This window comes from Solanum dulcamara, chromosome 8 (genome assembly GCF_947179165.1).
Source record: "Solanum dulcamara chromosome 8, daSolDulc1.2, whole genome shotgun sequence".
Lineage (NCBI taxonomy): Eukaryota > Viridiplantae > Streptophyta > Magnoliopsida > Solanales > Solanaceae > Solanum > Solanum dulcamara.
The window spans coordinates 78,085,000-78,189,369 of NC_077244.1; the positions used below are offsets into that span (position 1 = coordinate 78,085,000).

General features: G+C 35.3%; 15 protein-coding genes across 22 annotated transcripts; 8 read left to right on the forward strand and 7 right to left on the reverse strand.

Annotated features, from left to right (window-relative positions):
• Window positions 1-7,829: 7,829 nt before the first annotated feature.
• LOC129899106 (nuclear transport factor 2) lies at window positions 7,830-13,803 on the forward strand. Of its 5 annotated transcripts, none has more exons than XM_055973921.1 (10): window positions 7,830-8,058; window positions 8,184-8,243; window positions 8,335-8,472; window positions 9,131-9,419; window positions 9,501-9,727; window positions 9,951-10,113; window positions 10,477-10,601; window positions 10,724-10,789; window positions 12,703-12,769; window positions 13,214-13,803. In XM_055973921.1, the coding sequence occupies exons 2-10, from the start codon at window positions 8,202-8,204 to the stop codon at window positions 13,498-13,500; spliced, it is 1,404 nt and encodes a 467-aa protein (XP_055829896.1). In that variant the 5' UTR covers window positions 7,830-8,058; window positions 8,184-8,201; the 3' UTR covers window positions 13,501-13,803. The 5 variants fall into 5 exon arrangements, with proteins under 5 accessions (XP_055829896.1, XP_055829892.1, XP_055829894.1 ...); XM_055973917.1 differs by having other exon boundaries at window positions 7,833-8,058; window positions 9,492-9,727; XM_055973919.1 differs by having other exon boundaries at window positions 7,833-8,058; window positions 9,492-9,727; window positions 10,730-10,789.
• An 815-nt stretch (window positions 13,804-14,618) lies between these two features.
• Window positions 14,619-18,371, reverse strand: LOC129899143 (galacturonosyltransferase 8). Its single transcript, XM_055973966.1, has 3 exons — window positions 18,072-18,371; window positions 16,207-17,454; window positions 14,619-15,151 (listed from the first exon to the last, which is right to left on the reverse strand). The coding sequence occupies exons 1-3, from the start codon at window positions 18,243-18,245 to the stop codon at window positions 14,876-14,878; spliced, it is 1,698 nt and encodes a 565-aa protein (XP_055829941.1). The 5' UTR covers window positions 18,246-18,371; the 3' UTR covers window positions 14,619-14,875.
• A 1,140-nt stretch (window positions 18,372-19,511) lies between these two features.
• Window positions 19,512-20,561, forward strand: LOC129901114 (uncharacterized). The gene is made up of 3 exons (XM_055976232.1): window positions 19,512-19,823; window positions 19,973-20,040; window positions 20,142-20,561. Exons 1-3 carry the CDS (start codon window positions 19,662-19,664, stop codon window positions 20,404-20,406), a joined length of 495 nt encoding a protein of 164 aa, XP_055832207.1. The 5' UTR covers window positions 19,512-19,661; the 3' UTR covers window positions 20,407-20,561.
• A 1,468-nt stretch (window positions 20,562-22,029) lies between these two features.
• LOC129898548 (uncharacterized) lies at window positions 22,030-23,172 on the forward strand. The gene is made up of 3 exons (XM_055973130.1): window positions 22,030-22,365; window positions 22,523-22,590; window positions 22,708-23,172. Exons 1-3 carry the CDS (start codon window positions 22,210-22,212, stop codon window positions 22,970-22,972), a joined length of 489 nt encoding a protein of 162 aa, XP_055829105.1. The 5' UTR covers window positions 22,030-22,209; the 3' UTR covers window positions 22,973-23,172.
• A 561-nt stretch (window positions 23,173-23,733) lies between these two features.
• Window positions 23,734-25,426, reverse strand: LOC129899614 (uncharacterized). Its single transcript, XM_055974626.1, has one exon. It carries the CDS (start codon window positions 24,448-24,450, stop codon window positions 23,935-23,937), a length of 516 nt encoding a protein of 171 aa, XP_055830601.1. The 5' UTR covers window positions 24,451-25,426; the 3' UTR covers window positions 23,734-23,934.
• A 351-nt stretch (window positions 25,427-25,777) lies between these two features.
• LOC129901592 (wound-induced basic protein) lies at window positions 25,778-27,444 on the reverse strand. Its single transcript, XM_055976831.1, has 2 exons — window positions 27,280-27,444; window positions 25,778-26,088 (listed from the first exon to the last, which is right to left on the reverse strand). Exons 1-2 carry the CDS (start codon window positions 27,348-27,350, stop codon window positions 26,016-26,018), a joined length of 144 nt encoding a protein of 47 aa, XP_055832806.1. The 5' UTR covers window positions 27,351-27,444; the 3' UTR covers window positions 25,778-26,015.
• Window positions 27,445-28,855: 1,411 nt separating this feature from the next.
• On the reverse strand, window positions 28,856-33,928 carry LOC129901083 (transcriptional activator FHA1-like). The gene is made up of 3 exons (XM_055976200.1): window positions 33,114-33,928; window positions 30,125-30,282; window positions 28,856-29,313 (listed from the first exon to the last, which is right to left on the reverse strand). Exons 1-3 carry the CDS (start codon window positions 33,778-33,780, stop codon window positions 29,104-29,106), a joined length of 1,035 nt encoding a protein of 344 aa, XP_055832175.1. The 5' UTR covers window positions 33,781-33,928; the 3' UTR covers window positions 28,856-29,103.
• Window positions 33,929-43,089: 9,161 nt separating this feature from the next.
• Window positions 43,090-48,000, forward strand: LOC129901395 (uncharacterized). 2 transcript variants are annotated; one of them, XM_055976545.1, is made up of 3 exons: window positions 43,516-43,647; window positions 44,475-44,671; window positions 46,040-48,000. In XM_055976545.1, exons 2-3 carry the CDS (start codon window positions 44,634-44,636, stop codon window positions 47,400-47,402), a joined length of 1,401 nt encoding a protein of 466 aa, XP_055832520.1. In that variant the 5' UTR covers window positions 43,516-43,647; window positions 44,475-44,633; the 3' UTR covers window positions 47,403-48,000. The 2 variants fall into 2 exon arrangements, with proteins under 2 accessions (XP_055832519.1, XP_055832520.1); XM_055976544.1 differs by lacking the exon at window positions 44,475-44,671 and having other exon boundaries at window positions 43,090-43,647.
• Window positions 48,001-49,637: 1,637 nt separating this feature from the next.
• LOC129898765 (oleoyl-acyl carrier protein thioesterase, chloroplastic-like) lies at window positions 49,638-54,541 on the forward strand. The gene is made up of 7 exons (XM_055973431.1): window positions 49,638-50,236; window positions 50,888-51,021; window positions 51,116-51,229; window positions 51,776-51,871; window positions 53,485-53,572; window positions 53,650-53,718; window positions 53,981-54,541. Exons 1-7 carry the CDS (start codon window positions 49,886-49,888, stop codon window positions 54,251-54,253), a joined length of 1,125 nt encoding a protein of 374 aa, XP_055829406.1. The 5' UTR covers window positions 49,638-49,885; the 3' UTR covers window positions 54,254-54,541.
• A 1,186-nt stretch (window positions 54,542-55,727) lies between these two features.
• Window positions 55,728-58,383, reverse strand: LOC129898766 (RPM1-interacting protein 4-like). Of its 2 annotated transcripts, none has more exons than XM_055973433.1 (4): window positions 58,026-58,383; window positions 56,619-57,131; window positions 56,149-56,337; window positions 55,728-55,965 (listed from the first exon to the last, which is right to left on the reverse strand). In XM_055973433.1, the coding sequence occupies exons 1-4, from the start codon at window positions 58,029-58,031 to the stop codon at window positions 55,942-55,944; spliced, it is 732 nt and encodes a 243-aa protein (XP_055829408.1). In that variant the 5' UTR covers window positions 58,032-58,383; the 3' UTR covers window positions 55,728-55,941. The 2 variants fall into 2 exon arrangements, with proteins under 2 accessions (XP_055829408.1, XP_055829407.1); XM_055973432.1 differs by having other exon boundaries at window positions 56,619-57,134; window positions 58,026-58,382.
• Window positions 58,384-61,871: 3,488 nt separating this feature from the next.
• LOC129900218 (putative xyloglucan endotransglucosylase/hydrolase protein 1) lies at window positions 61,872-63,331 on the reverse strand. The gene is made up of 3 exons (XM_055975143.1): window positions 63,215-63,331; window positions 62,940-63,133; window positions 61,872-61,956 (listed from the first exon to the last, which is right to left on the reverse strand). The coding sequence occupies exons 1-3, from the start codon at window positions 63,329-63,331 to the stop codon at window positions 61,872-61,874; spliced, it is 396 nt and encodes a 131-aa protein (XP_055831118.1).
• A 12,638-nt stretch (window positions 63,332-75,969) lies between these two features.
• LOC129901541 (protein XRI1-like) lies at window positions 75,970-79,327 on the forward strand. 2 transcript variants are annotated; one of them, XM_055976751.1, is made up of 9 exons: window positions 75,970-76,250; window positions 77,102-77,157; window positions 77,231-77,365; window positions 77,453-77,592; window positions 77,883-77,946; window positions 78,026-78,128; window positions 78,207-78,247; window positions 78,404-78,487; window positions 78,719-79,327. In XM_055976751.1, the coding sequence occupies exons 1-9, from the start codon at window positions 76,216-76,218 to the stop codon at window positions 78,991-78,993; spliced, it is 933 nt and encodes a 310-aa protein (XP_055832726.1). In that variant the 5' UTR covers window positions 75,970-76,215; the 3' UTR covers window positions 78,994-79,327. The 2 variants fall into 2 exon arrangements, with proteins under 2 accessions (XP_055832726.1, XP_055832727.1); XM_055976752.1 differs by lacking the exon at window positions 77,231-77,365 and having other exon boundaries at window positions 75,971-76,250.
• Window positions 79,328-82,646: 3,319 nt separating this feature from the next.
• LOC129901228 (uncharacterized) lies at window positions 82,647-83,163 on the forward strand (the record flags this gene model as incomplete). Its single annotated transcript, XM_055976352.1, has 2 exons — window positions 82,647-82,753; window positions 82,853-83,163. Coding segments are annotated over 2 exons (210 nt in total), but the record flags the coding sequence as incomplete, so codon positions are not given.
• A 2,473-nt stretch (window positions 83,164-85,636) lies between these two features.
• Window positions 85,637-101,102, forward strand: LOC129900429 (chromatin modification-related protein EAF1 B-like). Its single transcript, XM_055975403.1, has 23 exons — window positions 85,637-86,009; window positions 87,705-87,904; window positions 88,004-88,058; window positions 88,143-88,240; window positions 88,318-89,749; window positions 89,842-89,961; window positions 90,147-90,302; window positions 91,085-91,276; window positions 91,478-91,558; window positions 92,134-92,191; window positions 92,303-92,808; window positions 92,915-92,968; window positions 93,743-93,800; window positions 93,889-94,085; window positions 94,236-94,289; window positions 94,374-94,454; window positions 94,618-94,755; window positions 94,823-94,939; window positions 96,877-96,980; window positions 97,086-97,307; window positions 97,399-97,771; window positions 98,772-100,400; window positions 100,614-101,102. The coding sequence occupies exons 2-22, from the start codon at window positions 87,762-87,764 to the stop codon at window positions 100,320-100,322; spliced, it is 5,790 nt and encodes a 1,929-aa protein (XP_055831378.1). The 5' UTR covers window positions 85,637-86,009; window positions 87,705-87,761; the 3' UTR covers window positions 100,323-100,400; window positions 100,614-101,102.
• A 1,395-nt stretch (window positions 101,103-102,497) lies between these two features.
• LOC129899289 (trihelix transcription factor ENAP1) lies at window positions 102,498-103,888 on the reverse strand. Its single transcript, XM_055974198.1, has one exon. It carries the CDS (start codon window positions 103,759-103,761, stop codon window positions 102,784-102,786), a length of 978 nt encoding a protein of 325 aa, XP_055830173.1. The 5' UTR covers window positions 103,762-103,888; the 3' UTR covers window positions 102,498-102,783.
• Between the last annotated feature and the right edge of the window lie 482 nt (window positions 103,889-104,370).

A 104,370-nucleotide genomic window follows, 5' to 3' on the forward strand; every position in this document is an offset into this window, starting at 1 on the left:
ATTAATTTAAAAAATATTTTCCTCTTTTTTTCCAACGGATTTTTGAAAGGTTGCAACCTTGTCCGAAAAGTTGCAAACTTTTTCTCAACAGGCAAACTTTTTTCCAACAGGTGCCTTTTCTAAAAAGGTGTAAACAGTCTATATATATCTGTTAATCCTCAGAATGTTCCATACGAAATTTCTGAAATAACATCTTCTTCTTCTTCTTTCTGCACTTCCTAAAACTCGTGTGATATACAACCATCAAGTAGTTCGTAGTCACCATAATTTGCTGTATCGTTATTCTGATGAGTAAATCGTTCTATCCTGGGAGGAAAGATTTCAAAACCTTTGGTACATTGAGGGGAATAATTTCCTTAAGGACACACTTTGCATTCAGTGGCTCGATTTCTTGTTCTTACATAATTTTACCAAACACTGTTCTTATTTTCTGTTCTGGTTCTATCTTTTATTTCAGAATTTATTGTTATTGTTTCATCATTTGTTTTCTATACAGTTTTAATAGCAGGTGATTGCCTCTATTTTATTGTTACTAACAAATACCACTATTTTTGATTTTGGATCTTTCAAATCATTTCTGCAGGAAATACGGATTCATTTTTTTTCTGATCCTTGCCTTTAAGGCACATCACCGTAATTTCCCCCCATTTTTGATGGAATCTAAATGATATTTTAATTTAGCTTTCTTTTTTTCTTATAATATTATATCGAGGACGTGAACTAGGGAGATTAATATAGTTGATTTGAATTTGGTTGCGTAGTTGATAATGTTGTTTTCTTTTAATTTCTCGTTCGACTTGCGATAGTAGTACAATATTTCCCCCCATCTACAATACAAATACTTTTCATTCTTCTCACCCTTTCAACTCGAAGATGTCATTTTTATGTCTTTATAGATGTGTAGGATTTATTTCATAAATAAATATCCAGAAAGTGAATAATAATTTGAGGTGCAGTGAGGTAACTAGTAAGAGAATAAGGTGAGTATTTTTAACTAATAATAGAATAAGGAGAGTATTTTTAATATAGTAATTACATGAGCTATAAAGAATAAAAACATTAATTTTTTTTATATCCACTAATATATCGTACACTATATATAATATTAATAAGCTCTTCCGTTCTTTTTTATTTGTTAAGTTTTGATTTGACACATTTATTAAGAAAATAATAATTGGTATAGTGAGTTTATTATTTTATTCTTATTAGTTAATGGAGTTTTAAATATATTTATTCATTATATTTTTCAAAAATATTAAATTAATATTAATAAATTGAGGATATAATAAAGAGAAAAAAATTATACTTTCATAATTTATCAAAATTAACAAGTAAAAAAAATTAAATTAAAAAATATATGACAAGTAAATAGAAACGAAAAGCGAAAAAGGGCCCAAATCGAAGGGCTCTTCTTTCATTGATCGGAAAAGAGGTGGGGAAGTAATTCACACATAAACACTAACATACCAAGTGTTTTTCTTTTCCTTTTTTTGAGTCCAAAGTGAGGTGAATTTTTTACATGAAGTTCGTGTCATTGAATTTTGAAAGCAGCATAACTCTACAAAGTGCGTAAAATGGAAGAAATAAACATAGCGCAGAATATTGGGAAAAAAAGTATGTATTAGGAAGAAGTGGATGTTTCACCAACTTTTCTTCTACTTGTTTTTCTCTTTTTTTTCCGTCCTTCATTTTCCCCCTACGTTTTTCTCCTTCTCCTTTTCTATAAATTGGCTTGTTTTACTATGTAAATGAACATAGATAGATATAAAACTTCCTCTCTTCTGTTTTGCTTTCTTTTCTTTTACTCTCTCCTCCTTATTTTGTTAAGTTAGTATATTTTACAAAACGTTATCAGCACGAAGCTTTAATTTTTTTTCAGAAAATTTAACTTCTATATCAGATATATCTACTGAAGAAATTTAATTTTAAGTTGTCTTTGTTATTTTTAAATTAATTTTCATCATGTCAAAATTGGAGTTTGTGGCACTTGATATCTCTGGCAAAAAATATTTATCATAGGTACTTGATGCTGAAATCCACCTTACCGTTAAGGATCTTGGTGATGCTATAATCGAAGGAAATGAAGCATCAAGTCAGGATAAAGTGAAGGCTATGATTTTCCTTCGTCATCATCTAGATGAAAGTCTGAAGGTTGAATACTTGACTGTGAAAGATCCACTTGAATTGTGAAAAGGTTTAAAAGGGAGGTATGGCCACCTTAGAACAACAGTATTGCCAATGGCTCGTTTTGAGTGGATACACTTACGGTTTCAAGATTTTAAAACTGTAATTGAATATAATTCTATTGTATTTAAAATAACTTTCCAATTAAAATTATGTGGGGAAACTACAAATGATGAGGACGTGTTAGAAAAGACACTAACTACATTCTATGCCTCTAATGTAATATTACAGCAGTAATACCGTGAATAAGGTTTTTAAAAATACTCTGGATTGATCTCATGCCTTATGGTTGCTGATCAACACAATGCTTTCTTAATGAAAAATAATGAAGCCCGTCCCACTGGAACTGTTCCGTTATCGAAAGCAAATGTGGTAGAAGCACATGACCAGTTTGAAAAAAGACAAAATAAAAATTAAGATAACAATAATGTGCGTGGACGTGACAATGACAGAAGACGATATAATAATCGTCGTGGTGGTGGTGGTCAACATGAAAGGGAGAACAATATGAATTCTCAAAGTGGCCCTTCAAGAAGTAACTGTCATCGTTGTGGCATGAAAGGCCACTGAAAAAATGAATGTCGGACACCTGAGCATTTTGTAAGGCTTTATCAAAATTCCTTCAAAAGAAAGGCAAATAGAGGTGGTGCCTCTTCTTCTAATACTCAGATAGAGTCACACTTGGCGTTTGAAAATAATGTTGAGGCAAGACCTTCGCATAATGATAATATTGAAGCAAATCTGTCTTTGACGATGACGATTTTAATGAGCTCAATGATATTACTTATTTGGAGGTTGAAGACTTCTTTAAGGATTGTAATTGATATTTAATTTCATTGTATGATTTACAATATGTTGTCGTTTTTTTATGTACTTTTGATTATCATTTTTTAATGTTTATCTATTCAAAATAAAAGAAAAAAATGGACTTGTGTTTTTCTAGCAATGTTGTTACTTATTTTAACTCTTATAAGAAGGACTTATGTTTTTCTATCAATATTGTTACTTATTTTAACTCTTATAATATATTTTTATTTTATGAAGATAAATAAATTTCTCACTATTCAATTGGATTCAAGATAAGTAATAGAGATATGTGTCTTTTGGATAGTGCCACAACTCATACGATATTAAAAAAAAGAAATATTTCTATCATTTGATAATGAAAAGGCATATGTCAGTACAATATCTGGTAGGACAAAATTGATTGAAGTCTCTAGAAAAGCGACCTTGTTACTACTTGGAGGAATTGTATTTGTAATTGATAATGCATTGTATTGTAGTAAGTCTCAAAGAAACTTGTTAAGTTTCAAGGTTATTCGCCAAAATGACTATCATATTGAGACTGCGAATGAAGAAAAGGTTAAATACCTTTATATTACTACAATAAATACGAAGAAGAAAATTATGCACGAAAAATTACTTGCACTTTCTTCTAAATTATACCATACAAATATTGGTACATTGAATCGCATGCCATAATAAATAAAAGGTTTACTGATTCTAATGATTTATCATTTGGCATGACCGATTGGGCCATCCCAATTATAATATGATACGCAGAATTATTGAGAATTCACATGGACACACTTTGAAGAATCAGAAAATTCTTCAATCTAAGGAATTCTCTTGTGTTGCTTGTTCCCAAGAAAAACTAATTATTAAACCATCAGCAACTAAGGTTGGGATAGAATCCCCTGCGTTTCTGGAACGTTTACAGGGTGATATATGTGGGCCAATTCACCCTTCATGTGGACCATTTAAATATTATATGGTCTTAATAGATGCATCTACAAGATGGTCACATGTGTGCTTATTATCATCTCGAAATATGACTTTTCTGAGATTGTTACCTCAAATTATAAGGTTAAGAGCACAATTTCCAGATTATGCAATAAAGATAATTCGTCTTGATAATGCTAGTGAATTTACATCTCAATCCTTTAATGATTATTGTATGTCGGTTGGAATAAAAGTTGAGCGCGATCGCTCATGTTCATATTCAAAATGTTCTAGCAGAATCATTGATTGAACGTCTCTAATTGATAGCTAGGCCATTACTAGTGAGGACAAAACTTTCTATTTCAGTATGGGGGCATGCTAATTTGCATGCAGCAGCACTTGTGCGCATAAGGCCAATAAATTTTCATGAATTTTCCCCGTTACAGTTGGTTTTTGAAAGGAAACCAAATATATCCCATCTTAAAATATTTAGGTGTGCGGTATATGTCCCAATTGTTCCACCGCATCGCACAAAGATGGGTCCCCAAAGAAGGTTGGAAATATATGTTAGGTATGAATCTCCTTCTATTATAAAATATTTGAAATTTATGACTAGAAATTTATTTACGGCAAGATTCACTTATTGTCATTTTGATGAATCGGTATATCCACCATTAGGGGGAGAACATAAGCAATTGAAAAATGAGATAGATCAAAATTCATTATCACTATTTCATTTAGATCCTCGAATAAATTAATGTGAATAAGAAGTTCAAAAGATGATTTTTTTGGAGAATATTGCAAATAAACTGACGGATGCATTTACTAACCTTCCATGAGTTACTAAATCGTATATCCTAGCTGCTAATGCTCAAGTTCGAGTTGATGTTCCGATAGGACAACTTGTTCAGACAAATGAGTCTAGCCACGCTTAAAATGTGAAAGACCAATTGGTTTCAAAGATAAAAATCATCGAAAAAAGAAAGAAATAATTTATCAAGATAATCATAATTTAGAGGAAATTGCTCAAGAAGAGCCTAAAGACACAACAAATGGTGATACCATCGAGTAGGTCCAAGTACATTAAAATAATGAGAATGAAGAAATCTCAATAAGTTATGTCTTGAAAGAAAAATGGTCAAATCAAAATGATATTATGGTTGATAATATTTTTACTTATAATGTTGCCTTTGAATTAATGGAACAAGATAAGGATCTTGATCCAAAATCTGTCGATGAATATAGACAGAGAAATGATTGGCCAAAATGGAAGGATGCAATTCAAGTAGAGTTAACTTCACTTGAAAAACGTGAAGTTTTCGGATCAATAACTCGAACACCTAAATGTGTCAAGCTAGTAAAGTACAAATGAGTTTTTGTGCGTAAACAAAATGAAAAAGGTGAAGTCGTAAGATATAGAGCATGACTTGTAGCCCAAGGTTTTTCGCAAAGCCCTGACATTGACTATATGGAAACATATTTTCATGTGGTGGATACAATTACTTTCAGGTATCTAATGAATTTGGCAGTTCATGAAAAGTTTGAAATGCACCTAATGGACGTGGTCTCTACCTATTTATATGGCTCATTGGACCACGATATTTTTATAAAAATTTTCGAAAAGTTTAAAGTGCCCGAAGCATACAAGGATTCTAGAGAAACTTGCTTAATAAAGTTTCAGAAATCCTTATACGGGTTGAAACAATCAGGGCGCATGTGATACAATCGTCTTAGCGAATGTTTGCTAAAAGAAGGATATAAAAATGATCTAATTTGCCCTTGTATCTTATGAAAAGGTCTGGATCTGAATTTGTCATAATAGCAGTATATGTTGATGATTTGAATATTATTGGAACTCCGGAAGAACTTTCAAATGCAGTAAAATGTCTGTAAAAAATTTTTGAAATGAAAGACCATGAAAAGATTTGTCTTGGTCTACAAATTGAACATTTTACAAATGGAATATTTGTACATTAGTCAACATATATTGAAAATATTTTAAAGAAGTTTTACATGGATAAAGCGTATCCATTGAGTACTCCAATGATTGTGAGATCTCTTGATATTAATAAAGATCCATTCCGACCTCATGAAAATGATGAAGAGCTTGTTGGTGCTAAAATACCACACCTTAGTGCAATTGGTGCATTAATGTATCTTACCAACAATTTTAGGCCAGATATAGCTTTCTCAGTAAACTTGTTAGCAAGATTTAGTTCTTCGCAACACGAAGACATTAGAATGGAGTTAAACATATATTTAGATACCTCCAAGGGACCACATATATGAGATTGTTTTATTCAAATGAACCCACGTCACTATTGATTGATTACACAGATGCGGGATATTTATCTGATCCCCATAAAGATCGATCGCAGACAGGCTATTTATTTATATGTGGTGGTACAACTATATCATGGCGTTCAACAACGCAAACTATGGTTGCCACTTCCTCAAATCATGCAGAGATAATAGCCATCCATGAAGCAAGTCGAGAATGTGTTTGGTTAAGATCAATAACTCAACACATTCAAGAAACATGCTACATTTTTTTTAAAAGAGACATTCCAACAATATTGGATGAAGTCAACGCTGCATGTATAGCTCAATTAAAGAGATGATATATCAAACGAGACAGAACAAAATATATTTCATCAAAATTACCCATGATCTTCAAAAGAAAGGTGAAATAGATGTCCAATAAGTTCGTTCAAGTGATAATTTAGCACATATATTCACCAAGGCCTTGCTAACTTCAATCTTTGAGAAATTGAGATAAAAGATTGGAATGTGTCATCTTCGAGATATTAAATAATGTCTTCATCTGGGGGAGTATTATACGCGCTGCACTCTTTTTTCCTTAGTTTAGTTTTTGTCCCACTGAATTTTCCTAACAAGGTTTTTAATGAGACAACACTCAAGGCGCATTACCATATGTGTGTACTCTTTTTCCTTCACTAGGCTTTTTTTCCACTAAATTTTTTCTAGTAAGGTTTTAACGAGGCACAACATCCATGGATGTTCAGAATAATTAGGTATATTGTTTCTTGTAATTTTTTTTAATGAGGCACATTATACGTGGACATCCAAGGGAGAGTATTAGGAAGAAGTGGATGTTCCACTAACTTTTCATCCACTCGTTTTTCTCTTTTCTTTCCACCCTCCATTGTCCCCCTACGTCTTCTCCCTTTTCCTTTTCTATAAATTGACTTGTTTTACAATGCAAATAAACATATATAGATATAAAATTTTCTCTCTTCTGTTTTCTTTTCTTTTCTTTTCTTTTACTCTCTCCTCTTTATTTTGTTAAGTTAGTGTATTTTACAATAAAATGCGATTTTTTTTGATAGAAAAGTACTATTAACAATTGGACGCCAAAAATAAATAAATAAATAAATAAATAGAAGTACTGCACACAATTTTTCGGATCTAAAACAAGAAAAGAGAGAAGTACCACTAACAAGCAATGTCGAAGATTCTTCAACTTGCAACTAACACCACCAAATAATGTTGGGATCCTTTTCCTAGACCAATTTGGTTGTGTCAATTTTGATTCAACATTTTGTTACGAATTTAGTTGGACAAAATCGGATTGAGGATCAAACAGATTTGAGTTCAAATGGCACAATGCTTTTGATTGATCACTATTTTTAAAATATATATGTTATTCCTTAAATTCTGTATCAAATATGTCAAATAAATTGAAACAAAAAAGAGTAATTCTTTTAAAACATTTAGGCACCAATAAATAATAAATACGTATAAAGTATGCTTGATATCTACTATGATTTTATTAATAAATACTAAAATTAATAACTAACTAGTACTCCTGTTAGTAGTAGACTAGTAGTACTTATTTTTGAGATTTTTGTGTAAACATAAATCAAAAGTTTAATCTCACACGAGTCACCACATCACTCGTATAAATTCCTCTGTTGGAACCCTTTTTCTCTCTTTTGTCCCACTCTCTCTCTCTACTCGTATAGATCCACCACTCTCTCTACAGCAAAACCCTAGAACTCAAACGTTCTCCTCCTCCGCATCTAGAGAGAGAGAGAGAGAGAGACACACACACACGAAGAGAGAGAAACTCACCGTACTGTACCATCAAACTTTCTCTCTCCTCATTGACCTGATCCAATACAAATCCAGGTATTAATGTTTTAATTTTTTTGAATTAAGTTTATTTTTTCACGTATTCATTCATGTTAGATCACGAGAGCAGAGGATTTGAGTTTTTTTTACTTACTTTTTTTGGTTAATTTTGTGTTAAATAGGAGTTTGATTGATTGACGATGGCAGCGGAAGCAGCAGTAACACCAGTTTCTGCTCAAGTTGTGCGTATAAAAATTATTGCCTTTATGCTGTTTTCCTTTAATTGCTTATCTAGTTGTGGATATTCATTGAGTTCGATGTGTGTGTATATAGGTTGCAAATGCATTTGTGCAGCAATATTATCATATACTGCACCATTCGCCGGGGCTTGTATTTAGGTTTTACCAGGATATAAGCAAGCTTGGACGCCCTGAAGAGGATGTATCCATGGGTATCACTACGACAATGCAAGTGAGTGCAAGTGAACTAATCTTCACATATACAGTGTTGTTCCTTTTTTCCCTATATTGACTTAGTCTCAGAAACTTATGAATGATGTGCTTAAATATTTTGTTTGTTGGGTAGTTGATTGATTAGATGAGGAATAAGGGATTTTGAATTTATTTTTATTGCTGCAGGTAAAGATCACATTTTTAGAAGAAATTTCATTAATCATAATCACTGTTTAGGTGATAACATGTAAAAAATACATTTTTCTAATTGATATCTGCACATATTTATGGAAAAATGGTTCTTTAACCCTCTGTTTCAAACTATATGCCTTAATTTGATTTCGCACATATATTGAAAAACTTAAAACTGGAATATTAGTTGAGAGAGCATGTTGTATATCGACCTTTAGTTTAATGTAGAATAATGTAAATTGAGAAGTCATACTTATGGGCTTTGTTAGCTGTGGAGATGTCGGGCATGCTTGAATTTTTTATGCAGTTTTTTTTTGGGTTTGGAGAAGATCTAATTGCCTTTGAGTGACTTTAAAAATGGTCAACCTTGAGAGCTCACCTTTAGGTATAATAGGGAGATAGAGTTATCACTCTCTGCTGCTCTGTCTTGTTTACTCTAATGATCTTGGAGTTTCTAATGTTCTTTTGTTTGATGTCAAACACAGGCAATAAATGATAAGATACTTTCACTTAACTATGGAGACTTCAGAGCAGAGATCAAGTCTGTGGATGCCCAAGAATCCTTTAATGGTGGGGTGCATGTCCTTGTAACTGGATATTTGACTGGGAAAGACAACTTGATCCGAAATTTCTGTCAAACTTTCTTCCTTGCACCACAAGATAGGGGGTACTTTGTCTTGAATGATATGTTTCGATACGTAGAGACTGCGGGTCAGCATGATACAGTCCAGGTTCCAGTAACTGATGTTGTGGCTCCTGTCACGCCAGAGCAAAGTAATTGCGACAATTGTTTGGTTCTTTTGGCAATATCCTAATTAGCAGCTGACGAAGTATTTTTTTTACTAGTTGTTGCAGATCCACCTCCAGTACAGCAGAATCACATTCCTGAGCAAAGCACTCCACCAGCGGAGGAAGCTGATGTGGGAGAGGTTTACAACCCACCTGAGAATGGTGATGTGCCTATTGTTGAAGAGGAAGTGCCTGTGTCTGAGGTTGTCGATGAAGTCCAAGATGGCTCTGAAGTGGTAGTTGAATCTGACAACAAAACTGGGGAAGTTCCTAAGAAGTCATATGCTTCAATTGTAAGCGGTCATGGCAACAAATAACTGGATGCATATTCTTCTTAGTGTATACTTTCAAGTTTTTGATTAGCAACATTAGTACCTCTATGCTCATATTTGCTACCAATAGTTTAGACAGATTAGCATCTGTCAAGTCTAGTTGTTCTTTAGTCAAAGATGACTCAAGGATAGAGAAGGTCTATTCAAGATTTCTTAATTAAGAAAATTTGCAATTTATTTTCAGGTCATGCATCTCAAGGAAAGTGCTGCAACCTTCTCCCCTCCTCCAGCACCTGCTCCTAGGAAGCCTATGGCAAAGAGTGTGCAAGTGAATCAGCCTGCTGCCACAGCTACTGATGGCCCATATTCCAGCTCAGATACCATTGATAACATAAATGACACAGAAGGCATGCAACTGCAGAGTTTGCTTCTAGTTTTTCAATCCATTTAGTGTTTTTTTTTTCCATTTCAATATGTGTTGATTTCAATCCTTTGGGATGGCCCAGTGGTTTGGGCTTGGGACTTCCACGTTGGAGGTTTTAAGTTCGAAACCCCTTGCCAGAGAAAGCAAGGGGTTTGCCTTCTGGGTCGAGCTCGTCGCACCGGACTTGCCAAGTGTAGGTTACCTCTCCTGTGTGGTTTGTGAGCTATTGCATAGGAGCGGGGGTTTTACCCTGTCGCACCCAAAGGGTACGACTGCGGGTTTCCCTTATCATAAAAAATATAGTGTGTGTTGATTTCTCATTCTTGTGTTGTTAAATTGTCTCCAGCAGCTGATGGCTACTCAATCTATATAAAGGGTTTGCCTATGAGTGCAACTGTGGCATTACTTGCAGATGAGTTCAAGAAGTTTGGGCCAATAAAAAATGGAGGAATTCAAGTTAGAAGTAACAGGGTATGTTTGCTTGTGCTATTTTCCTGCTAATTGAAGAAAAATCTGAATATGTGTGCATTCTTTTGCAATAAGTTCCTCCTCTGCATTAATGGATTCTTTAATCATAAATTGGTTAATGGCAGCAACAGGGATTTTGTTTTGGATTTGTGGAATTTGAAGTGGAAAGTGCTGTGCAAAAAGCAATCGAGGTATCTCATCTTTATTCCTCATGCATGTCATGTATTATAAGATGGAGTGGATGAAATCGAGAGGAACAATTGCTAAGATTTATTTCTTCAAGTTCAAGTATTCTGTGAAATGCATAAGAAATCACTGTGCTGTGAGCATCCGTATGCTCTTCTTTTATTAGTTGTTTTGAGTAACCATATTATCCACCTTCAGCTAATAGATGGCACTGGATTGAGTTGGTACTTTTTTTTAAGGTCTTGATTAAATATTGAAATTGAGTCAATACTTTTAACCCCAATTTGACACTCTTATCATTGTAATTTAGTCATCATCTTGCCGCGGATGACTTGTAATTCAATGCCATACAATATTTTCACTAGACCCTCAGTTGAAATGAAATTTATGTCATTAGGTTTAAATGGGTAGTTCTTTATGGGTTAGTTTGGGCTTCAGTAAAAGATTGGGCCGAGTTTAATTGTAATTCAATTAAGAGATCGAAGGATAATTAATTGAGTTTAATTTATCTTCTAATGTCTGGCTATTATGGTATCGCTAGTTGACCTAAACTTTTGGATGGATTGATATCGAATGTTCATATAGTCATAAGAAGAGCTCTTTGCTATTACCTTGAAGCGAGTATTCCCCAGCTATTCATTGTACAGTAGATATATGCTTTCCTTGAGAAAGAAAAGGAGTGTTGCAAGCGAAGTAGGGAAGCGAATGAAAATTGACTTGAGATGGGGGGCTTGTTCGAACCCTTGAGCATGTTCAATCAGAGCTGCAAGCATGGAACAAGTAATAACCGACTTCAGGCAGATAAAGCAGCTATCAAAGCTATGCCTGTCAATCGAGTAGGCGATTAGCGACTAGCAACTGAAATCTTTTGCATAAACAAAAAAAGAAATCTGATTCTAAGTTGTAAAGCAAAATAGACAAAAAAGATGTGGATAAACGGAAGGATGATTCTGAACCCAGCTCACGTACCGCTTTAATGGGCGAACAGCCCAACCCTTGGAACATACTACAGCCCCAGGTGGCGAAGAGCCATTATTTGTCTTCCTAGTCTTCGACACAAGAAAGGGGTGTAGAAAAATCCTTTTTTCTTGTGTCGAAACGTTTGTGTTGCCTATCAATGAATATATTCCCGGTCTAACCTGTAAAAATTCAGATGGGTTACATGTTTGTGGGTCAAATTTGGTACTGTCCACGTTAACTATGTTTGAACAACCTATCAAAGTGTGGCGGCTTACAGTTTTGTGGGTCCTACTTTGTTACCCCTTATCTTCTAGTATGAACATGGTTAACATGGTTAATCGCATTAGGCCTTTGTTAACAATTCTTATTGTCACCTTCGCCAGTTCTGCAAATATAATACTATCTCCTTTGCATTTTGTTTCGCATTATTTTCCTTTTTTGTCATCTCTATAAGAGATTGACATCATCCCCGTGTTTCAAAGGTTGCAGTTGCCATCAATCAGATTTTTCAGTCATAAAAAAAGAAAGAAATTACTTTAAGAGGGAATAATTGTCAAATCTGGTTTGCACACAAGGGTGTGGCCTAGTGGTCAATAAAGTGGGTTGAGAACCATGAGGTCTCAGGTTCAAAATCTCAATAAAGGAAAAAATACGAGGTGATTTCTCCTTTTAACCTTGGTGGACTGAGTTACCTAGTTCCTATTACTAGTGGGAGGTGACAGCATCCCGTGGAATTAGTCTAGGTGCGCGCAAGTTGGGCTGAACACCATGGTTATTAAAAAAGAAGATTTCATGTGGTAGGTCTCAGAAGCAGATAGTGGTTTTATGGAAAATGCACTTTCAGTCATGTTGGTACAATTATCTTTTAGGCTAGGATGCATGCTAGTACTCCCTTGTGTTATTCCCTATCCGATGCGTCTCTTTTCACCTGTTCAGTGTACTTTTTCCTTTTCTACAGGCTTCTCCAATTCTCATTGGTGATCGGCAAGCAGTGGTTGAGGAAAAGAGGTCTACCAATTCTCGAGGTAAGTTTTAACCATTTTCCTTTAAAGTAATTAGAATTACAGGTGCATAATCACCAGGAAAAAATTGCATATTCGATGTGTTTTGGCTGTAGTCAAGAACGTGGGTTGTCAATAAAAGGGTAGCCCGGTACACTAAAGCTCCCGCTATGCGCAAGGTTCGGGGAAGGGCCCGACCACAAAGATCTATTGTACGCAGCCTTACCTTGCATTTCTGGTCACATGGCAGAAATTTTACTAGTTACTCTAAGGCTGTCAATGTTTTGGGTTTTTTATGTACATAAAGAGGAAATGGATGTGATCAAAGTAGATAATTGAGCCGAGTGGGTAGGACTGCCCCGCTTTTCAGTATGGATCTTCGGAATGAAAATGTCTAGAATCTGGAATTCATGAATCTGGTTTTTTATTACTTTTTCACAGAGAATCTAAATGTCTTCTCTGCTGCAGTTAACACCAGAGGTGGTGGTAGGTTTCAATCTGGAAGGGGTGGTGGATTCAGGAACGATGGAGGAAGAGGGCGAGGAAACTATGGAGGTGGCAGGGGCTATGGTCGAGATGATTTTAATGGAAGAAATGAGTTCAACAACAGGGGTGGCAATCGTGGTGGGTCATCAAACCGTGGAGGTGAAGGGTATCGGCGAGCTGACAATACAGGTGGGCGAATAAGTCGTGGTGGTGGAATGCCTAATGGAACAGCCAAAACCCTGGCACCTCGCTATCCTGCTACAGCTTGAAGAGTAGTAGCTTAGTATTTATTATTTGAATTGACATTTAAAATGATTTATTTTTGTTAAGGTGGAAAGAAATTTTGTCGAGCTATGATGTTTCTCAAATAGCTCTATTTGCTAATTTTTCTATTTTTTTTTTTTTTGTGGTTTAATCGGATAGGTGGAGGTAGGAATCGAGTTATTTTTTTAGGAGATTTCTTTGTGTAGCATACGGGTGTTGGAGCCCTAGCAAGAGATTATACGTCATTCGTGGGCCTTAGCCTTTTTTGTATTGAAATTATTTAATGGGAGCTTGTTTATTTATTTTAACTTCTCTTTTTCCTTTTGAAGTCTCTTATCAGTGTCATAAGAAATGTTTTTATTCTGTTTTTATGAGTCTGGATCTGGTGTAGGTATAATGTTAAGAACAATGAACAATTGGTCTAACTTAACTTCAAATGCTTGCTCATCAGGATTACCCATTACCCGAGACCACGCAAGGAAACAACTCATTTCCTAACACCAATGTTTGACAAGAATGAAATAACATTAGATATATCTCATAACCTGCTATTTAAGAACTCAATCCCAAAGGAAGGAGACTTCCAAGAACAACAAGAGTAAGAAAGTTGAGAGGAAAGTTAAAACTGTTGTTCTTTCCATATGCCCATTTAAGCACCGATTCACAATGAATGCAACGTATCCATCAGAATCATGTACAAGATAATAAATATATACAGGCTGAGAAGTATAATAAATATATACTGGCTGAGAAGTCATTTAAAGTGGTCTCACTTGGATCTCATAATAACAGAACACTTACTGATGGACGACTTCATAAGCATCTGACACAAGACATTTAAAATCGACAGCCTCCAGGAGTTAGCCTGCAAATCATTCAGCAGTTTTGGATACTGTTTATTGTTAACAAGAGAGTTCACTAGCAAACAAGATGGTGTCTATAGGAAACTCTAAATCCCATGCATTAACAGCTTGAAATGTATCCCATATTCAAAAGGAAATCACAACTGACCCACACACCAGAGTGACGAAATTAAATACCACAAAATATGTTGCTTAATCATGAAATCTGTAATACATTACTACCCACAAAATTGCGAATATCTCAACTCTGACAGTAGCTCTGAAATAATATTATTAGATATATTATTTTTACTTCTGGTCCATAAAATAGTAAACATCGTATAGACAATTAAAAACTAAAGCTAAACTACTGCTGGAGAAAACAAGGTAACACTTGGGTAGACAAGATACCACCTACGGCATAGAAAATGAGCACTAATTTTCCTTGTGAGAGAGCAGGAACAAGTCCATATCAAGGGATGCTTGTAGGAATATCTTGTTGAACCCGACAAGCAAATATCCACTTGATCTCATGTACTTAAAGACCAAAATTACATGCCTGCACGTACTCATTTTCATAATCCACATACTTCGTCCAAAGAGGCCGATATTGGGTCATTGCAATATCAAGCCATGGCTTCATATTCCCATTAAAGTGGACAACTGCAGCATTATCAATCTCTTCCATACTGATATTTGGATTATAGCCAAGTCCTAAAACATGCCATGATTTGTCCAGTGGCTTTGTTGTGGAGTAAAATGTGATTAATCCTGGAGGCAGTGTTCCCAATTTCCATAAGGTCCGGTTTTCATTCTGCAAAGATTAGAAGCCCCCTTTAGTTAAAATAGTATAAACTTGTAATTCAGACTGTACAAGTCTAACTAAATAAAATGCAGTGCAGCATGACACCTTAGAAGTTGGAAAAATTGCTTTAATGGAAACAGCTGGAAAAGCTAGTATATACTACTAAATCTACCAGAAGCAAGACACCATGCTTAATAGCCTCTTCAGATCGCAGCTATAACTACTGGACATAATTTGTGAAGAGCTCAAAACAGGCGTACATATGTATGCATGGGTACGCCTGCGAGCATGCGTGTGCGTGAGCAACCTATATTCTTTGTTATAGATAAAAAAGGCAGATCCATGCTTAATAAGAAACATGCAACACAACGGAGGTGTTTTGTTCGAAGGAAAATATTTTCCTGAAAAATAAGTGATTTTCGTACAAATTTTCTTGTATTTGGTTCGTAGATAAAATATTATTCCTAAAGCATTGGTGTATAATCTAGACCAAAACTATTGGTATTGGAGATAGGGATAGGGGTGTGGAGTAGTGGGGATGGGCTATAGCGGTGGAGTGTGTTGACGGGTGGGGATGAAACAATCGATGAGGAATGTCATTTGTGGAACTTGTTTTCTCTACTTCTATTAGGGAAGTTGTTTTCATCATTTCTAAGGAACTTATTTTCTTAGAGAAAATGTTCTCCAAAAATTATGACCAATAAAATATGGAAAAATTGAAAAACACATTTTTGGAAAATGTTTTCCTCCATACCAAACACATCCAAGAACTACCCATGAAAAGTTGTAATCTAACATTTCTGAAATAAATATAACTACTAACGCTATGTTTCATTTAATGTGGCACACTTTTTCCTCTATAATCTGTTTCGGAAAGGACACCATTATATATTTTGAAACAATTAAATTTTGAAATTTACATTTCTCTTAATAATATGTTTTTATAGCCACATAGATATTATGACAGGTATTACCGCCACAAGTTCAAAAGTCCTTGCTTTCTTGAGCTTCATACGCAATCAAATATTGCACCATAACTGTAATAGAGGGATAGTATATCTTACCAGAGTCTGCCAATAATGGTATTCCTCGGTGAGCTTCTCCCTCCTCCAAGCATCCAAGTCAAAGAAGTTCATTCCATAAGCCCATGCACACGCTTTGGGGTTGAACTTTGCCTTGATCAAAGGATGAGAGAAATGCATGTATTGTGCATAACGATGAAATGAACCAAAACATGTCTCCACAGCTCCATTCACCTTACCATCCATATCTATCTTCCATAGACCTGTCAAATCCCTCTGAACAACTATATCATCGTCCAAGAACAATATCCTGTGCAATTTGGGGTACAATTCTGGTAAATAGAATCTAATATGGTTCAATATTGAGAGATACTTCGGGTTCCTGAATTTCATATTAGTTGTATCCTTTGTTGCATTTTCGAGCTTATTCTCAAAGTAAAATTGCTGAAGCTTTGCAGATTCAAGCTGTTTAAGTACTGGAACATAAGAAGAATTCAGGAACTTATAATCCTCGACCGCCTTCACTTCGATAAAAGCCCCATTATATTCTTTCATCTTGAACATAACTTGCATAGCCCCAAGATTCATTTTATCAGTCACCACGTGAAACACATGCTTTGATGGGTCATTCGAGTTTTTAACTGCTGAATTCACCACAACTGAAGCAGCAAGCACATTGTCAGAGAAAATTGCATAATGATAAAGGCTAGGATCCTCAAATTCTGGTGGAGTGGGCTTCCCATCATCTGTATACTTATCAGGATGAGTGATTCGCTCATCCATTAACCTCAAAGCCAAACAATGAACGCTCTTCGGGATAGACTTGGCAGCAATCAAGCTCGAGAAAGCACCTTGCTTCTTCGCCTTCGTTAGCTGCTCATTGACAGCAAATATTGTATCTTTCAGCTTCTGAATCTTTAATTGATTATCAAATGACTCTTTCGCCTCAGCAACAACTTGTCGCGTGACTTTAATCCTTTCCTTCACCTCCTTCTCAAACTGCCTAAGCACCGACTCATTCATAGAGTTACCATCCGAGTCAAACAGTGTGCGGTATGAAGGTTTTGAAATCAGATCGGTAAAGCTCCTAGATAACTCTGCAAAAACTCGAACGAGTTTTGAGTTCTCGAGCTTCAACTTCCGAGCATAGGAAGCATAAGCCAGAGCCAATGCACGGTGATCATCTGCTTGCTTCTTGATCTGATCTAGCCGCGGCTTCAATGGATCAGATTTCAGAGCCAAAACCGACCTTCGTACTGATCCAACTCCACGTAAACCATGTGAATTTTCCTATTCAACCACATTTTGACACTGTCAATACAAAAGCTACTTAGGGATAAAGAAAGATCCAAGAAAAAATATGCAATTAAGGCGTATAAAACTCAGAAATCATAAAAACCTCGTGGAATCACACAAGCTGAACAACAAGTCTAGAATCACAAAGCACGGACAAGTATTTCGAAATTCATGAAGTGATAATAACCATCAAATTTTCTAGACTATGATCTTAGTAACTAGAGAATATATATGCACATATAATACGAAATAAAAATCACAAAATACAAAGTAAAATAGTTTCACAATCAAAGCTTCCAGATTGAGATCCTAATAACTTGAGAACATGTGCATATTTAGTACGAAAAAAATCACAAAAAAAATAATCACAATAATATGTTTTCAGATTTAGATCTCAGTAACTTGATAACATGCACATACTCAATAAGTTAAAAAAAGAGAGTAAAGTATCACGAGATCACAATGAAAAATTCTCCAGATTGAGATATTAGTGACTAGAGAAAATGCGACTACTGAATAAGAAAAAATACAGAAATTCGTAGGTCAACAGACAGTAAATCAACGCATACGGATAAAATGAGAACCGAGAAATTGAGAAGGTGAGTACTTACGAGGCCGAGATCAGAGGGATCTGAGGAGGAAGTGAAGAGAAAAGTGAGAGCTAAGAAAAGGAAAACAGCGACAGTTAGAAAAGACACGAAGAGGTTGAACGTGAGCCGTATTCCGGTACCAGTGCCGGCGTTGTTCCGATCAGAAAATGAAGTACGGTAGCTCCGGAGAGCCATTTTGTGAGCAAGTCTCCGAGATATATTGCTTGCTTTCCCTTTTTATGGTTGGGAGGGAGGAGTATTTATTTTTATTTTTATGAGTGTGATTATTTCACACTTTGGAGGAATGAAGAAATTGGAGAGAGGCAACAGGCGAGTGAAGAAGAAACGCGGATTTGACGGTGGAGTTAGGTATGGGTCCCACGTTTTCATAAAGTAACTGGGTCCCACTCTTCCATCTGTTTATTTATTTTATCATTTAATTTAATTACATGCCGTATTTGTCTCGGACTCTCAGGCATTTGCAATTATTGGCAATTTCATTTAAGATAAATTTATATAAATGTACTACATAAAAAAATATATTATCATTTATAGTAAAAATATTATTTTTTTACTGAACACTTATAATACAATTTTTATTTATAATTTATAAAACTCATATAAAAGTTTTATTCATGAATAATATATTTATCATATACTTTAATACACTTATAATATATTGTGTCAATTTCTTACCAAGCAAGTATAATGTATTTTAAAACACTTATAATACATTTATATTGCATTTATAATTCATTTTTAATACATAACAAATATATCATAATATTGCTTTATATTGCTATAAATGATAATAAATAAAAATATCGCTAAAATCATTAATTATTTATTAAAAAGTGTTTTTCCTAATAATTTTTCCTTCATTTAACATTGTGTTTAGGGACTAAATAAGTAACAACGAAACTAATTAAGGCTATATAAAAGTAGTTTGCAAGGCCCAATCCTTCGTAGCCCAACCCATAGAGTTAGGGCTTAAATAGGTGTCATACATTTTCGCTCCCATGTTACCTAATGAGATCGATCAAAATAATTATATTCGCCAACCTTACAAAAGAAGATATAATTTCATGTACATATTATTATCCTCACACTCCACTTATAGCAATACTACATTGAGTATGTTATTGTCGTAGCCAAACACTACAAAAATACACTGGCTTGCTCAATATTTCATTGGAGTATTATTAAGAAATAAGGCTCAAGAATACAGTTTTGTGCACAATGTGAATAATATTTATATAATCAAATCACTTAGAAAATAATAACGAATAATTCTATTAACAATGTAAAAATTAATTAAGTCTGTGCATACGACTTAAATTCCCTTCTAACATCTAATGCTTGATGAAGCAGGAACTCATTTTAATTTGTCACTATTTAGATTATTAAATGAAGAAATAAGTGATAATAACTACAAAAGGGAGTAGTTACTTTTTTTCTTAACCAACTACAACTTACAATTATAAATAGTTCAAAAAATAGTCCCATTTCCCTCTCTTTTTCTTTCTTGCTCTCTGCTTCTACATTTCTTCTGCATCTTTAACTATCATCATCTTGTTCAAACTCAGAATCAAGAAGAAACACATCAAGATTATGTCTGAAGATGAACGCGAAAATGACCACAATAAGAAACAAAAGATGAAGTCTGCAGTACAAGAAGAAGAAGAGTATGAACCGAATTTGCTAGAGTTATTATCTCAGATGAACACGAACTTGATGATCCCCCCCAAAAAAAACAGGAACCCTAGATCCCCGGTATTTATTCATAATATCTGATTCCAATTTTCTTTCTTACCAATGTGTTAAATGTCAGTACTTATAATGAACGACTAGCTTATATTCTGTTCTGTGGCTCAATGAATTAATGATTGATTTGAAAAAAATGATCTTCTTTCTTGATTTAGGATACAATCGAATCCTCTAATCGAAGCACGGATCTTCTTCCTCTCCAGCACAAATATATTGAGCAAGGGTACATTTTCTTTCAACAATTATACATTTTCAAATACCTTAATTTTATGTACATTTTTTTGTTTTAACACGAGTTTCTTGGATTCTGTTTTTGCCAATCAGAGGAGAAACTCCCTTTTCCGTAGCTGTGGAAGCGAATCAGAACATGCCAGAAAGTTCCAACGTAGCACAAGGAAGCAAGAAAGTAGTATTGTCAAAAAGGAAAAGGCCTAATCCTGAAAATGTTGAACAATTGCCAAAATGGCCAATCACTTATAGTGAAAACGATCCTGATATGGATATTCTGGAATTGATGAGTCTGATGGAGACATGCCTTGACCTGAATTCTGAAGATGCTATTAGAAATGTAAATGCAATTCATAATTAGATTTAGTGACCAAAAACACTAATGCTAGCTAGATATGAAAATACCAGTATAGAAGAGACCAGTATGTAGATGTGACCAATTTTCTATGTTTTGTATCAGCAAGATAATGGTTTTTTGGATATGGAAGGCTTAATGACTTTTACTGTTTTTTTTAATCTTGCTTTAGGCATAATTGTCAAATCTCTATTGCATCAGTGTGGCTTTATTATATTAGTTGGTCTGCAGATTCTTGCCCGAGCTCCCTTATGAGTAACTGTGTTGTGTGATCCTAAAGAGGAGATGTAAGGATGCCCGGATAAGGAGGTTCGAGAGGAGATGTAAGTATGCCCAGTAAGGAGGTCCGAGATGTTGGCCGTAGAGAGTTTGAGAAAGGGTAAAGGTAGAATTAAGAAGTATTGGGATGATTTGATTATAGGACAAGAAACAACTTTTAATAGAAGGGTGTGGAGGTTGAGAATTAAAATAAAAGTTTAATAAGTAGTCGGATGCTTTGCTTTCCCATTCCCAGAGTAATAATATTAGTGTTGTATTTTTGTATTCATTTCTATTGCCAAATCTCTATTGCATCAGTGTTGATTTAATTACATGCAGCTTTGCAATTATTGGGAAAACTACACAAATTGGACATATTAGGCAAAGTATTTATTTAAATTGGACCCAATCCAAACTATTTACCTAGCTTCCCCCTTGTTCTATTACTGTATCTTCATGCTTGATCCCATCGGAGTATATATATACTCTGATGATATCTATATACTTTGATGGTATCAAACAGTAATTAAGTAATATTTTCACTGAAACACGACCTGTTATATATATATATATATATATATATATATATATATATATATATATATATATTTTCTAATGATATCAAGAAGTAACTGAGTAGTATTCTCTTGAATACCATAAAAATGTATATATATTCTGATGGTATTAAGCAATAAACACGAATTCACAGTTAAAAATAAAAGAGTATGAAAGTAAGGAGGTAACTGCTCGTAACTTGTTTTCCTTTTGGGTACAAATATTCTTTTCCCTTAATAATTTGTAGGGACGAAATAAGTAATAATGAAACTAATTAGGGCTATATAAAAGTGGTTTGCAAGGCCCAATTTCTTAATAGCCCAACCCAATGACCCATAGAGTTAGGGCTTAAATAGGTGTCGGAAGTTCGCGCTCACAGGTTTTATATTTGGTTCCCTAATCAAAATAATTACATTCGCCAACCTTATAAAAAAAGGATAATGTCGTGTACACATTATCCAGACTCCACTCATAACACTATAATAAATATATTGTTGCTGCAGCCAAATATACAAATGTATCAAAAATATTATATATATCATAAAATAATATACAACGCATATATATTTTAGTTATTATTAGATCACTAATCTAAAAACGTTATACGTTATATAATAGTCTTGTATTTTATCAGTATCAAAGATTATATTAGTATATTTCTTAGTCAGAGTGTATGTTTTGTGCACGATGTGATGCATTTACGCAATCAAATCACTTAAGGGGCGATATCCTTTCACATCTGATGAAATTGAAAGAACTAATCTAAACAATAATACAACTACGAAATTGTATCATACTAATACAGATACTCCAAAAGTTCGTTACTTTTTTCGTACCCAACAACAAAGTTAGTTACAATTATAAATAGTTCAACAAATAGTCCCATTTCCCTCTCTTTTTCTTTCTTGCTTTCTGTTTCGACTTTTCTTCTGCAACTTCACTATCATCATCATTATCTTCTTGTGCAAACTCAGAATCAAGAAGAAACTCATCAAGATGTCTAAAGATGAACGCAAAAATGGCCACAGTACCAAACAAAAGATGAAGTCCGCAATACAAGAAGAAGAGCTTAAACTGACTGTGCAAGAGTTACTAGCTCAGATGGACGCGAATGCAATGATCCAGAAAAAACCCAGGAACCCCAGATTCCCGGTATCAATTCTTTTTTTTTTTTTTTACCATTTAGCATTCAGCTGATCAGAAAGCTTTTTCTTGAATGTTAGTAATAATGAACTACTAATATTCTCTGTTCTGCGGTTTAATGAATTAATAAGTGAGTAGGAAAATGATCTATTTTTTCTTCATTTAGATTACAGGGGCATCGGCTAGTCACAGTACAGATCCTCTTCCGCTCCAGCACGAATATATTGAGCAAGGGTGCATTTTCTTTTATAAGAATTATACATTTTCAAATGTGTTTGATTCTAATTATTTTTTTTTCTTTCAAAAATGTTGTTTTAACACGAGTTCTTGGATTCTGATTTTGCCAATCAGAGGAGAAATTTCCTCATCCATAGCTGTGCAAGCGAATCAGAACATGCCACAAAGTTCCAACGTAGCACGAGGAAGCAAGAAGAAAGTTGCTACAAGGGAAAATAAGGGAATTGTGATTGAAGAAGTAGTAGAATTGCCAAAAAGGAAAAGGCCTGATAGTCTTAAATTTCGTGAACCATTGCCAAAAGGGTCAGTCGCGGATAGTGAATATGATCCTACTTCTGAGGAGTATACTGATGAGTCTGATAGAGATTACATACCTTGACCTGAAGTCTGAAGATGCTATAGAAAGGTAAATGCAATTCATAAATAGATTTAGTGACCAAAAACACTAATGCTAGCTAGATACGAAAATACCTGTATAGAAGAGAACAGTATGTAGATGTGACCAAGTTCTTTGTTTTGTATCAGCAAGATTCTGCTGTTTGGATAAGGAAGAACTAATTTCTACTGTTTTTTTTATTATCTTGCTTTAGGCTTAATTGCCAAATCTCTATTGCATCAGTGTTGCTTCATTATCTTGCTCCCTTATGTGCAACTATATTGTATGATCCTGAAGAGGGGATGTAAGGATGGGTAAGAAGGTGCGAGAGGTTGGCCATAGACGGTTTGAGGAGGGGCAGAGGTAGGCCTAAGAAGCATTGGGGTGAGGTGATTAGGCAGGACAGGAAGCAACTTCTCATAGGAGGGTGCGGAGGTCGAGAATTAGGATAAAAGGTTAATAGGTAGTCAGGTGCATTACTTTTCCATTCCCAGAGTAATAGTATTAGTCTTGTATTTTTCTTCTTCTTAGATTTTTATTTCTATCAGTTGTTCCCTTAGCCTCGATTACTGTATTTTCTGTTGATTGTTCCTACTTGTTGCTAATGTCCTCTTTTACATCTACTTTGAGCTGAATGTCTCTTGAAAACAACTCTCTACCTTTTCTAGGTAGTAATGTCTAGATACACACTACCATCCTAGTCCCTACCACTTGTGAATTCTTACAATACAAAAAGAAATGAGCATATATTGAGAGGCATATAGCCAACCTCAACTTGGTTGAGCTTCAGACATATTTCATACCGATAAAATGTTAGTTATTGTCATGTAGCTACAATATATACGAAGGGATAAAAATACAAGGAATTCAATACAGAAGTTACCTGGAGAAAAACATATACTATATATACTACCAACAATTTCTTTAAGCTGCTACTTTTATTCAAAGAAAGTAATATCACAACTCTAGAATCTATCTCCACAATGAACCTTCTTGTTATTCTTGCTCACATGGTGTATCCATTTAAGCCCTTTAATTGCCTTAGAAATCCTCACAAAATTAGACCTTCCAATTCCCAAATTCATTTTCCTAGCTGACAACTTTAGTGCCTGTAAGCAACACAACTGATCAATGTGCTCATTAATATGTTCTTCTTTTACATAGTTCTTCAGCCCTCCTTTTTTCTTCATCTTCTTATTATTTTTGTTTTCTCTGTTTTCTTTCTTTATAGAGTCCATTTCATACTTTTCCCATAACAAATCCATTCCTTCACTACTGCTATCACCAGCATTGAGCCTTTCCTCATAAAATTTGCACCCCAGTGTCCTTTTCCAATCTTTTGCTTTATGGAACTTTGTCCCCTTTGACTCAATTTTCTTCTCTTCAACAGTATTACTCCATGTCATATTTTCAAACACATCCAATTCTTTCAAGAAGTCTTCCGGTATCTTCTTCTTCATTATGCCCCTAGTACTCCCCATTCAGCTGAATTTTCTCCCAGTTATTTCTTAAATAAAGATCATCATCACATATGTCTGTGCTAGAGCCATTGTCATAACATGATGACTCAAAAATTGAACTTTCACTTCCCTCATCTGATTTACAGTCCCAGAATTCAATCTTTTTTAAAAAATGGGGGTAGGGGAACGAGAAATATGAGGAGGAGATTACAGTATGGCCTTACCAACAAAGTGAAAGTTTAGGTAGTCAACCAACCAAGGTATCAAGATTCTCCAGAATACAACTGGGGTCTCAACAAGAATTGAACTTTCACTTTCCTCAGCTGATTTACAGTCCCAGAATTCAACTCTGGTCTCTATAAGAATTGAACTTGAACTTCCCGCAGCTAATTTACAGTCCTAGAATTCAACTGGGGTCCCTTCAAGCATTGAACTTTCACTTCCCTTAGCTCTGATTTACAATCCAAGAATTCAAAAGGGTGTCCTAAAAACACCATTTTAAAGACTTTCAAATCTTCCAAACACAAAAATCCTCACTTTCATTATCACTCTGCAACCTTAATCTTTATGCAGAGAGCAAAATACTAAACTTGTCTGATTCAACGAAAGACCTTTGGGGATGGAGTTAAAGCGGAGGATGAAGGAAAATAGCAAAGGGGTAGTGATAATGGAGAGAAAAGATAGGATTTTTACGAGTTGAAGAAAGATGAAAATGGAGTAGGAGAAGCAAAGAGTGTGAGAGAGAATGAAGGGGGGAAAAGTCAGATATAAAAACAGTAGAAAATTGAGTATTTGTAGAATTGACAGATAAGAACAGCTCAGACATTTTTATTCCTGAAGACTAGTAGTGGAGAACAAGGGGGGAATTGAAAAATGAAAGATGGAGAAGAAATGGGGAAGAATAAGTATTAAGTAAAAGAAGAATCTTGTGCTGTCTTATTTATTTAGGTAAAAAAGAGTGGAGAAATGTATAGTTTTGACTTTTTTTTTGGAACGCTATATAATCCCGCATTCGCTATAACCTCTGCCATTTGAGTGAGCATTCTTTTATACTCAAATATTTTTAGAGGAAGATTGTTATAGAAAGATTTTCCGGTATAATTCACATCCACATGAGGCGAGTAGATACACTAATGATATAATTGAGTACCCCCGATAAAATTTTATTATATGCTACGGGTGAAAAGTTTATTGTGAATTAACAACGAATGAGTTCTCTAATTATTTGGTTGTTTAAAGGAGGAAATTTGAGAAAAGAAAAGAGAAATTAACTGCACTAAAAGAAGCCTAAACCGGTTTGTGATACAAAAAAAACCAAAAAAAACTTAATTCCTTGTTACACTACTGATTCTCAAGATCTAAAACAACTTTGTTAAACCACCATTTAACCACTGATAATGACATTCATTAGTCCCAAAATCAAAAGCTTGGATAGGAAATTAAAACCAATAGAGGTAAAAGATCAAAATATCTTACAAGACATACCATCTGTTCAAATGACAAATGCAGCACATATTCAATATCTTGTAAAATAGTTGCTTAACAACACTCCAGATATTATAAAATAAGTTTACATCTGGCAGCTCTCATTCATTCATAACAGGCTTGTTTTCACTTGCTTTCGGCCTCTGTTCCTTGGGCTTCTGCTCTTCTGTTTTCCTGAACAATTAAACAAACAGGTTAGAGGCGCTGCTTCATAAAATGCTTTGTAGTGTGAAGTGAGGCTGTTGACACAGCAATGAAGGGACAGAACCACATCAAGTTGACACGAAAACAACATATGATAAAGATAGGAACGTTCTCAATAATTCACTTAGTGGACTTAAAATCTATGTTACTCGAAGTCTCTAAAAATGTTGCCACGCCTGTGTTAGACACTCCAAAAGTGCATAGCTTTGGGAGGATCCAACACACCCGGTAATATTTTTGAAGAGCAGCATAGCTTAAAACCGAATAACAAGGACTCAAAACCATCATAGACACGCTAATCTGAATATTATGTTAACTGAAGAGCTGCTTGCCACAAGTAGCTACTTTCGAAAGAAAACAAACATCAAATAGTAAAACACAGAACATTGCACTTCAAATCCATTAGAAGCACTATATAAGCCATCTTAGACACTCTATCTGATGGTTTCGATAATTGAAAAGCTGACGCCCATTACAGATCGTATCAAGCCAAAATCACATTAGAAAACAATTTTTAACAAGATACATGTATCCTGCCAGACATCATAAAGCGCTACTTGTTTAGAAACATGACATTAAGTAGAAAATCTCTCATCATTTCGACTGAGATAAGTTCAGCTTCTTAAGAATATTCATACCTACTAAAGAACTATGCCGAAATCAACATGTTTTCTCATTGTGTTATTTCTGAAACTGAATCAAAATTTCAGTCGCACACAAACACTTAACAGTTACAAGGAAGTATATTGACCAAAGCATGAACATAATATGAAAATATTCACATAATTGCCTATCAAACGTATTTACAAGTCAAACAATATAAAACCCATCGCTGTCACGCAATAGAGCAGAACTAATTGAGAAATTTATACAAAGCTCACAATAGAGCAGAGCTAATTGACAAATTTACATATAAAATTTATTCAAGGCTTCCACATAACACACCTAAAAAGGAAAAGCCACAAACTATTTAACTTTATCCTCTATGATTTTTTTTCTGGTGTTAGGTTAGGCTAAGAATTTGAGAATGTAGGCCTAATAACGCTTGACCTACAGCACAAATCACAATACATGCACGACCACCAAATCGGAAAACATTAAATAAACATAAAACATTGAGCGACGATAAATTTGCAGTTAGAGAGATAATTTTATATGTACCTCTTGTCAGATGCACCTCCCTTCTGGCTGAGGAAGGATCGGAAAAGCGGCGAATTCGCGTCGTAAATCATCGTCGTTGGTCGGCAACAAATAAGGAGATACACGAAACCCTAATATCCGCTTTGCTCACTTTCAGCTTCTGTTTGTTAATTCGCATTTCGCTACTATTCAAAAGCTATATACTGCTCCGGTAATTGGTAATGGGCCGACAGATGAGACCTTATGGGCTAAGTTAATTGGGTCATTCACACATATACCCCTTAAATATGTTAGGGTGCTTTGGTTGGAACAACTATTAATAGTGAGATTAGTTATCCTAGAATTAATTGTGGAATAACTTATTCCATCATGTATATGGAATAACTTATTTCATTACTATGATATAAATGATAGAATAAGTTATCTCATACTTGTCAACCAAACAAGACATCAAAATTTTATTCCTGAATTATTGTTTTATCCATGATATTTTAGAAGTTATGTCTCGAACACCGAATGTAATACTACCTTATACGTTAGGCTCATGCTGTATGCCGTAAGGCATAATATATTTTTCAAAATAAAAAAACTATATACAGTAAAACCTCGATAAAATAATATTCAATAAACAAATAATCTCGCTAAATGAATATTTTTCTCCGATCCCGATTTGGGCCAGTTATATTAAAGTAATATTTTTGCTAAATGCATTAGATGATAATTAAAAACAAAGTATTAAAGGCCCAGAAAAAATATAAAGTAATAATTACTAGAATACATCAAAAATTTATATATAATCTTTTTAAAATATGATTCTATAGTTGATTGTTTTTTCTTCCCACCAAAATCAAAATTAATCTCATCATTAACTATCTTTCATCTCATTTGACAAATACTCTGCCGACCTTTTGAGAGTGTGCGATATTGTTGATTGACTAATAGTCAAATCAAACTTTTGTGTTCACCCATGCTTGCAAATCTTTTTGGCTAATAGTTGGATTTTCTTTCTTATGCTCACATATTGCGTTTCTTATTTTATTGGTTAAAGATGATTTTTGTACGTCTTTCAAATAACGAGAAGACATTATACTTGAATTATGATTTTTAAACATCTAGCTTTTTTCTTTTATAGTTAACATAAAATCTCTTCATATTCTATATACATGAATATAATTAGAAATATTAAACTTTACTATATTCGTTTAGCTTTCCTAGATTTAAATAATAAATATGCAAAGACTACACTTTTTAGTTTTCTAGATTTAAACTTTTGAAATTCTTAAATTCAAATATATTTTTTTCTTTTTTATAGCACATACTGCAAAATACTCTCTAAAATAATAAATGATGCATTTATCGATAAACTAATAATCTCGATAAATGAATATTTTTTTCCGATTTCAAGCATACGCATTTATAAAGGTTTCACTGTACGTATTTTAAGCATGTTAGTAATCATTAATCAATAATAATATGTATAAAATACACTCAAACTAGAGAAGTTACATGAACTATTGAGGTAAATCAACCTTGCAAAAAAAAAAAAAAACATTGAAAATTTGTAACTCTCCTTTATCCGGTACTAATAGAAATAGAAGAATCCTTCAATTTCTTTTGCTCGTTTTGAATGTTTCTAGAAATTCTGTAAAATCGTTACGCAGCAATACAGTAATGTTTGGCTTAACTTGTGCACACCTCAACTATTTTATAAGAGTTATCAGCTGCCTCACACCAGCAAAACTAGCAAGTAATTTTGTCCGCCGAGTTCATGCCACATGTTTCACCCCACTGGCTTGAAACTCAACTAAAGCTAAGGTACACAGCTAAGAAATTGTCAACATGTTCTCATGAAAGTAGTGAGACAAGACAGACGAACTCCAAAGTCACTCGTCCCTTGGATCGTGTATTGATGACAAAATGCTCAGGATACTTCCTTAACAGCACCAGCAATCCATACCATGGCTTCATTTTGGCTTCCGGGATGGGATAGTCCTCTGATGTTAGGTACCTCCTTACACGACTATGGTGCCAGGTATCACCATAATGTTCAACCAACTGCAGTTACATAATATGACAATCAGCCAAAAGTCCAATTCTCAAACAAAACACAAGTTTCTGTGCCTACGGCCCAAAAACGGGGAGGGAATTATCCAACTACTACCATGACGATGAAGCAGTAATGGTATCTGATATACTAATGGAAAGATAAATCAGTATTGTTTTGGATCCATTTTAGATGATGAGACAAGACTCTGGAGAACTGTCACTTCAAATGACTCAAAATACTTTCTTCCAGACCCACCACCAGATCCCCTTCCTAAAGTACTGGCCTAGCTTAAAACAAGAAGGAATGCATATAACCACACATTTCGTTTCTTTCCCCCGCTGATGGATGAAAAAGATCTACGTTTTTTTGTTGTTATCAGAAAAAGAAAATCAAGAGAAAGGATAATGAAAGAAATAGCAACTTGAATTTCAAGAGGACGATGAGAAAAGCAACGAGGGTGTATGTATCCTTCCTCCTCCTCCAAGCACACACACAAAACCACTCATACTGCCATTTGACCATTTGGGAGACTCAACAGAGAATGTAAAATCAAAGTTCCACTCTATGCACCAAATTTGTATTTAGGGGCGAAAGAAGATCAGGAGGAGGGAAGCGGCCAGTTATGCCTTAAATAGTGTACTTGACTGACCTTAATTTAACTTCACATTCTAAGAATTCAGGGTAAGAAGAATGGAGGGAGAAAATAAAACATCAATAATTTTTCCAGTTTCATTTGTTTTTGTGAACAAACAGTTTTAGTCTTTGTTTTAAGAATATAAGTTTGGTATTTGTATGACATGTATATAACTTAAAAATTACCTCAGTATGAAGCTTCTCCATTGGCATCCATTCTCCTGGACCACAGAGATCAGAAAGCACATTAGCTACAGATGATACAACATCCTTTTCTTCTAACAGCAGGAGCTGCTGATTGTCAGCATCTCTGTCAGCTCGCAATCTTCCATCTATCTTCTTATCTGCAAGAAGTCATCAGCCAAATAACCTTCATACTCAGATATCAAGTAACAGATTTTCATACTGATAAAAGAAAAATGTTCCAACAGATTTTGAGATACAGATCCTTGATAGTTAAATTTTCCACTATAGTTTGTAAATCATACAAACAAGAATAATGCACTAGAGTTCAAATGTACAAGAATTCAAAGGTGAATTGAAAATTTGCACTCATTTCATGTTATAGATGTATCTACAGCGTTTCTTAAATATCCCTAAAAGTTTTAATACTTCTATTATTTCCCCTAATGACATCATTAGATAGTCCAGGTCCAACCATGTTTAAGATTAATTTACTAATCTGCAGCAAATATCCTTGCAATGGGTGCATGCTTTAACTACCTCAAAATGGCCAATAAGTGGAAATTAATCAACTACACCTCAATCCCAAATTAAAACGGCCAATGAATCTAAGACAACTAATATGTGATCTACTCAAAGACGCTACAATGTTTGTTTTTTTAAATAAGCGGGGTGTCTGGGCCAACTTGGGCAACCTCGAATGCTACAAAGTAACAGGATGCAAAGTTTTTTTAATTGTACAAGGATGCTATACAAAACCCCTGGTCATCCCCTTCTCATGAACCCTTATTAAGGTTTCACAATTTTTATCCTTTCACAAATCAAGTGTAGGTATCAGCCTATTCAAATTTTTTAGCATGTTAATCTATACAAGTGGTTTTGAGCATACAATAGTAACGTCTTCTTCAAAATTGCAATAATTGTAGAAGTATCGAGTTGTTATGCCACACTATGAAAGTGTGGGAGAGCAGTGTAGAGATGAGGATGAGGAAGAATGTGTCTATTGCCGAGAACCAATTCGGATTCATGTCAGGGCGTTCAACTACAGAAGCCAAGGAATCTTAAGCAAAATTAAATGAAGTCATTCCATGAGCAGTGTAGACATTTGACAATAGCTACTGGCATTACAATTGAAGTGAATAGGACAGAAAAGACCCAGATAGTTGTATTGTTGGATGAGTAAGGGTTAATTTAGTTGAAGCATTAGGAGGCATAGTTTTTTGTAGACTCAATATAGTTAGAAAAACTGAGAAAAAGATTCCATGAGGTCTCATGTTCAAATCCCATCAAATCCCATCAGAGACAAAACACTAGGTTGGTTTCTTCTCATCTGTTCTAGTCTTGGTGAATAGAGTTACCAGGTATTTGTTGTTGGTGGGAGGTGGCAAGTATCTCATGGAATTAGTCAAGGTGCAGGCAAGTTGGCCCAAGCACCACAGTTATTAAAAAAAAATCAACTGCAGACAAGAAATCATTGTTGTGTCTCCGAGAAAAAAGAAAAAGAAAAAAAATGATGAACATAAGCCTCAATATATAGCACAATGATGACTTTCACCTGAAAACAAAAAAAACATTTCTAGAGTTTCAAAGAATCCTTCATCAACTAGCGATCCAAATCCCAACTTTGACTTCAGGATAGTTGCAGGGGAAAAGCAAAAAGGTACCTTGAGGAGGTCTATCATGTTTTTTCTGTAATGAATAAATTGGAACCTTGAGGAGGTAGACTCATGTTTTTTGCACTACAAGTAAAGGGACAATATCAATAATATCAAAAGGTACATGGTGGTATTCATTATCCGTAGAAGGGGATTGTGCTTGAACAGACTTCTAACATCTGTAAGACGTGCTAACAGTATGAAGTGGTAAGCAAACTGTATCTGCTAGTACTAGTCATAAATAAATCTAGGATAGCTGCAAATTTTGAGTTCTTAAGATTGCAACTAGAAAGCGAAAGATCACTGAATCTATGGCTTCAGCTTGAGTCACAACGAAAATCCAGATGCTCTATTCAGAGATCTTCAAAACCAAGTTGATAATAATTCCGAAACTAAGATTTCTCCCATGATTGGGATTACATTGTCAGTTCAACTTTCAAAAAAGAGAAATAATACCAAAGCAAAACCAAATACCAGAAGGATTATAAAAAAGAAGGCAAACGGGAAACATTGCATTGCTGTTACATGATCTGCAATGAAGTTTCCACCCATGAAGCTGAAAGACTGTAAGACACAATGGATATGCAAATTCCAGTAGGATCATGCACCAAATAATCCACAGATATAGACAATAGAGGCTACAAAGGTGCTTGTCATATCAGTACGCCACTTTTATGCTTTGGTAATTTCGTGGACGAGTCTACTGAAAATCGAGCAAATTTTATGACTTGTAGATTTCATGGGGCAGCAATTTTGAAATACAAATGCAAGCATAAAACCCTGTCCAAGCCAAAGCTGAAAATCTTTTTGTTATTATCCAGATGCTGTAGCAAGGGTCTACAACAGGAATCTTAATCTACACATATTTTAAGCATCTATTTTCTACACCACTAAGGGAGGTAAGGTCCGTACATCTTACCCTCCACATCCTCCACTTGTGGGACTATAGTGGATATATTGCTGTTGTATTAACAATAGGGTAATTCTACAGATCAGAAGCACCTCTATCCACAAAGTTGTTGAGGGAAACATCAGTATGGAAATGTCAATAACTCCTTACATTAAAAAAAGATGACTTTTTACTATCTAGTAGTAATTCACAAGCATAATAAATCCTTCACAATCCTCAATTAGCATCCCACAAACAGAAGTTAACATGAAGGTTAATTAGACGGAGCTCAATTGAAATAAAAAAATCTGAATATAAAGTACACGCTGTATAAATGCAGTTTTATTCAAAAAGAGAACTAATGCAAGGAAGAACCTCATGGTTAACCAAGATTAAAGTTTTCCTGAACAAATACCATAAAACAGATAAGAGCATAAAACTTACTGACCTAATTGCCCAGAAATCGAAGCTTTCCCACTGGAACCACACGAACCATACCCATAGCCGCCACCCTCAGCTCCTTCACCCCTCCTCATCTTCTTACCTACAGAACCACCATCATCATCATCGTCATCATATTCCTCCTCGTAATAGTCTCTCCCTCTGAACAAGCCCTTTTTCGCTGCCCCACCATAACCCGCACCTACATTCGCAGCCGGAGACGGTGATAAATGCTGGTGGTGGTGGTGGTGGTGGACCACGGCCGCAGGACCCGCCACCGGATAATTCACATTGACGTGTTGTCCCCTAGGCCCACCAAGGATGCTACGAATTGGAAGGAGGAAATAGAACTCCTTATCTCCGATCTGAAGAAGGTCTTGAGAATCTAGCTTGATGGGTGGCGTACCGGGAAGGTGAAGGACACCTTCAACTGAACACCCGTTTTTGCCCAGTACTTCGAGGGCAAAACGGCGTCGTTGGAAGTCGTAGAAGATGCGAGCATGGTGGCGGGAGATGTTCATTCCTCCGCCGAGAGATGATAAGTCGACATCCACCGTTGATTTTTTGGAATTCCGGCCGAGGATTATGGAGTAAGTTTGCATGTAATACTCGAAATCTTCACCTTGAAGCTTCGCGAATCCCGCTTCAACATCGCTACCGCTGCTGCTTCCCATCTCAACGGACTATTAGGTAATTAATAACCTAAGTTCCTTTTTCCGGCGAAGAATCGCCGGCTAGAAAAAAGAGCGCTTTGGAAAGGGAATACACAATTGAGTCTCAATGGAGTATAGCCTGTCAGTAGGGATTTCTTATGACGGAAAACTTAGTCTAAAAAAACAAAAAGAAGCAGATTTTCGTAATTAGCAGATATTTTTATTATTTGAGAAAAACAATTACGAGAAAGTATTTTAAAAGGTATAATAAATAAACATATCATTTAACTTTGTAACAATTGATATTTATAACCTTTTAATTTTGGGTGTACATAAATAAAAATTTAAATTCGTATAAATGGAACAAGCAAACACATGTATCTTACGTGTCAATCGGCTACTTACATGGCATCCTACGTGTCTTATGTCACGTAAGACATCTATATCTACTTGTTCAATATGTAGACCCAAATTGGAAGTTATAGATATCATCTACGACTAAGTTAAAGGACAGCGTTTATTTATTAAGTCACTTTAAAATTATGTTTGAGCTATCAAACAAGTACGCATGTATGGTTAAAAAAAATTGATGGTTAAAAACACATCAGATGTATCACGTTTTAAAAATATTTATACTTGAACTATCGGGTGTTTGTATTTCCTACATAAATTATCATCAACTATTTATAAAATAAATACACCTCGAATCTGATTAGATAAAGTGTTTGAATACAATCGTCAAAATGCACTTGACTATTTAATTTGTCCATTTAATGTCATTCACACAACAATTGCCACATTAATTTCAAAATATGTTTTAATAAATAATTGGTGATGATTCGGGTAATCATCGGGTAAGAAACACAAATAGTTTATGTAAAAAATTCGCAACAATAAAGATACTTTGATTTTTTTCAATGATAATAATTTTTTTTTTAATTATTAGCATGAAGTGCCACCTCACACTGTTTTTAAACAAAGAAAATAGTACATGCACCATCATATGCAAGTCGATATGTGTTTTAATAAATAATTGGTGATAATTCATGTAGAAAAAGTGACATATAATAGTTCATTTAGAAAACTTACATAAACGTGACAATTCAGATGTGTTTTTCTGTCTAATTCTCCTTGAAAAAATAAAAAAATAAAAAGATTTATATTAATTTTACCTTCAGTATATTTTTACATTGTAATAAGGCGTGTTTATCAATTATGTACAATTTTATAATATAGAGATTGTTCCCTATAGATTTTCGATACAAGTAAACATTACAAAACAAATTTTGAAAGAAAATACAATAAGAATCACAATATAAGGATAAGATAAGAAAAGAGTAATAGTTAATATTGAGAAGAACAACTAGACGAACATTCAACTACCTAATAGTCTTCTACTTTAATATTTCATATTCTTGTATTTAGGGTGACGTCCTCGGGTAAGTTGCATATGAATCGTGTATTTTGTAATAATTCTCTAGCCTATTTTATCTCTCCCCAAATCCACCATAGCTAACACTTCACATTTTTTCACTGAAGTATTCGTGTATTTTTTCTTTACATGTCTAAATTATTTCAGTTAAGTTTTGCTCATTTTATCTACCACAAATGTCACTCTCTTTTTACTCTAAATATCTTCATTCCTAATGATATCTCATCTAATATGATCCATATCCATCAATATTTTCATTTGTTTCATTTTTATATCTTGAACATGGGAACTTTTGTTTCACCCATAAAGTATTTTAAAATTATGTATGAGCTATCAAATATATATATATTATTTTATATTTTTACTTTAAAGATATTTTTATATCATAATTTTGACTTTATTTGATATTATATGAATTTAAACGTTATGAATATAATATATTTTCTTGACGTGAAATTGACGTAGTTTCCTTCCACTTTGATCCTAGAAAAGTAATACACACATCTATTACATTGAGTTTTATATTCCTTTGGACACAATTAAGTTATTTGATTAACCTTCAATATTTAGAAAACATCAAATATCAGAGTCATCCAAAATATTTTTTTGAAACTTGTCATGCAAAAACAATATGTATTTTCAATTAATTTTCCAACAACTCTGTCGTAAATAAAATTTCATTATGCTATAAAAGAAAAAAAGAAATAAAAAAGAGTTTCGGGTCGGATCAGATCCATATCAAAAGAAGGCACATTTCTGAAAGCCCAGGCCCATTTACTTCACATGTATAGACTGAAATTTCCTTGCGAAGGAACATAGCTGCTGAAGCTTGAAAGTTCGAGAGTTCAGACTAGGGTTTTAGCAAGATGATCATTCCAGTGCGTTGCTTCACCTGCGGGAAGGTAATTTTTTGTTATTAAGCCTTTTTAATTCTTCATTATTTCAGAAAAAAACGAAAGCAGCTGATTTTTACTTAATTGTTTTCGAGTGATTAATTCTGTGGAACTGATCTTGTGCATAAATTGATTTGTATATTTAGGTTATTGGCAACAAATGGGATGAATATCTTGATCTTCTTCAAGCTGATTACTCGGAGGGGTGAGAATCGTTATAGACATTGACTCATTTAAAACCTCCCCAAAAAAGAACAGAAAGAACTGCTACTTTTTTGTTGTGTTTGCCACTAGTTGTTTCAGTTGTTTTCTTAATTGGAATCCTATTATGGAACAATTAATTATGAAAGATAGTAACTTTTTGATAACCCAGCTGAAATTAGGCACCTACTGCCTCTCATTTCTAGTGAATTCACTAGAGAGTTAGTAATTTGACCATTTTTTTTACGTTGTTTTGTGAAAATATCTGGGTCTGAAACATAGAATGTGAAGCTTAAAGTAGGTGGAGTTAAACAAAACCACGCAGCAATTGTTTGCTTCAGAAAGAAACTGGCAGAACCCTGTGAAATTCTGTGATTTTCAGTGATATTTGAATAGATCTATTGATATGTATTAACTTATTGTGAAGGGATGCACTTGATGCTCTGAATTTGGTTCGATATTGCTGTCGAAGAATGCTGATGACACATGTTGACCTCATTGAGAAGCTTCTCAACTACAACAGTAACTTCCTCCTCTCTCCTTGCCTATATAAATTATGAACAAGTATTGTTTTTTTTTTCCGGATGAAATAGGTAAATGTTATGAACAAGTATTATTAATGTAGTATACTCCAAAAACTTGTAGAAGTTAATCAATTGAAGACTTTTGGTCCACACGTAGGCAGCGACTTCGTAAGTCTTTTCGTTCGATATTTGTGTATGATATTTGTACCTAGTCTATTTTACATTTGACAGGGCTAAATATATTTTAGTTAATATATCCTTGCCATTCTTGTGAGAAGAATTGGGGGGTTGCAATTGAATGCATTAGAATTGGTTAAGGATATCACCCTGCTCTTTTATCTTTTGCATTAAGGTGAAAGATTTCACTGATGACGTAAATCTTCAAGTGAACATGAAGAGTTCATTTCAAAAAAATAAAAATAGATCCTCATGTGAACTTGAAGAGTTACACTCACATTCAATTGCTGAATATTCTGATACCACAAGTGGTGAGTAAACTACTTGTTTGTGTTTTCCTCTCTTAATCGTGTATTCAGCAGATAGAACCTCCTCTCAGAAAAACTAGTAGCCCTTTGACGGATTGACAGTGAACCTGTATCATGCTGCTTGAATGTCTACTTAGAGTTCTTGTGCTAGTGTAGCTCCAGTGAAGGAGACACCACCTCACCACTCCCCTTCATCTTATCATTGAAAGCATCAAGCCGATCACCATGACAGTGGCCCTTGTGCTTCCATTAGATGTCAGTTGATCTATCTATTGCAATATTAGCACATAGCATTTCATATGAACATATCCCCTTGACTGGACCCTTGGAAATTGTTCTACCCCTATTCTCTTAGTCAAGCAATCAATCTCACTTCATTGAAGGGGGTGATTATCATGCTACTTAAGACCAAGCCATTATAGAAATGATAGTCCACATGGTTTAGCTGCTGAACTCATCTAAAGAACAACTAGAAAAACTGTCTTGAGTCATTCCGCGGAGAGATTTGACTTGGGGAAACCAGGTAAAACTATTAATTACTAGTATTTTTATCTTTAATGTTTCCACTATAGTTGATGACGAACTTGACTTGTTTAAGTACTACGAGATCTTTTTTCCTTCTTAGGAACTTCTGTTCACCTTAAACTAAATCTAGCTGCTAAAATTTATTATTTCCATCTTCTATGGTGCTGTATTTGGTTCTCACTTCTCAATACGTGCTGTTAAGAGAAGTTGGCTTTGATACTAACATAGTCATCTTTTGCCTCTTCTTTTTCCCTTTTCTTTGGCAGCACTGGAGAAATCCGAGGGCAGTTGAAGCAATTTCCTGAAGTAATGAGCTACAAATTGCTCCCATATAAAGGGAGCCTTTTGAATCGTGCAACCAGTAAACAGTGTGATACTGCAAACTACTCTTGATTTTTGTTGGTTCTGAATCTTCTGGCCTATTTAACAATGTATTTGCTGGTGTAGTGACACTCAAAAGTTAAAAGTTGGACCTTCTACAAACTTCCTCTTACATTTTAGTGCAGTACGTACCATTTACAGTTTAGCATTTCACTCATAGTAGTACTACATTAAAACAGCGAAGGAAGGTAAGAATAAAGAACAAGGGTGTTTTCATTGCCCAAGTATCTCGTACTTACATTGTTTCAGCCATCTTTGCCTTGTTCTACAAAGATTTGTGGCAATCTTTACTCGTGGTTATTCAAATATCATTTCGATGTGGAGAGTCAGATAGCTTATATTTATGTATATATAGTTACTATATATGTATATATCAAATCGTATTTCATTTCAACATTTACATTAAAAAATTGTAAACTTTACCTAAATCACATACTGAAAAGGCTCAATTACGATGTATCCCTAATTTTTATGAAATTACGCGATTTCCCCTTTTTAAAAAAATTTCTGATACATTACTTGTTGTGCTGATACATCAGTTTTTGGGTGTAAAACAATTAATGTTGTTGGGTTATTTATAGGTAGTAACGTAATTCAAGCTATGATTGATTGTTTCAATCAATTACCATGCTAATTAAGGCAAAGAATTCTTAAAAAAAAAGAAACAGATCTGACTATGAAAGAAAACTCAAAAACAAAGCATAAGTTCTAACAAAAAAGGGTGTGTTTGGTGCTTGGAACTGCAAAAATAGGGAAATAGCAACTTATACAAAACATACTTTGGGTAGGAAATTCGAAGATATCCTAATATCAAACACAATGAAGTGTTCGAGAATGAAGGTACACTCCTGTTATTTTTTTTAAGTAGTTATCTACTTGATACATAGTTGCTTGATACATAGCTATAGGATACATCAGTTCTGTATTTCATGTTATCAGTATTACCTGATATATCAGTTCTGATACATCATTCCTGTATTTGATACATCATTGTTGATACATATCTGTGATAATTATTTACTGCAGGTTGTTGCTTAATCAGAATATCTTTATTCTGTTTATAAGTCACGTATAAGATACATTGTGTGTCTTGAAAGAAAAACATGCAATTGTGGCAGGTTTCAACTAGACGAGATACCATGTCCACACGCAATTGCAGTGTTGAAGAGCAAGAACATTGCAGGCATGCACCCATACTATTCTGATTGCTACAAACCAGAGGCGTTGGCAAATACTTATGAATTTCCAATAGTTCCAATGCCAGATAAGAAAGATTGGTCTGTTCTAAAAGAAATTTTGAAAGAATTCGTCTTGCCACCAAAATACAAAAGGATGCAGGAAGACCAAAGAAAGAAAGAAAAAAGTACTCTAGTGAGAAGATAAGAACGAGCACAAATTCTTGTAGTCGTTGTGGCCATGAAGGCCACATCAGAAAGAGTTGTAATTTCATTCCCAAAGAGAAATGATATTTTGTTATGTCAGGATACATTCTATTTGGATCATGTACTTACATCTACATATTTTTTTTTACATTATGGGTTGTTTTTGATACATATATCAATTAACCAAAATAGTAATTGAATATCAATAATTGATACATGGATAGTTGGTAATTATATTCATTGTAAGTTACTTGATATTGATAGTAATTTCGAATCTGATATATAAGAATAACAGATACATAAACATTCGACGTATTAAGGTTGATACTTTAAAGATTGTTGTATTAGTTTTCAAGTGGATTGTGATTGATATATAACATGTTGTATTGATATAGATTGTAGATGTATCAAGAGCTGTAATGATTGAAGCATGAGATTCTGATACATAAATGTAGATGTATCAGAATCATTAAATATCAATCAATTACAATCTGATACATAAACAATATGTATCAGAAGCTGTAAAGATTGATGCATGAGATTTTAAACATAAACGTAGATGTATCAGAATTATTAAATCTTGATACATTACAATCTGATACATAAATAATATGTATCAGAAGCTGTAAAGATTGATGCATGTGATTCTGATACATAAATGTAGATGTATCAGAATCATTAAATATTGATACATTACAATCTGATACATAAACAATATATATCAGAAGCTGTAAAAGATTGATGCATATGATTCTGATACATAAATGTAGATGTATCATAATCATTAAATATTGATACATTACAATTTGATACATGAAGTAGATGTATCAAAAGCATTCAAGTTTGATAAATCAAAATATGATACATAAATATTAGAAAAACTTAAAAGTCTGCTAAATTATTGAATAACCCGAAAAAATATTTACTATTGGTGCAAAAATATAATTGTACATTCTACTACTGTAAAATTAAAAAAAAAACTACTCGACGTCCATCGGTTCTCCTTGACCAGGAGGTATGCAATTCCTCTTTGTTTTTTTGCTCGACCTCGAGAAGTAAGAGGCATTTGATGATTTGCCCTTGAAAATTGCACTGTGGCATATCTAAATAGTGACCAAATATGATTTGTCGAAATAATTGTATAGCTTCATCACCTATTGATGATTTAAAATCATCAATAAAATTAGCCGTATATGCAGTGCCGAATCTTAGGAAGTGTGAGGAGATCTTCTTGATGACGTATTTCATTCCCTGCATTGACATGGAAACTGATTAAATACAACTTAATTTTAGTATTTAAATATGATGTATCAGAAGCATTATATCTTGATACATGAGATTCTGATACATAAACAAGATGTATCATGAGCATTAATGTTTGATAAATGAGAATCCGATACAAAAAAAATGATGTATCAAAAAAAAGATAAGAATCTGATACATAAAGTAGATGTATCAGGAATCAGTAAAATTTTTAAAAAATGACATTTAAAAAAATTATATAAACAGGATATATCAGATTCTCATGTAAGCTTGATACATGAGAATCTGATACATAAATAATATGTATCAGAAGCAATAAATCCTAATATGTGAGCATTTGATACATAAACACAATGTATCAGAAAATAGATAAGAATCTGATACATAAAGTATATGTATCGGGAATCAGTAAAACTTTAAAAAAATGACATTTAGAAAAAAATATCAACAGGATGTATCAGATTCTAATGTTAGCTTGATACATACGAATCTGATACATAAAATTATATGTATCAGGAGCAGTAAATCTTCATAAAAAATCACATTAAAAAAACTTATAGAAACTCATACCTTTGGGAGATTAGGGTGTGTTGAAACCCCTTCAATCTTCTTGTCGGCTTCTTTGGGTGATTGTTGAACTTGAGATTTCGATTTCAATTTCTCACGGAGTTTATCCATCACTGATAGATCGTTACGATGTTTGGATCTAACCTCGTCCGGTGAAACAAGATTTTCTTAATTTTTATTCAACTGAGTGAGACCAACACTAAAAGATGGAGCGGATTTCATGTGTATCAGTGAACAATGTGAGTAAAAAAAATTACAGAAGAAAATAGAGGAAATCAAAGAAGGTGAGAATGAAGTGAGATACCATTAAAGGAAAAACTTGAATATACCTTCCTTAGATGCTTGAAATTGAGTAATAGATGGACTGAAATTGGAAAAAAAGAAACTGCCATCGAGGAGGCTGAAGAATAGGAGTGAATTTAGGTAACTGATATAAGGTAAAAGTGATGTATCAGTGAAAGAGTGAGAAAGTTAAAAAAATAAGAATTTTTGATATTTTTCCAACTAGTTAAGAGTATTAGTAAATATGGTAATATAACATGTGTAAATGGATAATTTTCCCTAAAAAAATCAGGTAGTTGGTGCACTCTTTCTGAATCAAATTGAGTGATTATAGTTGTTTTGGAAGGAATAAACAAAATAAAGAGTAACCAACAAGATAGTGGTGGGATGTATGGGATTTCTTTGTTCTAGTCAAAGTGTTTTGTGCTCAAGCTTATTGTAGGGGGGAAAATCAATTATGGAGCGTTTTTTTTTTTAATAGTGTGTCTAATATGACGTGAATTAATCGAGATACTAATACAGAAAACAAAAAAAGCAAATAAAGAGAGAGAAAGGAAAATTGCTTCAAGCCATGCATGTGAGAGAAGGTGGTTTAGGCAACCATCAGTGTGGGAATTGAGCTGTTGGAATCAATCAATTTAATGAATCATTGATCGATAGGACTCAGACAGGTGATTATTAATGGTTAGTCATCATCACATACCAAAAAGGTTGGCCATTATATACCAAACAAAAAAAAAAGTTGAAAGGGAATTAGAGAGCAATCTCATAACTTTTGGATAATAGAGGAAAGTTACCTTAGTTGTCAATACGATTTAATGAAAGATTAGTTTAGTGAAATGTGTCGACTTTTTTAAGGGTGTGCTAGATCAACAGAAGTCAAGTAATATAAAACGGAGGGAGTACATTCTTCCTATTTCGCCCTTAATAATAAATGTTCTTGAAATAATAAATATCGACTAATTAATATAGCAAATTTAAATGAAAAACATATAGACATATTTCAATATTGTGATTGCTTAAATTATCTATTTTTTATTTATTGTAGAGAGATAATAGAGAGATTATTTATTGAAAAAAGATTAATATTTTAAATAATTAAAGATAATAAATAAGGGATAATAAAAAATGTGACAAAAAAAAGAGGAAGAAACAAACGTGACAACGTTAATGCACCAACATTATAATCTGGAAAAAAGGGAGAAAAATAACATTGTTATGTTACCAAAACTTGTCTTTCATTTGCTTAAACTAATTCAATCTTTTTGCTTATGTTAATCTTTTCCATGTTGCTAATACTATCTTTTCTTATTCTTATGGTAGTAATAATTTTGAGCAAAAAATTAATTTAAAAAATATAAATTAGACTTTACTATGTCTGCACGATGCAGTTTCCTGTCTCCTGCTCATCCCTGTGCTTTCTCTCTCTCTCTCTCTCTCTAACAGTGGATTTCATATTTTTATTATATTTCTGATTTGAAAAATTCCATTTTTTAAGCATATTTTGAGTTACTTGTCTCCCATTTCTCTGCAATACGTTATCATATTCAATGATAGTTGCCACACCCCTCATAGACTGGTCTGAAGCTACCTGGCAGATGTCACAAACTGGCATTTTGAGCTAAAAATGCAACTTCATCTTCAATTCTGGATCTAAAGTTACACTCTTTCTGGATTTTAAAGACACCCCATTTGAATTAAAGCTATAACAATGGTGGGTTTGGTTGATTCTTGGTGTTTCTGTAATGGGGGTGGCAAGTCTGAGAAAATGAAAGCTACCATTTTTTCAGGCAAAGGTTCTGCCATGGCTCATATAGCTTCGAGTGGCACTGGTTTCTTGATCCACCGGAATTTGCTGCTCACTACCCATGTAATTCTTCCTTCTGTGGCGGCTGCTGAAGCTGCTGAGATCCGTCTCCAAAACGGTGTCGTTGCTTACCTTTTTCCACATAGGTCAGCTTTTCCTCTTATTGACTTTTATCTTTGTAATGTATTCAGTTTTTGCTTTATTGAGTGGAAATTGATACATATGATTCATATGGTTGACTCCAACTAATTTGGGATTGGGTTGTATTTGTTGCTGCTGTTTTATTGTAATGTCCTCGTTGTTCAGACTCCAAAGGGTGAAAAAACTTTCCTCTATTATACGAGTTGATTACTCAGATAGTCACTCGATAAAGTCATTTTCTTTGTTGATGAAAAGTTGGAATAAAAAAAAAAGGTGACTTTCTGAAATATTAACTGTATTTGTTGAGTGACTATATTAGAAATCAACCCTCTGTTATGCTTGTCTTATTCTATTGAACACCTTATTGAATTGGGATTTGTTCTATTTTTGTTGAAATGTTTACTCTTTGTAAGTATGCATCAAATCATTGGCCTTCCATCATCTACATTATATAGGAATCTGTCAAAATCATATTCTCCATCGACAGACCTTCTCTTTATATGGCATTGACACCATTTCAACCTCCAATAGTTATAGTCTTTTGAAGCTATTCATAATATTTATATGGCTAAGGAAAGAGTAGTCAAAACAGTTCTTTCTCAAACCACCATTTCCCATGCACCATCCCGATCTACCAGACTACCACCATCAGTGTGTGTTGTGACATTACTGAATAGATTGGAGTAGTCCTGCCAAAGAAGCTTGAAAGGTGTATGCTAGGCTTCAGCTGGCAATATTCTTGTTAATGAATTTTGTTATGTCATTCACGAGATTGATTTTAGTGAAGTGGATGGTGGTGTTAGGACAATCCTCAAACTAACCTTTCCACCAGGCACTCTGCTGTTCACCTCTTGCATGGAAAATGATTGTTGATGATTAGAAGCACATCAAACTAGGTGGGCTTGTTTATCTTGGATCACTCTGTATCGGATGCGGCTTGAAGTCATACAAAAGGATAGAGCTACATGCATCACCATATGCACACTTGAGTATGAGGTCAAGGAAGCAGCAGCTGCTAATGTTTCATTTGTTAGTATCCAATCATTTGTGGCTATAATGCAAGTTGTTCCCATGCGAAGACTGCACTGTTCGGCTTGATGCTTATGTCTATTAAGATTGTGTAGAGTGTTTATTACTTGAATTGCTTAAAAACCACATTACTTGCAGAAGCCGGAAGCTTTTATGTACTTTGTACATATTGAATTGAGTTATAGGGTTTCCCTCCCAGAAAGGGAAAAAGAGTAACTCAGACAACCTCATAAACACTCCCAAGTTAAAGAAGGGAATACTAGGATGATAGGGTAGTAATACTTTGTCTGTTTCCCTGTAAAACAAAACATGCAAGAGTTTCATGAAGGGCTAGTCTGATTGCCTGCCTTGTCAAGTGAGTACTAGTGCTTCTGAAAATTGTTTTCCTTGATCCTTTATTCCCATGTAGCAAATTTTGCAGTTAATGTATATGTTTGAAAGTTATTTAAGAATTCAATCACATAGCAATGGTTCATATTGGAGTTATTAATAGTTTACCAAGTGGTTGAAGCAATCTTAAGCATGATTACTGTGCATGGATATCACACTTGACCTTCCGTACAAAAGTAGAGATATGTGGCATATCAATTCCCACATTTGCCTGATTAGATGTATATAACAAGAGAGTAGAACGTCAGATAAGATGCAATGAGGATTAGATCTTCTAAGCTCCCCACTACAAGTTTGATGTTTTGCAGAAGATGGACTTTGGAGCTATAAAGAAATCCATCTCTAGTAGCCAATGGCATTTGTAGCTTTAGATAGTGCATAGTAAATTAAAATGCATGCATGTTGATGTATATACAAGTCATTTTCTTCTTGTGATGGTTCTCAGCAGCTCATTGTGAACTGACTTTAATTGTAATCAGGTTTGAATTTCTTTGACGGGCTACAGCAAAGGTTGCCAATAAATACTTGTAGGTTATAAAAAATGCAACATTGATCCGTAAAATGTCATTTAGCTGACAACTTTCTGATAATGAGAAAAAAAGAATAGAACTTCTCATGTAGTCATGTTAGCATGCCTAGTATGAATGCTTTATTACTTGCTGATAGCTTTTGGATTATGAAGCTGAAGTTCGATGTCAGCTTGTGTTGATCAAGTGTTCTCCTCATTTCTTCTCTATTTTTTTGGTTGGCCGGGGGGGGGGGGGATTCTAGAAGTTGACTGCTATTAGGCACTAGATTCCCTCATCTTTGTCAGATTGGATGCTTAACTTTGTTTTGCTTTCTGAATAGCGAATGCTTGTGAATGTTATGCATAATACATGTGTATATTTGTCTACCTGGTCAAGCAAATTTTTTTTTTCTTTTTTCCGGCCATCTCATTTTTATGTTTAGCACATGATAATTTACTTCACATTACAGGTTCTTTATTACTAGCTCTGTACTAGATCTGACTATTGTGGGCCTTGACGTCATGGATGGAGACACAAATGCACATGTTCAGCAACCTCACTACCTGAAAACTTGTTCTAAACTTAATCTCGAGCTGGGTAATGTCGTTTACCTGTTAGGTTACAGCGAGAAAAAGGACTTGACAGTTGGCGAAGGAAAAGTGGTAATAGCCACTGACAACCTTATAAAGCTCTCAACTGATGGAATAACTTGGAGGCCGGGTTCCGCTGGTTTTGATGTTCATGGCAATCTAGCCTTCATGGTGTGTGATCCGATGAAACTAGCAACATCTAACTCAAAATCCTCATCAACTTCGCCATCCCCATTATCAGCATGGAAAGACTGTCCTATGCAATTTGGCATACCCATCCCTATCATATGCGACTGGTTGAACCAGCACTGGGAAGGAAGCCTTGATGACCTTAACAAACCAAAGTTACCACTGATTCGGCTGATGTCTACTGGTCAAAGAAGTGAGCATTCTTGTGCATCCTTCACAATGCGGCGTGTTTTTAGGTCAACTGAAGCTGAAAATGATGGCACACCATCATCTTCGAACAGATTGCCGCGACCTAGAGAAGATCCTGGACCAAGCTGTTCTGCTATTGCCACTAATTTGGAAGAGGAAGCAGTAATTACTCATGTCCAGGGAATTCCAACTCCTGAAATTTTTGAGTCGCGTAGGTTAACTTCAACACCAGTTGGGATGAATGGGACTACTCAAATCCAGCTTTTGGATATTAACTTCCCACCAAGGATTATCATCAAAGCTGCTGGATCACCACAGCATGTCAGAAAAACACTATCCAACTCTGATGATGATTGTATCGATAAAGCGAGAGAAGAAAATTCTAGTGACATTGGCCAGCCAAGCCCTGTGCCAGACGCTGAGGTTGCATCTACCAGATCTGTTAATGGGGCCCAGAGTGAGGTTGAATCAAGTTGCTGTCTCATAGAGGTATTGGAAGCTCAAAATGAATACAGCAGTGATGGAGAGACGACAATGTACTCCGCAGAAACTGCTGAAAGCAGAAACTATCCAAGTCCTAAAGGGGGGAGGTTTCAGCAAGTAGGAAGAAGCCAAAGTTGTGTTAACTACAATAGATGGGGGCCGGTTTCAAAAAATTCAGCAGCTCGTAGGGCAAATCAACAACAGAAGAGGAACATTATGCAAGGAAGAAAGGTCTACTCCCAAGGGACAGCTTCTCAAAGGAGTAATGACTATTACAGTCCGACAGTATCTTCAATCATGAAGAAACGTAACAACTTGGAGCCGCAGATCAGACCACCACGTCTAAGTGCAGGAAATTCGTCACCAAGATGGATGTTCTGATTGACAAATTCTGAAAAACTCATTCTTTATATTACACTCTCCTTTAAGCTGGAGAAAACTTAAGCAAAGACAGCTTACTGATTTTCGATAGCAGGTGGTACAGGTTATTGGTCTTCCACTGGAACTTCAACGACATTCTGTGGATTTTATGTTGGAGAAAAGATTCCTGCGGCATCTTTAACAGTCCCAACATTTTCACCAGGTAAGGATTGGCTAGTAACTGCTACCTATCATTCTGTTTACGGACAAAGCAAAATAGATGAATGCAACATAAAATTCAAGTGTGAAGGGAAGTGAAACCAAAGCAAATGTTCGATACTGTGTTCTCTGAGGTAAATAATACTCCGGAAAAGTGACTTGCTTTTTCTGAAAATTAAATTGACAACCTTATCTGATGCAATTCTTTATAATGTATATTTACCTTTCACTCTATGCAAACCAATAAAAATGGCTTCACTTCCATTTACATGTCTTAGTAAGCTTGATTAGTATGGAATCAGAATCAGAAATAGTGTATTTTTTCCTTTTTGAAAGGTTAGTATGCCAGAAATACTTGACCAATGTCATCGATACAAAAGAAGTGTTCCCTTCGTTTTAATTTGTTTGTCTTACTTTGCATTTTAATCTGTTTAAAAAAGAATGTCTCTTTTCTTGTTTTGGCAACTCTTTAATTTCAATTTTTCACCTGACATGTTTAAGGTCACAAGATCAAATGACATTTTGGTACATTCTACGACATTTTTAGTTTAAGACCACAAACTTCAAAAGTCTTCTTGACTTTTTTGAATTCTGTGTCAAGTTAAAACAAGACAAATAAATTAAAACAAAGAGAGTACTATAGTGAGGGCCAATTTTAATCCCAGAAGCTAGTCTAGTAGAAACTGACATCATCAGAGTATAATCCCTCGAAGGAATTTACAACATGTTGTTGTGATATCTCATTTGTTCTGTCAAAAACCAAGAAAACAGATAAAATCACTGGAACTTCCAAACATGAAAAAGGGAAGTACAAAGCTACAAGGTCTCATCACTCATGTTTCAAATTCCAATTTGTCCGAGCCCTGATAGACCTGACAAAATTATTTGGTTCCTAATTTGTGGTGGAGATAACCCATATTCCGACGGAAATTGGTTCGGACATCACGATACAAAAAAGTGATGGATCCTCTGATTATTATTTCATAAAATTCTGCAGCGTATGGTTTAGGTGGATGAGAAAAAATTACCTCGCAACAATTTAGATAGATAAAAAGAAATCAACTAGCTCGCCTAATTGTAACAGAGAGTGCTCCACACCTACTTGATTTGCAGCTTGCCTAATTGCTACTCTCCTTAGGTCATACCATACCTATTGGTGAAATCAAAGTAAATTTGGAAAAGGCTTTTTAATTATCGATATGTTTTTTCTTTTTCACTAACTAAGAGAAAAGTCCTAAAATACAAAGAGAAAAAAGAGAAAAATATCGATCCTTTTATTTTTCTTTTCAGAATTAGTGTTGATAGAATTTTTTTCGAGAATTAATATTGATAGGTTTTTTTTCCCTTGTGTATTTAAGAAAAGACTTCTAAAAAATATGATAAGAGGAATATATCAGCGTTTTTTTTTGGTTGTTGAAAAAAATAATTCTACAATATATGATAGGAGTAACAAAAGAGGAAACTATTGATAGTTTTTTTTCTTTTCTTTTCTTTTTCGGAATTAATATTAACATTGAAGCACCTTATATGTTTAGGAGTCTTTTTAATAGAAAAAACAAAGCAAACAAAGAAACTCACATTAAGTAAGCATTGAAGCACTTCATGTTTAGGAGTCTTTTTTTTTGTTATTAAATTCTAACCAATTTAATATTGAACTCCAAATTATCATTATATCTTAAACAAATAAATATTTCTTTTTGGCTTATGTCTTGAATTTCAAATGTTTTTTAAAGTTATGCATTATATTAAAAATTTTATCACTTCTAAATATAACTTTGATAATAATCGTTAAATTACACGTGCAAAATATGTATATTAAATCAATTCATATTAAAAAGCAACGAGGTGCAATCCTAATTGTATATTCATTTTATATACTATAACATTTCCTTAAGCATATTTATATAGATATGAATTAAAATTTAAAATAAAATAACATCCAATAATCCTAATCAAAATAAAATTCATCTAGCAGAGTCCGACGAAAATTCGATGTGCACCCCAAACTTGATTACTATTTTGGCTACTTGTTCCAAGGAAATTTAATGGTTATGTAACAAATCAGGCCGGGTAGGTAAAAATTGGCAGGAAACATTAATTTCTCTGTAAATGCGCTTATCCCTCTAAACTTGCTGGCGGACCTCAACCTTCACCTCGATCCCATCGACCCAAAAAAATCAACTCTCTCCTTCACTCTAATCTAAAGAAGAACTCAACTCTCTCTCTCTCTCTCTCTCTCTGTTCAGGGAAGAAAAAGAGTTAATTAATTGATTTGGGATCAAACAATGTTGTGTCAGGGGACGTTTCAGGCTTGCAATGTTGCCATTGGAGATCATAATCAGTGTTCCAAGAGATTATTCAATTCGGTTTCAATTGGGTGTAGAAAATCGTTTGTTTTTTCTTCTTCTTCTTCTTCTTCTTCTTCGGTTGGGGCAAGGTCAGGTCCGGTTTTGGCTGTAGCTACTAACGAGACTAAGAGTAAGCAGATTGCGTATGACCCAAGTCTTGCAGATCGATTGAGGTTGGGGACTATGTCGGAGGATGGAATGTCGTATAAGGAGAAGTTCATTGTTAGGTGCTATGAGGTTGGAATTAACAAAACTGTAACTGTTGAAACCATCGCCAATCTCTTGCAGGTCTGATTTTTTTTTTTCGTGTGTGTTAATCGATTCTTTCACTGAATATTAGCTTTTGATTTGTCAATGCAAGTGTATTTCTCGAAAGAATATTAGCTTTTGATTTGTCAATGCAAGTATATTTCTCGAAATCATCGCTAATCTTTAGCTGGTTTACTGTTATTACAAGATTGATGTATTTTTGGGCTTTTTGGTTGATCAATTCTTGATTTGTCAATGCATGTCTGTTTCTCGAAAGCATCGCCAATCTATTGAAGGTCCAACTTTATTAAAAGATTGATTCTTTTGTGTTACTTAACTCTTTCACTGAATATAAGCTATTGATTTGTCAATGTGTGTTTTTTTTTAAAATTTTTTTGGAAACTGGTAACATTTCTTTTTTTAAAACTTTTCTTCGAGATGGAATGAGTATGAAGTTTTGGGGAATTATTTTTGCTTGCTTTACTCTATGGTAGTACTCCCTCGGTTTCAATTTGTTTGTGTGGGTTTGACTTTGACTTACACGGACTTTAAGAAAGTAAAGACACGATTCTCTTTTGAAACATACTAATAAGGAAAATAAGACAAACAAATTAAAATGGAGAGAGTATAATTATATTTTGGTTATTTATGATTATACGGGCATTAATATATCTAAACTCTGTGATGTAGGAGGTTGGGTGCAACCATGCTCAAAGTGTTGGATTTTCAACTGATGGATTTGCAACTACCCATTCCATGAGAAAATTACATCTTATATGGGTTACTGCTCGCATGTACATTGAGATCTATAAGTACCCTGCTTGGTAATCCTTTTATACCTTTGCAAGTGTTCACTACACTGGTTTATTTGACAAGGCTGTTGAAGCCATGGTTAATGTTGTCTGTGGTATGGAACAGGAGTGATGTTGTTGAAATAGAGACTTGGTGCCAAAGTGAAGGCAGGATTGGGACTAGACGTGATTGGATTCTCAAAGACTGTGCTACTGGTGAAGTCATTGGAAGAGCAACCAGGTGAAGAATTTAAGTATAAACTCCATATATAGACTTAATAGATGAATATAGGTAGCACTAAAAGAGATTATATTCTTGTTTAATGCACATTTCCAAGTGGACATGTATACTTCTAGGCATGCAGTATTCCGGGCTTTAAGTATATTTGTTGCAAATACTTAACCTAGTTGATACATATTGTTTTCCTGTGAATTGCTTATCGTTTACGTATATCCTCCCTCACAAGTGTGGTCTAGTAGTTTCATGCCACTTGGTTAATAAATACATTTCCCGCAAAGGCAGCTTTTGGAACAAATGAATATTCCTTTTGTAAGTTACTGCATAAAGCTAAAAGGACCTCCATGGAGTGTTTTGCATATAAATCAACCTGAGTCAATATATTTTCTTTGTGGAGAAGTTTGTAATTTGGCAGTGTTAATGATTTTCTCGAGTATCAAGGTCACAGATCCCACCTTCTGACAATCTATAAATCCTTTTTTTTCCCTATATTGCTTGTCGAGTTATTCTACAAAACTTAAATTAGGATGTTATGATATCTGATTGCAGCAAGTGGCTCATGATGAACCAGGACACAAGACGGCTTCAAAAGGTCACTGATGAAGTTCGTGATGAGCTGGAGACCTATTTTCCAAAAGAACTGAGGTAAACTTAGGTTCCTCTTTTTTCATTTTTCTTGTTTCCCTTCCCTTTCCTGGAACTTATAATTTCCTTTAAGTGAGTTAAGCATTCTTGTAAAAAATAACTGTATTGCGAAACTGTTCATTGAACTTCTTGAAATTATTGTACACCGGTTTGAATGGTGTTAACTGGGTACATGATTCTTGGTGCTGGTAGATGAAAATGTAGCTGTTAAATACTATCATAAGTTGCACATATATCTAACACTCAAATGGTTTGAATCTCAAAGTCATTACAGAGTCTCCATTATTACATCTATTTCTTGGTATTTGATGAGTATTTTGTATCTTAGACTGATTGATGGATTAACACTTACATTGATGGTGTAGAAAATGGAACTCCCCACACAAAAAAGAAAAGAAAAAGAAAGATGACTCAGATCGATTTGACTCCCTTGAAAAATTATTGAGTAGATATACGAATTGCAGGTTTTTTTTTTTGCATGTTGGTTCTTTGAAACAGTTCAGGTCATGTTAATAAGAAAAGTTTGATATTTTTACTGAGGAGGTCTATGGTTCGAGTCCTATGTCCCTATAAAAATGTATCAGGTAATCGGCCTAGTAATCCACATACATGATAAAAGAGCATTCTAGCTTTAGTGTACTTTGTTCCACTTAATCCCTCTTTCATGGTCACATATCTTTCCGGCTAAGGAATGGGAAATATTTCTCCTGTTACATGAATCCAATTGTTCAAAATATTCCTTCATACCATTATCAAAAGTATCATCAATAAAAACTTATCCTTCGAAGTATCATAATTTACATTAGGCCTCGAAACCATTTGTTCTGCTTTCTGAAAAAAAATGGTTGTTTCTTAAAAACAATTCTTCCAACATATGCATAATCAATTCTTCAAAACCAAATCCAAGGATGTGCCTGCGCAGACAAATGGTTTTGCAAAAAGAAGAAGAAAAAAAGAACCAAACTAAACCAATCTGTCTCTTTCCAGTTTCTTTTAATTCTGGTGCTAGCTTGTTTCCCAAACTTATATTCACTGTAGGTAGACTGCCAGACAATCATATGGGTGTCTTGTCTATCAAATCAACTTTAATAATCAATTTTACACTTGAGTCAATCTGACTTCCTTTTCTATTTACTCACTACGTTAAAATCGAGTAGACTGAGGGTGGCTAGTGAGAGAGAAATTGGACAAAGGGACGAAATGATGGTCTTTTACTTCTACATTTCCCAAATAACTTGGGGGCACGGGAATTTCCTGGGAGATTTGCCACCATTCTGAAATTGGACTGAAAGGAGGAAATACGTATTGGTCTTTCACTCCCTTCCACTTTTACAAACTTAGGTATCTGAAAAGTACTTCACTCTGGAGAAGCAAAAACAAAAAACTACCCATTCCCCCTTTACCCTTCCCCTCCTTCAACCAAACATATTTTAAACTTTATATACTTCATAATAACACCAGCCACAATTGTTACCCCATCTACTCTATTACATATAATCTGCAATGTTACTGACCATGACTTCGTCACATGTAAGTTTGAGTGTTGTATTTTATTGGCAGCAATGTTATTGATAAGGGGCACTCTATTCTTGTTTGACTGTTCACAATTCCAGGTTAGCTTTTCCTGAGGAGAATAATGGCAGCCTAAAGAAAATAGCAAAACTTGAAGATCCCGCTGATTATTCGAAGCTAGGAATGGTGGTAGGTATCATTTTAACATCCTGATTTCAATGACTTAATTTTTCAAGCACTCAGGATATTCGCTGTTTTGTTGGCAGCCACGAAGAGCTGATCTGGACATGAATCAGCATGTAAACAATGTCACTTACATTGGATGGGTTCTTGAGGTTTGTAGCTGCTTCCTATCTGTAGTTGAATAAATGGACGAGGCCAACCATATATACGATGCAATAAATTCAACAACTGTGCAGGGATTTTTTTAGGGTCTTTTGTTGTCTTTTTCATAGAACTTTTGTTGTTCATTGTTATAAATAGTTAGAGTAGTCCTGGGGAAGTCATTAGAAGTAAATTCTAAAACAAGGAAAGTCTTATGTTTTACATCTATGGACTACTTTCTCTATTGCTAACAAAAAACTTTTATGCTGGCAGAGTATGCCTCAAGAAATCATTGATACACATGAACTGGAAACAATTACAATAGATTATAGGCGTGAATGCCAGCATGATGATGTTGTTGATTCCCTTACAAGCGTTGAACCTATTGAGGATGCTGATGCTTTAGAGAGTCACGGGGCTAATGGATCTGCTACTGCTCCAAAGGATGTAAACAAGAGCTTCTTGCATTTGTTGAGATTATCAAGCGATGGACTTGAAATAAATAGGTGTCGAACTGAATGGAGAAAGAAGTCTTCTAGGATATAAGATTCAATGTGTTCTATTGTTCATTGTAGCCCAAGTACTCGGTGGCGGAGCTTCCTTATTTTTTTCTTCGTTTTCCAACTTTCCGTGTCTGTCTTCTTTCGTGTCTTTCTGCAGATTTTATTGTTTCCCTTCTTTCTTTTTCGTTTCTTCCTGGAGCTCTGGTAGATGGTTGAGATGAGGCTTCATTGGTTTGTACTAATGTTTTAGCTATGCAATTAAACAGGATGAGGAAAATAATGTGCTAGTATGGGAACAGATTATTTTGTATCATATAATTTATGACATGTATCTCCTGCTTAATTTACTTGTTTGCTAATTATATAACCTTTTAAATCTCAAAAGTCGGTTGTCAAAACAACTGTTTATTAAAAATATATCTTTACATATACTCTAATAACGTCTAAGGGACAAAGGCAGTATCTGTACAGGCCTTAGACATGGATAAGTGGAGTATATCAAGGATGAGGAAGGTAAGGTGTTGGCAGAAGAGGCTCATTAAGCAAAGATGGCAAGATTAAGGTTGAAAAGGTTAGAAACAACATAGAGGCTCATTAAGCAAAGATGGCAAGATTAAGGTTGAAAAGGTTAGAAACAACATATTCAGTGAAATTCAATTAAGGTTGACAAGGTTAAGCGCGCTATTATGAGCATGGGAATAAGAGAAAGGAGTGAAAAATAGTTTTTTTTGAGGTGCAGAGTGGCGGCTCCCAAAACTTGTTCCAAATGGTGGAATTTGTAGGACTAGAAAACTAGGGTTTTTGATTATGAAATTCAAAAAGAAAAGAGTAAAGGGGCCAGTCACGGGATCAGATTCTGAAGTTGAAAAATATCTTGGACCAGAGATATATTTTTTTATTTTATTTTACATTCTTTGAAACAAGGGAAGAGAGGAAAGAAGTGTCTGAAAATAGAAATATAAATTTTGTACCCTGAGAAAGACAAATTGGAATTTTCCCCCAAAAAAGAGACCCTATGCTGGAAAGAGAAATCAGTTTTAGGATTCCATCTAGAATTTTGTATGGACTAACCGTATTGTTGAAGTTTTTGCTTTTAATATTTATTATTATTATTTATTATATTTTGATTATTGTACTATTTTGTTGTTTTTTGTTCATTTTTTATAGGCTTTGCACCCTTCCTTTGTTAGTTGCTAAGTTTTTTACATTGTTTTCTTTTTCTTTGTACTTGAGGCAAGCATCTTTCGAAAATAGCTTTTCTACCTTCATCAGATAGTGATAAAATTTGCATATACTTTACTCTTCTCAAACTCCACTTGTGAGAGTTCATATGCATGTTATTGTTGTTCTAATAACAGGTTAGTTGTCATTTTTACCATGTTAACTTAATGTTTATCATAGAGATTTAACCATTTTTCATCGAGTTTCATCACAAACCCAGTAATACATTCATAATTTTAGCCCTTTTTCTCAGTAGGAACAAAAAAGGGAAGGATAATTAACACATGAATTTGATGTAGGAGCAAACAATACATGATTAATAAAACAATAAGTAGACAATGCAATTGCAAAATTCAGCAGAAAGCATAACAAATACAAGAAAACACTAGCCCAACCATATTGCTACAAGAAGCCTCTTAACATAGAAACGATTGGCGTTGCGCCGTAGTTTGTTGATCTATTTACACATCCAATATAGCTTCAGATCACAAGAAAAACAAGCCCTCATTTTCACCACAAAGGAAAGCAGCAGCTCTGCAGAATACAGGGGAATGGATAAGAACAACGGTGAAATATGAGTGTGACTGGCTCATGAAAAAGAATGAGGCCCAGAGTACGCATGTTGAGACACAATATAATTAAGAAACTAAATGTGTGTTCTTTTAAGCAATTCAAACTTTTAGATGAGGAGGTCACACGATTTAATAACTACTATACCTTCTGCTTTTCATTTCGCTGATGCCTTTGTGTGCTGTAAGATGTTCTACCACCAGCGCCTGCCATATTTCCAGTATCTACGTGCCTTTGCTCTCGCACCCTGTTAAAAACCTCAGTGTAATTTTCTGCATCCTGAGGATCGTTGTCATCCCATCCGCCAAATTTTGGAACTACAGTTCCTCTATCAGGCTGTTATAAGATGAAGAAGTCATGTCAATTTCAATATTAAAAGCACAGAAGCTTCAAAGTGATTAGCATTTTTCGTGCAGATTTAGTTGCATACTCAAATGCAACATTCAGTCAGTGTATACAAGTTAAACTCAAAGTATCAAGTGCAGTTCGAGGAACGACTAACATATCTTACTAATTAGCTTATCTCTGTTAAATAAGATAAATAAGGAATGCTATCACAAGTTGAATATCTAATCTTCTATTTTATGCAAGACGAAATAGAATAGGAAGAAACGTACACTTTCTTGCTTCATTTGGTTCCTCCCAGGAGTAGCATGAGCACTTTCAAATGATCTTCCAGGAGTACCATGGCTACTGTCATATGAATTCTTCCCTTCCCAAACAGGAGATGCAGCTACTCGTCCAGATATCTTCGCGTGGGAATTGGGGTGAAGCGGTGATTTTGCAATGCTGTGATCAGACCCTCCACTTTGTTTAGAAGGTCGACCAGAATTTGATCCACGACCTCCACCATGACGTTGATGAGTAATTGGCTCATTGCGGGCAGGAGAACTAGCATGAAAATTACCATCTTCTCTACTCACTCGACGTTTGTTTGTCCCAATTGGTTCCTCTGTTGGAGTTTTAGGCCTGGAGGGAGGAGCAACATTCGGAAACATGTCGGGATTCTCTTGGGGATCATTCGGATTTATCATCTTTCCGCCACGAGTTTTCCTTGCATTCTCAAAAACGACAGTATAGGGAGTGTTGTCTTCACTTCCCCAGTTACCAAATTTTGGCACATTTGCACGCTGCTGTAGCAATTAAATGAAAATTCAACATATTATAAGTGTGCTTGCTACGACGGAAGTCATTTTTACAAGAACAGTATTCATGAATTTATAATTGAATCTGTGCTAGATACTTGAAATAGATCCAGATATACTAAACAACAAGAACTACTTATCAATCCAAATATGTTGGGGTTGGTTACAGGTTCACATGATCCTAGAAGCTTTTTTCATGACCCAGTATATATATATTAAGAAATCCACTAAATATCTCTAAATGATTGTGCACTAAGATATTATTGTTATATTAACTTTAGATCAATATAGGAACCAACCGATAAACTTATAATTTCCACCTCTAGGTCAACTACATAAATCACGATTATCTATGTTGCCCCATTTAAGCTCATCTCAATCAAATATTGTGATAATTAGTTTCTCTTTTGAACTAGTAATTCTCTACCATTTCTTTTCTACTAGCATCTGAATATCTAAGAAGACCAAATGACTTGTATAGGTGGAGGTAGGATTTGAAGTTTTTTTAAAATTGAACCCTATCACCGACAAGATAAAAGTTTAATTAGTTAACCAACTAAGTTATTGAAATTCTCCGGATTAGAAGTTTATAGATCTGAATTTGCCGCAGAATTCATAGCTTGTGTTAGTTACTAGAATTACAATTAAATATTTACACATATTTAATCAATTTACGAAGATAAATACCGAGTCTAACCAAAAGCTACCCGTCTAACCTATAGCTTTGGCCCTGCTCGCAAACACAAAACGTACTAACAGGACAAAACTTAATCCAAATATAACACAAAGTAATTAGACCTCAACCACATATTGCAGAGAAAGTTTGTATAAAGCTGTGGAAACGAAACAAGTATTACTATTTCAAATCAGAAAACTTACAGCCATTGATCTTCTTTGGAAACAAAACTCGATAACAGTTCCACAGAGAAAATTTCCTGCAAGAGAACCCAAAAAGAGAGAAGAAGAAGATGCAGATGGAAAAGCGTTGAAGATAGAATATATATAAATGATGAGAATTTTCAATTCATTGACTCTGTCTCAGCACGTATTGGTTGACTGTTCGCCTCTTACACCCTGTAATGTTTTCAAGTCGTCTTTATCAAAGTCTTCCCTCTTCAGTTTTACCCCCTATCACATGCCAGACCAGCCCACAGCCTAATAAGTTTTTTCCGCCATTTTTACTCTACTCTCTTATTATGAGTCCTTTCACCACTTCAACTTCGACGTTGTGACGAGTTAGAGCGCATTTGGATTGCTTTATACGTTGTTGATAGCTGTTTTTAGTTGGGGTTTTTTTAAAAAAAAGTATTTAGCTCAACTTAAAATTATTTTGTATTTAAAATATATTTATAAAAATAATTAGGTTTGTTTTGCTTAATTTATCTAAAACAGCTTATAAATTATTTTACATAAGTTCAGTGAAACAGGCATTTAGAATTTTTGGAATTAATTTAGGTCACATTTTGGTGTTTGATCATGAATTTTTTTTACTATTAATATATAATACATCATCTATCAAAAACAATTCACTCTTCTATGAAAAAATGATCAATTTTACACTTAGTTATACTTTCGTTCAAAAATATTTTTACAATTATTAAAGTGCTTGAAATATACTCTTCTTCTGTTAAGGTTATTCAGGGTGGATGTTTGAGAAATTTGTATTGGCTCAAATAGACTATCCGTTGTATTAGTTGCTTTGTTGAATGTCTCATTTACAATTTTATATATGGAGAAGGACCTGAAATGTTCAGCAATTATTTGAATTGAAATAAAATTACTCTCCATCTACTTTTTGGTCTCCAAATATCCATGACGTTAACTTTTTTTAATATTATTTTTAAATGTATCAAGCCAAAATATGAATTATATGTGATTTTTGTTATTTATTTGAGAATGCTTTAAATTGAAACCAATCAGATTAGGCAACATAATAAATAAATATTTAATAAATTTATTTTAGGGGAGTTGTTAAAAATAAGGGCAAATATGAGTCAAAGGGTTAATATTGAGGATATTTTTGAACCAAAATATTGACGTTAGGGTATTTGGGGGCCAAAAAAATAGATGAAGTGTAATTTTATATCAATTCGAATTGTTAAGGGACATTTTAGACCCTTTCCTGTTTTATATAAAGAGAGAAAATCAAGATATAAAAATAAGTAAAAACATAATTCAACGCATAATGCAAACATCTTTCAATTCTAGTATTCTCATCTTTGTACTGTTGCCAACTAAAACGTCAATTGTCAATAGTCAAATTAAAAGAAAATTACAAATAATATTATTATATAATTTAAACTCGTAATATTGTAATTCGAACTGTGACAATTAATTATTTTTATTCAAATTAAATTGGATAATCTTGCTCCTTTTTTGGATTCCTCATTATAAATTCAAAAAGAAAGTATTACACAAATCTCATAGTGTTAAGAGCTAATTATATTTTATTTTTATACTTAAAATTACGAAAATTCCTAAATTTGGTGGAATTCAGATACGTCCCAAAACGCCCTGATACATCGTATAAAGTGATGTATCCGACTGATACATCGCGTAAAGTGAAGTATCTGACTGATATATTAAGTAAAGTGTCAAGTAAAGTGATGTATTCGATCGATATATTATATAAAGTGATGTATCTGACATCTCGATACATTACATAAAGTAATGTATTCGATCGATACATTGCATAGAGTGATGTATCTGAGAATAGAAAAGAGTAGAAATTTTTATAATTTTTTAAATGGTAATTTTTTTTTGAGAAAATGATAAATAAATTATGTATTTTTGTAATTTCTCCATTTAAAAAGGAGAATTGAAAGTGAAAGCACTGGCTTATAGCACACCAAGTTGGACCATTCAAAATTAGAATAGAAAGTCTTTCAATAACTAGGAAACCTACAATCCCCCCAAAAAATGACGAGTAAATTTGCAAAACAATACAAAAATGTCGCACTCAAAATTTTACTTTAATTTTTATTTAAAATCTCGAGGCTGACCCCCAAATCAATGCTAGGGGGCCAATCATTCCCCTTCGCATCATGCCTATGAGGGCGACGTCGAGTGCTTGCAGGTCCTTGAACACTGACCGCGATACTTTCTTACTGGATCTCGCTGGTGCCACCATATCTGTGGGGTAGGCGGCGGATGAATCAATTCAATTAGATGTTGCTTACCTAGATGCGGTGCTTGTGCTGGATAGACTGAACGGAATCACCTCTTATCACTTCATCCGGATGGCTTATGAATCGTTTTCCCCAAAACAAAACATCGAGCTTACCACGTAATTTTCTTCCTTTTTTTCCTCACTCGAAAGTGGAACCAATTCGAATTTGGATCTTGACATGTCGGAATGTTTGGTTTGAATATAAATCATGATGAGATTAGTTATAACGGAATAAGTTATGATGGAATAAATCGTGATGAGATTGTTTGATTTGTTGCATTGAAAATAACATGCATTAAATAAATTTTAAGAAAAAATTATTTGTTTACAAAAATACCTGAAAAGTGATGTATAAAAAAGGGTTAAAGTGATGTATAAAAAAGGTTTAAAGAAACATTTTTGTCATTTACCTACTTTATTGCAGGATTATTGTACCACTTAAGAGAAAAAATAACTTATTTCAGTCATAATTATTAATCTTGCAATAAGTTATCCACGCTTTATAATGAAACAAACAATTAAGAATTACTAAAAATTTATCCCAAAATTATTTTATCTTATTCACCACACCAATCGACCCCTTATAGTATTAAGGAGATTTGAAAATTTATATATGTAAAAAAATATTAGTATATTCTATTTACATGGTTAAGAATTTCCAACAATTGTTGGTGGCTTCTACTGATTTGCTCCCCTAAATGGATTAATTTAACTCAAACCATGGTAAGGCTAAGCCGTGAACATTTCCATTTGACTTTTTTGTTCAACCATTAATATTCCGAAAGAGAAAAAAAAAATACTACTAATTTATGTTTGTGTGAGCCACCATCTTCCCAAGTTGACTAATAAAGTAATATTCCTACTAATTATTACCCATTAAATATTTGCAAATTTCCATTTTATGAATTGGTGCCTCTTCTTCTCTCATAAAATAAATTAAAATTACTAGTATTTTTTATTTTTCGTGTTTGATTAGTCCATTTGCCTACACAAATCATAAATCATATATTATCAGTGTAGATATGTTTTTATACAAACAGTAAAATTTAACTTGCTATTAAGCCGGTTAGAAATAGAATCAAGATTTAAATTATATAAACTTTGAATTCACACAAGTTATTTTTAGTTATCAGGTTTCAATTAAGTATTTAACTATATTTAACAAAATTTCTAATAAAAATACAAAGATCTAATAAAAGCTATTAAATTCTTTCAAACTCGTATCTCATGTTATAGTTCTACCCCTTTTACTTACACTATTTTCTCAACAAACGAAAAAATAATCAATTTAACTTAATTTGAATAATTAATTTTAATTACCTTTAACCTAATACTATTTAAAAAATCACGTCACGTGGGCATAAAAAAGTTAAACACGTAATGAAATATGACGCATGTTGAGATGTTCATTAATTCCTTTTTGTGGATTTCATGTATATATTATATCCACTAAAATAGAAACATTTAATTAATGATAAATTAACTAAATAAACTAATTAAGCTGACGATGAGCACATTCTGGGAATCTAACTTTATTTTTCCTACTCCTACAATAATCAAGAATCATATATTTTTGTCTGAAATTCCTCATAAGCTGCAATTGATTTGGGCCTAATTTGGGCCTGGTCCATGGGCTCAGATCTGGGGATGGCAAGCAATTACTGTTAGAAGGGCAACCAGAAATGTTGAAGTCTTGATAACTAACTATAAATGGTGCATTGGCCCAATCAACACGTCCAGCCCAAATCTCACTTTGTGAAATCCATAGGCTTCCTTCTACCCACATTGCTTTTGTTGGAAAGTTGATACCTCTTTTTGTGTTGTTCTTGAATGTCCTTATTGGTATGTTGTCCACCAAAAAACTACAAAAATCATAGAGAAGCAAGTACATATATGTGTTATATAATGTGGTTTCAAAGAAGTCAATAATGTTATCGATAGTGATGGAGCCAGAAATTTTCTAGTAAGAGGATTCAAAAAACACTAGACTTATCGTTTGTCATGAGAGTTCAATTAACGTCTAAATACACAAAAGATTATTTTTGCCCTTGTTACATAAATATAATTTTTCAACAAAAGAAATTCAATTGGACCAATTTTCCACGAGGTATCTCTGCCACTAGTTGTTGGTTAGGGGGATTCACTCATCTCAAATTTTCATCGAAATAAAACTCACACAGATCTATCATAAAAACTAGCCACGCTTGTAAAAAATCAACAAAAACAAGATAATTGGTGAGGATCGTCTATTGGTCAAACTATTTTTAAGTCTTGATGCAGATTCAGAATTTCATGCTTATTAAACGCTTTATTGAATATGTAATGCAAATTTACTAGATATCGATTTAAGAGATACTAGTTTAGGTGCAAGGAGAAGGAATATTGTATTGATGGACGGGTACTACTTCTGAATCTAAGAATGACAGAGCCTTATTTAGGACAAATAGCTTACTTTTATAGCTCATGTATGAACAATAAAACTCACATTTTTGTTAATGTAAAAGTCAACACAAAATCAGATTCAGTTAATCATTGTAACCACCATTAATTGCTAACCTAATAAAGCTAATTAACATACTAAAATATGTCAAACTAACATAAAAAAGTTAATTATAATTGCTTACACTATGCGTTGTGGAGTATAAAGAATTTGATAAGTATGATAATCCTCAGAAGGATCAAAAGGAAGTTGAAAAACTTCTTCTCTGCCACCCATATCATTAGCAAATATATTTGTCTGCAATCTCCCTTCAGTCCCTATAAATTCAAAGTCTATTTCATCATGATTGACCCCTGCATCTTGATCATCTGAAATTAACTGCCATAAATAATCATACACTTTTCAATTCAAGATTATATATGTAACTGTTATACATAAAAAAAAAAATTAATAACGTACGTAGAAAGCTGTGATGACTCCATTAGTTTTCTTGTTTGATATCTTTATCCTTACTGTAAATAATCCAGATTCATACTGTAATTTGGACTTGAATCCAGCTCCTGCATCATAAACCATTGATAAAAGTTGTTAATAAATGTATACACAAATGTCAACAACAACAACAAATTAAAAAAAACGTTGAAATTACTACACTTAATTCAAGTGTCATATTAATGTGACCTACTAGGATATTTTAGAAAATGTCATGGAAATGATCTTTTAATGTGAAGAGATGAAAAACATGAGTTTCCATTTTTTACAGTGGAGAAGTAATTAACTAAGTGGCAAATCTAAGGCGAGTTCTATAAATTTAATTCAATTTATTCATAACTTATGACTCTAAATTTTGAATTAAACAAAGGCAAGAAATAAAAAAGGGACACAATTTTGAGATATACCAGAGGATCTATCCAAAAGTAGTTGCACTTCAGTACTTTGGTTAAGAAAAGTTATATGATTTTGACCCCATAAAGGATAATAATTTTGATTAAAATCAACCAAAGCATTAATTGGTGACATAGCAAAACACATCAAAATACAAATAGTTATTCTCATGAACTCAAAAGAAGCCATTGAGAGAAAAATACAACTTTTCATCAAACTAATGACAATTTTACTGACTGCTAATTAAGTTTTAATTTCCAATGTGTTATATTTATAATGCCAATAATTTGATAGTAAGTTATTTTATGGTATGTTAATAATTAAATATATGCAAATGTTAATTCAGATAATTACTTTTTTTACCTTTTATTTCTCCTTCATTGGATGTATAAGAACAAACTTTTATTAGTAGTCCTAAGTTATTTGAATTGTATTCGTCAGCATGTATATTTGCTTAGGTAGATGCATTTTTAATTATGAATTATTGACAATATACCATTCAATTTTTAATTTTTTTTGGATACATACATGAATATGAGATAATAATTAGTTAGTTTCTCATCCTCTTAATTAGGTAAAATGTTTAATTGATCACTCCCTACATAATCTTTGAGAATCTAATTAATATGTGTAAGAGATTAGTTTTGACCGAATTCAGATATAATCTTAATTTTAATTCAAAAAATATGTTAATTTACCTATGATGTGAAAGCCTTAGTAGAAAGGGATATATCTGCTTCATTTGGTCAACCTAAGTTAAAAGAATTTTTTTTTGGTGAAAAATGATATATAATTATATTTTATTTATTTTACTTTTAGTATTAATTCTCCGTAGAAATAAGAGATAAATATTGATTACTTAGCATATTATATAACATTATGATTATTTAGATTAGATCAATCTCGATTTTTATAAATACTTTCACTACTTATTAAAAATTTTTCCCTATATTCAATCAAATAAAATATAAATTTGTCTCTAATTTAATTTTGAAATATCTCATAAACCAAACAATCATGAATAATTTAATTTACACACACAAAAAAAGAAAATAAATAACAATGATGACATTAAATAATTATCAAATAAGAAAAACAATATTCTTTTCAAGATGAATTAAAAAGAAAAGTCATATAAATTGGGACTAAAGTTTTAAATTTTGCCTATATAAAAAACTCATGTTGTCCTTCGGAATGACTCAGTTGGTTTATGAGTCGAACTTGTCGCATAGGGCTTACATAATGCGATTTACATCTTCTGTGTGGTTTGCATGCTATTACACAATAAAAAATTTACTCAGTACGCACAAAATGATCGCCACAGAGTGTTCACCCGAAGGAAAAAGATTGTGGCAAAACTTATAGCAGTTGCGGATTATTCTGAAGTTTTTTTTAAAAAAAAATAAAAAAATATTCATCATCGTTATATTCATAATCAGCCCTAGATACTATTTTCTTTGTTTGCATCATTAATAAGGCTAATTTAATAAAATATACTTATAGTAAAATGAAACAAAGTGAGTGTATTACATAATTAGATCAGTTAGATATTACCACTATCATGACACCATTAACAATAATTATCACTAAATATTTTCACAATTACTATACCACAACAATCATTAATATCATTGTCGTGCCGATATGAACCATCTTCACAGTCACAACATTTCCATATCCGCCTTTTTTGCCTCTCCTAATAATAGCTATCATTCTTATATTTTACTTTGTACCCTCTTTTTGTTTTCATCTTCAATTTGCTAATCGGCTATTTTTAAGTTGTGGGATAAAGTAGGATGGGATGACTGATCTATCATGGATTTCTTTAATTGATGATTTTGTTAGAATATGAATATATTGGGCTATATGGTTCAGTTATGTGTTTCAATTTTGTCAATCGTGAAAATGTTGAAAATTAGATTGTCTTTTTTTTCTTCTTCTTCAAATGGCTCACCTTCTTTTAAAGAAAAAATCATAAATTTTTTTTAAGTCCAGATGAATATTTTTTGAAGTTATTGCTTAAATATAGCAACATGATTAATGATTATTTTATATAGTTGATCTTTACTTAGTTGAAATTTGTTGTATGAATGTATTGGGTTATGTTGTTCAATTCTATATATTATCATGAAAATGATGGAAATTGAATTGGTTTTGTTCAATTTTATGGGTTGTTTTTCAGTCTTTAATAAATATATTTGGGTTATTTCTTAAATGTAGCAAAGTGATGGTTTATGTATGGTCCAACCACTTGAATATATAATTAAAGATTATGATTAAGTTTTTGAATTGATTTGTTAGCATGAATTCCTTACGAGTAAATCATACAATTTTGCTTAAGAATCATGGAAAGTTATCAAATTATTTTTTGAAATAAAAAATAAAATTCAATTATGCTTAAATATCACATGAAGTCACTTGATCATAGAACTAAAACGTGCCACTTAAATAAGTTGGTGACTTATTAGGATAGTTAGATAAAATAGAGTGATGTTTTATTATAAAATATATAATTTAATAGTATTTTACTAAAGTTGAATAACTTTTACCTCAATTAATGTTTTGATACCCAACCCCACCACTTTTTTTTTCACGTGCAATTTTTGATCGAGTTGCATAAATTGATTTGAAATTCTCTTAAAATTAGATTAAGGTTCCATTTGTTTACACTTTAACTTATATTAAGTATGAATTTGATTCCAATCTTAAATCATTAAATGTATTTTTTTGAATCTCGATAATGCATTTAAATAAATTTAATTTATTAAAAGTTGGAATAAAGTTTTAACATTATTAAGAAATTATACTTTTTTTTTTTATTAAAATGACTTTTCACCATCATTATATTCATAATCATCGCTAGATGTATTTTTTGTGTTTCATTTTACTTAGTTCCCATTTTAAAAATTCCTTTTTTACTTGTCTATTTCAGTAAATCAAGATAGTTTTACTATTTTTTATTTTTATTTTTATTTTTTTTTTAAATTACGGGAACAGACCCTACACGAGGCTCCCACCTCTCGTGCACAGCCAGGGGTTGAGCCGCACACCCCCAAGCCTTATTATACATAAAACAGAAAAATACACGGAGGGGGACATAAACCTAACCTCCAATCCTATGGTGGTTCATAAGTCGGTCATCCTACTAAGGTCAGCCAACTCATCCCCGATACAAACACACGAAAAGGAAACCTAGAAACTATGCACCTAAAGAAGAGGACTCCTCTCGATACACAGAAACTAGGAAAGCATAAATAAGGGAGACTCGCCCTTTACATAAAATAAAGGAAAAATCTAAATAAAACTGGGGATGAATCCTCATAAAAGCTATATACATTTTAGCGTCAACGAGGATCATCAAATAACATGGCTAAAAATATAGCATGGAGACAAACACTGCAATTGGGCGCTCAATCCAATGCTGCAACACTAGTAGTAGATCATGGAGGCTTCTTAATCCTTTTGGTCTTCCTCCGTCTAAAGCTAGGTAGGCCGGCTCTATCTAGCATGTAGTATCCTCGTGTACCCCGAGGTAGCTGTTGGAGGGTGGTGTAGTGGCCTGGAGTGGTAAGAGTGTGACTGTGCTTGGAGAGAGCATCCGCAGTGAAGTTTGCCTCCCTGTATACATGCTTGCAAGAAAAGAAAACAAATAATTCGGAAATATCAACAAGGTCATGAGTTATCCGGTGAAGGCTCCACGGAGGTTTCGTCTGATGATTGATCCATTTAGTGATCAACTCCGAGTCGACTTCTAGGATAACGTGCTGAAAGCCCTGTTGAATGCACCATTTAAGCCCATAAACTGCCGCCTCTAGTTCGGCTTGATTGTTGGTTCCCTCCCCTAACGGTATGGCGTAGGCGAAGATGAATCTACCCATATGATCTATTAAGATGCCACCCCCCCCAATTGCCCCCGGATTACCCAACGCGCTTCCGTCAGTGTTCAGCTTAACGAAACCGAGTTGTGGTTTAGTCCACGAGACTTGGGTGATTTTCATTTCATGAGCACACTTATCTATGTAGGAAATAGTGTGGATCCAGTTTGAAGGCCAATGGATATAGGGGTACGCGATTCTAAGTAGATTAGAGATGTCTTTGAAAACTGCAAATTTCACTCTCGCCAGGCTAGAAATCTTTCCCCCGTATTTGCTCGCGCACCTATTCTTCCACAAATTCCAACATATAAATATTGGGGTGGAGTGAAAGATAAGTTTGTGAGCTTCTGTGTGGTACTTGTGAAGCCACCAACTCATAACAAGAGGTTTGAGGGGTGTGGCTTCATGCTTTATCCCTAGGGAGTCAGAGAAGTAGCGCCAAATATTCCTAGCGAAGTGGCCCGTGCTGAAAATGTGCTCTATGGTGTCTGGACCTGGACTGTGGCAGCAATAGCATGGAGTGGAAACCTGACCGAATGCAATGATCTTTTCCTCCGTTGGCAGCTTGCCTCTAAAAGCCCTCCACAGCAAAAAAGAGCATTTAAAGGGGATGTTTTTGTGCCAAGTGTAATGGTCGGAAAGTGTCTTGGTCCTATGTTCCCTCACAAGCTGCCATGCCGAGGAGCATGTGAAGTTCCCATTGGTATTCAGCTTCCAAATGGCCTGGTCCGGTGTGTTTCCTTGCAGTTGAAGTGTGGAAGAAGTGATAAGAGGAACTAGTTGCGCTGGTGCCAATTGATTTAGCATATCGATGTTCCATTGTCCATCTATAAGAAAATCAGCCACCCTAGCATTGCTTGCTCTTCCCAACTCCTGCCTATAGTTGGCTAAGGGTCCGATACCTAGCCAATCGTCCCACCAAAAACAACATGAACCCGAGTGAATCCTCCATTGAATGTGAGGTTCGGCAATGTGTTTGTTGTGCATCATGTGTTTCCACACAAGCGACTGTCCAGAATGGAATTTTTTGATGATGGGGTTGGCTCTCTGACAGTATTTGGCTCTAAGGAACTCACCCCACAACGTTGGTTTAGCTCTAAAGATCCACCATTGCTTTAACTGGAGAGATTTGCACACATCTATAGTTCTCCTTAACCCAATACCTCCTTCGTCATAAGGGTAACAAAGTTTTTTCCATGAAGCCCAATGGTATTTTTTTTTGTTATCCTTCCACCCCCAGAAAAAATCAGCGGTGACTCTCTCAATCTGTTTGAGAGTGGTACGGGGGGGAGTAATGGCCGAAAGAAGGTGAATGGGGAGCGACTGAAGTACGTATTTCACGAGTGTAGCTCTACCGCCGTAGCTGAGGATTTTGGAGTGCCACCCTCTAATTCTGTTGACAACCTTAGAGACCATGTCCGTGTAGTACATGACTCTCTGCCTGCCAATGTACAGAGGGCATCCTAAGTAGGTAATGGGACTATGCTTCTGAGTGAAACCTGTAACCTGTTTCACCGTTTCCACATTGTCTTGGAGCGCACTGGGATGCATCATGAAGTGGCTCTTATTCTTGTTTATAAGCTGCCCCGATGTCTTTTCATACAGAGTCAAGGTCTTCATGATAATTTGAAGAATTTCCCTCCTTCCGGAGGAAAAGATGATAATGTCATCCGCAAAACTCAAATGATTAATCTGTGGGCCTCTTTTCTCCATATGAAAACCACGGTAGAAGTGGTAACAATGAAGACTATTCAACATTCTTGACAGCACCTCCGCTCCCAAAATAAATAAGGCGGGAGAAAGAGGATCACCCTGTTTGAGCCCTCTGGTGGAGTGGAAAAAACCATGTCTAGACCCATTAACGATAACAGAGTACCAGTTGTTAGACATGATTCGCCAAATCATATCAATAAAGGTCTCACCGAAGCCCATCCTTCTCAGTACCAGACAAGTATAAGACCAGGAGACTATATCATATGCTTTGGCCATGTCTAACTTGATAACCACGTTGTCGCCAATAACAGGCTTTCGGATATCGTGGATAATCTCCTGTGCTAGCATGATATTTTCGGAGATGCTTCTTCCTTTTACAAACCCGGACTGATTAGGAGAAATAAGATCGGGGAGAATTGGAGCAAGCCTGAGGCAAATGAGTTTTGATATGATCTTATTGGTGAAGTTACTGAGACTAATGGGTCTATAGTCAGAGAGTGTGTTGGGGTGATATACCTTTGGGAGCAGGATCAAACAGGCATGAGAAAAGAACTTAGGCATAGCATACCCCCCAAAGAAAGAAGTAACCACTGCTAGTAGGTCTTCCGAAATAATCTCCCAACAAGCTTGGAAGAATTTTCCATTCATACCATCCGGACCAGCTGCAGAATTAGGATTCATGGAGAAGACTACCTGTTTCAACTCCTCTATGGTAGGCGTGGCTTGAAGGTTTTCATTCTGAGCATCTGTGATCATTCTAGGAACGTAATTCAAGATGTTCTCCGGAATCGGAGACTCATCGCCTGTAAATATTTTCTGAAAATGATCGCATGCTGCTCTAGCAATGTGTTCGTCGCCTTGAATCCACTCCCCCTCTTCGTTGGTAACCTTGTGAATGAACAGTCTCCTTCTCCTACCACGGATTAGAGCATGGAAATACTTGGTGTTAGCATCTCCATCCTTGAACCAATGTAGCTGACTTTTTTGTTTGAGAATGTTCTCTTCAATTTTAAGAAATCTGATATATTCGGCGTTGAGAGCATGCAATTGCATTCTGTTCTCTTCATTATTGGACACTATCAGATTTTTTTCGGCACTTTTCACCAATTCTTCATATTCCTTAACCTTGGCAAAAATGTCGCCGAATTCCACTCGCGACCATTTGCTAAGGGTGGAGGAAAGTCTTTTCATTTTATGGTGGAAGGACAACATTGGATTCCCTGTCATGGGTCTGCTCCAGCAGGACTCTACTGTTTCGAGAAAAGTAGGGTTATCCACCCAACAATTCAAGAATTTAAAATATTTAATCGCGGAATCCTGCCTAGCATTCATCTCTATTAGTAAAGGCTTATGGTCAGAACCAGTAGAGGGAAGATGGGTAATTGAAGTGTGAGGCATAACGGCTAACCAATTATCGGACACCATAGCTCTATCGAGTCGCTTCCAAATTCTTTTATGCATATCTCGTTGATTACACCAAGTGTAGTCTGAGCCATGATACCCTAAATCTGTAAGGCCGCAAGCTTCAATAACGCTGATAAACTCGAAGCTTTTTCGCATGTTATAAGGGATTCCACCTAGTTTCTCATTAGTGGAGGTAATGACATTGAAGTCTCCAACTGTGCACTAAGGAAGGTTAGTGGGAGCGTGGTGAAGGAGCCTATCCCAGAGCGGCCTTCTAAGAGTATCTTTGCATTTTCCATAAACAAATGTCATAAGAAATGCATTTTGATGCTCTACGTGTTTCACCTCGCAAGTGATCTGTTGGTCGTCAACATTAATAACTTTACAATCGACATCTTGAGTCCAGAAGATCCAAATCTTGCCATTAGGATTACAAGCGGACCCATCCATACCAAGGTTGATTCTAAAGCTTTGTAGATGAGCATTGTTAGAAAAAGGTTCTAGGATGGAAATTATGGACGTTTGATGGATATGTTTGAGAGAGTTTAGTCTATCTATGACTCCTTTGGTATTGATACCTCTTGCATTCCATACAATTGTGTTAATCATTGATGGGATCTAAGGTTGTGGAGCCTAGTGTTTGGTCTGCTAATAGAAGCACGAATAGTTGTAAATTTTGAATTGTGATGAATGCCTCTAGGTGATAAGCCTTGCTCACTAGCTAGTTGGTTCATCTCGTCATTCGTGACCATAGTAGTGGTCTTGGATGGAGCAGCTGTTTTAATGGACTGTTCAGTAGTCTCTCCTTCATCCTCAAATTCAACCTCACCTTGAAAGTCTTGGTCATATTCATCCTCCGAATGAATAACACCATATTCATCATCACTAGCAGGAGTTGAAGTTTGAGCCTCATTGTTAGTGCATAGGATGTTGGTGGCATTTTCAGGTTGCATAAAAGGAGCTGGCTGAATATTCAAAGGGGTAAGATTAAGGGGATCTTCACAACCAAAATCTGGACTTCTTATTGGAGTGGTCTGATCTAGGAGAACATACTGTGAGCAAGATGTTGAAACCACCTCACCATTGTTATCTTTTTCACTTGTATGAACAGTGGTTGTAGGGGTGGAGGCTGCAACTTCTGGTTGCTTTTCTAGTTTCTTCTTTCTAGCTCTCTTTCTCCTTAGAGTTTTAGAGGTAGCATGCTGATTAGAGTTGCTAGGGGTAGCTGAGAATTTCATATCATTAATGTTGTAAGTGTCTTGTTGTTTGGAGTTTGAATCTTGCACTTGGTGGGAGCAAGGACTAGACACTTGGTCACTTAGGATTGTGCTGAAACTGCAGCCAGTAGCTTGGTCATTTTCAGCCCTCTCAATGTGACCAAAACTTTGCCTTTGGTGCTGAAATGATGCAAGTGTAGGAGCCATAGCTTGCACATTTTTTTCTTTCAAACTAGGGGCTGAACTAGCACCCAAAACCTGCAAATTTTCCTCCAAATCTGCAGTTGAGGCATGCCCCAAAACCTGCAGTTTTTGAGACTGCATATGGGCTGAATAACCTCCCAAACCTGAAGCTGCATTTTGACCAAATTCAATAGCAGTACCAGCAGGTCTGAAATCATGCACCTGAACAACCTGTTGAGGTTGTTTTGGGGGCTGATTTGCTCCCACATCTGCACTCACAGTAGGGGTCAGTTTGGAAGCCATTCTTTGAGCATTAATAAGGTCCATTTTATCACTTTGCTGGGAAGAAGGATGCTGAAACATATTTGCAGTGGTAGCAGGGGCTCTAAAGTCATTCCTAGGGTCAACCAAAAGATTCTCATGCAAAACATGAGACAAAACCCCCCCTCTGGACACCCCATCCTGCAGGTTAGTTGGCTTCTCCTGAATACCATCCTCACCTCCATCAGCTTCAGAATCAGACAATACAGTTAAAATATTGTTCGGGGAGCCATGGGGGATTGGGAGCATTGAGTCAATACCTGGTTGTCGACCGCTTTGTCCTGTTTGCATTTTACTAACAATATCACAATTAAGATGGGGACTGGGGTCTGGGAGTACTGAGTCAATACCTGTAGTCTTGGCTTGAGTGGGTTTATAGACCTGTTGAGTGTTACTTTGTATCTTTTGGGTGTTTTGCACAGCTTGAGTCTTACCTTTGAATTTTCTTCGCTTTTGGGTTTCCCATTGGTCGTTTGCAACTTCATTCCTGTTTTGATTGGTTGAGTGCTCTTTAGCCTTGCGGCTTCCTTCTTGATTTGAGGTGGTGGTTTCTGCTAGTGGTACCTGTTGCCTGAAACTTACAGCATTAGTTAAGACAATAGGAGTAGAGATCATACCTGTGTTTTTTGGCGACACATCTTTCTTTGGCTCTTCTTCCTTGCCTTTGGCCTTGTTTCGTTCTGTATCTCTTCTGTTGACGGGGCAGGCAAGAGGAGTATGACCTTGGTGTTTGCAGTAAGTACAGTAAAGGGGCACATCTTCATATTCGATGTCCTGCCATCTTCCTTCTCCATTTGGATCATCATTTTCGTCGAATCCAATCCATACACTTTGGATTCTAGGCTTAGTGATGTCCATTTGGACTTTTGCTTTTGCTACACTCCCCCTTGTCTTTTGCATGAAGGCCATGTCCAAGTACAACACTTGTCCCACATCCGCAAGCAAGAGCGTAACAAATTCTTTATGGAAACAATGCCAAGGGAGCTCCGGTAGTATGACCCAAATTGGGAGAATGGGGGTTTCATAGTTTGGATCGAAAGTAGGGGTCCAAACTTGAAATCTCATGAACACACCGTCGATGTACATTCTCTTACTGTCTAAAATAGTAGCTCTATCATGTTCATTATCAAGATCAATATATATATGTCTAGAATTAAAGTGGGTGATCTTGACCTTGCCCCGAAGTTCAGTTTGAGTAATGAACTTCTTTCTTATAACCTCCATCTTGGGCATTGGACTATAGAACTTGCCTATGAGAGTATACTTACATGATTCAGCCATCTTAATCATGTAGTCTTCTCTCTTAAACATGATAGCCGGACAACCTTGTTTTGTCACCCTTTTTGGAGTTGTTAGGTCGATTTTGGTTGTAGGTTCGACTTGATTAGCTCTTAGTCTTGTAGCCATGGATTGCTTTGCTATAGGGGGTGGAGGGTGGTTTGTAGTTGTGGGTTGGTTGTTAGGGGACTTAGTCTTTGGAGGTAGTGCACTAGGGGTTAAGGACACTATCGGATTTTTAGTGTTTTTCGGGTCGAATTTTTCAAAATTGGATGAAATGGTAGGAAATTTTGAAACTGTGGGGTGGTTGGCACCTTTGGGATCAGTGGAGGTATTAGGATTGTCCGAAGCAGTGGCATGTTCAACTAATACACCGCCGGACATTAAATCACTGTTTTCGGGTCTATTGGTAGAAGTTGAAATTTTGGAATTTGAGTTTGAGGTGCCTAAAAATTGAGATTTTTGGTTTTTATTATTTCTAAGGGTATGAGGGTCGTTCTGGGTTGGAGAATTGTTTTGGGCGTTCACCGGAATAGTGATTCCGGTGGCATTTTTGAGAATTCCAACACTAGAATTGACATTTGAAATGATGGGGGGGTCGTTTTTTAGAAAATTTTGTTCTTGAGGGTTAGTTGGAAGCTGGGGAGTACAATTTGATTGGAAATTAGTTTTTCCGGCAGTCGGAGCTCCGGCACCACCACTGTCTTCGGGACTAGTAACATTGGAAGTCCTAATTTTGAAATTCGAATTGTTAGGGGCCATACCTGATGGGGCTTTTTGCATGGTTGGGCTCCTCTCATCTTGCTGATCAACTTGGCATTGCCAATTTTGAATTTGGGGCTCCGCCACTGCACCACCTCCGGCAGGCGGAGATGTAACCCTAATTGTCAAATTGGAGGAGCTCGGAGATGATTCTGATGGGGCTTTAAGGATGGGTGTACTTATTGATGAGTCGCTCACAAAACCCATTGAAAAATTTGACTTTTCGCCACCACACGCGGTGGAGCCGCCAGTGCCAGAAATCGCCCCGCCGCCGGAAATCTTTGGATTGATATTCGACGAGCTCGACTTTGTATATGTTGGCGATTTTTGCATGGTTGTATTCGTAATAAAATTCTCTACAAGATGGCATTGGTCTCGTTGGTCGAATACCGTCGGATCTCCGTCGTCGACATTCAACAGTTCCTCGCCGGCGCCACCATCAGCCATGTGTAGATTCTTAGCAAGTTGCTAGAAGAGAGGAGAGATTAGAGTCATTCGTGCCCAGCAAGCATAGACTCAAAAGATAGTTTTACTATTACATTTCTTCACAGCTTCCTTAGTTTTTAATAACTAAATAAAGTAATAATAGTTGAATTTAGAGTTTTAAAACGTCGTCAAAAATGTTAGTTTGATAAAATACACCTAATTACTTAGTTCCTACTATAATAGTTACATTTATTTTTACTTAGTTCCAATTTTAAAAATTCCTTTTTTACTTGTCTATTTTAGTAAATCAAGATAGTTTACTATTACATTTCTTCATAGCTTCCTTAGTTTTTAATAACTAAATAAAGTAATAATAGTTAAATTTAGAGTTTTAAAACGTCGTCAAAAATGTTAGTTTGATAAAATACACCTAATTACTTAGTTCCTACTATAATAGTTACATTTATTTTTACTTAGTTCTAGTTTTAAAAATTCCTTTTTTACTTGTCTATTTTAGTAAATCAAGATAGTTTTACTATTACATTTCTTCATAGCTTCCTTATTTTTTAATAACTAAATAAAGTAATAATAATTAAATTTAGAGTTTTAAAACATTGTCAAAAAGATTAATTTAATAAAATACAACTAATTAAAAAATTTCTTTCTAAATAAAAAAAACAGAAAAAGTATTACATGGTTCTAATCGTTGGAGATTAGCGCACTATCATATTACCATCGATAATCGTTACCACAAATCACCTCCACAACTACTATACCACTACTAATTAACTACTACAACCAACTATATTCTTAGTATTACCGATTATAAACTATCTCCATAATTATAACTATCACAATCATACATTATGACCAGATTATCAACCATTCATTTCTATTCTTTACCACCCATAACCACCTAATATTTCTATCAAGTTATTTTATTTGTATTTTAAATATTAATTTTAATAAATAAATGTTAATATTGAGAATATAAAGGATTAATTGTGTTGAGAATAGAATAATGACTTAAAAGGAGAAAAGGAGAAATGTTGGAGACAGAGAGTGATGGCCCCATCAAATAACGGACGTTGAGGGCCACTACATACACTCTGTGCGACTGTAAATGGACGCATCTCTTGGAAAAAATATATTTAACTACACAAGAAAGAAACTTGCCAGAGACATTTCTTCCCAACATAGTAATAAATTGCTTCACCCACTCAAAACGGAAACGGAGAAAGCATTTTTTTGTGGTTTTCTAAGACAGACAAGTCCCTGTTCGGCACTTTCTTCCATATAGAATACCACTCATCATCTTCGTATTTTCTCTTTTCCCCATTTTCATTTCATTTTCTATCTGCCGGACGGAAATTTTTAAGTTGTGCGTTTCACGAATATGACTGATCTGCCCATGGAATTCGATACTAACGGGTATTTCTATATTTTTTAATTTCATGTGTTTTCGTTGAGCCCCATTTGTTTTATTGGGTAAGTGTGAAAATGCTGGAAATGGGTTATTGCTTAAATAGAGCAACATGGTGATGATTTTGTATAGTTGATCTCTATTTGCTTGGATTGAGCATTGTTGTTGTTGTATAAATATATAGTTTGGTTATGTATTTTAACTATATCAATCGTGAAAATGATGAGAAACGAATTTTCTTTGAGCCCACATAAATATATTAGGTTGTCTGATAATTCATGTAGTTGACCACAATTTGGTTGGAATTGAGGCGTTGTTGTTGTATTATGGATAATGGGGTTATTGTTTTCTCTGTCTTTGCTTAGTTTGATGGTTCAGTTCTGTAGTTCATGCGTTTTCTATGAACTCCAAATGAATATATTGTGTTACTATTAATTAAATGGAGCAACATGGTCAGTGATGATACATATAGTTGACAGTTACTTGCTTGAGACTGAGGCATTGTTGTTGTTATCGTATTAATAATTTGGGTTATTGTTATCATATGAATGGCACCCGTGCACCTGCTAATTTCGTCTAGTGACTCAATTTTATGCTGCTTCTGCATTTTGTATGTGTCATGGGTGATTATGCTTCACACATTTCCCGCATTTATGTTTCCTACTTTATGGATCAAAAAGCATATATAAATTTCAACCCTGTTAATAATTTAAAGGTTAATGATTCTGTCATGAAAAATGAGATTTGTTTAAGTAATTCTTTATACATGTTGAGAGGTAGTCTTAATGTATATATTTATTATAAATAACACGTTTAGAATTGAACGGATTCATTGTTTTCTATGATGAAACTATGGCAGCGAGATATGGGATTGGCAATGTGGGGAAACTTTTCTTCAAGACAGTGAGAGTTTTGGTAAGTTTAGCTGCTTTCCCTAGTAATTATAAGTGACAAAAGATAGTTGAGTGGAGTCATCCATGTTAAACAGGGCTGCAGCCTCAAACAGACGTATCAGGATGTCCATGGATTGGTGTAACTGAAAAAAACAAAGATATTTCCTACATGTTTGATGATGAGACAACCCCGGTAAAGGACTGGAGTGACTTGACTTTCAATGTCAAGGGTAAAGGATCCAAATATAACAATTATCTTTCTTCTAGTACTCAGCATGTTTAAAGCATCTTGTCTTGATTTAAATGGTTTAATCCAGATGTTACAATCAAGCAATTGGAGCAGTGCAGAGAACCTTCTAAACTGGTAAAAAGACGTAGAATGCTACAATTTGACGCTGAGACCCTGGACACTTCTGGTTCAAATGAAGAGCTTGCATTAACTTTCTTAAAATCAAAGGTTACTACTACCTTTTGCCATGTGTTTTGAGTTCTGATAGCACATTTCTAATCATACTTTAGCATTAATAATGCATGTTGTTTTTTCCCACACGTGAAACCAAGTTAAGAGTTCTGTTAAGCCAACAGATAAGTGGTGGAATTTGGTCTGTGAGGAAACCTCATGTGACAATGCACCTATTCAGTTCTGCTTCATTTTACATGTTTATGTTACTAGGTAACACCGTAAAAGTATCTGAGGTAGAAATGATTTTTATAAAAGTGACTTTACATGGAAGTTGGATAATGCAGGAGAGGGATGCATATTTTGAAGAAACTATAAGTGCGGTGTCAGAGTGGTTATCCGAATGTGCAGGTCAATGTGTGCAACATTATAGTAAAGTTATATCTGCTTATATTGTTAAATTCGTTATTGATAGAATATGTTTTTCTAGATGGTGCAACATCTTCGGCTCACGAAGGCTTTGATGAGTCATCTGAAGAATGGCTTACTGATTGCTTTAATGATCCTGAGTTGCAGATTATTTCCGAGGATATGTAACTTTTCATCCTTAGCCTTCCATGCTCATAACGACTTTAAGTTATGCTCTGCTCTAAAAATATTTATTTTAACAGGAATGCATCTGGAATATCTGATTTTCAAGCAGACACAATGGGTAGGGAATCTCTCTTTCCCTTGAATGTTCTCTTTCTTTTGTTCTTCCTTTCTTTCTGGTCTGTCTCCTCTATATTCTTCATGTGCTGGTGTTCTTGTCTTCCTTTTCATGTTATTCTTGTTTATTACTTGATTGACGTCAGCTTATATGTTGCAGAGGTTGTCAATTCCCCACCAGAATGCGAGATAACTATGGTTAAAAGCAGTCCTGCTCGTACTTATGGAAACATTGTTTTCAAAGGTTAATACTTTATCTATGATCACACTCAGTACTTTATTCATGGTTACTCTTATTGAATCATTGAGTCTCAAATAGCCGGGAATTCATTATATTTTGAATAAACCCCTTGTTATTATATTGTCAATAGCGTGGGCTGCTCAGTGATCTTTTTCCAGCTTAACTATATTGCATGAGAACACATGGCAAACTGGCTGCTACTGAGCTCGTATTCATAACTGACTATGCATTCAGGTAGTAATGAGTACACAAAGACTCCCGAGAAAGGTGCATCTTCTGTAGTTTACCCATTTGGATTTATCAAACCCTGCCGTGTTCGAGGAGATATGACTTTAAAAGAGATTAACGAAAAGATACACACTCCGCCACCATCTAAATCAAATCAAAGCAATCAAGATCCACCTTCTTATCCGACATCAGCTTTTTCCGGGAAGCCTGTTATTGGCAAGACGAAAATTCACACAGAGGGCGGAAGAGGCAGCATAACAATCATGAGAACTAAAGGATGATCTTCAAATGGTCTTTTCTTGGACAAATTTTACCATGGGGTTGCTCCAAATTCCTTAGACAAAGCAATTTCATGGTACTGTTTTAGGTCTTCAGCACATAAGTTAAGTTGTGAATCAGCCTTTTATTAGGGAGAAAATGTGGAGACTTAGTAGTGGATTAGTCTCCCATTATTTTGGAATCTCCATGTATTTTGGTTTATTAGATTAATGCTTATCTATTTTGAGAAGTTAGCAATTTTTTTGGGTACTTATCTGTCAGGCAATGTAAGCATAATATGACAGGATTCTACACATGTGATGTAGTGTAATTTATGCAAGTCATTATCTTAACATGCATCGACAACTTGTCTGGTTTTGTTATGTCTGTTAAGTGAGAATGTTGCTGGATTAGGTAAGTATGGCTGAATTTGTGAAAGTACACTTAGAAACGGATCCAGAATTTAAACTTAGTGAGTTCAACTTTGTAATGAAGTTATCGTACCGTTAAAAGTTTGGGTTCAGATCTAACATTTGTTGAGATTTTGTGTCAAAAGTTATGGGTTCATATGAGCACATAGCCATCCAAAGGGCTACATCTGCCTTCCAGTAAAATTTCTTTGAAATGTTGTTGGTTTGTCAAGCTATGATATTTTAAAGGATGAGAAATGAGTTTGCTTTGTATTGTTCTAATTTTATTTGTTACGGTGAAAAATAGTGGCGTAGCCACATATAAGTTAGGGTGGTCAATTGGACATCCTTTATATTATGTATATAGAAAATTGTACGGAATATACAGGTCAAAAATTATTTTTTATACGTATATATTAAATCTTGAACATCCTTAATGAAATTTTTGACTTCGCTACTGGTTAAAAATGACCTTCTTAAGTAAAAATAGTTATTGTTATCTCAAAACAAGAAATTTCTTTTTGGTGTATTAATGAATGACACAAAATAATTTTTTTTGAATTTCAAAATGTTATTGGCTACATATTGACTTTCCAAATACTTGCAATAATATTTTGGCAATACAATCCTAAAGTCTTCAACTATGGCCGTTTCAAAAATTAGATCTCAAGCTTTTTTGCTTCTCTTGTTGGTTGCCTCATTGTGTCTCATTGAAGTTTCCCTAGTGAGTAAACTTTTATTACTATTCCGTTCTGCATATTATTTTTTACATCTGATATCACAAATTCATCAACTTGACTAATTCAACATAAATTATTAACTAAATTGTAATTTAACGAGTATTTGCTTTTTATCTTTATTGCACAAATAGGCACGCCAAGATTTTGATGCTTCACTTGTAGCAAAACCTTCCGTTGGGCCAACCACTTGCCCGGTTCCTATCTATGGTAAGAACTTTTAAATTTTGAATTGATCAACTAATGAAAAAAAATTAACTGGTTGACATTTTTTTCTTCTACTTTTATAGAATGTTCAAATGCGTGCGATGAACGATGCTCCACAATGTCTCAAAAGAATAATTGTTTATTATTTTGAACAAGGGTTGTAATTGGTGTCAATGTGTTCCACCGGGTACTTTTGGACAAAAAGATTGTTGTTCATGCTACAGAGATTGGAAGACTCAAGATCGACGACCAAAATGCCCTTGAAAATCTTAATATAAAAAAATATATTTCTTCCTCGTTTAACAAATGTTTCTAATGAAATAAAATATAAATATGGAACTCGTGTTTTTTTTATTTTAAACTTAATAAAGACTAGCTCTTTACGTGGTTGTCTTATGTAATTTTAGTTTTCATTATCAGTCTTTTTTTTTTAATCATTGTTTACCTTTATTAATACAGTCACGGATGTGTAAAACGGGCAAAATAAGTGAATAATGTGTATTTTATTCATAAAAATAATCGTAACATTTCTTTTTTTCCTTCATTGTAACATTTCTCACCCCGTACAATCATATGATTGAAAAAAAATAAAATTATATCGCTTAGTATCGTGTTGAGGATGATAATTAGAACTCTTCATCATACGTTTCAGATTTAAATTTTAAAAATAAAAGAAAACTCATTTAGAGTATCCAAAAATGAGCCTCACGAATGGAAATTTCAGATTTAAAACATGTTTGGATTGATTTATGATTTTTAATTTATTTTTATTATTCTAATTTAAAATTAAGTACACACTTTTTAATTTATTCAAACACTTCAAAATATTACTTAAAATAAATCAATTCAACTTTAATATAAATACAAAATACCGCATAATATCCTACAAAAAAACCAGATTTTTTTTTTTAAAATTAAAAGCTCGGTGGAGGAAAAAGTGAGAAGGAAAAAAATGAAGTCCACATCTTCTGGATTCTTCGGACTTTACTATAAAATCACCTTCTCCCAACACCCCTCACTTCAATTTAATTAATAACCAAATTATTAAAGCTTTTGTTCAAAGTTCAATCAGGTAAGTTCCCTTTTCTTCTCTTTCAATTAGGGTTTATTGTTTCGTGGAGTAATCTAAATTTTCTCTTTTGGATTTTTTTTTTTGGTTGCATGATTTTTGTTTAGAGCTATTTGTCCTTAGATCTGTGCTTTGTTGTTGGAGAATCGAAAATGTCTCATATCCTTCTGATATGTTTCTTTCTTTTTCTCTGATTTTACATTATTCTTCCTTTTGTTACTTAGAAATTGGGGGGGGGGGGGGGGGGGAGGGGTTAGCTTCAAAATTCCGAATTCGTTCCTTGGAGAATATAAAAACTAGAGCCTTTTATAGTATAATCTCATATTCCCTCTGTTCCAATTTAAGTGTTTTAGTTTGATTGAGCACGGAATTTAAAAAATAAAAGGAGGTTTCTGAATCCTTGGTCTTATATTAAATATGGGTATAGTGTTTTGGATCTTGTGATCTTGAACTTACATGTAGAATGTTAGAATTGGAAAATTTGCTCCCACGTGGCGTCTGGAGATGGTAGAGTATAATCAGTCCTTACCCTTAATTGGAAAATTTGTTCCCGCAAGTGGGGTCGGGAGATGGTAGAGTATAATCAGTCTTTACCCTTAATTGGAAAATTTGCACCCACAAAGGGAAATTTGCTCCCACAAGTCGGGTCGGGAGACGATAGAGTATAATCAGACTTTACCTTGCCTTGGAGAGACAGAAAGGTTGTTTCCGAACTAAAAAGAAAAGTAAGATCCTTAAATTGGGGGATGGAGAGAGTATTATACATTCGATGATCCAATGAGCTTTCTTAACATCACTTTGTGCATCTGTAGTATCTATGTTCACATGCTTCCTTGTAGGTAAGTTATATTTTCCATATCATCTGTAGGAACAACAGCTTTAGCTAACTGTTTCTTGGCTGCAAAAAAAAATAAAATCTTACTCCGTTTGGTTGCTAAAAAGGGGGCGTAACTTAATTTGAGCTCTGTCGAAAGCAATCTCCCATGTTGATAAAATTCGAGATTATAGGCAAATGCAGCCTATGTTAAATGGGTTTAACTGAACCATTGTTTTCCACATTGAACATGTATGTACCTGTAATCTAATACAAAGCGTCAAAGGTTGAACATATCTAGTTTAACTTGTGGGTCTGTCTCAGCCGGAGATCTTATCTTCGGCTTTGGTTTCCAAAGTTAGGATCTTTTTTTCTTTTTGGTAAGATGTTGCCATACTTTGATTTGATCCCTGCCTGTTTTGGCCTTAACTTAAGCTAACGTGGGAACCAAAGAGACCGAGATCGTGAAAGGGCACAAGCCAGGGGCAACCACAAGTCCAAGACGCCTAAAAATGATGGATTAACCCCTGAACAACGACGAGAAAGGTTGAACTTTACTTGTTATATGCCTAAACAAATACATATGAACTTTTTTACATTGCTTAATTCATGTTCTTGACATGGTTGTTGTGTTCATTTCAACAGGGATGCAAAGGCACTTCAAGAAAAGACAAAAAAGAAAGCAGCACAAGCGGCAGGTGGATGGAATATTGACAAATCAGAAAGTCATAACATCAAGAAGAAATAGTTGGGAAATGATTAAAAGGGGGGGGGGGGGGTTTCTTGTGGGTGAATCTGGCATAAGTTATGGATTCTTGAGGTCATTGTTCGTCGTCGTGTCATTTCAAATTTCTGAAACTTTTTATTCTCAGTAATTCTTGTGTCTGGCATGTATGTTTGGCTTTTGTACCTTTGATTTGTGTCTTGATCTGCAATGAAATTTCCTGTTGTGATTAGTCTTACTTGTATCCTAATAAATTTTTCTTCTTCTGAAAATCTTGCATCTGAGTTGCCATTGTGAGTTAATTCATTTAAGATTGGTTGACGAAGGGTTCTTTTAAATTATGAACTCTAGCCATTGTTGCTTTGACTATTGCTTCAGTATTGATGAAATTTAGACTTGAGAACTGATTTTCACTCTCTTTTTGGGTATAATGCATATCTATGTAACACTGTTCATTGCTCTTATTTGAAGGCACTATACAGAGAGACTCGTGAACTTGATATGTTTTATTCGATGTACAATTAAATTATAAATTATCTGAAATTGTGACTTTAGTATCACCCCATAAATTAACTATTAACGTGTATTGGACAAAAAAAGAATAAGGTATTCGACCCTCAAAATTGAGGGATGATTCACTTATGGAAGGTTCAAATTTAATTAGTATAGTAATAATTTGTTGTTTTTCCATTTCATACTCCCTAAAAGAAGCGGCAAACTAATCCAATCATTAATGGTGAAAGGAAATAGTTGCAATTACGTTGTCTGAGTACGTGCATCGCTAATTGGATCAATACATGTCTTTTCTCTATATATTGCGGGTAAAAAATGTTGTTTTATAAAAATATTCAGGACTAATTAGGTTTCTCGTAAAGCATAATGCGTTATTGCAAATTCGGTCATTATTTTGAACCATTTCCCTAGTTTATATGCTAAGTGGTGGCGTAGTTTGATCTAGTGGATGTCTACTATAATTTAATACAACTCAATATTAGAGTAATAATTTGAGTTTAGACACAAACAGAGAAACATATAATATGGAGTAATATATTGATGATATATATGAGTAGGCATCTATCGGTCAATGAATTGAGTGAAGATCTTAAAATAGCAAATTATAATTTCTATAAAGGTGAATTAGTTGAGATGTAGATAAAGCGGTCGTTAGAATAACTATCAAAAAAATTATAAATCAAATGATATTATGTGATACCCTCAAAATTTTAAAGGATATGCATGGAGAATAGTTACTATAGAAGGACATTGAGTGTGCATGACATCAAGAAAAATGTTTTCTTGAAAAATAAGTGTTTCTCTTCTTATTGTATGATGTTTGGTTAGTAAAATTAAAATATTGTCTCAAGAGCATTGGAATATAATTTTGATAAACACAATGACACCAAGCTTAGACTCTCCACCCTTTAACACGGATTCAGATTGCAATTCTGCTCCTGACCTAAGACTCGACCAAACCCTAACACCGATTCGAGACACGATCCTATTCATCTATACTAACTCATAACTTGATTTTGACTCGGCTTTGGCTTAACCCTTGCCTAGCATCCGACTCTTGATCTTGAGCCAAGACTCGACCTTGAGCTCAAGTTAGGATCGAGATTGTATCACAAGTTAGGTTGGAAGTTGAAAGTTGAATTTTGTGTCTTGAATTGGTGACAAGAGTCAAGTTTCAGGTCGAAATTAAAATTGAGTTAGATCCTAAATCGAGGTCGAGGTTAGGAGTCAAATCCAAGATCAGAGTTGGATGTCGGTAAATAAGTGAGGATTGAATCTTAAATCCCGAGTCGAGAGTTTGGGTCTTGAGTCCCGGGTCGAGGTTTAGAGTCAGGTCCTAAATTGGGGTTGGGACTCGAGTCTTAAGTCCCGAATTAGGGTTAGGGTCAGGGTTTGGTTTGGGTTAAGAGTTGGTCCTCAATCGAAGTTGAGAGTCGGATCCTAGGTCGTGGGTCAAGAGTTGGGTTTCAAGTCTATGTTGGGAGTCGGGTCTCAGATAGAGATTTAATAGTTGGGGCTAGGATTCCTAGCTAGAGTTGGGTTGGGGTTGAAATCGTAAGCGAGTCGAGGGCTGAGGTCAAAATTGTACTCAAGTCTAGAGTCGAGGTTGGATTTCATGTCTATGGTTGGGGGCGAGAGTCAGGTCCCATATTGGAGTCTAGAGTTGATTGTTTAGTTAGGGTTGAATGTCGAATCAGGTGGTGAAGGGAAAACACATCTATTTGAAAGACATTTTTCATATAATGTAAGCCAATCGGATTGAGAAATTGAAAAACATTTTCTATACGAAAATAAATAGTATAACATATCAACGTTATAAATGAGTATGGATAATCTATCAATCAATGACTTGAGGGAAAATCTCGAGATATCAGATTACAAATTTTAGTCAAGATAAATAGTTAAGATGCAGATAAGATCATTGGAGTGTTATATCTTAAATAGTTAAGACGCGGATAAGATCGTCGGGGCGTTATATCTTAAATAATTAAGAACAGATAAGATCATCAGAGCGTCATAGCTTAAATAGTTAAGATGCAGATAAGATCATTGAAGCGTTATAATAACTAAAAAAATATTATTTATCAAACTCTTTATGTATCTATATTATATATACACACATATTATATTATTATAAGTCAAATGATATTATGCTATACCCAAAATTTGAAAGAAAGAACAGTTGGAGAAAGTGTGGAAGGACATTGTGTGAATTCATATAAATTTAGAGAGGCAAAAAAAGAGGGCCCAAAATGACCCGAAATTGAATGCCCAGCCCACTACTTTGCGAGGACGAATAGAAGAGGAAAGAAGAAAAACGAAGGAGAAGACGATCCAGGAGGAGCATTTTCAATGATCACATACGTATTCATGTGTTTATAGAGGATAAGGACCTTGTAGGAAAGTTTAATTTCTTTCATGGCTTCTCAATTTCTAGGGCAAATGTGTCCCGCTTTGAATTGAGGTACCTTGCATCAAACCAAAACCCTAGAAATTGGAGAAAGTATTTGGGGCGATCCATTGCCAGCCCCATCTGCAATTCGGGTATAACTATTTGCAATTCAGGTATTGATTTTGGATCACAAGCATTACAAACCCTAGAATTTTGGCTCTGTTCATTTTCGTGCAAACCCTAGATTTCCTACAAATGTTTCAAATTGTTTTTTCTATGGGGTCTTTTGTTTGTTAACTGGGAAATGTAAAGTTCCAGAATTTTCCATCTGTGGTTGTGCATTTTGCTTCAATTGTTTCGGAAGTTTGCACGTTCAGTGCTTTTTATACACAGGTTCTTAGATAGAGCTTAATTTAATATGATAATTTATTGTTGCTGTGCATGTTGGAAAGTGATACCTTGTTTTCCATGAGGTTTCCTTTCTCGTGGGACTTTATTCAATATATTGAAGCTGCTGATCACAATACTAGTGTGCTTGCAAGAAAATGAGTGAGATACGATCAGTAGCAACTAGTGCGCGAAAGATGCTCCCTTCTCGTGTCTTCAAAGTTACGATCGTAAAGTTGCTACTTTACTGTCCAATTATGCAGCAGAATGAGCTTTTTTCCTATAGCTGCACTTGAGAATTTAAGATATAATTGTTATGTAGAACGAATGGTTACTGATATCTATGGACTGAAACTATAACCAAGCAAATCTATGTGTATGGACTGCAACTATAACCAATCAAATCTATGTAACTGCACGTGCACCCAAATGCAGAGTATATCTCTTTTATCATGTTTATAGAAAGTGTAAAATGGAAAAACGGTTTGAGAATATGCACATTTAGGATCTTATTTTATGTTTTCTTTTGTTTCTCCTTCAATTTTTTGTGATCTGTTATTTCCTCTTCTCATGTGACATGTCTAGTTGTTCAGCATAAGTTGCTGTGCTTTGTGTAGTATTAGTCCCAAAGGTTTGTTTCCCATGAATATTGTCTCTTGCTTGCATGTGGTCATGTGCTGCTTTCCCCCTCCCAACACCATCAAAGAGAAAATATTTCTCTGTAGATATTTCAAGAGTTGATTTTGTTATTATGTATTTGGCTGACCAAGATTCATGTCATATTGTCATAAATCTGCTATAATTGTGATTCCTTCTAAAACTTACTGTTAGATTTTTATACCTCCTTGGAAAATGTGGTATTTTGGGGTGATAGCCATATGTGGATCACTCATAAGAATTCAACCGTCTGTCCAAATCTACATAGTGGATTTTAGAACATGCTCTTTTTTAGCTTAAATAAGCACTTCTGCCGATGCTTCCATTTACTTTGGGAGTAAAAACTGAATGTGTTAGATATGATGTATAGGAATTTATTGCTTATGCCAGTCTGCACCTTAGAGCAGTTGTTTGACCAGCTAGTAAATTCTATGATCCTCAGTGTTTGAGCAAAATCTATCAACAAATTAAGGTAATTTATCAGAAGTCTTGATGTTATTGCTTTTCTTGGTACATTCAAAGGTTTTGTCAATTTCATGAGTGTGAAAATTGCTGTTATTGGCTTAACAACTTGTTAATAAAACAAGTGAGATGTTTTGGAAAAAGCAGCACTGTGATTATATGTCCTAGGAAATGCATTAGGCCATGCTTATGTATTTTTCTAATACACATTCTTAACTGTAAACAATTTTTTAATCAAGTCCTTTCCCTTATGATACCCAAAGAAGGCTTACAATTTTGGTAATATGCACTGATATGAGTGTTGCTTCCTTTGGTGTTATTTTAATTCATGGATGGTATCTTAACTATTCTCTTGCTTTTAGGTATTTGATTGAGGATTATGTTATTGGAGGGCAATACCCTGAAGCTTTAAGGAGGGAATGCATGGATGTAGTGTTGGATCTGATCTTGTAGTCAATGCCGGGGTTGGTTCCATGGGAGGATTAGTTGAAGGCGGAGTGGGTATTGGTACCAAAACTTCTCCGCACACAACAGCAATTGAGAAGGTTCGAGCAGAGATAAGGTAATCCTAGCATACTCTTCTTCTTCAACCTGCTAGGTGGAGTTTTAGGATTGTAAGTACTCCATCTAAACTTATGGTGAGATTTCTTCTTGTTAACAGGCAGGAGTGCGGTGTCCAACATGAAACGAGAAGACAGTTGGAATTTCTGGAGGAAGTATGGAAGGCAGTTTAATTTTTGTTAGATGTATGGATATTCTTTGCTTGTGGCTTTGACATTATTTGATACTTCAAATTGCAGGGTGGCAATCCCCTGGATTTCAAAATTGTGGATGCTGCTTCACTTAGTGTTCAGTCCACCTCACTGACAGATAAACATCCAGATCAGTTTGTGACCAGGTAATTTCTGAGGCATTGTGTTACTTTTTCTTATCTGTGTTTGTTACAGTTGTCTAATTATTTCTTTTGCATTCTAGTGAACTTAAAGGTAGTTTTGCAATTACCACTTCAGCGCATGGAGACTCAGTTGAAAGTAGTGGTCGACCTGGGGCTCCTCAACTTTGTGAACCCAACAGTGCTGACAATCTCATGCTGTTTGATGGGGAAAATAAGTTTGTTGGTAGTGATAGGGGCTATCGACATCCCAGTAGGAGCAGTGTTATTCCATCAGGGCAGTCCTCTAAGTTTGAGGAAAGTCAAAATGCAAAAGAATTAGGTAAGTCTACTGCTTTTGGCATCCCTAAAAAAGCATACAAGCGAAGATACAGGCCCCGGCCAAATCGTGACAGTGCTAGATCAAGTTCATCTGATATAGCTCGTGGTGGTCATGACACATCTTTGCCTTTTCAAAATTTTCCCAAAGATGTAAAAAGACTTGTTTCTGATTTAGATAAGGATCAGAATTCGTCTTTGAACATTGCACAGACTCTTAGTCCAAACGGTGGTATGGCTCTGAAGACTATGCCTTCTGATAATCAGCTGGACTTAGAAGTAGATGGTGTTAAAGCTGCAGAGTCAACTACCAACTTTAATAAAGATGATGTGCTGGATACTTTTCCTGATGCTAGTGCTTCTAGAGGTTTGCTCGATGACCAACATAATCAGAACTCACTCACTTGTGTCCAGAAAATGCCTATTCAGGAAGCTCCTGAAAAGCCTCAATTATCGCAGGTAAAGGAAAGGGTAGGTTCTGCAGGTCTTGATTGTCAGCGAGATACCACTGAAAGAGAAGTTGAAAATAGTTCCAGCCTAATGAATGGTTTCGGTAGTCGAAAAAACTATAAGAAAAGCTTCGCAAATGAAGCTGAAAATAGTGGTGCGGCCTTGGGCGCAAAGGGTTTAGATTCAGAGTCTTCTTGCACCCAGACTAGTCTAAGTCTAGATGGACATAATGATAGTGAAATGGGTACTAACCCGAGTACTTTGGATTCCAACGGCAACTTAAACGGACAACTGGTAGTGCCAGATGGGGTGACAGTTATTGGAAGTGATATTAAAGTAAAGAACGAGATTGAAGCTGACATGAATAGTGATTTGAATAATGAGAATCCTAATTCTGGTCACGGCAATCACCAAAGTAATGGTTGTGTACTCAAGTCACCAGAAGAACTTGTTAGTACTGTATCTAATTTGCAAAGTGAGATAAAAGATAAACTTCTCATGATAAGAATGGAAGAAGTGGGCCCATCTGAATTAGAAATCACAAGAAAATGTTTTGTGCCTAAAAGTGAAGATCCCAACCCCCAAAATGTTTGCAATGTTGGAATTCAGGGTATGATTGATACCTGTATACCAGAGCACTCTGAGTGTGTATCACAGACTAGAGTTTCAAACCTGGCTCCCGAGGGACAAACACCTAGGATCCAGGGTGATGAAGACTCAATCTTGAAAGAGGCACAGATTATAGAGGTTGTTCTTTTGGCCTTCGAAAGAATTCAGATCCACATTTACTTTACATAAATGTTGCTATGGCTTTGTTATTAATGTAATGTAACAAACAGGCGAAGCGTAAAAGAATTGCAGAACTGTCTGGTGTAACCTGTCCACTGGAAAATGGTCGAAAATCCCACTGGGATTATGTACTTGAAGAAATGGTTTGGATGGCAAATGATTTTGCTCAGGTGTGAGCTTCATAGATCCTTTCCTATTAATGTCTCTTTTCCCTTTCTGCTTTTGTAGCTATCTATCTAAATGCATAGTCTTGAATCATTGAAACATGATTTAGTTTCTTTTGACTCTGAAATATTATTTTCAATATGTCTTTCTAGATTTTAGCACTTAAAATTTAGAATATCTTTTCATGTAGGAACGTCTCTGGAAGATTACTGCTGCAGGTCAAATATGCCACCAAGTTGCTTTTAACTCACGGTTGAGATTCCAAGAACGAAATCGTAGTTTGGAGCAAAAAAGGGTAGCTCACAACGTGGCCAAATTTGTCATGGATTTCTGGCATTCTATTGAGGTATACAGAGTAATTAAACAAAATCCTAATTAATTCAGTTTTCTTTCCGCCAGTCTCTGTGTTTCTAAGGAAGATCGTTAATGATGGAGGGGAAAACAAATGGCTCTTTGTTATCTCGTGGTTAATTGCTTATGTCCGTTGGGTCAATCCTCGGCTCTTTTTTCCCTGGGTCGAGGGTTTATCGGAAACAACCTCTCTACCTCCCTAGGTTGGGGTAAGGTCTGCGTACACTCTACCCTCCCCACACCTCACTTGTGGGATTACACCGGGTATGTGTTGTTGCTTTAAGCAGATTTAGGTTAAATTGTATCCGTGAACCTCTTGATGCCCAATTATGTATGCTTTTCATGCATGCCCATAAAATAAAAAGTGTGATGATAGGATCCACATGAATGTTTCCTTGCCTTTTTAAATGCTGAGATGGTTTCAGTATGATATTATGTAGGATTTGACCAATGATTCTAAACTTTGTGATTTGCTTACCATGTAAATCTTACGTAAAGTTCATTAGGCGGAACTAACTTCGTATTTGTATATTAAAAGTTGTTTGGCTAAAGGAGAAGATATAATCTGATCTAAAGGCCAATGAAATTTATATTAGTTGGGATAGGCTTTTGGTTTGTTCCTCCACAATCTTAGCTGTTCATCTTGTTTAAGCCAAAATTAGAGTAAATGTTAAACTTCTAGAAGTTCCTTTGTGTTTTTTCCTTCCAGTTGAGGAGATGGGATGGAAGGGGGATATCATTCGGTCGTTGTTATGCTTATTTCATATTTTATGGCAGGGAAAAAGCCAAAAAATGGAGCTCGCAAGACCTAAAAAGGATTACACTAATGCCATTAGGGAATATGCTATAAGATTTCTGAAGTACAATGACTCAGATGTTCCAAAAAGTCAAGCTGAGGCTCCAGTGACTCCAGACAGGATATCTGCCTGGGGAATTATGGACACATCTTTGGAGGACCATTTGACAGAGGTTTGAATGTGTTTACATGTTAATCTTGAATCTGCTCTCTTATTGTGCTCTACTGATCTCCTTAAGTCTTGTTTTGTCGTGACATAATAATATTTTGAACATTTTTCTGAGGCTTCAATCAATTCCTTCTTGGGGTTGTACTTATTGATCTTTGTTTAATTAGCTTATTTTTCTAATTGATCTTCACAATCTTTCATGCAGGAGAACCTCTTCTATCCTGTTCTGCTTGGAGCAGTGGATGCTTACAGAAGATCTATCGAATCTCATGTTCAACTTTGTGAGGCAAGCATATAGACCTTCATAATTACAGTTGCCAGTTTCAAAAATATATCATAATTTTGCCAGCTATACTTTTACGTCTTCTGAGTAGTTGACTAGCAACTTTTGCTTTCCAACCATAACAGTGGGTTAACCTTTGTGTATATATATGTATGAGCGAATAACAATCAGTTATCCAACTTTATTTTATCCAAGGCATTTTCAGGAAGAAAACCAGCTGAACTCATACACATTTTTGTTGTAAGAACGTCGCTTGGGTTCTCTAGTTGTCCCTAATTGGTATTGGATGGAGTCATCCTACATTTTTAGTGTTGCTTGATTAACCATAGATGAGTTTTTCTATATGTCCATACCTAAAGTAATGAGTGGACAGAGGGGGAAAATGTAATATACTTGTAACCTGGAACCTGGAACCTGGAAGGGTATGCTAGCTTTAGCTATATGCTTTTATGTTTTTATCTTGTTATGCTGGTGTTTACGACCAATCTTGTACCCTTTGAAGGATTATGCTTGCTGTAGAGGTATGCTTATATGTTTTATCGCACTTGTTGATGCTGGTGTAATTTTTGAAATTCCAGAAGACAGGTAATGGTATGCAAGAGGAGGTGGAGACCTCTGCATGTGATGCAGTTACAGGTTTCTTTCTTTATTTTTAGTTTTTGTATCTTTGGTGGTTGTCTCCTGCCTTTTCTAGTTGATTGCATCTCTTGACCAATCTGTTTGTGTATGCATACTTTGGGTCCCAAGATTGTGCATATGAAGTGGACGAAGGAGAAACAAGTGCATATGATCGGTCAGTTCCCTTAGAAGGTAATAAATCGTCAAGATTTCCCCAGAAGACACGGAAGATCCACCTGAAGGGTTACAGTGGCAGACCATATGACGTTGGTGCTAGTATACAATTTACACAGTGCATGGAAAATAGAGTTGGCAGTCATCAATCTGTGCTGCTGGGGAAACGGCCGGCTAGCACTCTTAATGTGTCTATTCCTACCAAGCGTGTGCGTACTGCTTCTAGGCAGAGAGTTGTTAGCCCCTTCGGTGCAACAACAGCTGGATGTGTTCAGTTGCCAATCAAAACAGATGCTTCAAGTGGTGATACTGGTTCACTTCAGGATGATCAGAGTACATTGCATGGTGGATCACATATGAATAGCTTGGAAGTTGAATCCGTGGGTGACTATGAAAAACACCTACTATATGACTCCGCTGAAGTATCAAAACCTAAAAAGAAGAAAAAAGCAAAGCTTCTGGTACTTGACAAGTTGCTATGTCTCTGAAGATAAATTAAGGAATTTGCATTATATCAATCTGCACCTTTGTAAGACTCAGATTTTGTTTGCATTCTCTTTGGTGCAGGGTTCTTCATATGGGCAGCGATGGCAGGTTGACTCAAATTATCAAATTAACCAGGTGATTTTCTTTCCTTTTTCCTAATGTGGCTCAGTGATGTGCTGGAATGATATGATATTTACTTTGCTAGTTAGACTTCCATTAGGAAATGATCTAATATTAGCAGTCTTAAAATAACATTATAATCGTGTCTTTTTCTTTTAACGTAGTGGTCCGATCCTTTTCTTCCTTTCTGCAGTTTTTTTTCTGTTAATATTGTGAATTATTGCTTAACCTTTTTGTCATCACTTTTTCAATCTTGCTCTCTTTTTCCTAAGTTTCTGCGCAGCTTGGAGCCAACTACCTTTTTTCCCGAATCTGTTATGGTGTAGATGTATCACTATGCGACTTCGTATTCCTCTTTTAGGGTTTTGGGAGGGGCATTGTAGTTTCATGACATTCGTGCATCTTATCTTTTCTTGATTAGTTTTTTTTTTTTTTTTACATCTTATATAAGGAGTTTGAATGAGCTATTGTCTTGCATAATCATACCTGGATTCTCCAGACAAAGTTACAAAGCAAGATTAGCAGTTAGCATGAAGGCTAGGCTAAGTTAACCAGATTTCATTTTTAATGTATTTACTTGATGGTCTATATGTATTTGATATAATATTTAATCCGTGTTATTTGGATCCTCCATAAATGTCGCCATGCTTCCACACCCATGTCGAATCCTCCAAAAATAATGCATTTTAAAAGGATCCACACGATTATGGCGGCTTCTTTTAGAGGATCTGTGCAACATAGCGTTTATTGTTTTACTTGTTGAATTCATCATGAATTGTTTGGTTTCAGAAGGATCATTCCAGAAAGAGATTCGAGAGCCATCAACTTGAATCAAACGGTAGCTGTGGTATGGCTTATTCTAACTTGCATTGGCTTTAGAGCCCGAGATGGAGTGTGTTTCTTGTCATATTAAGGGATGCCTTTTTTTTTTGAAGGTTTATTTGGTCAACATAACGCAAAGAAGCCAAAGATGCTGAGGCAATCACTTGAAAATTCTTTTGAGAATAATGGCCCTATTGGTGGATCTATTCCATCTCCAGTTGCTTCCCAGATGAGTAACATGTCCAACCCAAATAAACTCATGAGGATGCTTAGTGGAAGGGATAGGAATAGGAAAACCAAAACTTTGAAGGTACTTAAATTTTTCTCAGCTAGAATCTCTTTCCTTCGTTTACTTCGCCTTTTTGATTGAATGAACGCTAGTTTGATGATTTAGCTTATCAAAATACGAATTTTATCATATCTAAAAAACAAAATTTGGATCTTCTATAATCTTGTACAGATGACTGCTGGACAGCCAGGTTCAGGAAGTCCATGGTCACTATTTGAGGAACAGGTTGGTTTCTTATGCCATACAATATGGACCTTCTTTTGCTTCTTTTGGCTAGCATGCGTTTAAATGGAATTGACTTCAAATTAGGCACTTGTTGTCCTTGTGCACGACATGGGTCCAAATTGGGAGCTTGTAAGCGATGCCATCAACAGTACCTTGCAATTCAAGGTGAGGGAGTTATGCGTTTTCATACCATCTTTTAGCTAGACCTCTCACAAAATTTACTTTTATCCCAGTTCAATGCTCTGTATTGTGTTAATCTTTCTTTTTATCGTAGCTGTTTTATTTGCCCTTTTGACTGCTTTTAACCAGTCATGTTCAAAACATGCAGTGTATATATCGTAAACCTAATGAATGCAAGGAGCGCCATAAAGTACTTATGGACAGAACTACTGGTGATGGCGCTGATAGTGCTGACGATTCAGGATCTTCTCAACCATATCCTTCAACATTACCGGGCATTCCGAAGGTTCAACTTTCGTTAACTTCCATTTTTTCTTTAAGCTAAATCAGTATTATTTAATCAATACCTGCAGGGAAGTGCCAGACAGCTGTTTCAGCGTTTGCAGGGACCAATGGAAGAGGACACACTCAAATCCCATTTTGAGAAGATCATCTTGATTGGGAAAAAATATCTTTTACGGAAGACTCAGGTATGCTCTTCACTAGCATTTATGCATAAATCGTGTCTTACTTGGTCGTGTTGGGTAAGTTAACACTTCTAGTCTGCCAGTTTCCCCTTTTTAGCAACCATTGCCCAGCATCATAGGGTTACTATAGGTGATTTGTTAAATTTTAGTCAATTCTCTGCCACAGGGTAGGTCTTTTAATGTCCCAAATATGCACAATATGTTCTGCTGTTCTTTCAGAAATCTAGTAAGTTGAGCTCCTAGTTTTATTTTTGTTATGAAGGTTGAATTGTTTATCTTTTTAGGAAGCTAAAAAATGAGGTGTTAGCACAATTGACTTTTGGTCTTGAGAACTTGCATAAGATTTTATAACATGTGAAGTGGCCTAAGATCATAACATACAAATTGACCAACAATTGTATATCCATTGTGAAGGTACTTGGGATATTTGTCCTTGAAAACTTGTTATTTTATACACTTTTAATTGTTTATCTAAAAGTCGGCTCATCAATCAAGGAGTTTTTGTAAGAACTCTTTTGCAAATAGTTTTTTGAAATTCAAGAAGTTATTTTTGGGGATTTCCCCGATGAAGAATTCTTCTTCTACTCATAAAGTACTCGCAAATCTTCAGAAAAGAAACTACAACTATTTTGTACATTTCCTTTTTTCCCCAACATTTCTTCTAGAAGACTTTCAGCAAGCCATCCAAACAGTTACTTCCCATAAGGTCTTTACTGTTATTCTAGATGCTGTCACGGATTTTTAAAACCTCTGATCACGAATGATTGATTAAGTCGTGATGTGATGCTTTCTAGTGTGACATTTTGTATAGAAGTGCGTAACTCTTAAATTTAATGATTTTTTAAAAAATTACTTTACATAGAAAGTGTCTATCCTGCCAAATAGGCCAGATATGGTTATACTTAAAATAAATCATAATTGGAGAAACTATCTAATCATCATGATATTTGTCTACGGATCAGTGCATGGGTATTCCCACTTTGCTGTAGAAGTTACTCCTCATCTGGGTTTGATATACGTTTACAAGTAGTTGCATTGATTGGGATTGGATTTTCTGGATTTGGTTGCTCACCCGAAGAACTATCTGATCCGAATCAAACAGAAATGTTTGTTTTGGCAAATGAATATTTGAATTAAAAAGAAAACTGATAAGCGGAAAACAGATATCAATCACTGTATCTGCTCTTCATATAATATTTGGTATAACTGTCTAAGTTTATTATTATGAACCTTAAAGAACTGTTGATATTTAATTTGAGATGTAGGTTCTACATACTACGTGAGTGAGTGCATTAAATCATTTGGTAATAGTAATTCTGTCTTATCCCGAGGAATGGATACACAGATCTATGTTTTTAGAAATGTTAAATAGCTATTTTTTCTTCCCTTTGTTCATACCACCGGGCTGGTGGGTTTTTTGGTTAATCAATCTGTTTAAGTGCTTGAAAATTTTACATTCTGACAAAGACGTGCATTTTTTCCAATAATGGTGGTGTCTGAGCCAACTTGTGTTTACCTAGACCAATTCATCGGCTACTTGCTACTACTCACATGCATAGGTATGGGCTAAGTTTCTGCTGAGGCTAAAGTAGATGGGAAGACTTCAACTAGTGTCGCTTTTGCTGGGTTTCGAACCTTGGTAGACATGTCATGTTTAGTTTTCAAACTTATTAAGAAAATATCATAATTGTTGCGAAGAAATCGGCATATTATGATTGTGGAATATTCTCTACCAGTTTCACTTATCCTATTTTATTTCGGGGAAATGGGTACAGTTGCACAAGATAAATATTTACCATTTGAGGGGAAGAGAATACTGGATTCATTTTTTTCAAATATCTTTAGTGTATGGACGATCAATAAATCTCTTGTTCTCTTTATGTTTACTTTATATACTTGTGTTTCAAGTGGTTATAATGTTTAGTTATTTTTTGATGAAGGGTGAAAGCTATGATCTAAAACAAATTCAGCAACCACACGAATCTCATATGCATGCGCTTTCCCAACTTTGTCCGAGTAATCTGAATGGAGGACCTTTTCTTACGTAAGTTTATCTCGAGTACATGTGAGGTTGACCTTTTTCCAAAAGGCCAAACGTAAGCTTTGATTTTAATTCATTTTCTTTTTTCTTCCTTCTGGTCCACTGAAGGCCTCTGGATCTGTGTGAGGAACCTCCACGGGGTCCATCTAGTCCAGACTTTCTTCCTGCTGGATTCGAAGGTCCATACTCAGGTGGATTATCTATCTCGAGTCAGGGTGGAGGATCAGTGCTTCCTGCATCTGGTGCAAATTCTGGAGTGCAAGCATCCTCCAATATGATTCTCGGAAGCAATTTTCCTTCATCATCAACTCCACTAAATGCATCTGTCAGGTAATGAATGTTTAAGCTTAAAACTATGTATTGGCTCCTGGGATTTCCTCATCAGGTGCTGATATGGGTAATCATGCTTCCGGGATTGTAGATATGCTGTTCCGAGATCTGTATCTTTTCCAGTTGATGAGCAGCAGAGATCCCAGCAATATAATCAAATATTATCAAGTGGAAATATGCAGTCCAATATATCTGCTCCTGGAGCCCTTGCAACCAGTGACAGTGGCGGTGCTCGTACACATCCCAGTGGCAACAGCATGGGAGCATTGTCTGGGCTTAATAGAGGCATGGCAGTGGCAAGGCCTGGGTTTCAGGGTATAGCATCATCATCTATGCTGAATTCTGGGAGCATGCTTTCTTCTGGTATGGTAACAATGCCAAGCACTGTGAATATGCAATCTGGAGTGAGCTCGAATCAGGGGAATTCAATGTCGAGACCTCGTGATGTTTTGCACATGATACGGGTAAGTCACTTCTGGATACAAATTTCTCTTTTCTTGTGGCTAACATCTGTGTTGTTGGACCATTAGTAAGCAATAGTTGGGTTCTTTTTTTTTTCTGCTTCTAGTTAGTGCAGTTATTAACTCATTCATATATGACAACTTCGAGCTTGTAAAACTTCATTATGAAATGGTAGGTGAAGACACATTCTCCTTTCTGCAAGAAATTTTACTAGCTATTTTGGTTCACTTCACTTTCTTAACAAGTGAACCCTGACTTTAGGCATTTACCCTGAATAAGTTCTGAAATGAGTTTCTTTGACAGGAATTTATTACATTGGTTGATATTTTGTATAATGTATAAGGCAGTACTTCTGTGCATTCAGTGTGCTCTTTGAGCTGCTTATTTAACTAGCAAGTATACCACTGTTCCATGTGACTCATGGTTTCAGCTGGTCAGTGCACTCTTGAATCAGGATAGCTGGGTCAATTGCATCTCATGTTGAAGAACATGTGAATCTAAGAAGTTCAACTAGACCAGCCTGAAAATTTTCAATGTGAAAAGAATGTCCTCCAATATGAGTTGTTGGTTGATTAGGTTCATTTACTAGCGACAAACTAATGCCCATCAAAAAGTGTTCTTCTTGGTGGGGAGAACAAAGGAGGGGTAGGATGTGCTGTTAAAAAACACAACTGTTGCCACATCAGTGTATGGAGAAGGTGAAAACAGTCAGCTTTGAATGAGTTCCATTGCGAATTTAAGATTTCATGACTTCCATTGGGGAGCAGATCCACCTTTATATACTTTAGACTTGTAGTTTAGTGTCCTCTGACGTACTTTGCTCTTCTATGATTTTCATATTGTTGCTTACATGAGTTTTCTGCATTTTGGCTCTTTTTATGATGTAGTTCATATATCTGACTTTCGGAACTGCAGTCTGATGCATTCCTTGCTTGTACACTTCAACTCTCACCTCCTCAGTATTTTGAGTTCAATGACAGTGTATATATCCTGCTCTTGCAGCCCTCACAGAATCAGGAAGCTCAGAAGCAAATGATTGTTCCTGAGCTTCAGATAAAGGTCTCTCAAGGAAGCAGTCAAGGAGTCCCTCCTTTTGGTGGGTCAAGTTCCTCTTTCCCTAACCAGACTACCTCCTCACCTGTTTCTTCACACCCACTTCATCATCAGCAACCACATCTTTTATCTTCACAGCAGCCTCTTGTGCATAGCCCTCGGCATCCTCATCTTCAAGGGGCCAGTCATGCCACTAGCCCACAGCATCAAGCTTATGCGATTCGCTTAGCTAGAGAGAGGCACTTACAGCAGCGGCTTTTACAACAGCAACATCAACAACTCTCACATACACAGCCCCATCTTCCTATATCCTCCTCATTGCAGAATAGTCCTCAGATCACTTCACAGACTTCTTCTCCACCAGTGTCACTTTCTCCTTTGGCATCCCCTTCCTCAATGTCTCCAATGCCACAGCATCAACTGAAACATCCATTTCCAGCTCATGGGCTTGGACGAAGCGCACAAACTGGGGGTAGTAGTTTAATTACTCAAATGAGCAAGCAAAGGCCACATCAGATAGGGCAGCAGCAACTTCAAAATGCTAGCAGGCACCATCCTCCACAGCGCCAGCAGTCAGAATCTCAAAAACAAGCTAAAATTTTGAAGGGAGTGGGGAGAGGGAAATCGATGATACACCAGAACATGCAGATTGATCCCTCTTTATCGGATGGCCTTCCTACAGATCAAGTGAATCAATCTGCAGAGAAAGGTGGGCAGGTCACACAGTTGTTGCAAGGTCAGGGAATCGTGGCCCAGCCTGCAAAGCAAAAGGTGAGTCAGTCGCAGCAGCCCCACTCTAAGATTAATTCTGGCCAAGTGCCTCTATCCAAAAAGCAGCAAATTCCCTCTAATTCTGACAGTACCAATCAAGGTCTTGCCTCATCGAGTGTATTGGGTCCTAATTTGCCCCACCAATCTGTTCCAACCTCAGTTGTAGGTTCTTCCAACCACCGAATGTTGATGCATCCACAGCAGCAGGTGCAATTGCGGCCAAAGTTGATGACTCAAAGTCAAGCAGCTCTTCAAGGGGTGCTGCAAAGGAAACGTTCACTGAATTCTGAACCGCCAAACAAGTTGCAAGCTGGTGAATCTCAAAGTGAACAGCGCAATATTTGCAACACTTCACAGGGCTCCAACAATTTAACTAATGCCACAGAGGTTTCTGCCTCCGGTGCTACTCAAATGAAGGTTGCTGTTCCATCATTAGATTCAATTGGAATCCCACCAACAAATTCTGCTGGCAGCGAGACAGTGCCAGAAGTCAACCAAGGGGTAAGCCAAATGCAATCTTCTGGTAAGTTGTCTCCTATTGGGCGTGATGCTAGTGTTCAATGGAAGCATAAGTCTTCAGAGTTGCATCCTCCCTCGCTAGTGACCCAGCCCCAATCGCACCAGCAACAACAGCAGTGGCCGCTGTTGCAACATCCAGATCAGGCTCAGGTTCTGCAAGCAGGGAATAGAAGTTTGTTAGCTAGACCCAGCGAATCTATACTGGATTGAGGTACACTCAAAATATCAAGGATTACTCCTTCGCAGCTTGTCATTCCTTCAGCATGCCTTTGAAACAACAGCTTACAGGTAAAAAAAAAATTAACGTCACCTGCTATAGTACACCTGTTGTTTTGTGTATGATTAGATCTCAGTAAGACAAGTTTAAATTAATAACATACTTTCACAAGATTTTGATTTAATATTCTTGGTTGAGATAATTTAGGCTCTTCAATAATCATATTTTCAACATGTCATAATATATGGTATAAGTTGTTGATTCTTGCTTATTTTGTAATTCAGACAAAGCTTGTTGTGCCTGAGGGAATCACATTGGGACGAGAAGGTAAACCTCAAGATTTTGGGATCGTAAAGGATGATCAGCTTAAATTGTGTTTTGTATAGTATTTGTTGCCCTAGAGCCTCAGTAAGGTAGGGACAGGTGTAGAGGTAGGTGTACAGGGTCTCTCTCTTCTCTTTTCCCCCCTTCGCCCCCTTCAATTACCTCTAATTTTTCTTAAACCCCCTTGCCACCTGCTCACTAAGGGGTGGCCTATTTGATTGTCCCCGTAGTAATCCTATGTATTATAGCCCTTTTTGTATTCAATGGGGTAGTTGTCATTTTTATGGCCAAAGGCTGTGGAAAGTCTTGTAAATATTAGAGGCATGTGTATACTTCATATTTGTCAGTCATCATTCATGACTGCCCACCCCCGCCTGTGAGCTTGTGCAATTCTTGTAAATTGTACTTATTGGCATTTTGAAAATCTTGAAATGAGATCTGCTCACGCATACAGACAGCTCCTTTGGAAGAACAAACTCAAAAGTACTTGAAATTGGATCTTGGTCTATTTTGAGATTGTACTTTTTAATTGTAACGAAGATGGTCTACTTGGAATGGGTTGTCGATGACACAAGTATGACAGAGCCAGAGCAAAAAAAATAAAAATTAATATCATTCATGCTAATAGTAAATCTGAGACCTTCAAACAACTAATATCAAGATATCAGCGCCAAGAAAGTTGATGTCCTGTAAGATCACTTGCATTTTTCATGTTCCTAGATCTTGTAATAGAAGAATCTGCAATTTATAAACTGCATCAAAAGAAGCCTTTTTCTTTGAATTCTTTTTGACATTCCGTTTTCTTGATGTGTTGGCATCATATGATTTCATAAACTTATAAAGTAGCTCCTTACCCTTTGAACCCATTTTATGTAAAAGCTCCCTTGGAAAATAATATGGCCAACATCTGAAGACTTGTGTAAAAACAATACTTTTATACACTTTTTTTTTTGCTGTGCACTATGCAAATGCAGGTAATAGTGTTGACAATTTTGAAGTATGGCGTTTAGCCTTTTTAACATATTGGGATTTGGTGCAAAATCCAAATTCCCAGGCAATTTTGAATACTTAAAACGGCCTATTCAGCAAGTATGACATTCTAACTCATTGAAATCGGGTGTATGCTTCATTCTGCACAACTTTGATAAGGTCGCACATTTGTTCATTTATTCTTTTTTCGCATAGTCTTTAAACGTTGAACATAATCTAAGCATCACCCAAAGATGTTAAAGAAGAGGTACTAATATGCCTCCCAAGGAAGCACCACGCCAAACGCCAAATAAAGAAAATCACCTAATACCATATTAAGATATGAAAATGACTACCTGCAGATTTGACAGTAAGAACAACAATGAATGTAGGAACAAGAAAATTCTCAGCGGAACCAAACAGAAGAAACACAACCTGCAACAGTTCTACCATACTAAATAAATTCCTTCCTGTAAAGTTATGGCATCTAGATTGTAAATAGAAGGGACCACAACAGAGGTATTGAAACTCAATGGTATTTGGTGCAATCATATTAATATAGGGTACCAAGAACCAACAACAACATACCCAGAGGCTGTTTTCGATAAACCCTTGGCTCAAGAAAAGCAAAAACACAACATTTATGAAAACATAAGCAGTAACAACAGCAGGAGGGTACCAAGAACCAAACTTTTACAGACCATAAACTGTTGCTGTCCCCAAATTTAAGATCCCACCATCATATACACAAAATACATTTCACTTGTAGCTTGATCTTGGCTGTGGGTCATACAAACAAGTATATAATTTCACAGCAGATGCTAATTGGAAAGCATGAAACATTATCAAATAAGAAGGAAGAAGGCATCCATAAGTTAACAACTGAAAAAGGAACTATCTTATTGCATTGTTGATGTTAATCAACCAACAAGAGTAGTCTGAATTTGTTTGATTAGCTCAAATCCAGCACAGAACAAATTTACAGTTCTACTAATACAAGTGACAGAAATGCTAATTATTCCTAACAATAATTAAGAAACAAATGTTAGAAAAATGGAAATGCCCCATAATAAGATCATCAAAATCGAAGCAATTTTAACAAATTTTAAAAAGGTGTAAACATGATTAAACCTCGTGTTCTTTTAGCATCAACTGTTTCTTTCAAAGTTCATGAGCAACCTTCACTTTCTTATGCGATCCAACGACACTATTAATAGTATCAATTAGATTCCTCTGTGTCTCGAGAATCATTTCCATTCTCCTTTTCTCCACCTCCATCCTATACCTTTCTGTCTCCTTCATCATCTCAATCTTCTTACTCTCCATTCTCATAAACCTCTCAGCAAATCCCCTTATCTCTGCAGCTAATTCACTCCCTCCAACACTTCCTTCTCCATCCTCGTCGTCTTCCTCTTCATCCACTTCTTCCTCAACAGCATCATCATCGTTGTCATTAATACCTACATTCTCAAAATACCCTTTTCTTTTCTCATTCATTGAATTCCTCATGCCCCTCATAACGTCCAAGTTTCGATCTTTCACCATCCTATTCACATGTCTATTATCAGCAACACTAACACCCATCATACCCATTTCACCATGAACAATATGATTAATACTTTTACACTTATTTTTCCTCAAATCCATAAAACTAACATCAACTTCATCACTATCAGTATCATAATACCTCTGATCAGACGTAGAATTCGAATTCTGGCATTTCACCATGGCAACAGGATGAGCAGCAATGGGTAAAGGCCCACGTTCCATACGGTCCATTAGGTCAAAATACTGCCAGGAATTCGGGTAGGGTTTGAGTCTTTCGGCCCGATAACGTTTCCGGAGCTTCTCAATCTTGTGACGACATTGGGTGGCGGATTTCGATGGCTCATCGAAGCCGCAACGAGCTGCGACTGTAATTGCGACTTCTTCCCATTGGCTGGCTTTGAGCTGACCTTTTTTCAAGGAGTACCATTTTTCTTGATAGGCTTGGATTAAATTGAAAGTTTCTTGATGGGTCCATGGGATTGGTTGGGTTTTCTTCTGAGGTGATGGGATTGGTGGGTTTGGGGAGATTTGGGGTTGATTTGATTCAGGGGGTGGGAGGAGGAGGGCTGGGGGAGATGAAGGGGTAGCCATGGATATTGGTGTTTGAGGAATTCTGATGATTTTGTGCTTTTGTAATTTTGGGTGTTGGAAAAATTAGGTTTTTTTGGATGGTGGGGTGGGTGGGGTGGTGGATTTATGTGGTGGGCGGTGGCAGAGGTGATCGACGTGGTGGGGTGGGTGGGAGTGGTTGTTGGTAGTTGGTGGTGCAGTCGTTTGGGCTGAGGAACTATGGAAAACTTCGAATGGGCCGGAAGCCCAGATGGTTCCTTTCGGCCCATAGTAGTTGGGCTTGGGGTATTGAGGGGGGAGATTTACACAAATAGGATTATTTTGCAAAAAATATAATCTTCGGGTTATAAGTTGAAGTTCAATTCCTGACGGATCACAAGATTTATCTTGTTACATTTAATGGATCATCGAAAATTATGTATTGTGATGAATAGACTTGTTACAAGTTCTGATGAATTATTAGGATTTTAGTATAAATTGTATCGTAACTTTAGAATATTTTGTTTACAATTCCTAATTGATCACCATAAGTTTAAAAGATTTATCAATATATTTTTACTTTTTGATCCAAATTAACTCAAAATGATTTCACTTTTGATAGTTAATATTCTAATACTAGTTCAAACAATT

Bases quoted from the DNA above. Each gene is read 5' to 3' on its own strand.
- LOC129899106 (XM_055973917.1), top strand. From the start codon at position 8,202: ATGGCAGCGGAAGCAGCAGTAACACCAGTTTCTGCTCAAGTT. The intron at 9,420-9,491 runs GTAATTGCGACA...TTTTTTTACTAG, and splicing joins TCCTGTCACGCCAGAGCAAA to TTGTTGCAGATCCACCTCCA. The intron at 10,114-10,476 runs GCATGCAACTGC...AATTGTCTCCAG, and splicing joins TAACATAAATGACACAGAAG to CAGCTGATGGCTACTCAATC.
- LOC129899143 (XM_055973966.1), bottom strand. From the start codon at position 18,245: ATGGCTCTCCGGAGCTACCGTACTTCATTTTCTGATCGGAACAACGCC. The intron at 17,455-18,071 runs GTAAGTACTCAC...GTGGTTGAATAG, and splicing joins ATCCCTCTGATCTCGGCCTC to GAAAATTCACATGGTTTACG. The intron at 15,152-16,206 runs GTAAGATATACT...TAATCTTTGCAG, and splicing joins ACCATTATTGGCAGACTCTG to AATGAAAACCGGACCTTATG.
- LOC129901114 (XM_055976232.1), top strand. From the start codon at position 19,662: ATGTCTGAAGATGAACGCGAAAATGACCACAATAAGAAACAAAAGATG. The intron at 19,824-19,972 runs GTATTTATTCAT...TTCTTGATTTAG, and splicing joins ACAGGAACCCTAGATCCCCG to GATACAATCGAATCCTCTAA. The intron at 20,041-20,141 runs GTACATTTTCTT...TTTGCCAATCAG, and splicing joins CACAAATATATTGAGCAAGG to AGGAGAAACTCCCTTTTCCG.
- LOC129898548 (XM_055973130.1), top strand. From the start codon at position 22,210: ATGTCTAAAGATGAACGCAAAAATGGCCACAGTACCAAACAAAAGATG. The intron at 22,366-22,522 runs GTATCAATTCTT...TTCTTCATTTAG, and splicing joins CCAGGAACCCCAGATTCCCG to ATTACAGGGGCATCGGCTAG. The intron at 22,591-22,707 runs GTGCATTTTCTT...TTTGCCAATCAG, and splicing joins CACGAATATATTGAGCAAGG to AGGAGAAATTTCCTCATCCA.
- LOC129899614 (XM_055974626.1), bottom strand. From the start codon at position 24,450: ATGGGGAGTACTAGGGGCATAATGAAGAAGAAGATACCGGAAGACTTC.
- LOC129901592 (XM_055976831.1), bottom strand. From the start codon at position 27,350: ATGATTTACGACGCGAATTCGCCGCTTTTCCGATCCTTCCTCAGCCAG. The intron at 26,089-27,279 runs GTACATATAAAA...TTAATTGTTCAG, and splicing joins GGAGGTGCATCTGACAAGAG to GAAAACAGAAGAGCAGAAGC.
- LOC129901083 (XM_055976200.1), bottom strand. From the start codon at position 33,780: ATGGGAAGCAGCAGCGGTAGCGATGTTGAAGCGGGATTCGCGAAGCTT. The intron at 30,283-33,113 runs GTCAGTAAGTTT...GACTTCTTGCAG, and splicing joins TTCGATTTCTGGGCAATTAG to ATAAGAAGATAGATGGAAGA. The intron at 29,314-30,124 runs GTAATTTTTAAG...ATGTAACTGCAG, and splicing joins TGGAGAAGCTTCATACTGAG to TTGGTTGAACATTATGGTGA.
- LOC129901395 (XM_055976544.1), top strand. From the start codon at position 43,406: ATGGTGGGTTTGGTTGATTCTTGGTGTTTCTGTAATGGGGGTGGCAAG. The intron at 43,648-46,039 runs GTCAGCTTTTCC...TTCACATTACAG, and splicing joins GCTTACCTTTTTCCACATAG to GTTCTTTATTACTAGCTCTG.
- LOC129898765 (XM_055973431.1), top strand. From the start codon at position 49,886: ATGTTGTGTCAGGGGACGTTTCAGGCTTGCAATGTTGCCATTGGAGAT. The intron at 50,237-50,887 runs GTCTGATTTTTT...TCTGTGATGTAG, and splicing joins CCATCGCCAATCTCTTGCAG to GAGGTTGGGTGCAACCATGC. The intron at 53,573-53,649 runs GTAGGTATCATT...TTTTGTTGGCAG, and splicing joins ATTCGAAGCTAGGAATGGTG to CCACGAAGAGCTGATCTGGA.
- LOC129898766 (XM_055973432.1), bottom strand. The intron at 56,338-56,618 runs GTACGTTTCTTC...ATCTTATAACAG, and splicing joins ACCAAATGAAGCAAGAAAGT to CCTGATAGAGGAACTGTAGT. The intron at 55,966-56,148 runs GTATAGTAGTTA...TGTATTCTGCAG, and splicing joins AGCGAAATGAAAAGCAGAAG to AGCTGCTGCTTTCCTTTGTG.
- LOC129900218 (XM_055975143.1), bottom strand. From the start codon at position 63,331: ATGGTTTATGATGCAGGAGCTGGATTCAAGTCCAAATTACAGTATGAA. The intron at 63,134-63,214 runs GTACGTTATTAA...TATTTATGGCAG, and splicing joins GAGTCATCACAGCTTTCTAC to TTAATTTCAGATGATCAAGA. The intron at 61,957-62,939 runs GTAAGCAATTAT...TGCCATCCCCAG, and splicing joins TATACTCCACAACGCATAGT to ATCTGAGCCCATGGACCAGG.
- LOC129901541 (XM_055976751.1), top strand. From the start codon at position 76,216: ATGACTGATCTGCCCATGGAATTCGATACTAACGG. The intron at 76,251-77,101 runs GTATTTCTATAT...AAACTATGGCAG, and splicing joins ATGGAATTCGATACTAACGG to CGAGATATGGGATTGGCAAT. The intron at 77,366-77,452 runs GTAAAGGATCCA...GGTTTAATCCAG, and splicing joins CTTGACTTTCAATGTCAAGG to ATGTTACAATCAAGCAATTG.
- LOC129900429 (XM_055975403.1), top strand. From the start codon at position 87,762: ATGCATGGATGTAGTGTTGGATCTGATCTTGTAGTCAATGCCGGGGTT. The intron at 94,290-94,373 runs GTTGGTTTCTTA...ACTTCAAATTAG, and splicing joins GGTCACTATTTGAGGAACAG to GCACTTGTTGTCCTTGTGCA. The intron at 94,756-94,822 runs GTTCAACTTTCG...CAATACCTGCAG, and splicing joins CATTACCGGGCATTCCGAAG to GGAAGTGCCAGACAGCTGTT.
- LOC129899289 (XM_055974198.1), bottom strand. From the start codon at position 103,761: ATGGCTACCCCTTCATCTCCCCCAGCCCTCCTCCTCCCACCCCCTGAA.